Raw genomic sequence first — 144,179 nt, 5'->3', positions numbered from 1 at the left:
ATTTCCCAATTTGGAAATTAATTACTACATAGTTGCTTGTCTTGAATCTGCAAGGAAAGCAGGAAGAAAGCAGATTCATTAAAAGCTTAGGGTATATGGCAGAGAGGAATTAAATCAATGGTAAGGTGTTTCAAATTTATTTTTTTTAAAAAACTATTGTTTTTGTAAAAGTACCTGCTTCTTATTTAAAGAAAAAGGTCAAGAAATCCAAAAAAAAAAAAGAAAGAAAGAAAAAGTATGAATAAGAAAGTAAACTAAAAAACCACCTGAAATTCCACCATCCAAAAATAACCATTGTATGCATTCTGAGACCATCATTCCAGAACCTAGTTCCATTAAAACCTGGTAGGAACAGCCTGTTAGACAAAAATTTGCAAAGAAACAGGTGAATTAATTTTGTAAGACTCCACTTGAAATAAACAGTGACTCTAAACATGCCAGTTACAATCATTTTTTTTAGATATATTCTCTCCACATGTAACCAAAAAAGAAACAGGACAAAACTAGATATTCAGCGAAGTGTTACTTTAAGTTCAGAACATTCATCCAAATTATTCATTCTTAAAATGCATCATTTTCTCACACTTTTCAATCAGGACTTTTAAATGTAATGTTTATTTTGACTCTTCACCCTTTCTGATACACAGCTTGGGATCAGCCAATGTGACTGCACCCATTCTGAACTTCCTCACCTTGGTTTATTTATATTTCCACATTCGTCAACTGCATGGGGAGGAAAGGGAAAAGAGAAAGCCCAACAGACAGTAACAAGCCAATGCAAAGTTGCTTGTATGAACTAGGATTGTCTGAAATAAGTTACTTCTTATGTAAATATGGGAGTATCATAATTTTCTGTCTACTTGTACCTAAGGTGCAACAATAATAATAAATATTTATAAAGTTCCTGTCTGCTAGGGAGCTCAAAGAGAAATATTTATATAAGTGATCTCAGCAGGTCTCCAACATTCAAATAGGGAAGCTGAAGCATTTTCTCACTTTCTCGTCTATTCGCTAAGCCTCTTGTGTGGATAGTTGACTGGTTCAAGTTAATACTATGAGTCAGTGGCAGAAAAGCCAAAAATAGAACTTTGGTTTCTTTCTTCGTCTTTTTTTTTTTTTTTTTTTTTTTTAACTACATACTTTCTCTAGCTCTCATCTCATCTCCAATTAAAAAAAAATGTTTTTTAAGCCATCAGGTCATCACCACAAAACATTCTTTCAGGAGGGCTTATTTTTTCACAGGAGCAAGGTGCTCTGAGCCATTATGAGCTCAATGTTGTAATCCTCATTTTAATAATAGACGGTACTAACGATGATGGTGGTGTAGATAAAGAAGGTGAGTTGACTTTTATTAGCAGGAAATGAGATGGGCTTCACTGAGTTCTTGAGGTTACTTTGAAACTGAGTGCCAGTTGGCATTGAAAATCACTCTTAGGCTGTTCCATATGAAAATAACAGCAAGCAAACTATGTTCTCTGTGCAAAACTGCACTCTGGTATTATCTATAAGCTATATTCTGAAATAAAACTTTCAATTAAAAAAAAACGCAAGGGGAAAAATAATTGTCTGATTTTTATCACTAATGATCACTTGTTAGAATTTCCCTTTACAGGGAATCATGATTTATACGAATAACATGGTAGAAAAGAAATTGTTTTATACCAGCACTGAGCCTATATTACTTTAAAGCCATGTTTAAAAAGTTGTTTGAGTATTGACGAGAGCAATAGGCCTTGGCATCCTGCTCTCGAGCAAAGTGGTCTTTAGCATAAGAAAAATAACTGTCCTCAACATTTGGACAGACTTCTCTTCTATGGGGATGAAGCAACTAAAGCTGTGTGTCAGTCAGTGATTCTGGGAGGAGAAATGAGGGGTGATAAAATGTGCTGAGTCAGTCCTAGGAATGTCAGCCTCGGAAGGAAACTTAGGGACTCTCTAGTCCACACTCTCATCTTGCAAATGAAGAAAGTAAGTCTTAGTGAGAAAGTGAATTGTTCAAGTTTGCAATTTTCAAATAGACACAAACAAGAAGGTTGGTTGCCTGACACAATTCACAACATCTGGCTCTTTCCACACATCCTCCTTTTAACAGTTACCCTTTTAGATGTCTCCTGTTCACCACTGGTATTGGTTACCCCAAGTTTTCACTTCCATAAACACATTGGGAGAAAAAATAGAGAGGGAGAAGGCATTATGAATACAGTGATATTCTCCACAAGCAAAGGACTCCCTAGATATTACCATTTTGGTTATGCAGCAGATTTGGCATTTAAATACACGTGCTTCTATGTGCTTGCACTTCTATGACCACAGTTTAAAGAAAAGTCTAAGTGCTCAGTTGAAATGAGCAACCAGCATCAATTCAAAACTTAATACAAATTTAATTCCAAACTGAGAATGATGATATGATTCGGTCCTACTTGATTCTAAAATTCCATATGTTTTTGGAAAAAAATTAAAGAAATCTGAAAAACATAAAAACTGGAAATATAAATATAAAAACAGAATGATCTAAAACCTTAATTATAATCATTACTAGGCATAATAAATAATGAAGAGATTCCCTTAAATGAAAAACTGAAATAATTAGCAATTATTTTTCCAGATGGAAACTGGCAAATATAAGACACAGTCTGGGAATGAGTGATCAATACTAAGATAAAGAAGAAAAATCTGTGAATTTATTTCCTATGCTGCAAAATTTTATTTCCTCTCATTTCTGAGTCATGTTCTAGTTTCAATTCTTTGGAATTTCCACATTTGAAAATCCAAATTAGAATTTAAAGAAATTAAAGATTAATTAACCTAGCCTTACATACATGCAATCTGGTTCTTAAAAGGCATCTTTTCCTTTACATAGATAATTAAACAAAAGACTGAATTTTTAAACCAAATAATCAGATTCACTGTCACTGCTAAAATTGACCAGATAATTGCTGTCACCTCACTTACAGCCGAGTTTGTCCAAACATAGTCAATCAAAACCCCAGGCCATTACAAATTAGCTTTAGGAGTAAAACTATCAATAATAATGAGAACACACGAGCACGAACAGATGAGTAATTTCTAGGGAGCCCTACACTTGGGGAGAATATCACTGTATTCACTGTATACACTCTCCCTCTCCATTCCTTCTTCTTCCAACATGTTTATGATGGAAGTTAATATTTGGTAAAATCAATTCCAAGAGTGACATTGAGACAGCAAAAGAACAAAGAATAACTGTTAAAAGGAGGACATGGAAAGAGCCAGGTGTTGTTAGCCTTAGGAGTGAAATCATAATGTTAATAATGATAATGATAATCACAGTAATAATAATACGTTTGTTGAATGCTGCAGGTATATTACATGAATTATCTCATTTAATCTTTACGGTAACTTTATGAGATCAGGGCTGTTTTCTTCTCCCTATTTGGAGGAAACTGAAGAAGCAGATTGATTTTCAAGTTATATAAGAGCAAAGAAAACAGGATCTTCTCTCAACTGTGAACCAAAAACTTTCTTACAGTATTTAAATATGTATTATTAATACCATAAACACATATTTAGAAAAATGTTTACATCTCTTATCAAACAACTTTATGGGTAGTATCTTTACTGAATACAAATAAAAACACCACAGAAAGCCAATTTGCTACAAATGTCTTGACCTTTTCTTGATACACGTTTCTAAAATTTTATGTGGTTACTGAGTTCCTAGAAGAGTGGCTATACACTACAGTTGGTTGTATCGCAATGCAACACACAAAAATTTAATATTAAAAAGGGGAAGTGAGTTTGAATGAAATTGAATAAAGTGAGTCACATTTGTCTATTTCCCTCTAATTCTCTCTCTCTCTCTCTCTCTCTCTCTCTCTCTCTCTCTCTCTCTCTCTCTATCTCTCTTTCTCTCTCTCTCTCTCACACACACACACACACACACACACAAGTTAAACTTATTCAATTATCCTCATTAGGGGGAATAGCAATTCTCAATCCATTTTTCTCATTTTTTCATGTGTTAAGTAAAGGAGAGCTAGACATGTTGAAAACTTAAACTTCATGCAACATAAAATGAGAGTTGGTGTCTTGTAAGGAACAACTTAGAAAAAAATAAGTAATTAACTCTCTTTCTCAAGTATATAACCGGTGCTCAGAATTTACCACAGCAAAAAGTTAGGGAGAAAATTGCCATGATCACATTTATTCAGATTGTAGGACTTTTTTGTGACTCCTAGTGACGTTAGAGAGTGAAGGCATTTAGATAATTCAGTCTGTGACTACAAGCATTAGCCAGTTAGTAGGTATGAAATATTTTGAAAACTTAATTTAAAAAAAACCAAACTGTTTGCCTTAAAAAAAAAAAAACCCTTCACAAATAGGGTTTTATTATTACTACTTATATTGCAGGACTATTAAGTCAAAACAAAAAACCTACGGGAGTCAAAAAACTCATGACTTAGGATATAAAACAGAGAAATTAAAATATTATTTCTGTATCTCCAATACTGTTAAAAAGCTTTTCTGATTTGCATAACTAATGTTTTGATTTGAAAGTGTTTCAAAAATGTCAACCCTTGTGAGGTAAGTTTATCCATGTTGGAGGCCTAAATATTCCAAAGAATGAGACTGAGTTGACCTGTGGAATCACTTTGACGTGCCTCCCACAAAAAAGAGCCAAATAATCAGCCAGAACAGACCATCTCCTGCTCTGTTCTTCCTTCCTCTTTAAAAGTGATGTCTTAATTCAATCTTACAGAAATTCCTGGATCAATATATTTCCCAAGGAAATAATACGTAATACTGAGTAAATAGCATTAATTTTAATTCTCTAATTCACTGTGAGAGTACGACACCACCTGACAAAATGCATGTTATTTGAAGGTAGCAAAGTTAGGCAAGCTAATAAATCATATGGTAGTGATTTCCTAAAGCATATTTATTGTCAGTTCTGAGTTACCTGTGACCCTTTTGATATGAAGAAATTACATAAAATGTGTAAATCATTGGCAAAAATACAGAAGCTTGTAAATACGGGTAGCTATTCACAAAAGGCTGAACAAAACTTCTCCATTATAGAATGCATACTGTGAACATTTCTATTAAATATTTGAGTAGCATTTCTTAATTTTAAGCTGTGTAAGGTACTGTGAATTTTGTATGTGCCTTTGATAGCTGAGAATGAAAAAAAGAGAGAGAGAAAACTAGAAAAAGCAACAGATTGAATTCCACTGAATGAGTCAGAAAAGTGGGAGATGTGTAAAAATGCAAGGGACAAAGGTGATAGTTAAATGCAGAGTCCTGCCGACACCAAGCACATGGCCTCAGCCCACCTTGTCTCCCCCTTTTTCAGAGAGCCCATTGCAAGGTAAGTCTCCATTGAATATGGTCATTGCCTTTACTTGGCTAGTTTGTGGTAGTTCACAATTGAGCTTCGAAACCAGAACAGAAGCTTGGGAGGTTCCAACAGAAAACAGAAACTTAACTAGATTATCCAAGACAGCTCTGCCCAACTAAAATAGATATTGATGACAGGGAAGATGAGCTGGTACTATGAGATAACAGGTGTAGAACTTATCTAAAGGTCCAGCCCGAAAAGAAAAGTTAAAGATTGAAATAAAATTTCAATGTATGTATGAGATATAATGTCAGATTAGTGAGGAGTCCTCTGTGCCGTTTTGGTTAGAAGAAAGATCTCCATCTGTGGGACAAATTTTAGGTTAGGGGGCACCAGAGCTTTAAAATCAGAAAGTCTAAGAAAGTTATGACGTTTATAGACATAACAGTTTAAAATTAAGAAATACTACTCAAATATTTAATAGAAAGAAAGGTTCACAGTATCCATTCTATAATGGAAAAGTATTTTTTATTTAGCCTTTTATGATCAGCTACCTGTATTTATAAGTTTCTGTATTTTTAACAATGATTAAAAATTATTAGGGCAGTAGATTTTCATGAGAACTTCTAAACAAGCAAACATAGAAAAAATTTTTTACATGTACTGTCAAACAAAACCTTTCTAAAAAACCATCATGTTTACACAGCTCTATAAAAGAACACTTATTTAATTTATTGGGATTAATCCCTTCAAATATTTTTTTTTGTTTGAAATTTGAGTTTTTTATTTAGATTGTATTCCAGGATGTTACTTTATTCATTTATTCACAAATACTTTTGCTAACCTATTGTGTGCCTATAATTCTAGACATGGGGGATATCTCACGGACTAAAACTCATTTAAAAAAAAATCCATTCCATCATTGAGTTTGCCTTCTGGTGATTGCAGTTAACCCAATCAGATTTACTGACCCCTTCCAAAAACTATAAACACGATGTTACATTAAAATATTAAAATCAGAAAAATTAATTCCAAATTCCAAAGAACAAACTCTTAGCCCTATAAGAGTTACCTGTTACCATATATTCAATAGGCCAAACTTTAGTAGCTTAAAACAAAAAAACATTTATTATCTCATAGTTTCTGTGGTCAGGAATGCAGATATAGCATAGCTGGGTCAATTTCTTCAGGCGTTCTCTCAAGGCTACACACAGTGTAGGCCAGGGAACATTGATGTCCGAAGGTTCAAATATGGCAGGCTCTCATTTCAATTCAGTTTCTCACAGTGTGTTAAAGTGAAGCCTCAGTTCTTGAAAAGTAATTGGTTCGAGGCCTCCCTCAATTCCTTGCTTCTCTGCAGATTATTTCACAACATGGCACCTAGCTTCATCTGAGTGATAAAATGAGAGGGTATGAGAGAATATCAGCGAGAGAAAGAGAGAGAGAGAGAGAGAGAGAGAGAGAGAGAGAGAGAGAGAGAGAGAAGCATTAGAAGAAGAATCAAATTACAGATAGTCAAAACCTGACGGGTTTGTTTTCCCCTTTTGAGGGGGCTATGGGACCCATTTTTCTCTAATATAAAACCATTTTTGAAACGCTATTGCTTTGTTATTTTGAGCTCCATCAAAACAAAGAACAAAATAAGAGCCTCCATTCTCCTAAATAAATAAAGTGTTGAAATGTTTTGCTCCATGTGGTAAGAATTATTGGAACATGGAGAGTAGCTAAAACAAAGCAAAAATTGGGGGGAAGAGTATTTATATAAAAGAGAACTGCATCAAGATACTTTTAGTGGAGCCAAGACACAAAGTTTAAACCACCATGAAGAAACAATGCATCTAAGCACTTAAAGAAACAAATGGAGCTGTCCCATTCTGAGCAGGACTACTAGCGTCTAATGTTCAAGGAGGTCTGAAAGGCTGATGCGTTTCGTTACGTGATACCTCAAGGCATACATGTTTAACCTTATCAAATGAATTTATTAGGAAGCAAATTCAGTCAATTAAATGAATGTTTGGGCCTGACATTCTGAATCATTAGCTTTGTTACATAAATATTTTCATCTTCTCCTGTTTTATATTTACTCAAATCATTTTACACACAATCACTCCTCCTCTTTATCCCCCCCTTTTTCTCCCTGTCCTTCTCCCTACCTCCCACCCCTTCCTCCCTGCTTAATTTCAATATGCAGAGTATACTAATAGGTAACAAGATAAGGATTCAAATTTTTAGAAAAGGAAAAGCATGGACTTTGGCACAGGGAACGACCTGGAGTTGAATCTCAGGCCAGCTATGCCAACTTAGGGAAGTTAGTTAACTTCTCTGTGCCTCCTTTTTTATCACTTATAAAATGTAGGTAAAATAATAGTTACAGGATTGTTAAAGTTAAATGAACTCATAAAGTCCTTAAAGCCCGGCACTAGGAATTGCAACAGAAGTACATGTTCAATAAAAGAAGTAAGTCAAGCCTAAAGACAAAACTGTTCTTCACTCCTAGAAATAATTTCTCTAGAACAAAACCATGGGAAATTAGTCAAGCCAGCCAGTTTTTCATTTCCCTCATTGCACCTGTTCTTGCACAACAAATATATTCTGTTTCAAGAAATTGAAATTGATTCCTTTTTTTGTACATTTAGTTCACATTTGTAAATAAAACTTCCAGAAGGTTTCTGTTGTTTCTATTCCATTGGTCATTAGTGAAAGGCAGGATTATTTCCGAAATCAGATATCAGTGGAGAATCAGAGTGGAGAGAAAGAAAAGTAAACCAGAAGTGACTCTAAGAGACATACAGGAAAACAGAAGAAAACATTTTAAAACTGTATCATGAGAAGCATGAAAAGAGTCGGGCTGACCTCAGCTGACTCCAATAAGAGACACAGTCTACCTCAGCATGTCATTAACCATAAATACAGAGGTGAAGAGTTCCAGGACAAATAACATCAAAGGCAAAGGGAAAGTGTGATGGGGTGAAGGAGCCCCACCCAACCAATCTGGATGAGCTAGGTTTAACATCATTTTCCAGCAGACTAACCAAACCAGCAGCTTTGACCTTAAGTGTAAATTTTCACCAACTCTGACAGACACTCCTGCAAGCAGAGTTCCAGGCAATTACTCTTGGGGATCAAGGAGCACGCTGAAATTAGAGACAGATCTTTCATTCCCTTGTCTCTGGAGTGGTGACTGCCTGGGACTCTTGGGTTTGACTTGGATGAATAAAGCCCCTCTCAGACTTGTAGACTCCCCCTAAGGCTTTGACATCACTCCCAAAGCACTCGCTGCATCATGTTGCCCTCTGACCTAAGGAAAGAATCTAGTTCCTGAAAGAATTCTGAGATAACTATTCATTTGTACAAAAGTTAAAATACCAGTCTAAAGGTCTAGAGAATCATTTTAAATGGGTCACTAATTTTGGACCCATTTAAATGGGTCACTAATCTTAAAACGTGAGTGTTTTAAGTTATTTTTACTGATTCCTTAATTGCTAGATTGACTAAATCACTATTCAATATCTATTCTCAAAAACAAAATTGGAGAAATAAAATGTGCAGCAAGAAAAAAGTCTAAGTATTTTTATTTACATGTATCAAGAAAAGGCTAGCAATCTTCCTTGAGATTGGGAGAAATGTAATTTCTCTGTGTGGTAGAGAAAGGTGGTTCCTATGTCTGTGATGACACACCACAGTATCATTTTGGGGATCCCTAACTCTCATTACCAATAATAAGCCACCAGCTTTGTCCGGAATGTACCTCTTTCTGAACACGAATTCTTTCTAATCAATTAATTTACATTGTGAAAACTTTCTGACACCCAAAAACACATAAAGAATAATACAACACACTTCTGAATAAAGATGGTCAATTGAACATTCGATTTGCCTGATCTCCCTCCTGAAACCCACTAAGACAATTTTTCAAGTCCCTAAATCCACAAAGAGAAAGAAAATGTAAGGGGAGAAAAGAACAGCAAAGTTGGAAATCATAAAGCCTATGGATCAATGCCAACCAATGTAGGAAATCCTAACCTGGCGATAGAGAAAGTCCAGGAGAAAGGTGACGTAAATCACAGAATCTCCAAATGACCAGCACTGGCGCCTCGAGATATCACTGCTAGTGAAGGTGATGGGGTGAGGAGGACAGTGAAAATAGGAAGATTGGTTGAAATCTTAGGAAGCAGTTAGGCAAGTAAACCCCTCTAGTCCACTCACCCGGATCCGTGTCTTCTGTTCCAGCCCCAGACTGCGTGTTTATTCTCCTTTAAGGGTAACAGAGGAACTCTAAGTGGGGAAGGGGTGAAGGGAAGAGGCAGCATTGAGGGCAGGAGTCCTGGAAGGACAGAAGGGGAATACGTGAAGTAAGGAATGTCAGATTACAATAGTTTCTCTACTAGCTTAGAACCTGAGAGCTGACTTACACCCTCCAGACATAGATTACTCACTGGAGAATCTACTCAGACTGAAGATATTGATGTTGGGGACTCCCCAATATAACTCTCACGTCAGCGCACCCTACCATGAAGACCACAGTGTAGAGGCCTGCAAGGCCCTGGAACTTCCCACTGAACTCTAGTATGAGTGACCTGTGAACCATCATGGGGTATTTGAGGAAATCCTCCACATTCTAAAATAAAAGTCAGAGACACCCTCACCCCAAAAAGGAAAACAAATCATCAAAAAAAAATTTAAATGCAAGTTGAGGAAGTGGAAACTATCCTGAGAAAACAAAATACAACAAAAATATATCATTAATATCCTCAGAGAACTAATCAATACTATAGCATCTGTGAAATAATAATACTGTGTTTCCCCAAAAATAAGACCTAACCGGACTATCAGCTCTAATGCGTCTTTTGGAGTAAAAATTAATATAAAACCCGGTTTTACTTTACTATAAGACCCAGTCTATAATATAATATAATATAATGTAATATAATATAATATAATACCTGATATTATATTAATTTTTGCTCCAAAAGACGCATTAGAGCTGATGGTCCAGCTAGGTTTTATTTTCGGGGAAACAGGGTAGCAGGGTGCTATAAGTAAGGAGGAATTAGATAATAAAGGGAGTCTGAGAGATTTAAAACACCACAAATGAAAAGCTCAAAAGAAGGCTTGGAAAATAATGTTGGGGGGTGGGGACAGATAAAAATAAAATACAAAGTTACACTTTTAAATACACCAAATCAGTAAAGGAGTTTTTATTCAAATACAGAAGTTCCAGAAAAGAGAAAACAGAGCAATTTGGGGAGGAGGAAAAAGTTATCATATAAATCATGTAAATTTCCCAGAACTGTAGAAGTCGATCCACTGGGCTCATGATGAAAATAAAATTACACCAAAGAACATCATCATGAAGTCTCTAAAAATGGGGAGAGAACAACGTGAAAATTGCTACAGAAGGAAAAAAAAAATTGCAAAAAAAGGTGAGAATCAAATTGGCTCAAACTTCCCAATAGATCACTGGAAGCCTGAAGTTATCAGAGCAAAGCCATCAAATTCCTTAAGCAAAATTATTTCCAACCTAAAAAAATTAGACACAGCCAAATGACCAATTAAGAATGAGGGTACCGATCAAGAACTTCCAGACTTGCAAAATCTCAAAAAGTTATCTCCTGTACATCCTTTCTCTGGAAGAAGTAAAACAAGAAAGGGGATGATTATGAAGCCCTCGATCAGGGTCGCAGAGACAGAAGATACAAAGGGAGAGCCCCCCAAGAATTTGATGGAGAGAGATCCGAGATGACAACTCTGTCATGGAAAGGAATCAATCCCCATTGGCACAGAACTGAAGGCTCCAGAATTTCCAATACTCTGAAATTGACAGCGTACCTGATATGTTTGAGGTATTAAAAAGGGATTTATACTTCTGAAAGAGTTTAAGGATAGACATATGCCAAATTCATAGAAATCTAAGCAAGTAACACATAAGGCAAAACTTAAGGATTTTAGCTTTTACATTTATGTCTATGATCCGTTTGAATTAATTTTTGTATATGGTGTGAGATAAGGATCTAAATTCCTCTTTTTGCCTGTATATATTCAATTGTCCCAGCATTATTATTATTGTTATTATTATTATTTGACAGGGTTACCCTTTCTCCCCAAAGAATTGCTTTGGCATCATTGTTGAAAAATGTAAATGTTTATTTCAGGACTTTAAATTGTTTCATTGATCTATGGGCCTATTCTTATGCCAATACTACACTGCCTTAATTACTAATGTTTTATACTACCTTTTGAAATCAGGAATTCTAAGTTCTCCAATTTTTTCCTGCTGTTTCAAAATTGTTCTAGGTATTCTGGACTTTTGCATTTTCATACATATTTTAGGGTTAGTTTATCCATTTCTGCAATTATACTGTTATGGAAAATTTGGTGCAAATTGCCTTCTTAATACTCTACCAATCCACAAACATGAAATCTATAGATTTATAGAATCTTTAGATCTATAAATTTTCTCAGCAAAGTTTTATAGTTTTCCGTGTAGCTATCTTGCACTTCCATTGTTAAATTTATTTCTAAGTAATATTTCTTTTGCATGAAATAGTGAATGGAATTGTTTTCTTAATTCTATTTTTAGATTGTTGCTAATATATATATATAAACAAAATTGTTAATCTTGTATACAACCTTGCTGAACTGTTTATTAGTTCTAATGGAATCCTTGGGGATTTCTGAATACAGGATTATGTCATCTGAATAAATACAATTTTATTTCTTCCTTTCTAAACTACTAGATACCTTTTATCTTGCTAGAACCTTCAATACAATGTTGAAAGAAGCAACAGAGTGGATATCTTTGCCTCGTTCCTGATTTTAGGGAAGAAACATTCAGTCTTTCATCATTAAGTACCATGTTAGTTATAGTTTTTTTATAGATGCCCTTTATCAAGTTGAGGAAGTCTCTATTTCTAATTTGTTGACATATTTTTATTATAAATGCCATTGATTGTGTCAATTGCTTTTTCTATGCCTATTAAAATGATCATAAGATGTTTTGTCCAGCTTTGTGGTTACTTTTCAGAGAGAGGATTTGTTTACCTCCTCGCTCTGATATGCTACAAAAGGAGATTCTAATGTGATAGCAGTTTTGATTATTATGTTATTTATTCCTAGTTTGTGATTGTTATTCTTATTTTTTAAAATCTGACTGATCATTTTATATGTTTATTTCATTTTTTTCCATTTTTGTTTTTACTATTTTAAAAACAGTTACATCAGATTTTTATTTTCATAATCCTTTAATCTGAAATACTGTGTGTTCACTTCTATAGCTTGTTGCTTTTGAGTTTCACTCATAATGCCTTCTTTCCTTATGTGCTTTATAATTTTCTAATGTATGCTCACATATATTAAGCATGTACTACACAGGAACAATATTTTTCCACCAGAACTCAGGCCAGTAAAGATGGTACTTATTGTTTTCTTTCTCGGTGGACAAATTTTTCTAGTCCCATTTTTGCTAAGGGTGTAACACTTTCAGGGGTCCAGCTATACTGTTTGGGTTTCATTCCAAATCCTCGTCTTTTGGGGTTGAAGCCTTAGTTCTTAATAACTGCTGTGGTTAAAAGATTATGCCTCAGACCCAGGATGGTGGAGACTGGCAAATTCTTTGGGGGTTACTATTAATTCTGTGCTGCTTAACACTAGGATTTTTAGCTTCTTCTGTTTTTCCTTTTTTCTTGAGTGTACACCAATGCATCTATATACAGCCGTGCTGTATCCCGTTTCCAAGATGGTCTTCAATGATCTTTTCTTCCTGCTATTCACGTCCTTGTCTAGTTCCCTCCCACACAGGATCCTGGTTGATCCATGTGCCCATTAGGATAATGTAGAAATGACAATGTGTGTCTTCCAAGAGTAGGTCGTAAAAACTTTACAGCTTCCACCTTGGCCTTCTCAAGGATTGCTTGCTCTAGGGGAAACCAGCATCATGTTGTGGGCATGGATATTCCAGTAGCCCATATGGGGATCAACTGAAGCTTCCCACCAACAACCAGCACCAACTTTCAACTATGTGAGGGAGTCACCCTGGAAGCAGAGCCCAGCTATGCCACTCCTGCATTCCTGATCTACAAAAACTGCGAGAGATAGTAAATGTTTACTGTTGTTTTAATCCATTAAGTAATTTGTTATACAGCAATAGAAATCTAATACGAGTGGCATTTATTACAGCGTATCCAGCAGTTAAAGACGTTTTCTAAAGGGAACATTCACAATTTTTTGGTCCATCATAGTCCCAGAAACAGAAGTATTGGCTATGAAATAAACACACCCCTCCTGCCTCAGGTTTTTTCACTTGCTAGTCCCCTCCATGGTCATCTTATCTAAAATTTTCAAGCCTTTCTCTCATATTTCCTATCCTCCTTCCCTGTCCCCACCCCCCCGTCCTTAGTACTCATCACTATTAGGCATAGCGATAATTTTAGTTTTTTTGTCTATATTCCAACCAGAGCATATACTCTATTAAGAGCAATGATTTTGTTCTGATTAGTTCACTGCTGTGTCCCATGACCCAAGAACAGTGCCTGGCAAATACTAAGTGTCCAACAAATATCTGTAGAATTAGTAAAGGAGTAGATGATATTTTATCCTGAGTTTCTGTCACCTTATCTCGATAAAACCCTTCTGTATTATATGCTGCTATCTCCCCCAAGTCTTCCTTGTCTCCCAATAGTATGAACTAATGAAGTCCCCAGTTCTCCAGATTTGGAGGTGGAGTGTGCCATGCTGTCTCTGCCATTCATTTCTCTGCCTTGTAATGTCTATAGCACTCTTCTGGCTCTTAATCACTGGAAAAGTTTTGCTCATAAAATACCCTGAGTTTCTAGACAGAGTTTGCTTTGGCCCAACTTTGACATCTCTCAACTATTTCTTAAATCTATTTAGATAAAACAAACCCTCCATATTGGGACTAACCCTTTTCGAGAGTTCTGAAATGGGGACAAGGGTATAAATTTCACAACTATGACCATTTATTTGCGTTCGGTGTTTCCTCCATCACCTCACCTAAATTTTTCAAACTTAGACGTTGTAAACCCTGTTCCTCATACTACTAAATTTTGAAAATCAGACTCTTCTATGTAGTATTAGAAAATTCCAGAAAGAAAACTGAATACAAAGGCTTTTAAGAATTTTATCCCTCCTTGCATGTTTAACCAAAATGGTCTTTTATGTTAGTTTAAATTCCACTAAAGAGATTATGTTTATTTGATTATTCTTCAGTTAAAAAAAAAAAAAGAAAAAGGAAAAGAAAAGCTGTGTTTGTTACTGTAAGTATTAAAGTGGAGAAGAATGTTAGTTTCCAAATAACAAAAATGTGACCTAATTAGACTTATTCCTTGCTTTCCTCTCACAGATTTTTGTTGTGCCAGAAGAACACTGATCAAAGCTTGTCCTTTTATTGTATTAAAGAGAAAACAAAGGAACAGTTGGTTTTTAACTTAAGCAATATTTTCTTGAGAAATGCTACTAGGAAATATTTACTTGACGAGAGTATGGAGAAAAAGGTTATTTCTGATCCCTGGGACATATGGATGTTTTAAATATGCTGAGACTGTTATTTGGCTGACTCACGTCAGAGCTCCACATGACAAGTGAACCAAGCCAACTACACTAGAAAATGCTTGTTGGTTTTAGATTAATTCAGCTGTCAGGGTGGTGGAGCGATACAACAAAGAATCAAAAATCACTTGGAATCAGCAGTCCGCCTGCCAAAATAGAAAAAATATATTTTTTTTAATTCTCAAGGTTTTTTCATAATAATATAACACATTTTCAAAGAAAATATGGACCAATTCTCCACAGTGCATTCTAATGATGAGGACACTATGATGCTGTTGTTATTGTCAATTTCAATGGAACAGTTAATCACAATTCTTAATTACATATAAAACATCCCCAATTTTCCTTTCCTTGAGCTAGTCATTTATTGTTTTATTGAGACCAACTCACCCCTTCTGACATTAGGTTAGATTGTTTTGAGTTCACTAGAGAGAAGGATTTCAGGGTGTACCCAAGGACAGATGAAAAGTATGTATGTGAACATAGATGGAGGGAGGGAGAGTAGATTGGCACACCTTTTATTCGTCATTCTACCTGCAGCCCTGAGGTCAAGCTGTTGGGCTTTTATCTTTTCATCACATGGAACACCTTTCACTGAATTGGTACAACACCTAAGTGTATGTAATTTTCCTGGAGAAATGTTCCCTAGCACACCTGTGCCTACAGGTGCCATTCCAGTAGGACTTAGGCTATTGTCTTCCAAGAAATCTGAGCTAAATTGATTTTGTATGAGGAAATGCAAAAATTTATATACAGACACAGAGAAATCAGCAATTTTTGTTTTGGTAAAAGGGTCAACAGCCACTGAAAAGATAAAGAGACTCAGGTCTCAGTGGAGGTTGAGAAGGGCAAGACTGTTAATCTTTAGAGCATCCCTAAATTTGAATGATGATGATGAACTTGGGTTCATTCTCTTGGTTTATTTGTATGCTTATATATAACATGTGATTAGAGATAGCAAAGTTGTTGAAGGATGGAGAATTATGATTGAAAAGAGAAAAGGCTGTGGGGAAAGCCCAGAGACTCGGTAGGACTGCAAGCCCTTCTATTGAGATACCCAAGCATAGAGTTTTCTGGGGCCCTGCCTTCACCAAGCATAAGCCTGAGAGGAGGTCAAGATTTTGTTGTGTTTTTTCTTTGCTTTTTTTTTAAAGAGCAACTTCTAAAGTATAAGAGAAAGGAGTTGATTTCCTGATCCCTACTCATATTTCCACCCAATAAATCTTATTCCTAGCCCTGTCTCCCCTTCAGAACTGGGAGTCCTGGAACATGAGTCCCTGAGAAACTTCTTCATTAATTATACTCACTTAGCTGCTCTCTCCAAACTGAAAATGATAAATATGTGTCACCTGACTACACACTAGTCACTCAATAAATATTTCTGGTGGGGATCAGGTAAGAGTAAAGGGTAAGGGTAAAACACGAAACTCTATTTCTTACTGAACAACCTGATTCTATTTAATTTTTTTTTTTTAATTCCAAGATCAGACTGGTAAAACACCTATGTCTGTAACGTATTCTGTGGTTCACAAGATTTAATGCCAAATTCTATATTAGAAAGTCAATAGATTAACTGAGTAAAATATTTTTATGTGTTTAATTTCTTTGTATATCTGGATACAAATTCACAATCATTTGTTTCTCTACTTATAACTTGTTTCTTAATTATAAACATACCAACTGCTGCCCTTTTTGGTAGCTTTTCAAATCATTTGTAAGTAGGGAAATATTTTGAACTCAAAATAATGTAAAAAAAATTATGATCATTGCCTTCTCTGGAATGATAGCTTCATTTAGAGTGTTTTTAGTTATTAATCTTTAGGAAAAATATAATTGAAGGGTGGTAATATGAACATAGAATATAGTTCACTTAAGTGTGTAAATCTCTTGAAATTCATTAGAAACAACCTATAGTGAATTTTCTCAAGTGTAAACAGTGTTTACAAATGTTAAAAGTTGCTCATTCAACCATGTTCTTACCTCAAATGGAGACAAATTGTGTAATTATCATCACTGTGTGATAGTATTTTAAACAAAAATCTAAGGCTGTAAACAGGAAACGTCTTATTATTTCTATTCTTCTTTAAAAGATAACTGTAATAAGGTTTAGAAAGCACACTTGATATTTTCTAATATTTTATTCTTTATGCTTTATTCTAGATATTTGATATCTCTAACTCTATTATTTATTGGTTTACAATATGCTTTTCAATATTTAGATTGGTTATTTCCTGGACTAATGAACTGAATTGAGCTTTTTTTCTGTGAAATCTTTTCTTGACCTATCTTCATGTACCTATCTTCAAATGAATCAAATTAGGTAACTATTAATGTGGCCTACAAAATTTAAAAAAAGATATTTAACTAATTTTTTTAAAACTAGGAATAAGCAAATAAACATATCATTCAAACTTTCCAGTTCTGCTTTAAATAAAAATCATATTACTATATTTGAAGCTAAAGTACGTATTAATTGTGTGTCAGGGGAGTACTCCATTCATCCTGCATAAGCTTGATTTTTTAAACATAAATATATTTAAGAACTATAATACCACACAAATATCCTCAAAACTATAAACCAGTTAAAACAAGCTTTCTGATATCCCAATTCTAAGATTACAAATTAAATTCTGTCAGCATGGCCAATGTACACACAGTCACATACCTCCACAGAAACCGAAAAGCATACCTCGAAGGGATTAAAATCAAGGCAGGCCAACATGAATCACAGGCTGTTCAACTGACATCATCAGTTAGGTCTTTGGATTGAAAGAAGAGTCATTCTACTCCCTGAAGTTTTCCATTGAACAAATAACCTGTTTAATTCCTGGGAGACCCTCTACTGAAGCTGAAAAGAAAAAGCAATCCTTTTCTGTTGTACACATTGGGGAAAGCATATTCTACAGAAGAAATTTCTTTTTTGCCATTTCAGAGCCAAGTTCTCCAGTCAAGTCAAATTGTTTGATTTAATCTTTTTAAGCTGTTTGTTATTATTGCTGCTATTATTATTATTATTAATTATTATTATTATTATTATTATTATTATTATTACTAGGGAGGTGATAGACTCATGCACTCCATGAAGATTCAAACACAATCAGGCATCAAAAAAACAAGGAGGAAGTCATAAAACAGCACACGTCCCACTTGAATGCTCACAAAATATGTAGGGCAGAGAGCTCCAGTCATACAATCCAGAGCAAATCACGTCCCTCTCTAGGACCGGGGATGAAGAGGAGCTGCGCATCCCGAGAACAGAGACTACAGAGGATCCCCCAGGAGTATATTCAGGAGGAAAAAAAAAAATCTCAATTCACCCAGTCTTGTTATCCAGTTAGGTGCTTTTCTAAGTGTATTGTAGATTGTGATAAGGAAATCCAACCTCTAACTAGTTACTTAGTTCCTTGAGTCATGGCTACCTTTTGTGAAGTGGGCTCATACTGTGCCCATGGTGTGTTCAGTCAGATTTGGAAGGGGGATGAATTAGAACATGCCTATTAACTACTATGTACTTCCACGACCAGCTATATGCAGTTTTCTTGCTTTCTCGTGCTGACTTTTATTTTTATCTTTCCCAAATTTGCAAGATAAATGTAGAAAAATCAGTATGAAGCCTCTCTCTCTCTCTCTCTCTCTCTCTCTCTCTCTCTCTCTCTCTCTCAACAGAAAAGATAATTGATGATAGTTTTTCTTAGGGAGACTTTAAAAATAATGTCAATTTGGAATTTGTGAAACATAATGGGCATTTTCTTTTAATGAAATACTATTGTTGGATGGATGATTCAGTAGAGAGACAGGAAAAGACTTTCTTTTCTGGAAGTTATACAAATCTTCTCAATATTTTGGTAAACTAACATTTAAAAAGGATAACTGTCACATATAACGTATTTACTTGTTTGCATGTTTTTGCTTTTCTCTACCTGAACGGGGCTGGGGAGAGGTAGCATAGAACCACAGTCACACGTCATGAAAGGAATGTGGCTTAGGGAATGATGGTATTTTGGCAAGGAAAGCATTGGTGAATGCTACTGATCCTCCCCAATCCCTCAGCCTCTTCCAATGGTAGTTGGACTGAGGATAAGAGTAGGGGCGTTAGAGGGGATGGGGTCTACTTGCTGAACCAGGGCTACAGGAAGATGCTTCTCTGCAATCTCCTCCCTCAGAAAAAGTCAAGCAGTGATAAGCATGTGGAAAAGCAGAAATTTAAACCCAGAAGTTATAGGGTTTCTAATGATCATGGGACTCAGCAAAGCTGAGATGTAGAACGAGGGGACCAGGGCCAGAGAGCAAGAAGCCCCCGGGGTGCCAGTAACATAGGAGTAACAGAGGAGGTGGAGAGACGGCCCTGAGAGGAGATGATGTCTAACAGTGCAGTTCTTGGGAATTTCTTGGGGAGTTCGTTAAAATATAGATCCACACGCCCAAACCACAGGGATTCCTGATGCTGTGGGTTTCCCCCAGGCTCAGAAACCTGACTTTTAACAAGTACCGGAGGTTATGTCAATTCAGAGCCTACCAACTACAGTTCATGAAACCCTAACTTAAGGGGCCAGAGGCCAAGTGCCTTGGTGTTCTGGCAACAAAGCATGGACGTGAGTCTTTTTCAAAGAATGAGAAAAAGTGTTTGTCCTGGTCCTACTGTATAGTCAATTTCCATATCTTTTTAGGATTGTGTGAGTCCACATACTCCAGAGGTTTGTGAGGCTGATACCACAGGCACTTCTGGTAGCTTTAACCATTCTTTAATCTCTGAGGTAATAACCCCTAACTCAGGGCAGCATGGCCTGGCAGGAAGCAAACCATGAGTCAGAGCATAACCTTTCCAGGAGGGTCTGTTGTTCCTTCTTCCAGAATGTACTACTACATAATTTACATTGTTATAGGCAAAAGGAATATACCATTTTGTGTCCAATTTATTTTAACCTACATTATGTCTTTAACATTACTTCATACTTGTACAAAATCTTTATATTTTGCATAATATACAATCAAGTAGGTAGGTATGAAATAATTGAAACCAGTCCTCCACTATGTTGGGCATAATATACCACTTCTAAGTTTTTGCTATTACATGGCAATTAACATCTTTGGTGATATAGCATCTTGTTCCCTGGGCTAAATTCCCACAAGTCTCAGGATACAGGTTGGGACACTAGTCAGATGGCATATGCAGTTTTGTTTAGCCCTGATACCTTCGCCTTGATACATACAGCTAAACTGTGCAAGTTGTTTTAGAAAAATGCAGCACAACCCTTTTTTCAAGGAGATGCATCCATCTGTGGTCAAAAAGAAGCATCACAAAATCCTCTTTGGAAGACATGGGTTCATCAGTCTAGGAATCCAGTTTCAAAGCATCTGTGACATTATACCAGAGTTCTCAAGATATTCCTCAAGTATCTGGGACAGCATGAAGGAAAGCTAGGATCATTGCATGACCCACACTTTTATTAATTCATTTGAAGTTAGAAATGTTTCTCATGCCTTATGGAAGAAATGGGGAAACAATAAAGAAAGTTGGTCCAATGAGCTACAGGTGTCCATCACACTCAATAATTGCATCTTTGCTAACACTTTAGGACAAATGTGCATGTTATAAAGACAAATGCTTGTAACAAAGCTCTAAAGCATCATGTCCGGGTTCTGCCCTCAGCCAGCTCATTGAACATGCAAAGGTCATTATTAACGACACTACCAAAGATGCCCAAGCATATCAAGTGTAAAGTCTTCTGTTTGAGATTTCTGTGGCTTCTGGGAATTTCCCAGGCTTTGTAGAGTTCTCCAGCAATTTGCCCTTATAAAAGAAGAAACGTTTTCAGCCAAGAAAACATGAAAAAAAAAAGTAATAGAAAAGTAATAGGGCTGTAGAAGTTCAATATAGACATTGATTTATCTTAATGCCATTGTGAGTCTTAAAGGAAAATTAAAGTCGACTCTGGCTCATTCAAAATTATTAAGGCTAACATAGCCATTGAAGAAAAGAAGAGCTGGTTTGGAGGGAGATTGTAAGAATGAAAAAAAGAAAAGAAAGGTTTTGGAAGACCGGATGTAGACCACAGTAAAGGCTAGAGCTGCCAGACAGAATACAATCCAAGTGGGATGGTTTTTGTGAAAAACATTAAGACTTGGATGAGCAGCATTAATGATAATGATGAAAGGATGGGGGCAGAACACCATTCTGACTGAGAACATGGAATGTAAGAGTCAGTCTGGATTTAAAACTTCTCCGGTTTTAATTAGCTGTGTGACCATGAGTAAGTTAACCTTTCTGAACCACAGTTTCCTATCTATAAAATAATGATATCACTGTTTGATAATAGTTACTTCACAGGGTTGTTGTGAAGATTAAATAAGGTAATGCATGAAAAGTTTGTAACACAATGGCTGGTCTCTAGGAAATATGCTATGGGTATTAGCCACGAAAGACAATGTGCATCGTAATAATTATTACTAATTGCCATGAACAGCACAGGGCCATGAGCTATAACGAAGTACAAGTTAAATGTAAAGCACAATACGAGCAAGTGTTAATTTCTGTATCTTCTTCAAAACCCCAAACCTGCAGTAAAATGTGTTGTCACACAATAGTATCTAAGTAAAACCTTCAAAAATAGGAGATGAGACTCTGTTCAGGTTTTAAGGAAAGGAAAACTGGAGAGAAGTTACAGCCATCAGAAGGAGTGAAGAGGCAGCAACACAAACAAATAAACAATTGAGTTTGGAACAGGATCAAGAGCAAAAAGTAATGAAAACCACCGTATTAGCCTCCTGCTCAGGAATCATTGAAACAACCGCAGAAAATGCTGGGTTCCCCAAACTACCTAGTGGGAGATGGAGACTCAAGAAATTTTATTTGAATATTAATGTAAAACATGACTCCAATATTTTAGAAAACATAGGAAGCTTGAGTTACATACATATAGATATGGAAGTTTGTACCTATATAAAAAAAATTGGAAGGATATAAACTAAAACTGTTAAACAATATTGGGAAATGAGGTAATTGGATACCTTCAGTTTTCTAGTTTCTGTATTTTGACGTTGTTTAAAAATAAACCTGGACTATTTTTATAAACATGAAAATCAATATATTTTCACGGTCATTATTGTTATATATTGATATAAAATCATAACCTAGTGATAATTTAGCTGATGGTGTCATCGAGAAGGTATAAACTTTGTCATTCTCACTCCCTCTGCTGGCTGGCCAATAGCACCAAGGAAGCTTTGGGAAACAGAACAATAGCACATCTTATATTACATATTATATAATATATTATATAATATGTATAATATATATATAGAGAATATATATAACATATAATTTATATTATATTATATTATATTATATTATATTATATTATATTATATTATATAATTGTTGCTCCAAAAGACCATTAGAACCGATTGTCCGGCTAGGTCTTATTTTCGGGAAACATGGTAGTACCAAGATAAGACTGCTTTGTTTTTCTAAAATCCATATTGTTTTGTCACTCTGTAATTAATATATTTGGGATTAAAGGTTGATCCTTATTAGAACTATTCAAGAAGAAAGTAAGCCTAGAGGACCCAAATCAAAGAATGCTATTTGCTGTAAGTGGTCAAATTCCTCTCTGAAATGTTTTTCCCCTCTATTTATACTTTGGAAATTTCAGAAAGATTAACAGATATTTGTAATGCAATCAATGCTAAATTTTTATCCGAGGCTAAGTAAGTGCTTAGGATACAGCAACGCAGACAAATGAACCAGAAATGACTAAGGAAAGTGTAACTGTGACGAATCATTTCAAAATAAGAAAAAATAGAAAAAAAAGTAATTTTAATTTTAGTTTTTAGGTTTTATGACCTGTTGAAAAAAATGATTTTCTTCTGAAGTACTTATGGGGTTGTCATCACAATCTTTCCAGTATTAGGAGCTTTGAACATTCTCAATCCAGTCCTGAATACAAAAACTCTAAACACTGAGGGTTAAGGCATCAGAGATGAAAGCTAGTACACTTACAACTATTTATATTGCAAAAGCTTTGCCCTTCTGCAAGAACATGCAGTTTCCCAAACACTAACCTCTCTTTACAAGGTTATGCTTATTAGCTAGGATTTGTAGCTCAATAGCAACACTGTTCATCCTTGCTTCAATTCAGATTGTAATTTCTTTTTAAACTACCTGACCCTTATAATCATATGGTGAGTAGGTTTGATCATTCATCTTCCTGAGGCCAAGTACTTGGTCTGAACACAGAGTCACTTGTGTTTCTGAAGCCTCTTAGCATCACGATGATTGGGGTAAAAACTGTTGATTGAAAAAAGTTTGAAAGAAACCTTTCATACAACGATTTCATTGTCTTGTTCTTTCTCTGGAACTAAAATTTCTGATTGGAAAAACAAAAGCCTTCCTAGATACAAGGATGAAGTTTTTAGAGATATTTGTTTCTAATTAAATATGGAAGCTATCAACTATTTGATTGTCCCGTGTTAGAATTTGTGGAATAAGATTTTTGCTTTTTCTCAGGGCCTCGCGTTTATTAAACACTCATCAAATGCTTATTGATTGATTGAATGAATGAATGAATGAATGAATGACTCTACCCAACCTCATGTCTTTGTCCCTCAGAGTATTAAAATGTTGCCTTAGTATCCAGCTTCATCTGGAGCACCAAGGTCTACATGTTGTCCAAGTTAGATTACAGGTTGGAGGAAAGTAAGTCCTGAGCTAATTGCCTAGTGTGGGTTTCTGTCCATTCCTGAACCCGTCACCGAGGCAAAAGGAATGTGATTAGGATGACTGATTTATTATGTAAAGTAGTATGTACCATCTGGAGTTAGGATGGAGTCAATTCCACCCAAGGCATGGCTGCTACCCAATAGAGGAGAGAGAATATTCCAAAGGAAAGTCTGGGAACCTTTAGAACTGACAAGAGTGGCCTGGATGCTCGGTAGGCAACAAACAAATATTGCCAATGTAATTTCTACTTTCAATATAATTCAATGAAAAACTGATGAATACGAGGTAAGACAATTAAGTTCGTGAACTTGTTGCAATGATGTTAATGTTTTTTGGATATCAGAGGGATTTATTCATTATGAATTTGTACCAAATGGACAGTTAACTAAGTTTACTATTTGGAAGTGCTGGACGTGAAGAAGGTAGACGACCTAAACTTAATGCCAACAATCCATGGCTCCTGCATCACGACAATGCACCAGCTCACACAGCACTGTCTGTGAGGGAGTTTTCAGCCAGTAAACAAATCACTGTATTGAAATACCCTCCCTACTCACTTGATCTGCCCCACCCCCACCCCGTCCTCTGTGACTTCTTTCTTTACCTAAAGATAAAGGAAATATTGAAAGGAAGACATTTTGATGACATTCAGGACATCAAGGGTAATACGACGACAGCTCTGATGGCCATTCCAGAAAAAGAGTTCCAAAATTGCTTTGAAGGGTGGACTAAGTGCTGGCATCAGTGCATAGCTTCCCAAGGGGAGTGCTTGAAAAGTGACCATAGTGATATTCAGCAATGAGATATGTAGCACTTTTTCTAGGATGAGTTCGTGAACTTAATTGTCAGACCTCACACAACTTACATATTAAAAATAATTCTTTCTCTCCTAAGATTTAAAGAAAATCTCCTTTAAATTATTTTAAAAACACTAACATGTTTTTAATTACATTTGACACTATGCTCTTGTTTTTAAGAAGGGGACCCTAAGACAGGACACCATCTATTGTGTAGTGGAAACAGTTTTAGACTGAATACCTGACTGGTCTTGAGTGTTTTTTAAAGAGTTAATGCTATTTCCAGAGAGATTTTAAATAAAAAGTGGTTGACTTTATGCAGATTATGGTTAATATCTTTTGCATGTTTTCTAAGAAATATTTTGCTAATTAGAAGTTATAAAACATTCTTCTTTTTCCTTCTATATCTTTTATGCATGCTTGAGTAAAATGTGCATTTTCATTTTTGAGTGCATGATCTTTTACATATCAAATCAATTTAGTTTATTGTGTTGTTCTAAATATTTAATTTTTGTGTGTGTGTTTATTATTTTTTTATTAAATATTTAATTTTTTGCTGCTTGAGCTAAAATTGAAAGAAGCATATGAACTACAATATAGTAGGTTTCTCCACTTTTTTCTGCAGTTCTATTAATTTTGGATTTTTCTACTATGGTAGAACTGTTTGGAACTGTTATTCCTGCCTCATTAGTTTTATTTTTAGACACTTTTTATCCCTACTAAGGCTTTTCAGCTCAGTATTTATAAAGACTAATTTTGATATGGCTACCATAACTTGGCATACTTGCTTGTTATATTACGTTTCCTAATGCTACTTTTTGTCTTTTTCTAGTCTTGTGCTTTGTCTTTTGTGAACTGCATTTATTAGGAAATGTAGAATTGTTTTATCTGATAGGGTTAGCCATTTATATTTATTGTAACTGTTGATCTATTATGTTTCCATTTCTTTGCTTTTTCTCCTTTATTGCATTTTTTTGGTCTTTCAAAGTTGGGATTTTTAAAAAAGGTTTTTCCTTATTTCAGAATGTTTTCTTTCTATTGGTTTGGAAGTTGCACTTCGTTGTTATTTTCTAGTGGTTATCCTTGAAAATTTACCATGAAGCCTAAAGTTATTCATTATCTTAACTTCCATATAAAGTTCTTGGAACGCTTATACTGCTTTCCAAGTGCTTCCTCCCACCGGACCCTCCTCTCCCCATATATTTCCTGGCTTAGACACCATTTTGCTAGTATTTTAATTGTGCTTTTCTTTTTAATCCCACAAAGTATTTTTTTTAAATATAGGCAATATTTACTTACATTTCCTACAAGATTACCAGTTTCTTAGCTCATCATTCCTTCTTGCATCTCAGACTTTCCTTCTAGTCATTTTTCTCTACCCTAAAATTCATCCATATTCTTTAAATGAGAGTCTATTGGTCATAAATTTTACTTTTGAAAAAAAAAACTGAGTATGTCCTTATTTTGCCCTGTTCTTGCAAGATAATTTCCCGGGCACTCAGTTTAGCTTGACAGTTATTTTCAGTAGGCGTCTTGAAGACATTATTCCATTGTCTTTGGCTTCAATTTTGTTATTGAAAAGTCTCCTGTCAATTTGTCATTCCTTTGTGGGTAGGTATTTACATATTCTGACTTCTTTTAAGGCCTCTTTGTCCTTGTTATTCTGAAATTTTCTTATAAGGAAACTGCACTGGTTTCCTTTTACTTATCCTGCTTGATATACATTTTGTTTCTTGTACATGTGGATTCATGTTTTTGATTAGTTCTAGAAATTTCTCAGCAATCATTTCCTCCATTTTTTTCTATTCTCTATCTCTGCGACTCCAATTAAACACATATTAGATTTCTCCATCTGTCCTTCAGGTCTTATAATCTGTCATTCATATTTTCTATCTCCTTGTCAGTCTTTGCTGCAATATGTATTTCCTCATTTAACTAATGAGTCCTTAAGCTGTGACTAATATACTCTTAAACCATTCATTGAGTTATATAGTTCAATAATTTTATTTCATACTTCTTTAAATTCTGTTTGATTCATTTCAGTATCTGCCTTTTCTTTGTATTCATCTCTTATTACATATTTATTTGAATTCATAGTGATTTCTTCAAGCATTTCTTAGTTATTCCATTTTTGCTAATTCCACTATCTGAATTCCTTGAGTATATAAATCTAGTTTCTCAATCAAAATGGTTTATTTCCCTTGTGTTTAAGTAACTAGAAGCATTAATTAGGGAGGTTTTCCTTCAGAGAGGATTTTTATTCACTTCTTAGAATAACAATCAGAGTCCACTTACCTGGGACGACTTTCATACATTATAGGATTTCTGATTGTATGCAGAAGTTTAGATTTAGCTTCTTTGACTGACATCCACAACTTTGTCTGAGAATCACAGCCTTTCCCTGTTTCCCAACTACTTTGAATTTAGCAGATCACTAACAGCCCTTAGTGATTATCTTACTTTCTAATGAACAACAACAAAACAATGAACTAAATATTATATGTGTTGTACTTTGTCCAAGAACTAATTTTATTTAAGCAGAAGGCTCCTTGAGCATACTTTGTCGACCATATTGCCAGAAGAAATCATCTACTCTTTTATTTTGGTTAAGTTGTACTTTTCATATAAATTATTCATTTTGTCTGTTTTGTAATTTATTGGTATAAAGTTTTTTATAGTGCCCTCTTGTTATTTTTAAATGTCTGCTATGTTTATTTCTTGATCTCCACTTTTCTTCCTAATATTTTAATATCGCTTCTATTTTTTCTTAATCAGTTTCACCAAAGTTATATCCTTTAAAAAAAAACAACAACTTTTTACTAAGTTCATTCTCTTTACTATATCTCAGAGGTCAGCAAACATTTTTTCTGTAAAAAGGAAGGAATTGTAGAACTGAAAAACACAGTAATCAACATGGAACAATTGATGTAATCAATAGCAGAATGGAAGAGATAGAGGAAAAAAATCAATAAACTTGAAGATTACATAATAGAAATTACCCAGTCTGAACAACTGAGGGAAAAAAATAGAAAAAAAGATGAACAGATCCTTAGGGATTTAAAGGAGTGTATAACAAATGATCTAACACTTGTGTCTTTAGAGTCCCAGAAGGAAAGAACAACAGAGGCAAGTCTGAAAAGTACTGGAAGAAATAATGGGTGAAAATTTCCCATATTTGGCAAAAGTCATAAATACACCGATTCAAAGAAATGAGAAAACTTTAAACAGGATAAACTCCAAATATCTACATGAAGTCACATCTCAGTCAAGCTTCTTAAAACTAAAGATAAAAAAGTAAGAAAGAAAACAGAGAAATAAATAACACCTTACTTGTAAGGGAAAAACAATCTGAAAAACAGTGAGTTTCTCATTGGAAACCATGGAGTTCAGAAGGAAGTGGCATGACAATTTTCAAGTACTGAAAGAAAAGAAATGTCCATCTAGAATCCTGTGTCTATTGAAAACATCCTTTAGGAATCAAGGGAAGAGCAAGAGAATTTCATATAAAATAAAACTAAGAAAATTTATTGCCAAAAGACTTTTATAACAACAACAACAACAACAACAACAACAAAAAATAAAAGGCTAAAGGAACTTCCCTAAACAAAAAGGACATGATCCATGAAGCAGCTTTGGAATATAAGGAAGGAAGAATGAACACAGTAAGCAAAAATATGGGTAAGTACAATGGACTTTCCTTCTCCTCTTGAGTTTTCTAAATTATGTTAGATGGTTGAAGCAAAAATTACAACACTGACGTAGTTCTAAATATATGTAGAGGTAATATTCAGGACAATTATAAATAGGGACATAAAAGGAGATAATATTTTTACACTTGACAGAACTGGTAAAGTGATGACACCATACATGTCATAATTACATATGTATAATGTAATACCTAGAATAAACACTAAAAAAGGTTTACAAAGAGTTGCACTTAAAAACATCATTAATAATTAAAATGTAATTCAAAAACATGTTTAACTAATCTGCTAGAAAGCAAAAAATAATAAATATATGAACAGAAATCAATGAAATTGAAAACGTTAATATAGAATATCAATGAAACAACAAAAAACTGGTTATTTGAAAAGATCAATAAAATTGACAAACTTCTAGCAAGATTTACAAAAAGTAAAAGAGAAATGACACAAATTAACAATATCTGGAATGAAACAAGGGATATCACTACAGACATCAAAGATATAACAAAGGTGCACTACAAACAACTCTACACCGATAAACATGACAACTGAGATGAAATGGACCAGTTCTTTGAAAAATACAAACTACTACAACTCATTCAATATGAAATAGATAATTTAAGCAGTCCCATAACTATTATGGAAAACAAGTAAATTCATAATTAAAAACTCCCACCCAAAAGTCCCAACGCATAGATGATTCCATGGGAGAATTCAATCAAGTGTTTTAAAAAGAATTAACATCAATTCTAAACAATCTCTTAAAAATAGTAGAGAAATGAACACTTCCCAATTCATTTTGAAGTTACTATTATTCTTATGCTAAAACTACACAAGACTACAAAAAAGGGAAAGCTATAGATCAGTATCCCTCACGAATACAGATGCAAAATCTTTAACAAAACATTAGTCAATAGAATTCACAACATATAAAGAGAATTACACATTATGACCTGGTGGGTTTTATTCAAGGAATGTAAGGCTAGTTCAATATTAAAAAAATCTATCAATGTATCTACCATACTAACAGGCTAAAGAAGAAAAATCATTATCATATCAATTGATACAGGAAAAAAAAACAGTTGACAAAATTTAACACCAATTCATGATAAAAACTGTCAGAAAAATAGGAATAAAGGGGAACTTCCTCAACTTGACAAAGAGAATCTACAAGAAACCTATAGCGAACATTATACTTAATCATGAAACACTGAATGTTTTCCTCCTAGGACCAGAACGAAGCAAGGATATCTTCTCTCACTACTCTTATTTTCAATATAGTGCTTAAAGTTCTAGTCTCTGCATTAAGGCAAAAAAAAAAAAAGGGGAATAAGGCATACAGAACAGGAAAAATAAAATTAGATGACATGATTGTCTGTAAAATACTCCCAAGGAATCTACAAAAACCTCCTAAAACTAAGTGAGTTCAACAAGTTCTCAGCATGCAACATAAACACAAAAATCAATTACATGTATACTTGCAATAAACACATAAATATGGGAATTAAAAATATAACATCAATTGCAATCTTTCAAAAAATTAAATGCTTAAATGTAAATTTATTAAAATCATGTATGGAACTTAATATGTTGAAAACTACACAATACCAGTTAAAGAAATCAAAGAAGAGTTAAACAAATGAAGAGACACCCTGTGATCATGGTTTGGAAAGCTCAACATAGAAAAATGTCAAATCTCCCTAAAATGATATATAGGCATGCCTCATTTTATTGTGTTTCGCTTTATTGCACTTTGCGGAAACTGTTACAAATTGAAGGTTTGTAGCAACCCTGCATCAAGTAAGTCTGTCTATCCGCACTATTTTTCCAACATCCTTTACTCATTTTGGGTCTCTGTATCACATTTTGGTAATTCTCACAGTATTTCAAACCTTTTTATTGTTGTTATATTTGTTATGGTGATCTGTGATCAGTGATCTTTGATGTTACTATTATAATTGTTTTGGGGGCACCATGAACCATGCCTATATAAGACTAGTGAGCTTAACTGATAAATGTGTGTGTTTTGACTGCTCCACCAACTGTCCCTCCCCCACCCCATTTCTCTACGTTTCCTCAAGCCTCCCTATTCCTTGAGACACAACAATATTGAAATCAATTCAATTAAGAACCGCACAATGGCTGGGAAGTGTTCAAGTGAAAGGAGGAATCTCACATTTCTCACTTTAAATCAAAAGCTAGAAATAGTTCAACTTACAGAGGAAGGCATGTCAAAAGCCAAGATAGGCAGAACGTTAGGCTTTTTGTGCCAGTTAGCCAAGTTATGCATACAAAGGGAAAGTTTTTGAAGGAAATTAAAAGTGCTATTCCAGTGAACACATGAATAAGAAAGTGGAGCAGCTTATTGCTGAAATGGAAAAAGTTTTAGTGGTCTGGATAGAGGATCAAACCAGCCACAACATTCCCTTAAGCCGAAGCCTAATCCAGAGCAAGGCCCTAACTCTCTTCAACTCTGTGAAGGCTGAGTGGGGTGAGGAGGCTGAGGAAGAAAAGTTTGAAGCTGGCAGAGGTTGGCTCATGAGGTTTAAGGAAAGAAGCCATCTTCATAACATGAAAGTGTAAGAAGAAACAGCAAGTGCTGATGTAGAAGCTATAGCAAGTTATCCAGAAGATCTCGCTAAGATAATGAAGGTGGTGGCTACACTAAACAACAGAGTTTCAATCTGTTTAGTGTAGACAGACCAGCCTTATATTGGAAGAAGATGCCATCTAGGAATTTCATAGCTAGAGAGAAGTCAATGTCTGGCTTCAAGGCTTCAAAGGACAGGCTGTCTTATTAGGGACTAATGCTAATAAGTGACTTTAAGTTGAAGCCAGTGCTCATTTACCATTCCAAAAATCTTAGGGCCCTCAAGAATTATGCTAAATGTACTCTGCCTGTGCTCTATAAATGGAAAAACAAAGCCTGGATGACAGCATATCTGTTTACAACACGGTTTACTGAATATTTTCAGCCCAATGTGGAGACCCACTGCTCAGAAAAAAAGACTCCTTTTAAAATATTATTGCTCATTGACACAGCACCCGGTCCCCCAAGAGCTCTGATGGAGATGTACGAGATTAATGTTGTTTTCATGCCTGCTAACACAATATCCATTCTGCAGCCCATGCGTCAAGGAGTAATTTTAACTTGCAAGTCTTATTATCGAAGAAATACAATTTATAAAGCTATAGTTCCCATAGTGATTCTGCTGGTGGATCTGGGCAAAGTAAATCAAAACCTTTCTGGAAAGGATTTACCATTCTAAATACTATTAAGAACGTTTGTGATTCATGGGAAGAAATCAGATGTCAACATGAACAGGAACTTGGAAGAAGTTGATTCCACCCCTCAGGATGACCTTGAGGAGTTCAAGACTTCAGTGGGGGGAGTAACTGCAGGGGAGGTGCAAACAGCAAGAAAACTAGAATGAGAAGTGGAGTATGAGGGGACTGAATTGCTACCATCTCGTACAACTTGAACACATGAGGAGCTGTTTCTTATGGATGAGCAAAGAAAGTGGTTTCATGAATAGAAACTACTCCTGGTGAAGATGCTGAGAAGACTGTCGAAATGAAAACAAAAGATTTGGAATATGACAGAAACATAGTTGATAAAGCAGCAGCAGGGTTTGAGAGGACTGACTCCAATTTTGAAAGTTATAATGTGGATAAAATGCCATCAAACAGCATTGCATGCTACAGAGAAATCGTTCATTCATGAAAGGAAGAGTTGATCGATGTGACAAACTTGATCATTGTATTATTTTAAGAAATTGCTATAGCCACACCAATCTTCAGCAACCATCACTCTGGACAGACAGCAGCCATCAACATCTCTGTGCTGGAAACAGCCTCCACCGGCAAAAAGATTATGACTTGCTAAAGACTCAGATGATGGTTAGCATTTTTAAGCAACATTTTTAATGTACTCTTTTTAGACATAATGTTACTGCACATTTAATAGACTACAGCACAGTGTAAATACAACGTAGATATGCATTGGGGAAACCAAAAAGCATTTGCCTGACTTGCTTTATTGTGATATTGTGATTGCAGTGGCCCAAAACCAAATCCATAATATATCCGAGATATGTCTCTACAGGTTTAACATAATTCTTATCAAAATCCCAGGAAGATATTTGGGTAGATACAGATAGTATTATTCTAAAATCTATATGGAAAGATAATGGACTAAAGTACCTAAAACAATTTTGAAAAAGAAGAATGAAGTAGAAGCAAGCAGTCTTTCTGATTTCAAGCCTTATAAAATAGAATAGTCAATACTATCTGGTATTGATGAGGGATAGAAGCATAGATTGATGGAATACAATCAACAACCCAGATGTAGACTTACACAAGTACATTTAACTCAATTTTTTTCCAGAAACTCATTTTGTTGTCCAACTAGTTTTTGACAAGAGAAGCAAAAACAATTCAATGTAGGAATGATAACCTTTAAACAAACATGGTATCGGAACAATTGGATATCCATAGGCACACACACAAAAATGAACCAACGTAGATCTAAGTCTCACTTTCACACAAAATTAACTTAAGAGAATTATGGACTTAAAAGTATTGTAAAACTAGACAACTTTAAAAAAAGAAAATAAAAGAGAAAAATCTGTGAGATCTAGGGCTAAGGAAAGTATTCTTGATACCAAAAGCATGATCCACAAAGAGAAAAAAATGATGAATTGGACTTCATCAAAATTAAAAACTTTTGTTCTGTGAGAGACCCGAAAGAGAAAGAAAAGACAAGCTACAGACTGGGAGAAAATACTTGCAGCTCAATTTACATACCGGACAAAGGATTGATATCTAGACTATATATTTCAAAAAAACACTCAAAACACAACAGTAAAAAAATAAACAACCCAATTCAAAAAAGAGGGAACAACATGAAGAAACACGTCACTAAAAAATAAATACAGGTGCCAAATACGTAGATGAAAAGATGTTCAACATCATTAGCCATTAGTAAAGTATAAATTAAAACCACAATAAGGTATCACTACACCCCTATCAGAAAAAAAACCTAAAAATAGTGACACCACCAAATGCTGACAAGAAAAAAGAAACTGAATTATGCAAACATTGCTGGTGGGACTGTAAAATGATACAGCCACTCTGAGAAACAGTTCAGCAATTTCTTTAAAAAAACTAAACACCCAGTGACCATAGGACACAACAGTTGCACTGCTGGGCATTTATGCGAGAAATGAAAACTATGGTAACACAAAAACCTGTACAAAAACATTTATGGTGATTTAATTCATAACAGCCCAAAGTTACCAGATATCAAGCAGCAGGTGAATGGTTAAATAAACTCTGATACATCCATACCATGGAGTATTACTCAGCACTAAAAAAGGAAGGAATTATTGTTATACTTGATACCAAAAACAACATGGCTGAATCTCCAGAGAATGATGCTGAATAAAAAAAGCTAATCCCAAAGATTACATACTATGTGATTCCAGTTGTATATTAATGAAATAATGAAATTATAAAAATGGAGAACAGATTATAATTGTCAAAGATGAAATAAGGGGTAGGAGTAGGAACAAAGCAGGTATAGCTTTAAGAGAGCAACAGGAGAGGTCTTCGTGCTGGAATTATCTGTGTGGAAATATTCTGCATCTTGACCATACCCATGTCAATACTCTGGCTGTGACATTATCTTGTAATTTTGCAAGATGTTACCACTGGGGAGAAACTGGCTGAAAAGTACATGAACAGGATCTCAACTGTTTCTTACAACTCAATGTAAATCGACAGTTATCTCCAAATAAAAGTTTAATATAAAATATTAGCATTACACATATTTTACACTTACTAGTGAATAGGCTCTGTATTTTAAATGTCTGGGCCATTCCAACGTACTGGTCAGTTGCCTTCATTCTAGGCTCAATAAAAGTTTAACATAATATAGAAACTTTCTAAATTACTAAGAAAAATATTTGATTGTAGATCAGGAAAAGAGAGATAACAGAGTAGGTTTAGAACAAACATCCTGTTGCATCCGAGACATAACTAATTTAAATGATACATGATGGTTGTCTTACTAAATACAGCCCACCACAAAAATATTAAATGTTAATTAAAGTTATGGTATCCTTTGGAGAGGTTAAAAATATTAAATTTGGCAGACACTGAAAAGATGTTGGATGTGGTCAGGTACATTGAAAACGCTTTTTGACCATAGCACCTAGGTTTAGAAAAAATTAAAATATTCCCCACTAAAATATAATTTGGCTTTCTGTTTCTAGAACTATTACTGACAGAAGGATCAGCTTTGGACTGAAAGCTTTTCATGCTAGGTCTTCAGTTAGGCAAGTTACTAAAAGCTTGTATCTTACTCTTGGGTTCAATCTCTAGTTTCTAGAAATGTAAACTAGGCTCTGTTTATCTTGATTGCACTTCAACATTTCAGATCTATTATTAAATAACTGATATAAAACTTTCAGAAGAAATGAGAAACTGAAACTAGTATCAGTAAAATCTTTGTTAAGACTAACAGCATTTCTAAGTTTTCTACCAATGCTAATAGGTTTTGGAGTTAGCGACTACTGTCAAACAGTATTTACAGTACACACTTAAAAAATTGTACTTAGGGTGTGCCAGAGTGGGAATTAAGGCCCTTTCAAGTTTATTTAAAGACTCAATTCAGTTCTAGCAGATTCCCTCTAAAACAAGCAGGGGTGTTATGCATGTTAACAACTGCACAGGAAATCTGGTTTTGCCTTCCGCCACTTACATTTTAAGCAGAAATACCACCACTACACAAAACCTACAGGAATCCCACTCTGAGGAATTAAGTGATCAACCTCTTAAACATCTGCCAGAATCAACAGTGTCTATAAAAATCTATTTAGTGTGTCAGATATTTAGTTCTATTTCTGCATTTAAAATTAGGATTATTTGGAGGAAAATAAGATATTACACAATTTTCATGTTAAACAAATGATTGCCAAAATAAAAGATTAAAATTGTCATACTGACACAGTATTTGAATTATAAGGGATTAACATGAGCCATTAAGAGGGTGCTGTTTATTCCCTTTTGATACCAAAAAAAAAAAAAGAAAAGAAAAAAGAGACTTGCCAAGGGATTGGTTAGGGTTAAATTAAACACATTTTAAAGACCATTTTACCAGGAGCGTATGTAATACATTGGCTTTTGAATGCAATCTAAAGAAATATAGATTTCCAAATTTCCCTTAGCTCTTTCCCTTCTTTCCAATGCTCTCTGCCCTCTGTCGGAAGCAATGATTTTCCAAGAATCCAATAAATGTCAGATCTGACTTCAGGATGCCGCCGCTCTGTATGAATACAGACGCCGCCACCTAAAGGAAGGAAGGTTCTTTTTTGGAGACATTGCATACAGATATCCTTTCAAATTAATAGCTACTCTTTAGAAAACTATCGATTTTCTTGTAGTCTTACTAAGGGAGCAAAGAAAATGAAATTCAGTTATCTGGTAAGGGGGCTAATAGGATAAAGAGGAAGCCAGTCCTTAGAGTGAACAGCCCCCAGATTTAAGGTGCTAGGTGGTCTGAAAAGTGATGAATCCATCCTCAGATATTCCTTTCTTCCTTGCCTCCTTCCTCTCCCACCTACCATTTTCTTTCTGACACATCAGTGTTTATGTAAGCTAAATGCCAAATGTAGGCTCCTGGGGGCAGGACCATATTCTTCTGGTTCACTTTTTACCCTTTGTGCCCAAGAATGTAACAGCCTGGCAAAAAATAAATGTCAAATTACGTCAACAAGTATTTATTGAGCAACTATGAAGGGAATCTACTGCTAGGTGCTGGGGACCCAGAATGTTTGTTTATACAGACTTTGTTCTGGTTGGAAAATTTGACTTCTTTACCATTTAGGAGCAGTGCTTCTAAATTTTTTCATCAAACTCCGAATGGAAGAGAATACTGGGAAGCTGTTTGCTTCACGGAGTTTGTGCTCTTGCGTCATTTCAGTGTTTCCACTCATGTGCTGGGCAGTCTGTCACCAGCTTATCAACACTGCTTCCTCCTTCTGCAGTGTCCTCTGCATTGCAGAGTCAGAAACTACATTTCCCAGACTTTCCTTCGCTTTCTGGTTCTAAGTCGGAGTCCATCAACAAAGGAGAGATGTTTCCATGAGATTAGGAAGGCAGAGAAAAGGAGAGGTCACTCTTCCTCAGTGGCTGAGGCAGGCAGAAGACACAGGCTTTGCAGAAGCTTCAAGATTTCTGGCAGGTCACCTTCTCTGCTTGCTATCAACAGCCAAGTAGGTCTTTGAGACCAATTGGCATCCGTGTTGCAAGCTGAGGCAACAGCCATTCTGGACGTTTCGAGATTCAGTTTGCAGCGGCTCCCAGGACAGCTCCTGAAATCTACCCTTGTTGGTGATGCTGCTGAACCTTCCCTCACTCGGATGCTGGTGGAAGCTTCTCAGTTCCCATATTGTAACCCTTTTTTCTGACATTGAGGGGCTGTTCCTAACTGAGTGTTGCCTTACAACTGCCAAACTGTTTGTTCCCCTGTGCTCTTCCCAGGATTTCACAAGGGAGTGCCTCGGCAAACTGAGACCCAATGGAATTATATCGGTCCCTCCCCTTCAATGGATTCCTTGGAGATGTGCCTTCCTTCCTGTGTGTGTGAAGGCAAAGTCCAGGCTGAAACACAATGGGAACTCTCGGAGAGATGGCCAGCAGGCTACTAACACACAGATTTTGAGATTAACAATCATTACCTCTTTAGAAGTTTACCTATAAAAATTGGCCTGATTTGGGATTTAGTCCCTGAGACTGTTCCCCTTGGCCCGTGCTTGCATTCTATTACTGGCGACTGTCTTTTCTTAATCCTGTGCTGCCCTTCTCACTCCCCATAACCCACATCATGCTGGACATGACAACTGAGCACTGATAGAAATGTTAAAATAGTTTCAATTACCGTTAAAACAAGTTTTCAGAATGCTTTGTTAACTTAGCTTCCTCACTGTGTCTAAGATGGTTTTGCATCCAGACAGTTTCTTTAGTATTTCCTGTGTTACAGTATTTTAGGACACAAAGTCTTAAATATGTAGGGAAAATGGTTTTATCTTCATTGACTTATGAACTATGACTGGACAGTTGTTAAATAGAGATGTCATGTATTTTTGTCAAAGAAGTGGTAGCATGTACAAGTTCCAGCTCCTGTTCGTGTAAATTTTACTAAGTATATTTCTTTGCTCAGAGGTGAAGCTCCTCAAATCTTATCGTAGACTAAAGAGGTTTGGAATCCACAGATAAGTTTTTTCAACTGATCATGAAAATTCACTTTTTTTTTTAAAGGAAAACACTTGATGTTATTTACCACTAATGAGGAATTTTCATTATATTTAAAAGAACTAAAAATGTTATTTAACTCATAACTTACCCAAACAACTCTCTTCATCCCATTCTGAATTTTTTTTTTTTGCAGAAAACTACTATGTAAAAAATTGTCAATTTTTATCTTTCAAAAAAATAAATGCTGAATGTTGCCCTTGTGAATCACTCTTCGCTATTATAATGGACAATGGCTTTCTTTATACAGGCTTCATCTTTTATTATGACATTCTTTTTTCTATGTGAAGAAACAAAAGTTACACCAATTACAAAAACAATTCTGCACTTTCCTTGCTAAACTAAATTAATTCTGTGAAGGAAGATGCCTCTTTTTTTTTTTCCCAATATAAATTTGTCTAAAACGATTGGTATTCAAAACTTCTGTTGTGTACAAAATTTTACCATTTTTAGCAAAAGCAGCAAAGACCCTGAAGGACCCAGTGGCAACCTAGTCAAGGTGCACTGTTCACAGCCGATGCAGATGCTGCTGACCAGGAAACCGGCCAGGTCAGTGGGCCTAACACCACGTGCCACGTCCAGGGCTGCTGTCCTAGAATGAGATATGAGTGCCCATATCTCTGTCTTCTTTTGGAGGTGATCTCATGTCTACTAAAAAACGCAAGCTGCATTATGTTGAAATGACTCTGGTTATTCTTTTACCATCAATCACTGTGCAAAACCAAAACCTTTTCATATTTAATGACCAATACAATGGTCAAATACTTCATGCCACACTGTCATTCAATTTAAGCAAAGAAGCTGTTGAAGCTCAATCAACATCATTCAAGCATGTGTATGGGACACAGTAAAATAAACAATATGTGTCTTCTTCAGTTTGAGACTGTTTGCCTCACACAGATTCAGATATGTTGACAATTCTAATTTTATTTTCCACAGTGTAAGCTTCTCCACCTTCAAAGTGATTCTAAAACTAACCTAAAGGACAGCTTTAAGAATTTTTAAAATTTGGCTATTGTACTGTTTTACATTTTATTTTTTCTAATCAAGATTACTCTTTGTATTCTAAATATTTGTGTAAATTTCCCCCTCAAAATTAATGATTCTTAAAAGAATGCAAGCCACTCAAGTTCCTGTTTTTAGCCATTGATGTGTCCCAGTTTTAAATAATGGTACTAAAAATAAAATCCTGCCCCCCAAAATTAAGTGTGCTTGTTGTTATTGGGAACTTACCATAAATACAAGTAAATGCATTTACCTATATGATAATAACATTTTATCAAGTACAACAGTGGGGGAAAATTGAAGTGATTTGTGGACTTTTATAGCCATGAGACAGTGGTATATCACATGAAACAACATGCTTCTCTGCACTTACAAATAAAAAACATGTCCGAGAAGGCAGTATGGGCTTGCACTGACTTCAGCACAGACGGTAATTGTATGAATTCTCCTCCCTGCATCACCCATCCTGTTCACTAAAGCAACCCGATTCTGGTAAACACAAAGTCTCAGTTTCTAATCACTCATAAAAAACTTTTGTACACTCACTTTTGTGGAAAAAAGTGAGTTCTATTGACATACAAAACAGCTTTTACCTATTAGTGGCAAAACCTCTTAAGATTGCCAAAATAAAAGCTTTGAGTAAACCAATACTCCAGAAAGATGGAGCATGGCTGCCCTGTGCTTACATCTCCTCCGTTGGGATTTCAGGTAGCATGGTGGCAAAAGTGTGAATTAAGTGTCAAGTGTCGGTCCCATGGAAGCAGAGTCCTCATAAAACAAAGCTATACAGACACTTTCAAAATCATCTTTATTTTGGTTGCAAATATACAATTTACTTAGTTACTTACTATTTCATTTGTTCCCATTTGAAGTTTCATAGCTTGCCATGTAAAACACTGCCCTCACTATCAAACTGCTTGCTATATAAGAACACTATAAAATACAAATTATAAACTAAGACAATCCTCTGTACAGTATTCAGATTAGTGCATTAAAACAACATTGATTTTAAAAGGCAAGTGAGTTAATCGGCAAACATCCAATTCCTTTTCTAACGAAGGATAGTACAAAATGATATGCAAGGTAAACACCAAATTTTAAGTGCTGGGTGCTAAAAAACAGTAGTTGTGGAAAAGTTACTTCCCCCAAATAATTTTGATCCAAGGATACAAATGTAGACATTATTCTATAGGATATAAGAAAAAGTAATTAATTTTCCATTATATAGCTGTGGAAATACACAGTGAAATAACAGGTTAGGATCTTTAGAATTCGAACACAATAGGTACTGATTTGTCATACTTTTCCTCCAAATCACATTAAATATTTATAGTGAATACACATTCCCCAGTAACTGTCAGACTTAAACAGAGCCTATGTAAAAACAATCTACTCTTAGTATTTTACTAGGCAATCTACAGCAAATCCTTACTATATACACATCAGGTATATGAAATACAGTAGGAAGTTATTCACTGATTTCATTCAGAGTAATCAAGGGTCATAAGAGAAAACCAAGAATAAAAGTTAAATAGATAATACATACTGCTCTGAATCAGAAAAACAAAGCCAACACAAGCAAATATGTTAATTTTTTTAAGTTATTGAGAATAGTTCTTTCACTGGCCCAAATCAAAATTAAACTTTAGAATTGTAATTGAAGTTACACAAATCTAGGTGCATGTTACATGTGACAGAGACAGATTCCCACAGAACACACCTTTAAATTTACTAATTCCAAAAACTAAGTCAACAACATAAATAAATTATAAATGAAAAACATATACAATGTGGACAAAAACCTAACAGTTATTACACCAAAAAGCATGGAATTTATGACAGCAGTGATATTTAGAAAAGCTTTCAGTATTAGAAAACATCAGATTTAATCGAAGGAAAACTTCCCCCCAGTAAAAATAACAAAGTATGGGAACCATCCTTTATGCAATAGCTTTAAAATAATAATAATAATAATAAAGAAAAATGATTACAAGAATCTTCCTACATAACTTAGATAATGTAGTGCAACAGTGTGCTCCTTTGTAATTTTAGCCTTTCACTCCCCATATAATTAAACCAATAATTGTAATTCCGACGACAAGGATAGAAATGATGATGCACAGGGTTTTTCTGGATTTGCGCTGCAGATGCAAAAACAAAAAAGATGTTTACAGATGTAGTGAAGCATCTCCATAGCAACTGAAAATCATTTTGTTCATTTCTAAGGTAAAATCAATAGTCATTTATTGCCCTCCAATTTTTGGCTGTAATTTTTTCCTTCTCAAAAATCTCTTCAATATATATGGCACTATTCTTTCAAAAAATATTCTTGAGTTAATGGTACAATTCAAAGGGTAATTATTCAACTTTTGTTGGTAATTTTTCTGGGATGTAGTGGGCTTAAAAAAGAAGATACAGAAAATATGTAAGTTACTGATCTAAGCAAGAGACTGAAGTTTACCTCTGTATGAAAATGAAGAGCAGCTTAAAAGTTTATACATTTTTAAACTTGTATCAAAAAGTTCTTCAAATTGCCAGTTATAAAAATAGTCACGGGGATATAAAATAAAGCATAAGGAACATAGTCAATAATATTGCAATAACTATGTATGGTGTCAGATGGGTACTAGACTTATTGGGGTGACTGCTTCATAAAGTATATAAATGTCTAATCACTATGTTGTACACCTGAAACTAATATGATATTGAATGTAACTGTAATTGAAAACTAAATTTTTAAAAAAGTTGTTGTCTTCAAAATGTGTTCTCCGAAAATATCACCAAGTGTAAATGTTTGGCAATTTTTCCTAAGGTAAATTTATTCATTTCCAAAATCATCCTCATTGTTTAGTATTGACAGAAACTGCATTCAAAATCTCAACATACAAATAAAAAACACAGAGGCAAAAAAAATTGTAATATGTCATTTAAAATATAAAGGTTAAGAGTTTTGTTCCATTCTTCATTCCTGGCCCAGTTGTAGATTTCTATATTTCTTTAATGGCTTGTGTATCTCACAGCAACATGCAGGAACCTTTTTTCTTACAGAGTAGAAAAATTTGTAAATTTACTTAGTGTCAACCAGAAGTACCGTAAAATATACAAAAAGATGTATTTCTGACTCTGAAATTACCCTGCAAACCATGAATACTTTCAGTATTCCACATATTGACCTAATTTTTTAACTGAATACTCCTCATATATTAAACACAATTTCTCTCAAGTTTCAGTATCATCATGCCTACATATCTGCCCAGACTCCACCTGGTTACTACTGATACACTACATGTAATGGGCCTCTGTGAACAGTTACAGGCATTCTACTCCAGTACACCTGTTACCGAGGGCACCCTCCCCAGTGTGGGGTAATGAGGTCCTTGGGCTCTGCAGTAGCAAGAGCACTTACCACCTTCTTTTAAGCTCCTAGTCCACCCAATATTTAGAAGCACCATATTTTGCAAAGGAATGACTATTATCAAGGCTTCCAAGTACGACAGTTAGAAAACTGCTCTCTTCCCAGCATTTGTAGCACATGGCTCTTTCCTCATCCCTTCAGGGCCTATGGAATTAAGGATAAGCACAGCTTGGGAAAACGTGTTTCTTTTCCTCAGGGTGGCTGCAGGCTTTCCCCTCCGCAAGGAAGAAGAAAAGTAAAACTTTTATTTATCTACATCTCCCCAAAATCCAAAAGTAAAAAATAACAGTATGTAAGTGCAGTCACTGATGAATCCTGTTAAACACTACATTTGAGTAGTTATAACTGTTGGCATGTACAGATTACCAGGTGTGTGTGTTCAACTATTTATGCATAATACCTACAGTGTACGACACAGTGACATTAATTCTGCAGAGCTGCATATCTAAATCGCATGCACAAAGATGGTCAACATGAGTTACTCTGCCAGTGAAGACAATGGGTTGTCACTCAGCAGTCTCCATATAGCTTCACTGTTCTCTACATATCACTAAATATGCAGTGATTTGTTCAGTGAAAAAATAAAGGCATTGAAACTAAAGCGAACTTCTAAGATTAATGAGAAAAGTTAAAAGCAACCGAAAATATCTAAGATGGTACAAATCTTAGATATTTTATAAGAGGGTAACAAGGTCTGAAAAGATAATTATGAACAACAACAAAAAATAGAGTTTTAACATGGCAGGCAAAAGCTAAGGTGCTATTTAGGGGTTTCCTAGGAGCCTGGTCTCACCCTTGTTGAATAACACAGGTCCAAATATTAAACAATATATTAATAGTTCATGGACCCAATATTTACACAGTACTTTACACAAACTTTATATTTGACACAAACATATGCACCCCTTATATTAACCTGATTCAGTTAGGAAATCAATTCACTCCTGGTAAATTCCGTCTGCTGAATGCTGACGGAATACATACCCAATGGTCAAGACCATGCCAAGCTAATATAATTTCCAAAGGAACTGAAGAGATTTCTCTAAGACAAACATCTTTAGCTCTTTAAATCTACAGTGTCATTGACAAAAAAAAAAAAAAAAAAAAAAAAAAAAAAGGCGGGTGTGGGGATGGAGGGAAGAGGAAAGAGAGGGGGTTTGGGGAAGAGAAAAGGCAGAAGGAAAGAGTGAGAAAGGAGGGAAAAGGCTATCAAAGAAGTTTCTGGGTCGGAATGTCAGTGACATCAGAGGCTGCCAGAAGGGCCTGGAGTTCTCTATGGCTCCCCTCAGGATTAAACACTAAACTTCCTACCCCTGTGGACCACAATTCTGGTTCAATCCTGAGAATAATCGCGCAAATTCAGTTCTAAACCGACTGGCAGATTTCTGACCTGTCCTCCACGGGACCTGAACATCTCCACCCACTGATTTCATACAGATACAGTAAACGGGCTGAGATGTGCAAAACATTGGTTCCATTTAATATTACCTGATATTCTGCTGCTCTTGACAGTTGCTGGTTTGCTTGCTGAACATGCACCTCTGTAGTTTCCACGTTGGCTTCTATGCTATCTTTAAAAGAAAAGACACACACGCACACACACACACACAACTGTTAAACATGTGTAGGTGTTACAGTAATAGAGCTGCATAAATTACTCGATGTTATTCAAGGTAAGATTAAACATGTTCGCTATTCAAAGGTTAATATTAACATCTGAACTTGTATTTAGGGTAAAAATAGAGAACTGAAAACCATCATGTGTTTCGTGGCCATCCTTAACCTACTTCTGAGCCGAAACCTAGCCATCCCTCTGCCCATCCAGTCTTCTCAAGTGCTGACAGTTCTCCATCTCACCCTCCTATGGCCTGGACCAGGTGTGCTGTGCAGCATGAGAGACACAGCTTCAACTCTCATTTTTAAAGCTCACGCTATCAAACGTATCCAGCCCTTCTTGTTACAGACACCTATAGATCTCATGGCCTTCTCTTGTCTTTCATTGAATGTTTTCGGCCCCTGACTCACTGATGTTCTCTTCAATCCTTTTCCTATTATACATATTGGCCATTTCAATATCCAATTGCCTACCTTCTAATACCCAGGCCACTCAGTTCCTTGAGCATACATTTTTCAAAGACTTTGCTTATTATTGTTACCTTTTCTCAGACGCTCACTTCCCTGATCATATCCCAAACCTTGTTATTACAAATAACTGCAGCTTCTTCATAATCTTCATTTCAAATCTCACGCTCTGACCACCACCTGCTATCTTTACAGTTCACTCCTTCTAATACCCCACTTCATAGATCCCAGTACTTTTCCACTGTCCCTCACATACTTCCTGTCCTTGCTTCCCTCCTTCCCTAGCTTGGACCCCATGGGCAGTCATTTATCATGACTTTGTTGCATTCATTCTCAGTTCCCTCATCCGTATACTTTGGTCATACTTCACGACAAAACCCCAACCTGTCTCATGCAGCTGAACATAGATGCAAAAGGGAATAACCTTCTGTTTTTCAATGTATAGGTCTTTCACATCCTTGGTTAAGTTTATTCCTGGGTATTTTATTCTTTTTGTTGCAATTACCAAGGAACTGTTTTTCTGTTGTTGTCTTTTTAAATTTCTTCTTCTGAGATTTCATTTTTAGTATATAGGAATGCAATGGATTTTTATACATTGATACTGTAGCCAGCAACTTGACTGTATTCATTTATTGTTTCTAATACCTTTTAGTGGAGTCTTTAGGAGGGTAAGGGGGGACAAGAGTGGCAGATGAGGGCAAACGGGGTCAAATATACGGATGAAAGGAGAACTGACTCTGGGAGGTGAACATACAATGTGATATACAGATGATGTATTACAGAACTGTATATCTGAAACCTAGGTAACTTTACTAACCATTGTCACTCCAATGAACTTTACCTAAATAAATAAATAAATAAATAAATAAAACAAATAACCTACGCTGATTTATTTCCCTTTAAATTTGCGACTGCCAAACAAGCCTACCTCATTTCCCTAACTCCTGAAAGACTATGTTACACTTTGGGGCATACTTTCTCCTTTCTCAAACTTCTCATGCCTCTTCATGCACTGTCATTCTCAGCCAGTGACCTTGATTCTAGATCACTGAGACAAAAGAACAATCAGAAGACATTTCCACATTTTCCCTGGAGCCTACCCACCAATGACATGCAACAACATACCTGGGCTCTGACTTCCCTCCTTTGGTGAGGGAGGACCTGTCCATGTTCCCAGCAACAGCCAACCTCTCCATTTGTGCACTTAACCCCATTCCTGGTCACCTGACTCAAAGACCTCAACCCAGCACGTTTCCTCTCTGTCACTTATCAACAATATTTATTTCCCTTATGAATTATTCCCTTCAATCCTATAGCTGCCATCTTAAAAACAAAAAGCCAAACACCTCTCGTTTATTCTACATCCACTGACAACTATGACTTTATGCTCTGTTCCACTTTCCAGCCTGACTCCTTAAAAGAGTTGTTTATACTTGTTATCTCCGGCTGTTCTCTTCCCATTCTCTCTGGAGCCTACTTTATCATGCTTTCACCAACACAGTTCTCATCTGAAGTCACCTATGTCCTACACACTGTTCAATTCAGTAGTAAATTCTAAATCCTCAGTTTACTTAACAGTAGCATTTGAAACAGCTGATTGGCCATCACTCTCAAAACACTTTTTCTACCCCACTCCGAAACAATACAGTCACTTGGTTTTCCTCTAAATCACTGGTTATTCCTTCTTAGTCATTTTGTTGGTTCCTCCTCAGCTGTACGGGTTCTAAATCTGGGGTCAACAACTTTTTCTGTGAAGGGGCAAATAAATAGTAAATATTTTAAGCTCCGCAGTTCATGAAATTTCTGTCATACTCAACTCTGCTTCTATTGTACGAAAGCTGCCATAGATAACACATAAATGAATTGATGTAGTTTGGTAATCACACTCTAAATATTTATAGGACCCAAGATTAAATCTCTGGCCCCTTCCCTTTTCCATCTTCATGTTCCCTGTTGATCGCATGTAATCTCATGGCTTTAGATACCATCTATGTGCAGATGCCTCCCAGATTTATATCCCCAGCCTAGACTGCTCCCCTGAACTCCACCTTCAACGCCTACCAAACCTTCAGTTGGGTGTCAAATGGTGCCTCAAACTTAACATACCCAAAATTGATTGATTTATATACCCAAACCTGCTCCAGTTACTGATTTCTACATTTAAGAAAATGGCAACACCATTACTTTTCTGGGCCAGGACAAAACCTTCGAGTAATCCTCGAATTAGTTCCGTTATATCCATATCCAGCTAGTCAATAAATCTTTTTGCCTCTACATTTTCCAACTACCCAGAATTCCATCACTTCTCACCACTTCACTGCTTCCATCTGATCCAAGGCAATACCAGTTTTCACCTGGATTCCTGTAATATAGCCTTTTAAGTTGTCTCTCTGCCTTTAGTATTGCCCCTTTACAGTCTGTTCTCAAACTAGCAGCCAAAATGAGTATTAAAACCTAAGTCAAACTGTACCACTGCTCTGTTCAAATACCTCTGTGGCTTCCCAACTCCTACTAATAAAAGTCCTTGCAGTGATTCAAGGTCATCCTGACATCATCTCCGTCTTCCTCTTCCTCATGTCACTCACCGAGGATGTCAGGCGTGTTCTGCCTGAAGGTCTCTGCACTGGTAGCTCCCTCTGCCTGGCACACTTGCTCTTACTAGCTCCCTTACCTCCACGAAGTCTTCACCAAAATGTCACCTGTCAGTAAGGCCTTACCTGACTATGCTATGTAAACCAGCAACTTCCTCTGCTGCGAGCAATCCCATCCCCCTACCCTGGCCTTACTTTCCCTATAGCACTTTTCACCATTGACTTACTTTTCTTTCTTTCTTTCTTTTTTTTTTCTTTTTAATTGTCGCTCTCCTTCAATTAGATTTTTAAGATCTAAGAAGGAAGGGTCTATTCTCTGTTGTTTATTTTCAGCTGAATCCCAATGCCTAGATTTCTGGCTAGACACAGTAGGCACTCAATAAATATTTACTAGATGCATATCCAGTAAATACTCTTTGAACTTTTACCCTGTGATCTACTGGGGCAACAGAAAAGTCTAACAATGGACACATATAACAGCTATATTAAAGTATAGGTCTACGTATTTCAACTGAACCAAACTCAGAAAACATGTTAAATGCATCTTTAGATATACCCACAGATAGCTTTGTATTTCAAAATGATAAAAAACAATCAGCATCCTGATCTGTGCTGACATTTACACCTGAAATGAATACTATTATTTAAAACTTAATAAAATAAAATAAAACTTAATGGGAGTCTTAGTCACTGAATTAAAGACATTGTTTTTTTAAAAGAATTCTTAGTATCTAAGTAACACTACTAAATTAATCTACCAAAAAGCTCTTAAAATAAATGATCAGGGAAATGGCTACCTATTCCCCCTAATCTAAAAGGCCAGGTAGCATAAAAAATTATAAATAGTGCACATTTCTCAAAACGTCCTTGTTGTGATGAGAATTAAGTTGGGCTACGATGAAAACCAGAGGTTCTGGAAATAAGCTAGAATGATGTTACATGGTGCCTTCCGTGACCTCAGCGGCAGGAGGCCTGATTCAATTTGAGGCTTCTGAGATAAATGAAGCCGGTCATTTCAATTATGAGGAGCCAAAAACAAGATCTGTTTTAGATGATACCAAGGGTGATGCTTTGTCCATTGTAGATTTTGCTTTTGATTCCAGAGTGACCAAAAGGCAAAGAGGGAGCAGTAACTCTTGTCTGAGAAGTTACGACAGGTAGATAGTACGTTGGTTGCTTGCTCACACCTCATGAAATCTAATCCGTAGGGCTTACCTATCATATCTCCTTGCTCATGAATCATCATTCCCAAATCTTTAAATATTTCATTAATATCCATAATATCAGCCTAAGAGAAAAAGACACATATTATTACAATCAGAAATTCAGTCTCCAGTCTACAAAAGGGAGGAAACAACAAAAAACAAACCACCACTCATACATAGAACATTAATACATAAATTGTGACAATATCAGAAAACTATTTTACTATAAGCAATCCCAAGTAAGTAGACCTTGAATAACAGTAATCCGTTCTCTAAAATAAGTTTGTAACATTAAAAATATCAAGCAAAGCAGGATGAAAATGAAAGATGTATATTAGGGGAGGGCTATGATTACTAAGCTTACGTTATACAATCTGATTAGTTTTGTTTTCACAAGCAGCAGTCCCTTACAAGGGTATAAAATATTCTTGTTATGATATATTTCTAGTAAAAATGTACTCATCAATTTGACAATTTAAAAGCATAAAACATTAGGTGTAGATTGAAAGTCTCACATTAATAAATTTGAATATGCAATGGAATAGTGATGGATAAAGAAGTTATAAATTTACTTTTCTTCAATATGTGATAACTATTATTTTACCCGAATAAACAGTAAAATTAAAATATTTTATTCAGGAGGGTTGGGGCAATTTGCATACTTGTCCTATGTCTTAGTTTCCCCACTATAAAATGGCAATGATAATGACATAGTTATAATCACTTCACCGAGTTTTTATGAAAACTCAACGAGACAATTAAAATAGTTTATCACATAGTGCTTGGCACATGGAAGCACTCAATAAATTGTAGCTATTTTTAGCTATTAGTAGCCCACCCTCTAGTGAATAGGCAGATGCCATAAGAACTAAGGCTTTAGATCACTTTGCTGTCATAAACATAAAGATAAATTAAATACTTTTAAAGCCTTTGTAAAAATTCTTCTTCATGCAGGTGTAATGTGTATGAAGTGTCCTGGAAGCCATCCAGACTCACTGAACAGACATTTATCTCTAGATTATTTTTCTTTATGCTAAGGTGATCTGAGATTACTTAACAAAGAGAATATTTTCTTTTAAAGGAATTATTCCAATTTATAAGAGACATGCTACCAAATTGATATATTTATTTAGTTTTCTTTGTCAACCCCTTCCCCAGCATTATTTAAGCATCTCACAAACTCACTAAGAACAGAGCAGAGGTCAAACTCTACAATGTAAAGCTTACTTCAAGTTGCCTAATAGAAGACTCTCTCTCATGAATAAGGCGAAGGTCATCCTCTGTAATTTCATCATCCTGCACCTGCACTTGAGGTTGAGTTTGGCTAATAAAAAGAAAAATATATGGGAAAAATAAAGATCGTATTACAACAATGGGACTTCCTTCCTATTTAAGAAATGCCAAGTAGAATAATTTTTCTTCAAAGTCAGAGACTTTCTCATTTAAATCTAAGAATATAACAGAAATATTAATCAATTTTTATTCAGGTTTTATTTCATTAATACTATTTTTTAGAGTTATTATGAAATTAATGAAAGCTATACCTGATAGCCAGGTTTTTATTGTTGGCTGATTTAAACCTCACACAAAGGAATAATCTATATCAAATAATAAGTCAATAATATTCATTTGGACAAATAATTATCTATAAAGTATTATTCCTATATTGGAATATTTTTATATATTTATATATTTAACAGTAAGTACTGATTTCAAAAAAAGTTTCAAATTTATTATTTATTTTCTATTTATAAGTAACTTAGGGTAGTCATGATACAAAATACTAAAAGCTTTAAATCTGTTCCAGGGACCATAATGTATAAAATGTATTTGAAAAAGTATCTTTTGATCTATATAATGTTTTATACTTCTTACCTTTCCCAGGATACAAGATTCCTTTCTTTTGAGCTCTCCTCAGGAAAACCACCCTGAATTATTTAGTAATAGAATGGATTGAGAAGGGGAAAGAAAAACACACAACATTCACATTTTCCCTTATAATAATCTAGACCGATTTATAGATGCATGTGAATACACGTGTAAAGAAAAAGAAAAAATTTTGATCTAATATTTTTGGTCACGTACTTGAAGTAATAATAAAATATAAGATGACAAGGAAGGAATTTATGAAATATTCCCAAGAGCCAAATAATAATTTTTATTTAATTACAATGTAACATAGTCTTAGAAACTCTATCTTAAGGAACAAGAAAATAACTTGTGATAGTTCCTAAGGGAATTTGAAATTAGATTAAGTCATAATTCCATGCTAAATTATACTTTCATTCATTTTCTACAGGTTATATTTCTCCAGCTGAATATTCTTCAACATTTGTACAATATATTCACTCTGTTGATTTCCAGCATCTTCATACAACCCAGGAGTAAAGTGCTCTGCTACACTGGCATGAACACAAAGTAACAGCTTCAACTTCAAGTAAATACGGGAATATTACTTAGGATTCCACCCCTAATCTTTTCTGACAAAATATTTCTATATTTTTATATAATATGTAATCTGTTCCCTAACATGAACAAAATAACCACAATAATACATAACTACAAAACTATCATCCTTCTTGAAAACTGAGCAGAAACACCTCAAAACAAATATTCAAATACTGATTTCCCAGCTATTCACAGATCTTTATAACTTAAAAAACATACCAAAACATGGTCTTTTAAGGGATCCCTAGAGAATATCGTGTTCGTTTTTACAATGCCTTCTTAAATACTTACAGATACTCTGGAACTGGCTCTCACTCGAGCAACAAACTCTTTCTCTTTCTCAGCAGCTTGCCTCTGGACCTTCTGAAAGTTTGTCAGTGATGTTGTGAATTCAGCCACTAGGCGATCCTTCTGTATTTTCCTTTGACGCTAGAGGAAAGGGGGATAAAAACCTACTAGAATCAAGCTGTGAAATTCTACAGAATTTGCAAAAGTTGTTTCACCACTAGCTGCTCTTTATTTAATTCTAAAATTTTCACTCTCTCTCCAATTATACTAATTAACTCTCAATAACATTTTGACAACTGTATAAATTTACCTTGAGGCCAAAGGTCCATAATGCTGAATTTCTTATCTCATGTTTTCATCCTAAAATCTAGGCCATGATTTTGAGGTTATTTTAAAGTAGTTCTTTTTCATTCTTTTCTTTTTTTTTTTTTTTTAGGAAAATAAGACCTTATACTCTTACCTAAGTAATAATGTCCACTAAGTGAGCAAGGAAATATGTGCCCCTAGGAAATGTCACATCTTGAACGAATGTGCATGTTATATGGAGGCAGTCGTGGAAGGCCAGGAAACAATTACTCAGGAAGCATTTTCTGAGCACTTACTTAATTAATTATGGGTCGGGGCAACTGCATGGAAATAATTTTTGCTTTACTGAACCACAGGATACTACCTGAGCAATTAAATATAGTTTTGTGAACTAACCTCAAATAGAATTCCCCACCCCTACCCCTAATTTCATTTCCAGCCTAACAGTGCAAACGTACTACAATGCATTTGATTTCTTTCACATTCAGTACATCAACAATGTGCTTTAAAATTTGATACCTGTTCACTGGGGGTGGTGGGCAGAGATCCAAACTCTTTAATGTACTTATCTGTTTCTTTGGCAAGCTGGTTAGTATACTGCTGCTTCTGTTGCCTAAAGTGAGAAAACACGCATTATAGCCAAAGAACAAATATATTTCTTGAAGCTACAACTCTGCCACTTGCATCAACCCTGATGAATAGTCTTATAAAAATCACTTTTTTGTAGACTGGCTCCAAATTTTCTGTATGAAAATAAATTTTTCAGGTTCTATTCTTTGATAAGTATTGAGCAAATATTACATGAAAAGTTCTTTACGCACACGAGGGTAACTAAGCTTTAAGAATTAATTATCAATAACCATTTAGAAAGGAAGACGATTTAAGCCAATATGAAAGTGTGAGATATCTAAGTCTGAGATATGGAAGTGTGGGAGCCTTTTATCTGCATCCCACAATCGGGAGGTCCTTGAGTGAGGAAAAAGGATTTGTTGCCTTAAACTCTGCCCAGTGCTCAAGTCCTAAGATACATCTGGCCTCGTATTTCTGTACCTGGGTATTTATATCCTATAGACACTTAAAACCCAAAAACCACTAGTGGGGAAGAGTAGTAAGTTATACTACAAATTTACTATTATTTAAGTTTGCTGTAGAAAAAATACCACTTCCCCATAAATGGAACAGGACACAATAAAAGTAAATTACATCGTATCTACATCTATCTTGCTAGCTAACTCATAAGTAAAAAGAGATCTAAAGAACTTGACACTAAAAAGCTTGTATTAATGTGATGTTTTCTAAGTTGATTGTAACACTTGTACCTCTCATGTATATTATCTTATTTTAAAAACATACTAGTCACACTGAGGATCCTTTAAAAATGAAATACTATATAAGACTATGTTTAAATATAGATATCTGTATTTGACTGAGAAGGAAGAATTATAATCTATTTCTATATATTTATTGAGTGTCCTATTTTTAATATGCCTTTTTAAATCTTCAGAAAATACAATTAAAATTCTAAAAAAAAGACTTTATTGATGGCTACATATTCAGAATCGCCATTATTAACCTTAGCAAAATTCTGTAACTATTAAGAATTATGTGTTTCTATTCCATTTTACTTTATTTTAATAAATGATGGTTTATTATTTAGATTTGTGACATTTTTATCACTCTGACATCTATATACTATAGAAAAATACAATATAAATTAGAGATAAGTGTAAATTCTTCAAATTGTGCTTCATAAAAAATATGAATTATTATTACCTTTTAATTTCTTCCTCTACATTTTTTCCTTCCATAGCTAATGTTGTTTGACATATCACTTATTACATATATGTTACTTGAAAATTTGTAGCTGTAACAGTGGCGAACTAAGATTTAAAGTTCAGAATGATGTTAGGCAAATCATCAAATCCCCAAAAGACATATTTTCCTTATGAACAAAATGAAAACAGTTCTTTTGGTCTCTCGATTTAAGTTCAATTTTATAATGTTCAGGTGAGAAAATGTATAAAAACAATCTAAAACCTATAACACCACGAAGTATTATTGCTGTTCTTCTAATAGCTTATTAACTTACAGAAACATGTATTATATAACTTCGTTATCTCACTGTTCTAAACAGAGACCAATGCTTCTGAAATTCAAATATGTAGGTATAAGCTTTTGGGGGATAGTTCATATTGTAATAGATATGTATTAGATCTAAAACAAATAAAAATTTGGTTACTGTAGGAACTGTTAACTATGGAAAGTAAATCACAGACACAGACACACACACACAAAGCTTAGAGTACCATTTTTCAAAAGCCATCAAAAACAACCTAGTTAAAAAGCATAAGAAAAACAACTAAAGAAGTTCTGCTTTGATAAAGTAAGCCAGATCTCTAAGAAAAAACAAACACACACACACACACACACACATACACACACACACACACACACACACACACACCACAAAACAATCTGCCTATTCTGAAAAGGGAAAAACTTACACAAAAGCTTGATACAAATGAGGTAGCAGAAATACCTTATTAAGTTTCAAATGTTTTCTCCAGTCAACATAACACTACACACTATTAAAAGAACATAACAATAGTTGTATTTTCCCACTTTTTCTTTTTTTTTTAAATTAAATACTTACAGCTGTTGCCTCAATTCAGGTGAATCTTGAGGTGTTCCAAGTTGATTCAGAGCCCTCTGTATTTCCACAGCTATTATGATGAAAAATAAATGTATAATTGTTACAAATGTTAGGGTAACAGAAATTAAGTTGGAAACTAAGCAATTGGGCAGTTAGAAAAAAGAGAAAAAGATAAATATAGAAAACATCAATTGAGAGAAAAGAAATAGTTTATTTGAATCTAATTAGTAACAATGAATCAATTTTCAAGAACAAATTGTGTGGAGACATCATCATATGAAACTGCACTTCATGATCCAAAAATATTTTCTTCCCTCTCTTATCAGAAGATTTAATACAAGGGCACATGGACTTTACTGGCATAAAGACTGTGAGAAAAATAATTGTAACAATTTATATTCCAATGAATAACAATGGAATACAAAGTAAATGAATTATAGTTAACAAACAAGGCAGGAATAACAGCATTAGAAAAAAAATCGTTTTTCAATTACCCTGTAATAAGTGATTCAAGTAAGGATGATCAAAGAATGCTAGAACCACACAATCTTCAGCTGTCACCACATTGCTGACATTAATTACAAAAGAATGAACTTTATCATAGGTAAATTTGTTACTTAAAATAAAGGATCAAATTTACAACTACCAATGGTACAAACTGGCACTATGAGCATCCTGACGGGATGCAATAAGTCACAATACGACCTATGTATTTTCCTTGCCAAAATACTGAACCTCAATCTAATCGTGAGAAACAAATCAGACCGAGCTAGATTGTGGGATAATCTACAAAACAACGAGCTTGGACTTTTTAAAATACCAATGACACAAAAAGAAAAAAAAAATTAAAAGCACTAGAGCTTTCTAAGTTAAAGAACCCAAATAATAAAACACACAAAAGGTAATATATGATTTTTGACTCTGAATCAGAAAAACGAAAATGCTATAAAAAAAATTGTGGGAACAATTGGAGGATGTGAGTTTGGAATTTGAATCTGGAGTGAGAGATATCAAACAAAAGTTGAAAAATGTCAACAACTGGTGAACCCGGGTGAAGGGTATATAAAAAGTTCACTGTACTATACTTTTACTTTTCTGTAGGTTTAAAATATTCAAAATTGAAAGTCAGGGGTTTAAAATTCATGCTAAGCTCCCAATCCAGAATTCTATTACCACCGCAAAACAAACAAAAAGACTCTTTAGAATAAGGAAGGGTCCTATAGTTTTATGTATGTGTGTACACAAATAAAACGTCAAGTAGAAATAAGTTGAAAATCCATCTCAAAGTACTTTCACATTTCCAAGAACAATCCAACTCATCATTCTTTACATTTAAAATAAGTGGCTTATTTATATAGCTTAAATGCTTTTAAATAGCCATGATTTATTTATGGAATCAAGGGAATAACTATTTCAAAACACAACATAACTTTTGTTCACTGAGGATGATGTAATGAACACTGCTTTTAAGTCAAAGATGAAAAATATAAATACTGAAGAGGAGTCAGATAGCAACTGCTAACTATTCAGCTAATTTCAAAGGAATTTCTTTTCCCTTTTATTTTGGCAGATTTTTCTTTCGTAGGGTGGAAAATTCTTATTTGCTGTTTTTAACTCCTGGCTGACTGCAATTAGTTACATATTTCCTTCTCAACCTCAACAGATTTCCTTGGACTACCTTATAGGGGTTTAAAGCTTTTATTTTTTTAAGTATGTTAATAAGACAAACTGCAGTGTAAGCCTCTATAGGATAATGACAGGCATTTATCTCATCCAAAGAGGGTTCTTCTTGTCTTTTAAAAATATCATATTAAGTGAGAAAAAAATAAACTGCTCAATAAATGACACCAGGCAGCCGCTATGGAAGGCAGTGTGGAGGTTCCTCAAGAAATTACGAATAGAATTACCATATGACCCAGCAATTGCTCTCCTGGGTATCTACCCAAAAAATTTGAAAGCATTTCTCTATGGAGACACGTGTACTCCAATGTTCATTGCAGCTTTGTTTACGGTGGCCAAGACATGGAAACAACCAAAATGTCCTTCGATAGACGAATGGATAAAGAAGTTGTGGTACATATACACAATGGAATACTATTCGGCGTTAAGGAAAGATGATATAGGAACATTTGTGACAACATGGATGGATCTTGAGAGAATAATGCTAAGTGAAACAAGTCAGACAGAAAAAGCAGAGAACCCTATGATTTCACTGATATGTGGTATATAAACCAAAAACAAGACAAACAAATGATAAACAAAAACTCATAGACACAGACAATAGTTTAGTGGTTACCAAGGGTAAGGAGTGTGGGGGGAGCGAGATGAGGGTAAAGGGGATCAAATATATGGTGATGGAAGGAGAACTGACTCTGGGTGGTGAACACACAATGGGATTTATAGTTGATGTAATACAGAATTGCACACCTGAAATTATGTAATTTCATTAAGAATTGTCACCCCAATAAATAAATTTAAATTAAAAAAAAATAAAAAAAATAAAATAAAATAAATGACACCAGGAAAGCTCACTAATCATTTGCTGGTTAGAGAACCCTATCTTAACTCATGTAGCAAAATAAACCTGTAATACATTATTAATTGAAACATTAAAATTGAGACCATTAAACTGTTACATAAAACTATAAAAACATGTTTATTACATGATCTTATTTATGATCTTGGAGTGAGGTATAAAATATTATCTGAGTACGAAACAAAACTAAAAACCATAGAGGAAAATATGACAAACTGACAAGAAGAAAATTTTTAAATGTATGAAAAATATGTATCTGTGTTACAAATATGTATAAAGAACATATATGTGTGTATACATGGGAGAAAATATCTGTAGCATATGATGAGCAAAGGGGTTAATATCCCTAATATAAAACAACTTCTACAAATTGGTAATAGAAAAATGTCCTATAACAAATGGACAAAATATATCCTCTTAAAATTTACAACAAGCAAATAATCATGTAAGAAATTCCAGTTCACTGATAATCAACTTTTCACATATCATACTGATAAAAATCAAGAAAAATAAGCAGGCAAGAACATAGTAATTACAACCAAAAGCCTTAAAAAGAAAATGTAGACATATACATAAGAAAGAAGGGGCAGTATCCATAACGTATGAAGGAACTAGAGATAAGTGAGCGAAGGTCAGGAAAACCAGTACAGAAATGGACCAAGAGCAGGAAATTTAATAATGTTCACTGAAAAAATGAAGAGCAAAAACAGATTAAAAAGCATATTAATCCTGGAAAGGATAAATCACTTTAGTGTATGAACGCTATATAAAATTGTTCAGGCGCTAAAAAGAATTAAGTTGACCTGCTTCTGACAGGCCCAGTGGGAGCCTAAATCCAGCAAGTTGTTATTTCCCTAGATTTTTTTGTTTGTTGATTTTGTTTTGTTTTTTAACAAAACACACTCGGTAACTCCAGTTTTCACCCTTTCTGCCTGAACGAGGGCTTCAGGGAAAGGAAGAGATCACTGGAAGCCTCTGGGGGCTCAGCACTCCTAAGAAAACAATAAACCAAGAGCAGCTCCTATTCCTGTGACATTGCTCAGAAACACCACCCACGACCTGGGCAGCTCGGAGCGAGGACACCTCTCCTCGTCTCCTGTAACTGGCTTGTCTGGAGGATGCAGAAGACAAAACAGTCATGGCGGCTAGCAGAAGCTTATTCAGAGGGCGAGTCCAATTGCAATGCTCTTAAATATGGGGTCTGTTTACTGGAACAGATCATCACATCTCGGGCACTTTGTATAAACCTGCTGATAAGATACATACAGTTTGCTCTAGCCTAAAAAACAGGACACCTGAGAAGGAGTTTGCTTTCAAATGGACAGGACAGCAGTGAGCCTTAACAGTCTTATTTCGGTTATACACACTCTATCTCTGTAGTACAAACTGGTTTCCAAGGATACTGATCATCTCCTGTAGGACACTACACTAGTCCAACACATTGCTTACATCTGCTTGTAGGATCTGAAAAGCAAGAAGCAACATGTACTGTTAGGTGCCTTGGAAGGATGTTAAGTATGCCAGCAGGTAGAAGATAAATTCCACGGAAACATAGGGTCCTCGGTGAAAAAATCTTGGTCCATTAATCTGTATGGACTGTTGACATGCTTCTGCAAAGTAAATGATAAACTGCTTTTCTTTGCAGTCTCAATACAAATAGGGAAAGTGCTGGGTGAGAGCTATGCTGCTCCAAGCATTTTACTGAATGCCCCAAAAGGTTGCCAGCTCAGGCTTCAACTCCCCCAAAGAAAAGTCGACCCAGCTAGTTCAAGTTCAAGTAGCAGTACAAGTAGCTCGGTACTTGGCTTTAGTGCTTGGCTTTAGTACTTGGCTTTAGTGACCTGGTTGACCCAGTGGTAACTCAAGTGACAGTGTAATACCAGGATGCTGGATAAAACTAGTCACGAGTCTCAACAGATAAAAACATAGCAGTCCCTTAGAATCATGAAGCAAAGTCATGCTCTCTTTGGCAAACCAGTGTTAGCCTTTTGAGGAATAGTTTTGGTCTGGCTACTGAGCCCTGGATAATAAGTAGATAGTGGTGTATATACTAGGTAACCGAGTGACCTGAGCTGCCCACTATGCATTAAGTGTCGTTTAATCTTGTTGGTATATGTTTCTACATTTTGTTCTATGTATGTCAACCAGCCTTCCCCTCACTCAACTCCTACAGCACTTGTTCAATGTGATAATAAACTAGCAATGGAGAAATAAAAAGCCACATATATATATAGGCTCACCAACATGGACTTCCCCTTTCTCAGACTAACACGATTCGTGGTAATGCCATATACCAATTTGCAGCAACAGCAATCACAAGTAAATATATGTGACATGGCACCATTACTGGGGGTATCGGCAAGCCAGTGGAGAGATGATTATACTCCTTCCACTTTGGTGGAAGCAGAATTTTATATTCACTGTAATAGAAACACTGTAGATTCTATTATGCTTCCTCTACACCCTTCACCCCAAGATTCTAGCAGGTTTCTAATGCATGTATTAGACAATCATAGTAGTCTACACATCAGTGCTTCTGAGCAAGATATTCACTTTAGAGAGGAAAAAAAAAATTAACAGCTCTTCCAAGAACAACGGGATCGATTGCTCTGCTCGTACTCCATTATATAGGACATGCTGGACTTCTGGAACATTTCATGGTCTCCTGAAGACTCAATGATGGCGTCACCTGGGAGCCAGTAATTTGGAAAGCTGAAGTGCCATCCTACGGGATCTTTATGGTCTCAAAGAACAACCATTCCAGGGAGCTGTTTCACCCATAGTCCAAAGCACACTTAGACTTGAGAACTAAGGGATGAAAGTGAATAGAAATTTCACATTTACAGCTGATTACCCATTTGCCAATTTTCTTCCATCCCTGAGGTGATTTAGAAATAATATCCACGTAAGGTATGGAACCATGTCTCCACCTGAGTAGAAGCTGAATTGCACTTGCCCATCTGGGACCAGGATAGTATAATGTTGTTGACCGAAGTAATTATTAAGGGGAAGTACGGTTATGCCCTGGCAACATGAGAGGGAGACATGAAAATAAGTTTGAGGATGGAAGGAGAACTGACTCTGAGTCAACTGATATATATATGTGATGCATTACAGAATTGTATGCTTGAAACCCATGTAATTTTACTAACCATTAGACCCCAATAAACTTTAATTTTAAAAAAAGAATTCAATAACAAAAAGGTAAATTAATGAATTAATTTGAGGCAATTAGCTGGGAGGAACTAGCTAATACTTCCATCTTTAATAATAACAGTGAGGATCATACTGCTCGTGAGCAGAAGCCACGGGGACCCAGGTTGGCACTGGGTCTGGGTTACTCCAAACAGCCAAGGTGTTGAATAAAGGCCTAAGGAACACAGAATGGTTATCCAGGGAGAAAAGAATTATTATGAACTGCATCCTTGTTCCAGCTGTAGAGCAGCAACAACAGACGACAAAGAAGTTTCTAGATAGATGACAAACAGGATGATCATATGGAAAAAGTGATAATCATTCACAGTTTCCCCCAAATCAGGTCTAAAAGGTTTCATTTCATTATCTAGCCTGGGGTATTGTGAATGTATGGAATAGCCATGTTCAATTTTAACTGGCATATGTCCAACTTTAAAGGGAAAAAAAAAACCCTCATGAAACATGAAAATTCTTTACATAACCATAAACAGTTTCTTGAAGAAAAATTGCCCTAATACCTGGAGGTAGGGGTTAAATTAAGATGCACCTCTACAAGAATACAATGAACCAACTGTTTTTACATTATTCACAATTTGGAACTATTTGCACCCTTGCTTCTAGAAAGCAATGACTTCTAGAAAGGTGACTTTAAAGAATATATTACATTTTTTCAGAGCATAAAAAGAATACTATTTCCTACACATCCAAAAAATGTGTTATTTTCTAAAAACCCAGACAATCCTCTTTGTGGCTCTTGACTTCGCTACAGAAGACCCATTCTGTTCCACGTGGATTTGCTGCCATCTAGTGGATTACTTTAAAAATGCTTCATAGCAAAGAAAATATATTAACATATATATACAGTATATAAATATACATGGTCATAAGACTGTAGGCAGCTGTTGTCGTCACAGGCTATGCAATGTGACAACCTGACAGAGTTCACTGAGGAACGGGAAGGACGCTGTCCAACCAGCGCGAGTGGCGCGCTGCGGGCACCAGCCCTAACAGGTAGACAGAGCACCTTCAAAGAACTCTGTCCATATAACTGAGAGCAGAACACAGCTATCCTCTCTTTTAGCACAAAATATCTCTGTTGCAGAACCCAAAATAACCCAGAGTTGTAAGAGCCAATCATAGAAAAAATAATGGTTAATAAAATCCTTGAGATGTTTGACTCCGCCCCTCCCACATCACACTGAGAAAGAAGTCGAGTTGAATGCTGACCAGCATCTTGGAGCCAGGCAGCCCGCTTTGGAAGCCTGACCTCACTGCTTCCTGGCAGATGACCCTGGCCAGGTTTCCTACTCTCTCCAAGCTATAAATGCCGCAACAGTCAAAATGGAGAGGAAAATCACTTCCTTCTCAGTTATCAGGAATTTCCACTGAGAACAATGTACGTAAGCACCGTGCACTGGATAATAAGAGCTCGATAAAGGAGAACTGACAGTTTGAACTGGTTTAGTTTTTCTCTTGAAAGTGAGAAATGAATAATAAGAAGATTCTTACTAACATAACTAACTACTGTGAACCATGCTTTAGGAAGGTACTAAAGCTTAATTTCTGACATAGTTACGGCAACTGCAGAGATGATAAATATCAACTGATACGAGATAGTTATATCCCACATTTAGAAGGGACATTAGCTACCTGACAGTGACAATCATCTAATAATTAGTAGTTACATACAAGTGATATAATTGAAACTGAACTAGAAAAAAAAAACAAGAAACAGACTCTGTTTTAGACTCAACTCCTTCCTCATCTATTAAACCCTCCCCCTGTTTTAAACAGTGGTTTGCAGTACTACAAGTGATGGTATGTATGAAAACTGGTAGGTTGACTATAATTAGAGAATCATTAGGTTAGGCTCATTTCAAAGTACAAGGTGTATAGGATAATAGCATGAGAAAATACCTATAGTGTCTCATTGAAAATAAGTATCAACACAAAAAGTTTCTAAGAAAAAAAAAAATCAAGTGAATTTGGTCTATTTTATATATCAAGAAAAACCAAAAAAAGTGTATTATAATACCAAAATGCACATCCCAAGTGGAGAAACTCCTAGAGAATCTGAAAGAAAGCTACTAAAATAATTATGGGCTTTTTTCCAAACAGGCGCTATCTCATGCTCTGTCTTGTGACCCAAACAGAAAGCTTATTTTCTTTGTGGGTAAAAGAACTGACACAAATTGTGGAGAGGAGGAGGGGCGGGGAGGAAGATGAAGGATCTTTTCTAAAGGATGCGTCCTGAGTGGAGAAGACCCGGGTCCGACCTACTGGTTTGCCGTGCTCTCCTCCTTGGCACGCAAACACCTGTGGGCCTCCCCTGCTTCCACGGAGCAATCTCACATTTAGAACATGCTTAATTTTAAATTTCTCATTGGTTTTCTTCCCAGATACTTCAAAGGTATAAAGGCACAAAGGTTAACAAAATAGAAATTCGGGGCATCTAAAAGCTATTGTAGATTAATATAGGGTTAGATCTGAAGGTGTGCTTCTTAAAAATAAAGTACAAAAAAACAAGTCATTTGAGAACTATACGTCAATAACACTTTGGATTTCTAAGATGGCCGGGACACTGCAAGCTCTCTCTTAGCAAAGATATTCAGTCCTAACATTTTATCACATGGACCTGCTCAGTTTACCTGCTGAGACTCTAGAATCAGAAGGCCCAGAGGAGGACGTGGCCCCTTGAGAAGGTGAGCTGTGTAAGCAGCAAACACAGGCGAGGCCGGTTCAAAGGCCGGTGAAGCAGGTTCAAAACCCGCCTCGGAAAGAAAACTCTTATCCAGGCTTCCCCTGTGCCTCTTAAGTCATGTGTAAGAAACAATGCTTTGTTATAATGTTCTTGGAAATGCCGTTGTACTGTCACCGGTGCCTCCATCATACGGTTCTTGAAAAGAAAACCAACCACCCTGTGTGAGTTTTAGACTATGCAACAGATCTATGCTCTTAGTAAAATTAGGTTTTCAAAAACATGAGAACAGTACAAAATAGCAGAACCACATTTTGTTCCCTCTTCAAGGCTCTCTCTTGTACATGCCACCTGAAGACCTGTGAGTTTTCAGTAATTTTATTTTAAAAACTGAACGACTTATGATTGTAAAGCATTTTATCATGTTTTCTGAAAACAGCTGTTCTTGGTTTTATGTAGAGTCCTGCCTTATTGTTTCTCTTTATTTATGACAGAACGTACGGAATCTGGTTTGTAGTTTTCAATTTTAAAACAATCCTTTATATAATAAAATAAAGGATCTCAAAAATAAAGAGGGGAGGGAAGTACGGTGCAGCCTCACTCTTTCCAGTTCCCCAACCTTCTTGACCCCTTCTTGGCCCACCTCCTTGAAGAGATTCTTTCCTGTCAGCCACCAGGCGGCCTAGTAATTCTCCTCTGGCTCCCAAAGCAGCCAAGTATCAGCCATGTCACGAAGTTCACCTCCAGTTTACATGGCAGTGACTCCCAAATCGTTACCTCAGTCCTAATTTCTGATCAGTTCGATCTGCTGAGATTCAGATGTTGCTAAAACATTGAAAATGGATTTCGGCTTCCTATAGGAACATAGTAGAAGTTTGTTTCTAAATCTTCCCTTTTCTTCCCTCCTCAAGTCAGATAGAACAAGGGGGTAAGGGTGAAGGAAACCCAAAGTTACATTTTCAGAACCATTAAGACAATGAAAAAAAAATCTGAAAAAATATGTACATGTGGCCAAAAGCAACAGAAAAGAGCCTCTCCTGAGTGGGAAGACATATGCGTGGGGCAGGAAATAGGGGAGTTTGCAGAGGGGAGCTAGGGGAGACAGAGCTCCAGAAGTCACCAGCAAATATCCACTTCCAGAGGATAATGGTACCCTGCGTGGGAGCAGGAGCAGGGCTGAGAAGGAAGGGGCCACTCTGCTGGGGGAGGTGGGAAGGAGAGGCTGGGACCACACTCACCGGAGCGAGCGCCAGACTGCTGATCTCTGCAAGTGTCATCTTTCTCTAAAGGGAGGCAGATCCCTAGAAAGAGGGGGCTGTGCATCTTGAGGCCAGTGGAGTGATGGGGGCACATCAGGACTGGAGGGGAAGCCCTCCTACACCAGGCTAGGTTCTGAGAGGCAGAGGGGGAAAGAAATGGTGCCTGCCTCAGGGCAGGACAGAGAGGAAGGAGTCCTTGAGCAGAAAAACGGGGTACTTCCCTCTTCACAGTGCTCTCCTGCCAGGAAAATCAAACTTACTCTACTGGATAACAAAAAGATATAGCAGCCACACACAAAAAAATATATAAAAAAAAAATTATACAAAAGAACAGCAAACTCTCTACAAAGAAAATGCAGCAGGGAAACAATGTTGCCACAAAGCTGAAAAGGTGAACATTATAACCCAAAATAGCACCGCACATTTTTTCTTAAGCTCAATGAGGCAACTGCAATTTTAAGAGATCACAAAACATCTCACGGATGTCCTGGCCAGATAATAGGCACCCTCGAAGTAGAAACTAGAACTCAAGAAAGAAAGAAAGAGAAAGGCCAAGTCAGGAATGAAGACTAAAGGACAGGAAGCACAAGGAAGGGACACACAGAAAGCAGGTGCCCCCATCGTCACCGCCCATTACAGCTGTAGTCATTTTTGGTTGCTTAGGCCACCACCCGACACATATACTTTCTAATGGTTTTAGCTCCTGGCTCACCGTCACTTCAACTTTTGTCTCAATTCCTCATGATTTCACTCACATGTCTATGCTACTTCCACCATCCTGGCCTTAGCTCTTTGGACGCTTCTCCCCAAATTATCTTGTCCTCCACCCTACCTTAGCCACGCACTCCAAGTTCCTATCAAAAGCTTTCTCATTACCAATAACTGTAACTCTTCCCTAATGTCAGTTTCATTCACACCACACACCAGTCACCACCTCCTGTACACCCAGCTCATGCCCACTGGTACCCCGACTCCCACACACCTCTGACCCACCAGGGCCTTTGGTCCTGCCACGTTGCCACTTTCTCCCACACAACCTCCTCACGTCTCCACTTGTCTCCTGACCCGACTTAAGCGCCAGTCAGTCATCATGTCACTCTCTTGCACATACCCCCAAGTCCCTCACTCTATTCATCTTAACCACGTAACAAATCCAAAACTTTGGCTGAGACCAGCACTGTACCTCCATTACATGAATGTGCCATATGTCATTTAACCAAATCTCCTTAATGGACATTTTATCCTAAGATTACATATTTAAAAGTTGGGGAACTTACTATTTATGCTGACTCCACAAATGAACCCTTCTGAGATATACCTATTTATAGATAAAATAAAGTATGATGCTGACTATACGATAAAATTCTCCTATCTATGTTTCCACACTCCATTTATTTAAATGCTCAAAACCTGTGTTCTACCCAGAGTAAAACCTGAGTCATTTCAATGGTCTGCAGCTCCTACTCAGGGCTCCAAGCCCATGGGCCTCCTCACCACTCTCTAACACGCCAAGCACATTTCCACCTCAGAGCCCTTGTACTAGCTGCTCTCCCATCTAGAACATTCTATCCCCAGATAAACGATGCATTCCGTTACTTCCTCTGAATATTTTGTCATCACATCGGTAAGGCCTATCTTGGCTCCCGTGTACCCCACTTATAAATGTAATCCCCTCTCCAGAATACGAGTATCAAATCCCTGCTGGGATGTTTTTGTCATTGCTTTTCATGACACTTAATATATCTCCTTCCAACATACTATCTAACTTATTTTATGTGTGTCTTCTCTCACTAAAGGTTAAGAGGCAGATATTTTGTTTATTTTATTCACGGACACAGTATCCAGACAGTGCCTAGGACATCATGGGTACTTAATAACTTGTGGAATGAATGAATGCATAGAAATGCCCCAGTAACATCCTAGTACAATATAAAACATGATCCAAATGCAGTGTTACGTGTGAATCCGATTGTTCCCCCATTCAAACACTACCAGCCTCCCCACTTAACAGCTATATGAACTTGAGCAAGTGACTTAACCACTACCCACCTAAATTTTCTCGTCTGACAGAGCTGCAAGATCAAATAACAATGTATACAAAATTGATACAAAATACCAAATACAGGGCACAGAGTAACCTAATAAAAGTTACAAGATATCTCTCAGTAAGAGGTTTTTTTGAATAAAGCAGGGTGTATATACAGGCAATGCTAGACAACTAAAACCACTCAGGAAGAAGTTTTAGAATAAAGCAGGGTGTGTATACAGGCAGTGCTAGACAACTAAAACCGCTGACTGTATTTGGGCCACTTTGCCCAGCTCTCCTCCCACTCCCCTGCAGCACCTCAGTTTTCTGCGTGTTCACAAATAAGCAGGCCTCTGCGGGACTTTTAGCTAAAGGCTGCCACACTCGCCAGCAGGAAAATAACAGGCCACAGGCCAGGAGGGTCTCTTGATATCTGTGGGCATTTTCTCGGACCAAACTACTCCAGAGAAGTACTTACGGATATTACTCAGTATCAGTAAAATGCTACTGCAGCAATGGCTTCTTCAAATCATGATCATGATAATGACACTACAACAAGAAGGAACGCTGGAAAAAATAAGTGTACCATGATGTACAGAACCTACAGGACATTATTTTGTATGATCTTTGGGTTCTTCCAAATCAATTAATAGGCAAACTAACTAATAACTGCTTTAAGGAAAATAAACCAAGTCTGGACTAAGTATGAAAGGCAATTAGTCTTTAATGAAAAATATTGCTCAGTAGTTGGTTAAAAAAAACAACAAAAAAGGATCAAAGAGATGAAGATAAGGATTGTGGAAACCTCTTCCACCTGACAACCCTTCAATTATATGAAGCAGCAATCCTTGCCCCACCCCCGGCCCCGCCCCCGCCACATGAAGTGTTCCCAGTACTTTGAAAGTGCTGCACGTGATCTCTTTACCCTTCTCATTCCTCTCCCATTGTTCACATTCAATAACTGTTTCTTTTTAAGAACTGAATTCACAAAAAGGTAATGTGCCTTTCCTTTAAGATTTCTTTATATGTCTTCTTTCTTCTTCATTCAGGTAATTTTACATTGCAGTCAGGACATAGGAGAGCTTCCCATCTTATTCAATAGTCTTCCTTCCAGTGTCACATGCTGGAATCACAACATTCTCTTTTCTGAAATTTTCTGTGTTAGCTTTTGTCAGCCAACAAATCCTTAATTAGCCTCTGTATACACAGCCGTTGAGGAATATCATTCATAAAGACATGATTCCCTGCGTAGCAGAGATTATAGACCAGGTTAAAAAAAAATGTTGGCACTTAAAATATATATATAAAGACTAAAAGATGAAATAAAAAAAAATTCACAAGCCAGCATCTTATTACCAAATGAATAAGAGTAGACTGCTGCCATAAAGTCAAAGGAAAGAAAAATAAGCATTTATCCAATGGCACACTTACCTCACTTTTTGAAAATAGATAAATGTAGTTTAAATACACTGAGCAAGCTACTTGAGCTCATTCATTCCAATTTTATTGAGGGCTGACTCAAGCCAGGTACTGTTCTTACAGTATAGACAGAGCTGTGAACAGATACATTAAGCCCTTTCTCTTAAGGCACTGACATTTTAGTAGGGAATGCAAATAAAACTCAGTAAATAATGACTGATAAATGGCATTATAAAAATAAAACAGGTTCATGAGAAAAACAGTAACTGGAGGAGACAAAATGATGGGTCAGGGAAGACATCGCTAAGGAAATAACCTTTGGGCTGAGAACTGCATGCCAAGGAGGACCCAGTCACGTGGAGGAGATCTGGGAAGATGTGTGAAGCAGAAGAGGCGCAGGTGCAAATGCCCTGAGATAAGAATGATGAGAGGACGGTTCAAGAAGCAGAAGGCCAATGTGGCAGGAATGTTGCAGCTGCCGGGGGAAAGTGGTAGGAGATGCCAGGTAGGGGCAAGAATCAGACCCTGGAGGATGCTGTGGGAAGGGCGAGACTGACGTCTAATTGTAAGTGCCACTGGAAGTCAGTGTGGAGCTTTGAGCTGTGTGACAACATGGTCTTCTTTACAGTTGTAAAAGCTCACCTTAGCAACGGTGTGGTTACTATTCACCAGAGTGGAGAACAGGCTGTAGATAGGCAGGAATGGAAGCCGGGAGGACAATTTGGAGGCTGCAGTCATGTAAAGAAGAAATAGCAGCGGCTTGGACCTGGGTGGAAACAGCAGAGTTGGAGAGAAATGGACACATCTGGCAAGTCGAACCAGTAGCACTTAGACTGAATGTGGAGAATGAAGACAGGGGACTGGGGTTTGGGGTTGGAACCAAGAGTAAGAAAGTGCAGGTTCAGGGCAGAGGCATGCAGACGACTCACTGAGTAGATAGGGGCACTGAGGGATAAAGTTCCTTGAAGCACCTTGGAGCCATATCTGAAAGTTTTAATTTATAAAACAAAAAGGGTTTATTTGGTCACAAACAGCATTCGTGTCTGGCTGTGTAGAAGTCACTGGAGAGAAGAAAAAGTCGCTCTCTGTTAAATTCCCTTGGATAGCACATTAATTTCCATACCTATCTCTGTTCAATGTCAACACCGCAGGCATGCAGAAAACCACAGCAATGAAATCAAAGCTACTGAAGTTTTTCTCCTCAAGGGAAAAAAACCCAAGTATTTTCAGATGTGTGATACTAGAAGTAGATCTATGTGATCAATTGATTGATCCAATTGATCAATTGGATGGATCTATGTAACAGCATTTTAGGAGGAAGAGGCAGGGAGTGAGTGATGGAGAGAGAGACAGAGAGAGACAGAAAGACAGAGACAAAGAGAACACACAAGTTTTCCACCCTAGGAAAAAAAAAGTATCCCCACTTCCTGGGTAAATACACACATTTCCAGTAAATTCACATTAACTGCTCAGGACTGAGGTTCTTTTTTTCAAGAAAAGCTTGCCCTAGCACCAAAAAAGAGAAGTCGCTATTAGCTTCCCCTTTGTGCAATCATGAGTGAAGGTAAAAAAAAAAAAAAAAACAGACTCTAAAAGAATTGTATTCATTCTCATAAGTAACAAAAGGGCTCATATTTCTATATAGACTGTATTTCATCTCACAGTCCTATGAACCTTATGGGGACAAGAGTCAAGCACTGATCCTTTATAATAAACAAGGAATGAGAAGCTAGTTGCAACGCAGACAAACCAACAGTCTTTTTTTCAACTCTAAACAAGTCTGTGTTGGACTAACAGCTTTAATCTGTAGGATAAAAAAATGGAACAACGAAGATTCAACATAAACATTTTTCAGTCACCTTCTCTTAACCTTTATAGCATGAGCTAAAGTTCACACATTTTATGCCTCTCTAGAAAGTTCTGCCTTCAAAATCAGGAAAACACACACACATACACACACACACACATACATGTGATAAATAATGCATATTAGCAGAAAATTCCTGAACTGAAAAATTTAAATGTGTATACTTTATATTACCAATGGATGTACTTTGCTCATTTTCCAAAGGCTGTTAGCCACCCTATCTTCCTCCTTCAGATTATTCTTAAAAAAAATAAAAATAAAAAAAATACTCAAATGCCAGACTTCTCATAGCATGGGTGGGAAGACTTACTGTAATATGCTTGTATGGGAAATTTTTATCTCAAGGACTATGTTTCATGGTCAGCTGTTATCATTTCTATTTATCAATTTCCTTCAATTCACTTAGTTAATTCTGACACGACTTACACTGGAATCCCTTTTGACTGTAACTCTCCCACCTCTCAATACTTAGAAATAATACCTAGGTCTTAGCGGAACTCTAGATGGTCTTGTGAATGACTGTTTCTATTATGGGACTTTAAAAGTATGCACTACGGATTCAGATATGGCAACTGGTTTTATAACAACAAAGAGAATGATCCTACATGTATTAGAAGAACTTTCAGGATTCTTTAACACTTTGGTTAGAATCACAGCCTGTTAAAGGTGGAAGCCCACAATCCAGTCGCAGAAAATAAATATATAAGGAGATCATGTCCTAGGAAGTTAAACAGCGTATGCAAGGTCACACTGCTATTTGGATCTGATTTCAGGAAATGTGCATGCACACACATATAGCATGCTTTATTAGAAACTTTTCCTATCGTCTCATTGACTTTCCTAACTCAGTGATAGTCTGAAAAGTCTGATTCAAATCAGGAAATTGCAATATAAATCACCATGAGCTACAACGATGGCTAAAATTGGTAAAATGCAAAAACGTAAATGCCAAATGTTGGCAAGCAATTGGAGCCAATACAAACTCTGATACACCGACTGGTGAACGTATAAGCTGGTACAACTACTTTAGGTAACTGCACAGCTGTATCTACTATAGCTGAACATACACATGTCCTATGACCCAGCGACCCAGTTCCTAGGTACACATGAGACAAAAAAAGATACAAGAATATTCAGCATTGTTCATAATAACAAAAAACAAAAACAGATCCAAATGTCCATCAACCGTAGAAAGAATGAACAGATTATGCTATGTCTGAATATGGAATATTATACAGTAACGAAAACAAATGACCAACAGCTACATACAACATGGATGAACTGCACCAACATAACTGGAGAAAGAAGTCCAATATAAAACATATTACTTGATTCTATTAGATAATTAATCACTGATGATGTTAGAAGTCAGGACACTGATTCCCTTTCGAGAGCATGGAGGGGAGGGGTATAAGCATGAGGAGGGCTTCAGGGCTCTTGTAATATCTGTTCAATTTCTTGACATGTGTGGTGTTGTAACAGATAATTCACTGAGCTACAGACTAGCAATTGGTGTACTACTATACATCTAAAAATACATCCTTTTTTAAAAGTTAAAAAAACATCTTTAATTATGTTATGGAGTTCAATATATTTACTCTGCTTCTATCAAAAACATGAGTTCTTTCTGTGTGTCTTCTTGTCCTGAATACATTTTCCTATCTTGTTTGTGTTTGTGCGAAGAGGAATGGCCCCTGTGAAAACACCCTCCTCTGGTTTACGTTATAGAACAGGCTCAGCCATGTCAACCCACAAAGGCTCGCTTATGTTTGTACTACTATACACATCACTGGGAGGAGTCTGTCTCAAAGAAAATACAGACGATAAAGAGGAAATGGGTGTATGTCTCATTTCCAGATACATACTGCTAATAAAAATGTTCCTTTTGAACATCTCAAGCCAGAGCTTGAGAATTAAATCGAAGCATTTCTTTGGTGTATGATGGTTTTCTAGACCTGGGATAACAAACAGTTTAATTTACATGCCAACTCCAGTCCACTGGGAATGGGTGCCTAGAGCACTGGGTTGAGAAAGACTGGATGCCATGCGGAGGCCAGTAACAGAATACCACCTGTGCCCCGGGCAAAGGATGGAGCCCCAGGCGGATAAATCCCCTGCTGACTCCGTGATAGAGTCAACAGGACATTTTCTCTCTGGAGAAAGACATTGTCTTAATCATTTTAAATGCTCCACAGAGAAATCCCTAATAAAGTTCCAGTTTGTTATACCTATTTCTTCCTTATTCTTAAAAAGTCATTTTAATATAATCTTTTTTCTGTCTAATATATTTTACGCTTAAATATTCCTCTTTAAATGTTTTGTTTGATATAAATTACATTACTGTAATATGGTTGAAATACTTCGCTGGTAAAGCAAATTGGTAAGACTACATTTTTAACAAAAAGTAGTTTAAGGAGAAAAAGTTTAAGTACAGTTTCTTTCATTTACGCTATTCTTTGCAAACCAGAACTGCCAGAATATAATACTAGTTAAAAAAACGACAATAAAAATACACCCCAAACTCCAGTTCTCCAATTTTACTAAATGTTATCCTTGGGTTTCTCCAAGAATCAAAAATCTTTTTGATTGCTATTTTCTTTTTTGGTATAAACTAAACCATACAACTCAATATTTTGCAAGTTTTCATTGATCTATATCAAAACTAATATGAAAATAAACCTCCACTGCAGTGATCAGAAAGACTTTAGCTTTAGTTGAACAGACGCACATGTTCTAACTACAGGGTATTATTACCTTACTTACATCCTCCCTTTAGGTTTCTTTTGTAAAACTAGGTCATTTGTACAGACACAAATTCAAATATGCAAATGTAGTGTGAAGAGAGCACCTAAATGTGGTGCCAAGTACCATTTTATTCAATCACACCCAGTATTATTAGCATTACCAGATGGGGGGAAGGTGAACTGAAATTTCACACTTCTGCCTTTCACTTCCCTGTGATATCTTCACAGCCCGTATCAGTGACACACGCTGGATACTAGGTTACATTTTTAACAGAAACTAAGTCTATCTAAATCTAAACTTCCCTTCATTCAGACACTGAATCTCAGAACTAGAAAAAATACACAGTGATGACTGGTTTCACTAAATTCATGTCCCCAAATCTCAAATGAATACTCAACCTTGTCAAAACTACAAGTAATCACTTTCTCTCCTTTCCATAAATTTCCATCAGCCTTCCTTCCCATTCTCTATGCAGGTCCTTTGCCTGCTATTTTGTTTATAAATAGTCCCTTCAGACAGGAATTCCCCATCTTCACACACCATGTTCCCTGTCTACACCACAGGACTCTGCACAGTGGATGAAAGGTGAAGCAGACACTAAAGATCCATTCCCCTTCCCCTCTAGTCTTCAGAGACATTTCTATTACAAATACGTATACTCATTAGAATCTCCTTTTTGTGGTGGAAAAATGCAACCCTTTCTTTGACCCTCTTTCTATTTCCATGGCAGAATCTACCAGCTGCCTACTAAGTATGGATTTTTCTCTTCTCTCTCAAATGAAGCAACAACCCCCAATCTTAGTGAGCACGTGGCAATCCAGCCTTCCCCGCAGCGAGGTGTGGCCACATGACTACATAAATTCTGGTCAATAATATAAGCAGAGGTCAACAGGCTTCTGGGAAGTCTCTTTACATGAAATGGGTTGGTCCTTCTTCCTCTTTTTCTCATCTACACGTGGAACCTGGATCAGTTCGCCTGATCCAATAATCTGCTTTTATCTTAGTCTCTCAGCAACAACAGACATAGATGATGCCTCCTTCACTCTTGAAACACTATTTTTATTTATTTATTTTGCTGTCTGGAAATCTATTGTATCCTGATTTTCTTGTTATCTCACTGGTCATTCCTCTGATTCTTTATTCTGCTTTCTTCTGGTCTTTCTGACCTCTACATTTTTTAATACTCCAGCCCTCTTCTCTTTATTCACTCTTTTGTTATTATTTTATACCCATGGTTTTAAATGCCATTTATATTCTGATGACACACTGATCTCTTAATTCATGTATCTAAAAACAGGTGTTTGACATTTTCACTTAGATGTTTAAAAAACATCTCAAAATTTACTTGGCCAAGTGTCCATCGGATACCCTATAAAATCTGTACATTATTGAGCATATTCCCCAAATTGTCTTTCGTGTCCCTGTGGCCATCTTGTGGTTACCGATTTGTGCTTCCTAATCCCCTCACCTTCTCCCTCCTCCCCACCTGCCTCCCACCTAGCAACCCTCAGTTCTTCCTCTATGTCTCTGAGACTGTTTCTGATTAGTTTGTTCATTTATTCTATTCTTTAGATTCCACATGTAAGTGAGATCATATGGTATTTGTTAGGAAGACCACTTCATGGGCAGTGGAGGTGCCTGACCACTGCACTGAACACCTGAAGCTGAATAATAATGAACGGCAACTATAATTTAATATATATTTAGTCACAGGATGTGGAGTACAGCATAGGAATAGAGTCAGTGGAACTGCAACAGCTATATAGGATGTCAGGGGGGTAGTAGCTTGGCGGAGGGGTGTAAATGTCTAACTATTACATTGTTTTATACGCCTGAAACTAATAATAAAAAAATAATTTTTTTAAAAAAGGTAATACAACCTAACATATATATATATACAAATTATAGATATCTACTAGACTGTAATTAGTGTTTACCTTTGGGGTGGGAACTGGGATGGGAAGAGTTGGGGGTTAAATGAAGAATTTTACTTTTCAACTCAAAAAGAAAAAAGTTCTTGGCAAAGCAAAACTCTTCTCACTTCTCCTGAAGCGCAGACCTTCCCATCTGAGTACAGTCACCACCACCACGTGGCTGCTCAATGCAAAAGCCATGGCGTCATGCTGGACTCCCCTCTCTCTCTCTCTCAGTCCACCCACATCCATCAGGAAGTGCTGCTGCCTCTGCTTCTAAAGAGCATCCGTCATTTCTGTCCTCACTGCCACCACCTGGTGCAAGCGGCCATTTCTCTCATCAGACCCCTGTGATGGCTAGCATGTCCCCCTTCTAGTTCCCCAAAGCAGCGGCCAAGGGAATCTTTTCAAGGTGCAGATCTGATTAGGTCTCCTCCTGCCTCTCAGAGTGAAATCTAAACTCCCCGTACGGCCTCCGAGGCTCTAGGTGATCTGCTCAGCCTGTGTGCTGATTTCATTCCTGGCGGCCACTCTTGCCTGAAGTGCTGTGTTTCAGCCACATTGGATTTTTTATTTTACTTTTTGCTTTCTATTTTCTGAACACACCAAGCTCCTCTGGACTGTTTATTTTTTTAAATAAAAAAAAGTTGTGGCCTCCATCTGAACGCTCTTTCTTTCCCAGCCCCTTCTCATCCTCACTCAGGGCACCATCTAAGTGAAGGCAGCTTCCCCCTACTCTCTTGCTCTCATATTTTATTTTCTTCAGAGGAAATCATGTTGTTCATTAATTAATTTATTCTTTTTACCCGCTGTTTCTCCTTACACTGCAAACTACAGGAGAAGAGAGCTACAGGGATCTTGTTTACTGCTGGATTCCCAGGGTCTGGAATGGTGACTAGCAAGTAGAAGGTGCTCAGTAAATGATTTGTGGCATGAATAAACACAGACTGTCAAAATCAAGAGTCACCGAGTCTGAAGCCTGATTCCAGTGTTTAAAACTCTTAATAACAGACCTGAGGAGTATCTGACCACCACAGTCTGGTCACTTAACAGCCGGGATCCACTCCGCCTGAGGTAGGCAACTCCATCCCTGAACAACCTGGCTTATTCGAAAGTTTTTATTCCTTCTCAAGCCAACATCTGACTCCCATAGAGTCCGTTCACTTGTGGAGGGCTTTCTGATCACGCAGAATATGCTGCTTGAGTTCTGCAGAAGACAGCGCTTCACATATCTGAAGGTGGTGATTGTACCTTCTCGTGCTTGAACACTCCTCATCTTAGCAGGTCTTCACAAGCACAGTTGTAGGTCTCATCACCACTCTCGCGAGTACTCCAGGACTGCCCTGAACTGTAATGCAGCCACATACTTAGCTACCAACTATGCCACAAATATGCAACTCTGGCTCAATTTATCACTTCTCATCTGGCTGGATCAACTGATCTCTTTCTCAGGGAACATGACCTGATTTAAGTTAAGCTTTACTTCCTGTCAGTTCAAGCTCACATACACTCTCTGATCCATGTAGATTTCATACCACTAAGTGCTTACTGCCTCTATAACCTCAGCACACCACAGCTATTTCTCCTTCTTCCCAAAACTTCTGACACCATTTCGCTGGAGGAGGCCTGCCCTATTCTTTGGAAGAAGGTCTCTTGGCCTCTTTTCTTACTTAATGGTCCTGATTTCCCACACAGGTGAATTAAAATTATAAGCTCTCTTGATTTACACACAGGTAGCCTGAGACAGACCAGCACTATTTCTAAGCAGCAGCAAGGGAGCTACAAAAAGAAGAGGCCCTTGTGGCTATCATCAGAACAGGTATGAAGCCAGAAGGACAGAGGGGAGCCAGTGCTTATGCCCCGGGACTAATAGGAACAATCCTTGAGGTACTATTCCTATAGTCCCCGCTGTGGACAACATGACGCCTCTCTTCACTGCCTTGCTCCTCTAAGAACAGCCAAAGAAAACAAAAAGAATTAACCCAAATAAGAATAAGGGTTATTTTACACAGCTGTGCACAGTGGCGTGTTTTTAGAACCACCTGTAATTTAATTTTACTCCCTTTGTCCCAAAACACACTGACATCTCATTTAAATCATTCACAGAGAGTAATAACTGTTGGGAAGTTGATTAGATAAAGAAATACACTTTGGTTATCTGAAAATGTTCCTTATTTCCTCAGTGTGGTAGCATCTTGGTAAAGAGAGGAGGCTTAAAGAAGCAGACTGAAGAATGAAACTATACTAACACTCTAAAAGAGTTCATGTAATGCCCAGAGGGCCAAAATACTGGCCACAAGATGACTAGAATCATCCAGGTCTGTGATTAGGTGTGATTCAGGAACAAAAAAAAAATAAGGTAAAATCTGCAGGCTCAAATCTGCTACAGTGACTTTTTTTTTGTTCTTATGTATATCCTGAGGAGTAATAATTTCTAATAAAACACCACGTTGGATCAGTCTACTAGTATTCTGCCTTTGACAGTTGTAGCAAAGCATGACTTGTGGGGAATCCAGATAGTAGTTATCTTGTATAACTGCCTCAATAGATAAAAATGCCTCCTCCTTAGTTCTTCCCTGCTCCTTAATAATGTGCCATATATTTAGCCTTTACAAAATTAGTCTATCCAGTCAGATTTTATTTCTAATAAACATATGTTCTTTAAAATTTTGATAGTGCTTCCCAGTTCCAAAGCTATGAGATTAAGTCAACAAGTCTCATTACTCTCATCTAGAACCAGATACCTTTAAAGCAAACATAAGTATCAACCTTTTAAAATCTTAATTGCATTAATGAAATTGTGTGCTATTATGTGCCTGACGCTCTAAAGAAAAACGCAGTTAAGTGTTATCTCTTCTCATGTAATCAATTCTTATATTCATTCCAAAGAGTTCTAGCCTTTTAAAATCTGTTTAGAGAAACGCCCCTCTCTCTCCCAGTAGTTGTCCTTTTATAAATCTCCACCAAGTTCAGTTAAGAATTGAAAACAGGGCCAGCCCGGTGGCTCAGGAGGTTAGAGCTCTGTGCTCCTAACTCCTAAGGCTGCCGGTTGGATTCCCACATGGGCCAGTGGGCTCTCAACTACAAAGTTGCCAGTTCAATTCCCAAGTCCCACAAGGGATGGTGGGCTCTGCCCCCTGCAACTAAGATTGAACATGGCACTTTGAGCTGAGCTGCCGCTGAGCTCCCAGATGGCCCAGCTAGTTGGAGCATGTCCTCTCAACCACAAGGTTGCCGGTTCGACTCCCACAAGGGATAGTGGGCTGTGCCCCCTGCAACTAGCAACAGCAACTGGACCTGGAGCTGAGCTGCGCCCTCCACAACTAAGATTGACACACCGTTCTCCAATAAAGTCCTGTTCCCCATCCCCAATAAAATCTTTAAAAAAAAAAAAAAAAAGAATTGAAAACAAACAGTGAAGTCAATTGAAAACTCAACTCACAACATTGTGTGATCTTCTGGATATTGGAAGAGATACGCTGGGCCAGCTGGGTGGAGTCTCCAACAATTCCTGGAGTGTAAGACATGGTTGATTTGCTTGTGCACTAATTTCATCAGATGTTGATGGGCTGCGCAGTTTGCTAAGCAGTCACCTATGTGATTTAAAAGAAAAGTCACATAATTGTATTTTTAGTTACTGGCTTACATTTTCCAGTCAATTTGGGAAGTCACAAGTACAAACTTGATTAACCAACAGGGTAGAAATCTATCAAAGGGGCACAACAAATAGTAAAATGCTTATGTCTGTCAAAAAAAACTAAACTTTAAAGGACAGAACTGAGTTAAACATGTTAAAACAAAATATGGTTCAAATTGTACACTCCCTTTGAACTTCTCTGTCTCACTAAGGAAGAGTTATATTAAGTCCCTTTTCTGTGTATAGTTTTAATTGTTTCTATATTTTCTCTTTAAACTGCAAGCAACTATAAGGCAGGCCCCACATGCCATTTATCTTTCTCCAACATTTAACATTGAAAACAATTCCTGGCACAGACAGGTATTTAAATATTTATTAAAAGGAAAATAGACTCAGGCTATCCTGAGAAATTTCACTACTGTATCTACTTCAACACACGTAGGAACAGCTCAGGAACATATGATTAATGGCTCTGTAATTTTAATGGGAAAGAAGGTCAAATTTGAAAGAGCAAAGTCAACAAGTGAGGAAAAAAAAAAAGGAATGCCCTGTAAAATGCTCATCCTACATATACCTTCCTAACAGAGCAAGGAGAACAACTCTCCTCATCCAGAAGCCAGCGTCTTAGAATAGGAAGCTAAGCTGGGATACTGCTATCGGGAGGAGGTAAGGTGAAATTCTTTTCTTCTCAATCCACCCCACACCATTCAGTTTGCAAAGACAGGATGAAAAGGGGTATCCTATGTATAGGACCATGCCCAACAAAGAATTTCAACTATTCCTACACTATCGTTTCGCTGAGTGTGCACTGAATACTGCAAAGTTAGTTGTAGGAGGTCAACTTGTAATCCAACTCTGCTACCTGCCCACCATTCAAAGAAGCACTTGGGAGTTGTAAGCAAATAAACAAAACAACAAAGATAAAGTATCTTCCCAAATCAAGTGTATCGTTTAGGAGAAAGAATAAAGTTAATAATGTAAGAACAACAGAAGCAACACAAATTAGTAAAAGGTCACGTGCTAGGCGGAAATGACAGGGAGTATGAAAAGGAAATATCACTATTGTCGCTATCTAAAAAAACTTATGAAACAAAAACATAAGACTTGGATACCTGAGTATGCCTGGTATCAAACAAAGACAAAGACATAAAGCCTGGGGTGGATATACCCAGAACACGTGGAGAGGGCAACCACAGGGTGTCAAAGTTCCTGGTCAACCCTGCGTCAGATGATTCATGGCTGGGGCAAGTGAGAAATAACACAGAAAGAAGGAGAGAGGGATGATCTAACATTTATTGCACATCTGTGAAGTGAAAAGCATTTCACATAGACTGTCTACATTTTTAAAATCTCCCCTTTAAAATAGGTAGTAGCCAATAAACTGTTTTAATGATAAGCAAATTCTGTGGCTTATAAAGATTAAGTAACTGGAAAGGTAACCCTACCCACCCACCAGGTGGAGGTGGGATTCAATCCCAGGGCTCTGGTTCCAAAGCTACCCATGCTTGGCTACCACACAAAGCTAATGTCACAGAATAGGGCGAGCCCTGGATGCTAGGTTTGGTTTGAATACGTTGCGATAAGAAACCACTGGAGATTTCTGGTAGGGGAGAAGAGGCCACAAGGAAATAGGTGTCTTTGTTCCAAGGGTCAGTGCTGGCAGAATGTGCAGCAGTTGACTGTTAAGATGGCTAAACAGTACTGGTTCCATGCCTGAAATTCTGGTGCACCGTGGAATGTGCCTGGCCACCCTGGAATTCCTGGGCACTTTTACATGCTCTCCACTCTCCTTCATCAATCCACAAGTCCAATTTATCTATTCTGAGCCTTCTGGACCTCATCAAGACCTATAGACCCAAAGCCAACTTCATAAAAGAGTAAAATCAAACCTCAACTCAAACAGCAGAATTACTGCAGCAGAGTGGCAGGAATAAACTTCCTTCCAGGTAGCCTTGGACTTGGGCCTGCAGCCATTTGAAGTGCTGGGGCTCACACAGAACAAGGCTGGGCCTGGGGATTCAATGAGACCAACACCATCCCAAGCATCCTACCAACCACCAACTGGATTTCTAAATCCTGCATCTTTTCTTTTTTTTTTTTAGAGCTTTAGTGAAATATAATTCACATATCATGCAACTCACCAATTTAAAGTGTACAGTCCAATGGAGTTTGAAAATATTCACAAAGTTGTGCAACGATCACATCACATTTAGAACATTTCATTACCCTAAAAATAAAGCCCATACCCATTAGCAGTCACTTCCCCTTTCTCTCCAACCTTTTGAGCTGTAGGCAACCACTAATCTACTTTATGTCTTCATAGGTTTGCCTATTCTGCACATTTCATTTGAATGGAATTATGTAATACATGTTCTTTTGTAGCTTCTTTCTCTTAGCATGTTTTCAAATTCCATCCATAGTGCAGCACGAATCAATACTTCATTCCTTTTATTGCCAAATAATATTCTACTGTATGGATAGAGACCATTTTCTGCTGGCTCAGTGACATTTTTCTTTTTCCTTTCCTTCTATCAACTAGAGCTCTAGAAAAACTGGCACACAGCCAACACAAACACAGCGAATGAGGAAATGTTCCTTTTCTTATTTATGTACTCTCTTAGATGGGCCCTCCATCCATATGCACAAACACATCTATACACAAAGCAACAGAAAAAGTCAGTTTCACTTTCTTAAGTATGAGGACCAGCGTGAAGAACTGGCCTTCCCTCCACCTCATGTCCCAAAGTGTGAAAATACATTTCTGTCAAAATATAGCATTTGACAGAAAAAGCAAATGTTTTTTTTTTTCTTTATATCTGAATTTAAAGAAAGTAATAACCTAAAAAAACAAGAAAAAGAGGCATCTTGAAATATATTATGTGTTTTTAAAGGTCTTTCTATAAACCAATTAATGAGGGGCAGGCAGTCTATTTTGTTGACTGCTGTATTCTCAGTACCTGGCTATATAATAGGTGCTTAATAAATATTTGTAGAATGACTGAATAAAGGTACCTATTTCCTAAAAACACACAACACTTTGAGGGTAAATATCACCCTTTCTAAGACACTGAATTCCAGCACCTTCTTTCAGATCCTGAACGTCCCAGGCTAATTGCTTCCTTGAGGCCTGTGTTTGGTGCCATTTCCTGTCCCTAGAAAACTCTTCCCATGACCTCCATGGGACTGGCTCATTTCTTCCCAGCAAGGTCTCATCACATGCTAGGGAAGCCTTCGGTGACCACTCCCATCTGAAGTGAGATGTCACCACCCCTGGCACAATCTGTTGATCTCTCTAACTGACTGTATCATACATAGTGCTAATCACCATTTAAAATGATCTAATTAGTATATTGCTTATTAGCTACCCCCACCTCTGGAATATAAATGAGAGAACCTTGGAATTCAGCGTCAGGTGCAGGGCAGAGGTTCCAGGAATGGAAGGGTGATTACTCTACGGACCTGAGCATTCTCTAGATCAACTAGATTAACCACGTTCTTTATCTCAGCCCTTCCATTTGTTAAAATATGATATTATTTGGCTTTAGCTCACAATACAAAGGATTACTTTTCACCCTTCCGATACGCCAAGTTTCCAAATTAAATAGAATCGCGGCAAACTTGACTCAGACTTACTTCAGGTTTTACACATTTTTCAACCGCCAGCACTTGGCTCAAGTTTGTAACCCTAACCACCAGGAGGTTTGACCTTGTTATGGGGAGCAGCCAAAGTAAAATATCTGAAGAACAGTGATGCAGACGTTAATGAGCCAACACGGCATCATAGTAACTTCTACGGCAACTTTGACACCAGGGCATGATTCTCAACTTGTCCCAAGGGGTTTGAGACAAACGTGTCCAAGTGGCCCGGAAAGCAGAGGTGTGTTCACGTCCCAGTGCACAGTGTAACCCTGCGACGGGTGGGTGCCCGGGTGAGGCTCAGGCCGCCCCCCCTCAGAAGACACGTGCACCCCCAGGCTTGCTAAACAGAACCGTACGTACTTCATGCTCATTTCCTTTTCTTTCAGATTCTGTGCAGGTTTATACATACATTTACCGGAATGAAACAAAAAGGGAACGTAAGTAAGAGCCAAGCAAACGACAAGACACTTGAGAGAAAACACTAGAGAGCATTTAACCAGCAAAGCGACGTTATTTTTTTCTCCACGTCTGAATTTAAGGAAAGTAACCTGAAAAACAAGAGGGGGGCGGCATCTCGAAATAGTTCCTGTGTTTTTGAAGATCTTTGCATAAAGCAATTAGTGACACGTACGGAGAGGATCCAGCCAGCGTTGCCAAGCCACATAGAAAAGCAGCAATGAGTCCCTGAAGGGACGTCTGTGGTCCCTTGACTCCAGCCGTAGGATTTCAGTGCCTCCACAGCCGGGAAGAGACCTTGAAAATGCGTTTTCTAAATCCGCGAGTTCAAAAGAGGAAGCGGTCAGTCCGTCTCCGGCTCGAGGCCGAGGTGGGTGCCCGGACTCCCGAGCGGCAGGCGGCGTCGGCTCCCCGGCGGGTCCCGAGGGACCGCGGCCCCCAGCGCCCGAGTGGCGGCGGCCGCGGGAGGCGGCCGGGCCGGCCGGGCCTCCGGGCCGCGCCGCCTGACCCCGCCGCGCACCCGCGCGGGGCCGGGGCGCGTGGGGAGCGGCGGGGGTTCCCAGAGCCGGGCAGCGCCCGCCCTCCGCCTCCCGAGCGCCGGCTGCAACGCGCAGGGCGGCGGCCACCTGACGTCGCGTACAAACAAGGAGGCGCGGCAGCCCGGGACACTGCGCCTCGGGACTCCCGGCCAGTCCCCCCCCCCGCCCCCAGGTGCCGCTTACCCCAACTTCCGCGGCTTCCTCCTCCTGCTCCGGCCACCGGCACCCAGAGGCCCCAGAGCCCCCAGACACGACTCTAAACTGAAGGGGGCTGGAGGTAGGGCGCCCACTGCGCATGCCCGCAGGACAGCCCGGGAAGGAGGCGGGGCTCGCTTCCCTCCAATTGGCCGCGGGATGAGTGACCGCGCTCCTCTCCCGCCCCCTCGTTCTAAGCTGAGGAATGGGGGTATCAGCAAAATTGCAAGGCAGATATTTTTTGAGGCCTGACATACAGATGGGGAACGCCTTAGCTTGCGTGCAAAAAACGAGGAGGGAATGGAGGGCAGCTGTCTTCTTTATCGGGTGATGCCGGCCTCTCCAGATGCATGTCTGCAGCCCGCCCCATCAGCTCATGCCTGTGTTCTTTCCTAACCCCTTACTCTGCAGTAGACCATATTCACAGCTCCACTAAAAAAAAGGGGGGGAGGAGGGACACAAATGCACAATCCTAGCAGGAACAATGGAAAATCCGTGAAGAGTCACCTTTATGTGCTCCTTTAGTAGACAAGTGTTCACAGCATGTACAAATCATTCCAAGCATCCTTGAAGGACAGGACACATTTTTCATACGGTTTGAAAAGAACAGAGTGTTATAATAATATTCAAACATAATGTCATTGTTAGATAAAAAAGCATCAGTTTCTTCAGGTGAAAGAAATACCTCACCAAATTAAGTAGAAGATAGATTGGCTTGGCCTTTGCTTATATTAAGGCAACACTATTTTCTGAAAAGATCATCAGAACATCAAAAGTCCAGACGCACTTAGGTGGGAAAAAAAACAACAGTATTTTGAATTGGTACCACCTGAACCAATTTTAGGTTGTTTGGTATTACACATACATAATCATTTCGTACATAAGTAAGGTCAGCCAGGGATAAGAAACACAAGAATCTTTCAGTTTATCTTTCATTTTTCTACTTTTAACGGAGAAATGGGAGCAAGAGATATTTTCTATTTCTCATCTTTATTGAAGAAAACTACACTGTAATTGTGATAATAAGCAGCAACTTACACTCTGCCTCTGTAAAGAGGGACCAATAGAAAGAGGTGGGCATGCTGGCCAAGCAGAATGAATTTATTGATAAATGAGAGGTACAGATTGACTTCTGAAAGCTTGTTTTTGATTTAAAACACAATGGGAAAACACAGATGCTTTCTTAAATCTGTGCTATATTAAAAGTCAGCTAAAGTAATACCTAATAAACAAGAGTTGTTTTGTAATGATTATTTTGGAGCACCTCCGAGCTCCCTCTGCAATCTGCTTGTTTTCTTTCTTTCTTCTACACAGGTGCCTAGTGATATGTCAAGCACAGAACAGATGTTGGTCTGATTTTTAAACACAGAGGTAATAAATAGGCATCCCACAGAAATCTTACATGGGCATTTAAGCCATGGTCGGGATGTTCATTTCTAATGTTACCTCCTAAATATTGTTGATATGTGCCCTCTACTCTCTATCCCTCACTGCGTCTGGATCCACTTCAATAGCCTCCTCATTGGCATCTCTACCTCAGGTTGTACTCGACTTTATTATCTTCTGAGTCACCACTGAGAATTTGAAGCACAAATCCGAAAATATCACTCCAGGTTTCATGCCATCCCCATGTTTGCAACATGCCCCCAAACGTACTCCTTAAAAAAAAGCACTCCTTTACAAAAGCAGGGGTCCTGGCTGGGTTGTATACGTTGAGAAAAGGAATTAGGAAAGAGTGTCTATGGAGAAAGGTCTGGAAACCCATGGTATAATACATTCTTGAAGATTCAGAGTGCATGTTTGTAAATTATAGGCTCTGAGAAGTGGTTCCGTAAAAAAAAAGAAGAACTTTCTTTAACCTGGTATTTTCTAAATGTATTTGACCGTGGAATGTTTTTATACTTAATGGCTATAAGTTCTTGCAGAATATACATTGTGGAAAAAATTGCTCTCAAAATCAAGTCCAAGCCCCTTATTATAGCATATAAAAAAGGTGATCATATGTCCCGTTTTTCTAGGACAGTCCCAGCCTATGCTTGTTGTCCCAGCCTCTTGTCTGCAGAGAGCACCCACTTTCATTATCAAAAGTGTCCCAGTTCAGAAGCGATGTTATATGGTAACCTTATGTACGAGTATAAGGACCTACATGATCTGGATCCTGCCCTCCCCTGCATGAAAATTTATGTTTTGGAATATGCAAGTCTAAAGAACTTCTTCATCTCTTTCTGCTCCTCCCTTCCTCCCACCAACTGTCCAACCACACAGCAGAGGTTGTCTTATTTCTGTGCTTTGCTCATGCAGTCTCCTTTAACTAGAATATGTTCCCTCTCCCTCCTCATTTTAAAGTAAACTATTTTACAATAATTATAGACTTACAAAAGAGTTGCAAAGATAGTACAGAGTTCTTATACACACCTGACACAGGTTCTTCTAATGTTAACATCTTCCATACCCATGGTGCATTTGTTAAAAGTAAAAAAAAATATATAATGTTGGTAAAGTAATATCAACGAACCTATGACTTGGTTTGGATTTCACTAGTTCTCCATTAATGTTGATTTTCTGTTCCAGGATTCAATCTAGGATGTCACGTTGTATTTACACAGCATGCTTCCTTGGTTTCCTCCAATCTATGACAGTCTTTCCTTTTTTCTCATGACTTGGACACTTTTTTAAGACTACTAGTCAGGAATTTTGTAGAATGTTCTCAAATTAGATTTGCCTGATGTTTTCACGTGGTTAGACGGGGTCATAGACTTTTGGAAAGAATACCATGGAGGTAAAGTGTTTGTGGTACATGATACTTGCATGATCTTTGACTGCTGCTGTTAACCTTGATCACTTGGTTAGTACGATGTCTGTGAGTTTTCTCCATGTGAAGTTACCATTTTCCCATTTCCATACTATATTCATTAGAAGAGAACTGAGTTCTGTTCTATTCAATCAAGAGAACTGAGTTCCACCTGTGGAATGAAAAAAATGTAAAAAAAATTATGGACGTATGTTTAAACTACCACAGTAAATAAATATTGGGAGAGAGATACTTGGAAGCCATGAACATAAGCTACATTTCCTTAAAGTTTTGCCCACTGATTAGCATTCATTAGTATATTTTGCCTACAGCAGTTATTACTGTTGTGTTTTAAAGGTGACTTTCTATTTTCTTCAATTCTTCTGTAGGGAATATTTGTCTTTTCTCCTAAATTCATTTATATTTTAATCATTTATTTATATCAGTATAGATTTATGGATATTTATTTTATTCTTTCGGTTGTAGTAAGTTGCCTCCCCATCACTGGGAATTTTTTCAAGTTGGCTCCTGTGTCCTTTTGACAGCGCCTCCCTCCCCTTCTGTTCCCCAGCACTTCCTTACTTGTTGGTACAACAAGATGCTCCAGGCTTATCTTGTATTTTCCCTGCTCTAGCTCTAAAATCAGTCATTTTACAATGAAGCCATTGTTTCTTTCACTGGAAAATGGTATTTGTATTCTAAGATTTGTACTCTAGCTTTCTCATTGCTACTGGGGTGTCAATTGCTTCTATGCCTTCTCAGTGCACAGAGCTAAGAAATAAATGTAAGTATATTAACTCATGTATACACATGTATCTATAATTTCATCTGTATATATATATATATACACACACACACACACACATATATATACATATGTGTGTGTGTGTGTGTGTGTGTGTGTGTGTGTGTGTATGAGTTCATATAGATATTTCCAACTATAATCTGGTTCACAGGGTTCATTCTAACCTTCCCGGCTACATTATTGTTCACTTCCTCTATCTAACAGTGAGGAACCTAGCTCCCATTATCTAATTCAATTACTTATTTATGTAATGTAGTTTCAGAGTTGCTAACTCACGCTCCGGTGAGAGAAAAACTTGAGTACAGTGTTTATAAACAATGCTTTTGTCTTTAGCCTTACAATGTTTTTCAAATTACTAAGATCAGCATTTTTTCCCCACTTCCATCAGTGAAGTCGTGTTTGTATGGCAGTCAAATTCAATCGTCATATTGTCTGCATTCCGTCTGGGATTCACCAAGCACACCTGGTTGATTTTTTTTTCCAGTTTGAGTAAAGTTCCCTCTTTATGGTATACAATTCTATGGAATTTTGATAAATGCATGGAGTCATCTATTCGTCACCCCGGTACCATACAGAACAAGAACAGTATCATCTGCCTAAAATCCCCTTTTGTAGTATCTTTAGTCAACTCCTCCCCCAACCCTTGGTTTTCTGTACCGAGAGTTTTGCCTTTTCCAGAATGTCATATAAATTGAATCATACGATATGTAGCCTTTTGGACCTGACTTCTTTCATTTGCAGCATGCACTTAAGACAAATCCACATTGTTGTATAAATTAACAGTTTCTTCTTTTTATGACTGAATAAGTAATTCTATTATTTGGATGTAAAGCTATTTATACATTCACCTATTAATTGTTTCCATTTTTGAAAATTATGAATAAATCTTCTATAAATATTTGCATACAAGTTTTGTTAAAATTATAAGTTTTAAATTCATTTGGGTAAATATCTAGAAGTGGGATTATTGGGTTGTACATGTGTAGTTTTAAAAGACTGCCAAATTGTTTCCAATTTAGCTGTATCATTTTTCATTCCCAACAGCAATGAATGGGGAATTGCTGTTGCTTTAAATCCTTTTCACCATTTGATATTATTAGATTTTTTTTTAATTGTATCCATTCTAACAGGCATGTAGTGGCATCTCATTGCGGTTTTAATTTCATTTGCATAATGATGTTGAATATCTTTTTATATGCTTATTTGAAACCCATATGCCTTCTTTAGTGAAATGTCATCCATCTTTTAGAGCAATTTAAAAATGAGAGAAAATTTTATTTTACCTTCATATGTCTCATTTCTGAATCTCTTCATTTCTTTGAGTAGATCCAAGCTTATAACTTATGTCATATTCCTTTTACCCGAATGAGTTTTCTTATCTTAGACTGAAAAGGGCAAAGAAAGCAGAAACCTTAAGAGAATGATTTTGATTTATATTTATAGCACACGTAGGAGAGGAAAAACAAAATTTCCCCTATTCGCTTAGGTTCAGTAGCTGGGGCTTACAAATCAAACTAACGGAAAAACAGATTAACAGGATAAAAAGGTTTATTTTACATGAGTATAAGAGCCAACAAAAGAAGCAGCTGCTTTGTCAAATGATTAGAAATGATGTTTATATACCTAAGTAGTGGGAAAATAGGGAGAAGAAAAGCCTTCTTTGGGGAAAAAACAAATAGGTTTCTCTAAGAAAGACATATAGGATTTTAAGAGAACAGACTGGAGATAGGAAATTTGTGATGATGTTTGTCTATACAGGTATGAGTGGTCTTAAAACTTCCCTGGAGAAGGGATTTGGGGTAGATTTTCGGGTTCTCCCTTCTGAAAGTAGACCTTCTCTGAAGAGGAATTTTGCAGCCGCCTCGTTTTCCAGAAGTTGCTGCTTTTAGCCAGATAAAAGAAGCTTCAGAAGGCTTCCCAACCCCTATCAGTTGAATCTCAAAGATATTTAGCTTAAAATAATCTTTGTGCCAAAGTAGCATATTTTAGATGATATATTCTTATCCCTTTTACATAAAAATTTATAATTTCTTCATTAAAATCATAAACAAAGTGAAAGAGAATGGCAAATGAAAAGAAAATATCTACAAGCTCTAATACAGAAGGTTTACATCCTCTTATCATATATAAGAAAGACAAATCTCATGCAGTGGATGCTAGTGATTCCCCAATCAGATTCCTTTAACTGTCATTGTAACCAAACTACAGTTGCTGTATGAGCTAAGAACAAATCACAGCTGCCATCTCTGGAGACTGCCTTTGGCTCAGGAGGAGCTGCCCCACCCAGGAGTCAACCTTTCCTGACCCTACTGACTCAATCAATGACCCATTGACATCAATCCAGGACTTGTGGTCGAACTAACTCTGTGGTGTAACTTGTCTTCCAGAACTCTCTGTGGGATGCACTAAAGCTAGTCTCCAGCCTAGCCTACGTTCTTAGCTTTTCCTTCTGCTCATTTTCTTATTCCCCTTCTCCTCTGAATATTCTTCCCAACTTCTCTTGTTCCCCCCTTCAGTGTCTCCATCTTGAGAAACCAACCTAAGACATCACACTAGAAAAATTAGCAAAACCTCAGAGTAGACAATTCACAGAAGTGTTAATCCAACTTTCCTAAAAAATAAAGGTCTAAGGCAAAATTTTACATACTAATGTTTTTTTTAAAAAAAACTGAAATATAAGTGACATATAACACTGTATAAATTTAAGGTGTCCAGGTTGATTTGATACATTTATATATTCCAACATGATTGTCATTGTTGTATTAGATAATACCTCTATCATGTCAGATAATTATCATTTCTTCTTTGTGGTGGAAATAATTAAGATCTAGTCTCTTAGCAATATTGGAATAACTTTCTAGGCCCAAGATGGCGCCACTCCTGCCCGGGGTGCCACATCAGCAAACTGAAACTTAGATAACTTTCATGTCCTATAAATGTTCCTCTTGACCAGAAACGCAGTCTATCCAGTCAGCCAATCTCCAAACGCCAAATCAACTTTGGGCCTTCTCACCCCAAACAAGGTTGGCTATGTGGTCCCAGCCAATCAGATAGTTTCTATTTTTCTTTTCCTTGTCCTTTATTCTTTATTCTATGAAACCTTCCTGCCTTCTGCCCCATTTTGCAGTTCTCTGAAAGGAGACTGTCCACTTCATGAAATGTTAAAGCTTGTTTGTGTCACCTAAATTGCTTTCTTTAATCATTTTTTAACAGCAAGTTTGATGGTTATAATACAGTATTATTTATAATCACTACTCTGTGCATTAGATCTCTAAGACTTATTAATCTACTAGTTGCAAATTTATGCCCTTAAATAACATCTCTCCAATTCCCTCTCCCCCCATAATAAAGCTTTACAGTAACTCTAGAGCAGCAAGAGCAAGGTGAAGAGAGAAGTGAGGCAGGAAAAGAGGGAGGGCAAATACACAGTGACACATCACCAAGAAAACATGGCTTAATCTTAGAACTAGTGACTTGAGGCACCTTCCAGTTAGGTCTTATAGTACCACTGTTCTTGGAAGAAAATTTTGCCTTGTTGTACCACTGCTCCTCGGAAGAAAACTTGGAGGAGTATGAGAGAAAGGGGAGAAGGGAAAGGTATTTACTTTTGCTTCCCTTCCTTCTTTTGATGCTCATGGATCAAAGTTTTCCCCACGGGGCATTAACTTCCACTAAACGTTCAGGTTGTGTTACCCACATTTTCGGAAAATCAGATCCAAAACTTAGAACTGCACATTCTTCCAGGGGAAAGAGGTGGGAGAAGCCAGAGTCTTGGTGGATTAAACTGATTTGGAACTGTGCACTGGCACTGCTGTGACTCATTCAGGGTACATATTGGAGGCTTTGCAGAAACCCAAATTCATTGTATAAAGCCTGAGAGGCCCAGGAATGTTGGACTGTCTTTGGTGGTTGGGTCTCCTGGGAACAAGTGGCTGAAGTCACCTGGGATTGAGCAAAGCTGAGGAGGTTAATAAACTGTATGAGAAGGGACCAAAATAGCCAATAATCACACTTTGTGCACAAAAGTGCACAGCAAAAAGTAAAATAAAACAATCTGTTTTTTTTGTTGTTGTTGTTTTGACCTAGCAAATAAAAACCAAATCTGGATTTAGTAAGGAGAGACTCTATTTGGAAGTTATTGCAATGGGGGGGAAGGGACTGTTGCAGTGGGGATAATCCTTTGGCCATAAGATCTGCAGGTATCTCGTGAGTGAGTCAATAAGATTTTTCTTTTATAGAGCTGAGTAAACAAGACTAGGAAGAATTGGGTGAGTTGGGATGAATGGACATGACAAGATCAGAAAATATTTTACTCTGAGGCCAATCTATGGGGGATGGTGGGGCTGTGGAGGAGAGGCTGGCTGTTTGCTGGCTCAGGCTGAGGCTGGACCAAAGTTCAGGCACCTGAGGAAAGGAGAGAATCTAAACAAAAGTTTGGTTAACGAGCATTTTGTTCTGATTGACCTGTAGAGATGAGAAGTTTAGCTAATCATTTATTAGGCAAAGAATGGGAATTTGGCCTTGTCTGTCTGGCCTTGTCATAGGTAACTGGGTGTGGGGGAGGGAGGGAATTCCTTGAGTCTTATCTATGTCATGTGAGGAAGAGTGGTGTTTTGCAATAGGCCATTTCCCAGAACACAAACATATGAGGATTTCTTTAACCATCACCGTTTTTCAAGATCACAGGCCTCAGGTAAAATTAAGCATTGTCAGACACCTAGGAGATGGCAATACGAGAAAGAATGATAATACACAGTACTGACAGGGGTAGGTACAAGGAGGAATAGACACTACTTTAGAGTGTGGCAGTTCTACCCATTGACACAGCCTTCCTGCAAACTTTTAAATGTAATGTACTCACTTTTCAGCCCATCAACTTCATCTGTAGAAATCTATACCAAGAAAATGCTTGGACAATGTGCTGAAATAATATACATCACAATATTACTTTAAATATCAAATGTTTGGGAAAAACATGAATATCTGTTAATGAGATTCATTAAGGATATGTGCACACACGTAGCAATGTGGCATTACAAAGACAACGGAGAGGTAGAAGTAAGTGTGGTGGTTACGAGTGTGCTCTCTGGAGTCAGGCTTCCTGGATTCAAACCTCAGCTACAGCACATATAAACATATAATCTGGGACAACTCAGTTTCTCTGTGCCTCAGTTTTCTTGTCTGGAAAACAGAAATGCATCTACCTTGTAGGCTTGTTGAAGGAATTAAATGAGTCAGTACATGATAGCGTGTATTGTCCATACTGTAATATAAATGTAATATTTATATTATTGATATATATTATTGATATCCAAAGATGTCTTCTATGTATTGAATATGAAATCCAGTTACAAAATGAAATGTGTGTTATGGTACCATTTTAAAGAGAGAGAGAGAGAGAGAGAGAGAGAGAAAGAGAGAGAGAGAGAGAGAGAGAGAGAGAGAGAATAATATGTAGAAGAATATACATTCAGATTTTAATTTTTTAACTTTTTACTTTACATATTTTTGAACTGTTCAATGTTTTCTTTGAACAAGATCCGTGGGAAGAAAAATAAAACCATCTCCTATTTGAAAACAAATAAAAGATATGTAGATAGTCAGGAAATGAGGTGGAAGAAGGATACATGGCTTAGGGCTGTACTTGGCCCAGGGGTCATAATTCTTTGGTCTTTGAAGTTGAATAGAAAATGATTTCCATAGATTCAGTGTGTAATGAGATTACTCTAGAATACAGTTTTTAAAAGCTTAAATATTAAACTATGTTACAAAGCCATAGGAATCAAAACAGTAATCATAAAAACATAGATCAATGGAACAGAATAGAGAGCCCAGAAATAGACCTATGTGTATGTGGTCAATTAATTCATGATAGAGGAGACAAAAATATACAATGGGGAAAAGACAGTGTATTCAATAAATGGTGTTGAGAAAACTGGACAGCCACATGCAAAAGACTAAACATAAGACCTGAAGCCATAAAACTTCTAGAAGAAAACACAGAAGATAAGCTCCCTGACATCAGGCTTGGCAATGACTTTTTGGATTTGACACCAAAAGCAAAAGGCGATAAAAGGAAAAGTAAACAATTGGGACTTCATCAAACTAAAATACTTCTACCCTGTTTTCCTGAAAATAAGACCTAGCTGGACAATCAGCTCTAATGCAACTTTTGGAGCAAAAATTAATATAAGATCCGGTATTATATTACATTATACCCAGTCTTATTTTATTATAAGACCGGGTCTTATATCAATTTTTGCTCCAAAAGACTCATTAGAGTTGATTGTCCAGCTTGGTCTTATTTTCAGGGAAACACGGTATACGGCAAAGGAAACCATCAATGAAATGAAAAACAAAAACAAAAAAACAACCTACAGAGTGGGAGTAAATATTTTCAAGTCATCAGATTTCTGATAAGGGGTCAATATCCAAAATACGTAAAAAACTCATACAACTCAATTGCAAAACAAATTAAAAATCTGATTAAAAAATTGGCAAAGCATCTGCATATGCATTTTTTCCAAAAACGCATATAGATGCAGATATATGAAAATCACTAATCATTGGGGAAATTCAAATCAAAACCACAGTGAGACAGCACTTCACACTTGTTAGAATGGCTATTATCAAAAACAACAAGAGATAAGAAGTTCTCAGTGAGAATGTGGAGAAAGGGAACACTTGTGCACTGTCAGTAAGAATGTAAATTGGTGCAGCCACTATGGTAAACAGTATGGAGATTCCTCAAAAAATTAAAAATAGAATTACCATATGATCCAGCAATTCCTCTTCTGGATATACATCCAAAGGAAACAAAATCACTACCTCAAAAAGGTATCTGCACCCCCATGTTTATTACAGCTCTGTTTATAATAGCCAAGACATGGAAATGATCTAAGTGTCCATAGACAGATGAATGGATAAAAAAAATACAAAAAATGTCACACACACACACACACAATGGGATATTATTCAGTCATAAAAATAAGGAAATTCTGCCTTTTGCAACAACATGGATGGAACTTAAGGGTATTATGCTAAGTGAAATATATCAGATAAAGATAAATACTGTATGATATCATTTATATGTGGAATCTAACAACAACAACAACAACAACAAAAGCCCACAAACAGATATATGAGAACAGATTGGTCCTTGCCAAATGCAATGGGGGAGGTGGAGGCAGGTGAGCAAAATGGGTAAGGGTGGTTGAAAGGTACAAAGTTCCAGTTATAAAGTAAGTACATCCTGGGGATGTAATGTACAGCATGGTGACTATAGTTAACACTGTATTGTTTATTTGAAAGTTTTAAGAGAGAAGATCTTAAACGTTCTCATCAAGAGAAAAAAATATAACTATGTGTGGTGATGGATGTTAACTAGACTTATTCTGGTGATCATTTCACAATATATACACATGTGAAATCATTACGTTGTACACCTAAACTAATACAATGCTATATGTCAATTATATCTCAATTTTTAAAAATCTGGTGTTAATTGAAATGAAAGATTATTGAAGATTGTAAAAAAGTGTAAATGTTAAAACTATTGAAGAACTTCCTATACCAGTGAATCAGCTGATATACAATTTAGGAGATAACAAGCTAAGCCTTGGCTTTCACTATTCCTAACTATGACCTCCAACTGATATTGTCTTCAAAACTTGCTATACTCCCCCCTCCACCTACCCCAAGTTATTTCTTCTTGAAGTCATCAGTGTAATTTTGGTGCTTCAGTTTTCACAAGCCACTATGTTGAGGAGAATAGAGAAAGGAGGCGACTAAAAAGTCCCTGTCTTCAGATAGCTGACAAAGAGTAGAAGACAAAGACACAGGTTCATTTGAATCCCAGTTCCAGCACATATTCTCTGTGAATTTGGGTAAGTTACTCAAAGTCTGTGTAGCTCAGTGTTCACGTCAAGAAGAAATCATAATATTCTCTCATATAGTTGTAATGATGAAATGAATTAACAATGTTAAATATCTATGAGAGTAAGTAGCACAAGGTTAAATGCTCAACAAGTGTTAGTTCTCATTACAGGAGTCAGGGGCAAGATAAAAATATCTTGCATGGATGGTGACCTTATTTTAGGAAGGACCTTGAGAGGAGGAGGCAATTGTGGTGCTGGGCTGTGAAAGAGGAAGAATTACTGAAATGTGGAGGTGGGGGTGGGGAATCACTTCTCTTGGTCTTTCTCTCCTTGATCTTTCACTGCATCTCTGTCAATCCCATCTCCTCTCATCTCACTCAATCTCATTCTGTTTTCCATATGGACCTTACGTGGGTTTAACTGAAGATACACGATCAATAACAAAACGAAACAAAAATGCATTATAGATTTCTGCGTGGTAGATCACTGTGAAATTATTAATGGAATTCAATGAGCAGGGAGACTCTAACTTGTTTTAGTTGGAAGAATAGCAAACTGCTCTTCGTAAGACATCCCATATATAAATAGGACCTTAAACTTTGGTTGGGAGCTATTAGGAGTCAGTGAATTCGGGTCAGTTATTTTACCTATTACAAACACTGTAACCCCTGTAAACTGTAAGCACACTGTCAAGGAAAAGTAAAAGCACCAGAAACATGTATGTAACCTTTCTTTCTCTGGCATGAATTACAAATCAAAGCTCAGAGAGTTTGGAGTTGTGTGCAGTGTCACAGAAATTAGAAACTTGAATACTATTTGTTCTTACTAACTCACTTCAGAGTCTCTTTGACTGGAGAACTTTCTATAATAAATACCATCAACCTAGCTCTCCCCAATGCCCTCACATCCCCCACTTCTTATCCCGGGGCACTTCTCCTTCCTCTTTCCTGAGTTCTTATCTCAGAGCATTCTAATTGTTTATTTGGCCTCTCCCAAACTAGGTTATAAAATTATTCAGGCTATGGATTGTGGCTTTTATCTGCATTCTTTGCATCTAGCATGAATGCCTGGCACTTAGAAAGTGCGTAGTAGCAAGTGTGAGAGAAATTAATGGATTTTTCTGACTCCCAGTTTAGAGTATTTTCCTTTATAACAGTGCTACTTCTCCTGGAGCAGTATTTCTCAAAAAGTGTTCTGTGGAATGCCAGACTCAGTTGGGCTGATTTAAAAAGCACATTTTAGATTTTACTTCAGTCCTAGAGATTAGAACTTCTGGGTGTAGGGCCTGAAAAATTAAACAAGCACCTCATGTGATTCTAATGAAGATAAATGTTCAAAAACCTTTCTTTGAGGTTTGTATTTAAATTTATTATTATTATTATTATTAATATTTTTATGGAAGGATGGCTTGGAAGGGAGAGAGAAGATAGCTATATAACAGGCATGCTTTTAAAGTGTTTGGTGCCAGGCTCTTTTTTATTTCTTTTTGGCCGGGCGGGGGTGGGGTGGGAGAGGGGGGCTCATTTTTAAATACACCCTTCCGTTCCAGCCATTTACCTTTTCATCTTTTGTGTCCTCTTACCATTTGGTCAGCCCAGCATTTCTCAGAGTGACCACTAAGGGGCAGCAGAGTATGGGAAAATAATAGGGCCATGACGCATGGTGGAGACATTATTATACCTTTGAAATAGTTCAGTAATAAAAGACATGCCAAAAAATAATAAGTAGTATGCTCCAATCTCCTTGGGGCATAATACTTTTACCTACTATCTTAGGGGTCTTACTTTCAAGCATCATCATTTATATTATCATTAAATAAATTATTTCTAGAGTATGAATTAAGTTTCCTCAAAAAAAAAAAAAGTATTTAGAAACACATTTTTTCCTTAAAATCAAAGAAACTATTTTAACTGAAGATATGTTCTGACATGGATTAGTCCAAAAACGGAAATTCTTTAAACTTGAAAAAAACTCATTGTATCATTTGAACTATGTGATGGAGAATACTGTATCAACAATGCTTTGGTCAAAAAGAACCTAATAATGGAAATTTCAGACACATTATTACTCATAAATTGTTCAATGCTTTATAAACTAAATCCAAGATTTTGGACAATTTTAATTTTATTCAGGTTATAATGCAGAATTGTAAAGTCATTAATTGACTTGCACGTGATTGAGAAAAGCAATTTAATTGTGTTATAGTGACACTTAGTAGATGCCTGACACATAGTGGATTCATAATAAATTGTTCATTCCTTGAGTGATTGATTATAACATGATTATGGGCCCCCAAATAACTCCCTCTAGTTTTTTTGAGCTCTATGCAGATCAATCCATTCATCCACTGGACAGTTCCCACTTTGACCGCCTATAGGCATCTCAACTTCAACAGGTCTCAACAGGAAATCCTTTCCTCTTCCCACCACCTTAGGTAGCAACTAAAAAACTGTTGTAACTCTTTTTCTCAACTTCATGTACATATCTAAGTTTTTTTTTTTGTACTGTTGTATTATTTTTCTGAAGGAAGATCCTGTCCATGAATTTTCCATCTAGGTATTTGTACCTTTGAACTTCATTTCTGTTTTCCCCCTGTACTCATATACTTTTCTAGTAGTGTCTCAATTTTCATAGATATTAAAAGGACATTTGATTGAATTCTCGCAATTGCTGATGGCTTTTACATTATGATCACTGAACCGGCCAACAATGCTTCGGCTCCTTACATGAAATTCTGGTTCTGTAGGTGTAGGATTCTATTCTGGTTACCCGCTAAAACCACTTCAGAGTTCATTAATTTGGGGTGGGGCAAAAATCACTATTTCCCTTTTTCTGGCTTCCTAAGTTCCTCCACGACTCACAGCTCAGCCTCTTAGGCATATGATGGCATAAGAGTCCGATACAGAATAAGGTTGTCAGGGCAGACCACGGCTTCTGCATTTTTCTTCCATTAGCCCCTCTTCATTTGCTCCCACTTGATCAGTGTATTCTACCCACCTTGTACTTTATGCTAACTCCTACGCTCAGCCTACAGTTCGGCCTTTAGTCTTTAGATCTCTCCTTGCTTTCCTTACTTACCCTCACCTGACTTGTTACTCATTCTGCAGGCTATTCCCGTTCATCCCTTTAGCAGATTCTTCCACGTTCAAGTCACCCAAGTCAGGGTGAAGCTTCAGATTGCACATTGCACAGGAGGTAGGACAAACAAATTTACTGTGAGGAGTTTCTCTTTGATATGTTCGCAATGTTCTTCTAATCATGTCACTGTGTCACCTTTTCTCAATTGAAGGAAACCAAGAAGCAATGACAAGAAGGTCGGTTGGGTCCCACAAAATCCAAGAAAAAGAAAAGGATGTGGATGGTATAAAACAGTAGTTACAGTCGTATTGTTCTTGAAATGTTTGCATTTTCAGCTGTTCATTGTATTCCTTTTTAGTATATCTTTTGAATGACTTGTATTGATTTCTCTGTGGTCAAAAGTTTTATCTTCTATTATTCGCCTTCTGAATATGACAAATTGGGTTGGCAGATTTGTGGTAGTTAATAGATAAATTGGATGAGCAAATATGAGTAACTGGAGTAGGAGATATGTGGGAAATTCCATACCTAGTTAGGAAGGCAGTCAAGCCTCGAGTCAAGAATAAGTTAATGAGATAGAACTAAGTACAAATCCTGGCAGTATGATCCTAAACAACTGAGAAATTAATAAAAGGAAAAAATGAACAAGATAAACAAACAGGTCAACTAATCCAAGAAAGAACACAAATAATGTAGAGAAAATAAGACATCTTTAAACAATTCTTATCAGTACTCATAGAGAGATTCAAGTGTGAATTGCATAAATAAAACAAGAATACAGGTAAAATCAGTGAACAAGAGAAATGCTTTGAAATGTAACATATGACTACCATATTTCTTTTAATTACTGGGTAAGATCCAAGAGATAAAGCAACTCTTTCACCTTTTGGATATAATCAAAATGCAGCTACCAGAAGGCACTGGAGAGCAAACACAAGTGAACAGATTTTGGTGGAAAGTACATGTTTGAAGGAAGAGAGGTGTACAAAAAGTAAGTTCCCATTTTTACGGTTTTCAGCCTATGGCCAATCTTAGCATGGCAGACGGGTTGGCAAGGGAACTTGTGACAATTCAGTCTTTCTGGCTGAAGAACCAGAAACCAGAATCCAGAGTAACTATGGTCATTGGTTTTATCTTCTGGGAAGAATCTTATCTTCTGTGGGAATCTTAGAAAGGAAAGAGCCAGTTTGAGGATCACTAAATTCTGCCTGCCTATAGCTCTTGATGCCTGAAGGACACGTGCCAAGCCAATTAAAACAGTTTAGATAATGATAATGTCTCTGAATTACGAGGAGCTCCCACTCAAGAAATAGAGTCCACTAAATAAAAATACATAATATTCAGCAGATAAAATTATGAATTGTAGAGTGTTAAAACCAAACACAAACGGAGACTGGTCTCAAAAATTCTCTGAGCAGACAAAAAACCATTTTAGTCATACTACATGCAAAGTTTAATTTACTTTATTTTGAAAGACTAATTTGACCTGGGTCTTTCTTGCTTATGCCTCTGGAAATCATAAACAAAACTTGAACTGTTTCCAAAATTGGCATGAGGTAATCACTAACCAATTCCCTATCATTTAAGAAAATTCTAGTATTATAACCAATCACTGTGAAGATAAAGTCACTGCCTTCGCACTATATATATTTATTACAGTATACCCCTGAGACTCATTCCATGTTTCAATGCTCCTGGTTCATGACACATCTTTTGTTGTGTGCCCAATAAACTTTTACTAATTACTACTTCAGTGATTTGTGGGTTTTACTTCTGCTATTTCTGAATCTTTGACAAGATTCTCCACAACTTAATACTCATAATGTCCAGAATACAGTCCAAAATTATCCAACATACAAAGAGCCAGGAGAAAGAGACACATCCTCAAGAAAAAATAAAATCAATTGAGACCAACCTTGAGATGACAAACATGAATTAAGAAATAAGGGTTCTTATAATGACCCTCAATGAAGTAAAACAAACTATGCTAGCCATGAATGAAACATAGGACGTCTCAGCAGAGATTTAAAAACACCAAATGAAAATTCTAGAACTGACAAAAATATATTTGAAATAAAATATTGTTAGATGGACTTAGCCAAATGGAAGTTACAGAGAAAATTAGTAGTGAAGTTGAAGATAGATCATGAAAAATTATTCAGTACTAAGACCAGAGAAGGAAAAAGAGATTGAAAACAAAAGAGCATAGCCTCAGAGACTTGTTAAATAATATCCAATGGTTTAATATAGTGTAATTGTAATGTTAGAAAGAGATGAGAAAGATTATAGGGCAGAAAAAATTATTTGAAAAAATAATGGCCAAATATTTCTCCTCATGTCACGTTTAGGATTTTTAAATTTCTAAAAATTGGGGTTCGGAGTAATTAAGTACCTTATTATACAGGTGGCAGAGCTACAATTTGAGTGTAAGTTTTCCTAAATTTAAGGTCTACATTCTTAATTACCCCTACTGTTGTGCTTTAGTAGGTGCTTATTAAATAAACAAATAAAATAAACTTTGAAAACAAAACAATCTTCCCAGCACCATTTATTGAATAGATGTTTTTACCTCAATGTATATTCTTGTTTCCTTTGTCGTAGATTAAACAACCATATAGGCATGGATTTATTTCTGGACTCTGTTCTGTCCCATTGATCTATGTGTTTGTTTTTATGCCAATACCATGCTGTTTTGATTACTCTGGCCTTGTAGTATAGTTTGACATCAGGTAGAATACCTCCAGTTTTGCTCTTCTTTCTCAGGATTGTCATGGCTATGCGGGGTCTTTTGTGGTTCCATATACATTTCAGGATTATTTGTTCTAGTTCTGTGAAAAATGTCATCACTGGATGTAAAATACAGCATAGGGAATATAGTCAATCATGTAGTAATAGGAAAGAATGTACAGCATCAGATGCGTAGTAGACTTGGTGTTATCACTTTGTGAGCTGCGTAAACGTCTAATCACTATGTTTTGTATATCTGAAACTAATGATAAATTTTTAAAAGTCAGTTTCTCAGTCACACTAACCACATTTCAAGTATTCGATAACCATAGGTACCTAGTAGATATCATATTAGACAGATTATAGAACGTTTCATCACAGAAAGTTTTATTAGATATCTCTGTTCTAGACTGTCTGAGATTCAAATTAGCTGTCTCTTCTTCAAGAGCACTGAACCAGCAAGGACACAAAATCTTGTCTCCTCTACTCTAAAACTTCAAAAAGTGTCCAAGAATATTATAAAGACTCATTAAGATTTGAGAGCAAATGTTAAAAAAAGCAGTGTAACAATATGGACCTGACACTTAGCAAGCATTTTCTTTGGCATCCCTACTCTGAGGGGCTGGCCTGTGACTGTTCTGTGTTCAGGATTACCTGACAAACTTTCTGACTTTCCTGAACTTTCTGTTGTACAATGTCCAATTTTTCCATTTACTCAGCCCAGTGCTTATGCTAGGCAAGAATGGATTATCTATTCGTGATACTCGGGTATAACGTGATACTAGACATGAAAAATAGTCTGCTACATTCCTCCTCATCACTAAAATAGGCTTTGCAGATTGCTCTTAAAGATGACACTTTATTGAGAATTGCCAGCATCATGGAAAGTCAAAAAGAACTCAAGGGAACTTTTTATCACATCTTTTTGAAGAGGACAGGTGGCATTTCTACATCCGTGCTTTTCCTAATTAATCATTTATATCTGTAGACTATGATTCTGTTGTATTAATTAAACTTTATTTCTAAATATTTTTCCTAGACATAAGTGTAACAGATAGTACCAGTTCCCATTTTCAGATTTCACTAGACCAGTGCTCTTGGACTTTTTCCCATGCTCTTTTTCTTTAATTCATGGGATTATGTTACTGGGACAGAAATATTTTTAACAACAATTCTTGTTTGTCAAACGGCTTCAGAGAGAGGCATAGTTTGGAGTGGGGATAATGATAAAGAAAGATAGGTAGACGTGAGTATATAAGCATATGTTCAATAGATAACCCTGCTTAAAAGTAGACTGTAATTTTTGTAATTTTGATGACTTACTAGTGAGGTAATTAAAACAGGGTTTTGGAGACAGGAAGCAAACACTCACTTAAAATGTCCAATTAATTTTCTGTTTCAGGAACCAGAGAATCAATACATCTTTGGGACAAACTAGTCTTCCCTTTTGAGGAAAAATAAGTAGAATAACAACTGTAGGTAGATACTGAGATATACTGTAATTTTATGTTCTTTATTGTTCTCAAAGAAATCGTGAACTTACCAGAAATGCGAATGTAGACATGAAGTGTTGTACTTTGGGAGTGTAAATTGTCATGTTACACTGTGACAAGAGTGCATCTGAAGGTGGTTTGCATTTAAAGTAATGGTGGAGGGGAGAGAAGAGGTGAATTGAGAAGAGAACCTGAACTACTGCTTGTAGAGAAGTTTTATATGGGTGAAGTACTGAGATTTGAGAGTGGCTTACACAAGCTGATAAATGGAAATGGAGATACTAAAGGTCCAATTTTTTAAATTGCTTTTTGTAAAAGAAAGCTTTTATTTGGAAATAAATTTAAACCTACAAAAAATTTGCACAAAGTTGTACAAAGCACACTTATATACCCTTTATAAGTATCTAAAATTTTGCTCCGTTTGCTTTAATATTTGTTTTTGTCTGTCTCCCTCTTTGTCTTTCTGTGTGTGAATATTTTTTCTGAACCATCTGAGAGTTAAGTTGAATACATCATGGCCCTTCAGCCATATTTCAGCAGTTTAACATTGATACTATATTTTTAACCAACTACTGTTTTGTCAATTGACCCACTAATATATTTCATTCTAGGACCACATATTTCTGTTAGTTGTCTTGCCCTTTAGTCTCTTATTCTGAAATAGTTCTTCAGTCTTTTATGACACATGCATTTTTGAGCAATATAATCCTCTCCACAATTTAAAAATAGAATATTTCTCAACTTTGATTTGTCTCAAATTTCAGGATTAGATTCCGGTTATGCATTCCTGACTGGAATACTATGTATATTATATAGTGCTTCTCAGGATATCATATCCAGAGGCATACTGTCGCTCACTGGTGATGGTAATTTTGATCACCTGGTCAAGGTCTTGTTTGATTTCTCTACTATGTAGTTACTTTATTTTTTCTTTTGGAACTAAATAATCTCTGAGAGATGATACTTGAAACCATAGAAATAGCTCATCTCATCAAAATCCTCCACACCCCGCCCCCAGCCAGATTTACCATCCATCCATGATTCTTGCCTGAATCAATATTAATGTGATGATTCCAAAATTATGATATTTCAACTCTAGAATTCTCTCCACACATACCAGTTGGAACTTGGTGTTTTACTGTAAGAAAAAGTCCTCCCCAATGTAGGTATTTATGTGTGTGTGTATATGTATGCTTGTATGTATCTACGTATGTGTCTATCTATCTCTAATCCTTATTGCCTCATGGATTCCCATTTTTTCCCCAATGGCTTATAATTTTTTACTCTCCATAATTATCTTGCCATTGAACTTGTCCATATTTGGCCAGCAGAAGTCCGTTGATGTTGCAGCAATGTCCTTATGAAATGCTCCAACATTTAAAAAAATCTCTTCCTTAATTTCTGATATAAAAATATGTTTCAGTTTCTTACTATACCTTCCCTGTCCCATTGCTTGGATAAATCATGCCTTTGAGAAACCCTAGTTCCTTTTACTGGTGAAAGGTATTAAACACCAATATGTGGGTGTTAGGAATGCTCATTGCTCCACTGTCTTTGCTTCTAGGGAAAGGTAAGTTTTAAGACACTCTATAGGATGGAAGGCTGCTATTTTAAGGCCTAAGTTTTAAGACCTGAGGGTGTGTGTGTGTGTGTGCGGGGGCGTGGGGTTGCTCTTCTTTTGTACAAGAGTAGCATTACTTGGGCACCAGAAAAGTGGGGAGTACTGAAACTTTGAATGACAGCATCTTTTACAGAGACCCTCAAACTCTCATGCAGAGTACCGTCTGTGGTGGCAGTGGTGAAATTCCTTCAACCAGCTTGAGAGTAAAACAAGAGGTGAGGTGGACTTTATCAGGACAGCTGGAGTAGAAGAAGAATCCAGGGTGTGGGGGTATCATATGGTGATTTTATGATTTTATTGGGTAAGCAGACCTGTGAGCACATGGATGGGTGCACTCATCTGAGGACTCCCAGTCATAACTGGGACAAGGACATACTTTGTAAGGAGAAGACTTAGATTTATACCACCGAACCAGTGAGAACTGATGGAAGTATAAACCAGGAAATAAAAGTAAAAATGAATTGATTTAAAATTCCCAGACTAGTGAAGCCTGAAAATAACATGGGTGTATGCACACACACTGCACATACACAAACAAATTTAAAATTCACAGACTAGTGAAGCTTGTTACCTAGACAGTGTAGATACATAGCTAAAAGATACACATATGCATGTGTATGCACATAATTTTTTCTAGGATCCTACAGTTTCAACAGAGGCCAAACCTATGGTATGAGATAAATGGCAATAAACACAGTCCAATCTGTCTAGTTCAAAGATTAAGATTTAGATACAAAGTTTTTCATTAATTATTCAATATTGTTTGGTCTCAATCTGAATCTTGGGTGACTTAGCATAAATCTATTCCTTCCAGATATACCTATCTAGATAAACCCCTCCTGACCATCGCAGGTGTTGTCTACGCCTCTGTGGTAGATTTTAAATTATACTGTTTTTTTGGGTTTTTTTTAAGGATGGAAAGGTAAAGGGCTAGGTGATTTACTATTTATTTTAATTGATCTTACTGATTTTAGACATCTAAATCTGGCTATTACCATGGAAAGTACACTCATTATATTAGTATCAATTTGGTAAGAATAGCTCTCCAAATCATCTCAAGTTGTCCAAACTATGAATGAATATAAAAGGAGAAAACAAAAGCCTCTGAAAATGTTAACAATAAAAGAAATATATTCCCCAAATAAGTTTAGTAAGCTATTATGAGTAAATGTTTCGTCAGTCTTCACACTCTATACTATAGGGGTTTTTGAGGCTATAATTTGAAGGAGATGTAATTTATTTCTTCCTTCTTGAAAAAAATGAAGTATAGGTTATCATTACTGCTGAAGTGATTACTCAGGGGAGATAACCTAGTAAATAAAACTCAGCTTTCGATAGCCTAATTATTTCTCAGTTGGTTACAGGTGAAATTTCAAAGGTAAAGTAGCACAGTAAAGGGATATTTCTAATGATTAACCAATTACATTATAATATATATTTATCTATGTATATAGATAAATATATATATATATATGTATATATATATATATATGTATATATATAATGATAAAGTGTATCATTGGGCTAAGTATTTTGCCAGCCATTTTTCAGTACTAAATTTGACTACAATTTTAATGACTCTCTGCAACAAATTCCCCTCTAAATATATTAAAAACTTGGGAATAAATGTTTTTTGGAAAGAGCAAGACGTTATAGTTAATATACCAAAAACAAAACAAAACAAAAGTATGAAAGTTTCTCACTTTCATTGAACTAGAGATGTTTTTCCTCTTCCAGAGAGTTTCACATGGCCATCTCCTTCTTGTATTAAATTGCTGAAAGAGGAAATCTGAGAACTGTAAAACAATTCAAACAAGAAGGCAATGGTGAGCTCTTTCTCCCAAGCTGAAGCTGTGGAGCTGTGCTATGAGAACGTGAATGGATCCTGTGTTAAAACTCCTTACTCTCTGGGACCTCGAGTGATTCTGTATGCAGTCCTTGGTTTGGGGGCCGTGCTGGCTGTGTTTGGGAACTTCCTGGTCATTTTTGCCATCCTGCACTTCAAACAACTGCACACACCTACAAACTTTCTCATTGCCTCCCTGGCCTGTGCTGATTTCTTGGTGGGAGTCACTGTGATGCCCTTCAGTGCAGTGAGGTCTGTGGAGAGCTGCTGGTACTTTGGGGAGAGTTACTGTAAATTTCATACCTGTTTTGATACTTCCTTCTGTTTTGCTTCTTTATTTCACTTATGTTGTATCTCTATTGATCGATATATTGCTGTTACTGATCCTCTGACCTATCCAACCAAGTTTACTGTCTCTGTGTCAGAAATATGCATTGTTCTCTCTTGGTTCTTTTCTGTCACATACAGTTTCTCTATTTTTTACACTGGGGCCAACGAAGAAGGAATTGAGGAACTAGTAGTTGCTCTCACTTGTGTAGGAGGCTGTCAGGCTCCATTGAATCAAAATTGGGTTCTACTTTGTTTTCTTCTATTCTTTATACCCACTGTTGCCATGGTGTTTCTATATGGTAAGATATTTTTAGTGGCTAAACATCAGGCTAGGAAGATAGAAAGTACAGCCAGCCAAGCTCAGTCCTCCTCAGAGAGTTACAAAGAAAGAGTAGCAAAGAGAGAGAGAAAAGCTGCTAAAACATTAGGTATTGCTATGGCAGCATTTCTTGTCTCTTGGCTACCATACATTATTGATGCTGTGATTGATGCTTATATGAATTTTATAACTCCTCCTTATGTTTATGAGATTTTAGTGTGGTGTGTTTATTATAATTCAGCTATGAATCCATTGATATATGCTTTCTTTTACCCTTGGTTCCGGAAGGCAATTAAACTTATCGTAAGTGGCAAGTTCTTAAGGAGTGATTCGTCAACAACTAATTTATTTTCTGAGGAAGCAGATACAGATTAACGAAATTACTGCAGGGACTTCAAAACTAACATGGAATTAAGTTCAAGTGCAAAATTAAACATTTAGATCTAGAGAGGAAAGTGTAATCATTTGACAAGTAAGAGGATATTACATTCAGCAGTTGTTCTAAAGCACTTTTCATCTTCATGTATTTTGGCTTTTTTTTCAGAATTTAGTGATAGGTTAATAAGATTTTCTAATTGCTTTCTATTTAGTGTTTTTCTGTGGTAATTTCTAATACCTTCTCTGAATTTCCTATTTGTTTCTTCCAATAATTTAAAGCTTTGTAGTTTCTCCCACACTCATTACCAATGTTCAGTTGTTTAAAATACAGATGGGGAAAAAAGCTCCTGACTAACTTGTAAGCTAGATTATTTGGGGACAAAAATCTCCTTAAAAGCGTATTTTTTTCCAGAGGTAAATATAAGATTATAAATTCTTGAAATCATTTTAAATCTAAAATGACTTTATAGGAAGCTGGAATGTGGAAATTCCTAGTAATTGAAAATTGTCTGAAAAACACTGGAAGTCTTATGTTTTCTGAACCATATAAATGTTTCTCTCCATTTTAGAGAGACTGTGTCACAAACAATATGTATAGTGATTATGTGATTATACACTATATCTCACTTTTGGAGAACATAGTTTATTATGGTCAAATACGTATGTTGACAAAAGGATGGTTTCTGCACTTTTAAAAAGTATTTTGAAGTAAGGTATTTTTTATTTTTGAATTTTTTCTTTGTACCAGACACTGTATTTGGCATTGAAACTAAAAGCTGAGTGACCCATATACAGCCAACGATTATTTCAAAATAGCACATACCCAAACTGGTATTACACATTTTAGGAGTAACTTCAGTTTCCTCATCCAGTAACATTTCTTAGTCACTTAAGTTTTAACTTAAAAATAAGCATTGATATCTTGAGCGTTTTAAGACAGAGTAAAAATTTGAAAAAAAAGTAATAGGGTGATTTGCGTTCTCAAGTCTTTGAATCACTGCCTTAAATCTTTGCTTAGGCAGCTGATTTTCACAGACTCATTTTATGAAATGAAAAGAAGAGATAACTAAGCAAATAGAGTTACATAAACATTACATGTTACATATTTTATAAATGAACCCGTTTAGAAATAACTTTATATAAGATAAAGCTGTTTCATATGTGTCCATTAATACTTTTCAAATAGAGCTGACTATTTAAGAGGGGGAAAAATTAAAGATAAAAGAGGCTAAAAGGAATTTGAAAGTCTTCGTAGCAGAATATCTTCTTGTGATGCAGACCCTATATGAAGGAAAAGGGCTACTGACCACCTTTCCAACGACCACCAGTAAGGTCTCCCACTCACTCTTTAAGAAGAGCTCCAAGTTTATGTCCCTTGAAGGTGAGTCAGTCATGTTTTCTTCGTAGAAACATGTTTCTTCCCTCAATTGCAAGTATAAACTTACATTGACACTCATAAATAATAAGGAAAAATATGTGGGGGGACTTCAAAATATATACTGTTCTGTTCATTTGCTCTGTATAGAGTGTAATCTTTAGATAGTAACTGACTACAGCAATAAATACTGTCCAGTGATATTTTTAAACTCATTCATATCAGTAAGTGGAAAATACACTTCAAATGTACCCTTTTAGTTTATTTTTCTACTCTTCTTGTAGCCCTTTACAAAGGAAGTCTTTTGGTTAAAAATAAAACACTTGATTATTTCCCCCAAACTAACTAGATTAGCAGCATATCACCACTCCTCTCTTACACATCTCATTGATTTATACAAATAAGCTATTATTGGCCAGGTGCATATAATTGCTGTAGGGCCTGGCTATATTTAGAACAGCACACACTGAAGATGACTGTCTACAGTGTAAAATTTGACCTTGAAACATTTTGTTGAGCTCCATCTCTTAATCCTGGTGAGATATGCTTCCCAAACTGTCTGCTTCAGCCAATGGGAAGCTGCAGAACTATTGCAAAAAAGTAATGAATTCACTTATGGCACAGGTTGTACAACTACATAAATACTATGTGTCTCACATATATGTACTATGATTAAAAATATGTGTATTTTAATAATGTATACATTTATTTAGAAGCATTACTGAAGTCATAATAGTTTTTGTTCATATGTATTTTTCTCAATCAGTTGATACTAAAAGTACGACGGCTACATTATGTGGAGCTTTTTGTATTTTTTATTTTTACTATTAAAATGAAGTGTTCAGACATAGAAAGTTATAGAACAATTGCTATAGTTTGCCTCAGGATTGGTTGAGAGTAGAGCAACTTTATTAATTTGTGGCAGGGCTGTAAGTGATCCATGAACAATAAATTATAAAGACAGGGTAAACCATCATTATTACCTACGTCCCCTTAGAGAGCTACCAATGTAACTGGGTATGGTTATAACAACATTTATTCATTACTGATGTCATAATTAATGTTTACCTCAATTTCATGCATGCCTCACGCATTTACAAACTGGTCAGATGCTATGCTTATTTGTATTCAGCTACCATATCCTTAACTTAAGTTTTTGCTCTTTATTTTTGATACATTACAACCTATTTAAATATCAGTCTTTAAGAATGTTTCTTCAGCAGTATCTTTGTATTTGCAAAAAGCAGAAATATACTAGAAATATTAATTTAAAACTCAAATAAATTTGAAGTGAGCAATAAAGGCAACATATATGTCCTTTGACACAGGAAATTTATTCTGATTACTGTACTTTAAAACTGAGTCAATGACAGTGCATGAACAATGTATTTTTAGAGATTTTCAGCCTTTGAACATTATATTCCTACATTTTACGTAAAGTAGTTTGATCTTTAATGTTAATACTACATTTCTATGTACTTTTTATTTGTTAGTAATTGTTCACGTTACTTGAATACCTAACACACTGCTTTGCACTTAGTAAATCCCAAAAGATAGTTTTCAAGCAAATGAATATTTAATTGTTCTTTATTTTCACCCTTCAAATAATGGTCTATTAGTCTTTCACATTTAAAAAAATCTACCTCCTTTGTCTTTATTTGGTTTTCTAAAATAGAAAATTTTTAATAAGTAAAGTTCAGGAAAAAAACCCAGCTTTCGGTTCTTGATAAGTTTTGTCTAACCCTCTCATTAAAAATAATTGTATATTTAATGAGAAAAAGTGCTAGAGAATTTAAACTCCTATAATATTGAGTATCCTTACCTTTTGTTGTTGTTTTTTCCAGTTCTTTGTTCCTAACATGAACGGCCTATTTCCATTGACTTTTAACATCAAAACTGGATTTGTGTCAAATTCATTATTTGTTGTTAAGAGAAGAATGATAGTTTTAGATTAAATAATAAATTTTCTAGTTAAAACTTTTAGAATTCAACTATTGCTGTTAAAGTCTATCATATAGTTAGAATTTTTGCCCTCCCTCCCCCTAGCACTTTTTCTATTATCTATTTAATTATTTATTGAGCTTTATGGAGAATATCCTCATGCTATGTGGTTTTTGAATAATTTTGCCAGGTTGTTTCTCTGGTCTTTAATATTTTATGCCAGTACTTACATTTCATATTGGAAGGGTCGGAAGAATATTATGATTGCATAAGATGCACTTCTTCATTCCAGACTTCTAAGTTTGTTTTTACTTTTCTTTCAGTGTGTTCAAACAGATAAAGCCTTTATTTTTCCCAGCTCCAACATTGTGTTTTTTGCTGAATTTGACTTTTGTATTTTAATAAATACTTTGGTATTCTAAAAAAAAAAAGTGGGAATATATGAGGTGATACCTGAAAGATTAACTGTGAAGATTGTAAATGTCAAGGTGTTTTTGAAAACATGCCCCTTCTTTTATCTGCAAAGGCTTACACAATATCAGAGTCCAGAGTGAGGTTTGAAAGGCAGGCTATCTGGATTTAAATCCCATCTCTGCCATCAACTAGCTTCCACATTGCCTGAGTAGCTTATTCTTTGTGTATCTTAGTTGCTTACCTATAAAATGGAGATGTAATACTCTCATTTAATTCAATCAGCAAATAGTTACTGTGCAGCAGCTCATATTACTAGTGGGAAAGGACACAGCACAAACAAGTAGATGACAGCCAGTGATGCAAAGGAGCTCGTAGGAAATGGTAGAAAGTAGAGACAAGGCAGGTGGGGGCTCCCAGGTGGATTTTGCCTGCCTCATAAATTTAACCAAGATGAGTCGTAACCGGGACTGTATAATTTCTTATCTTTAAAATGATCTGTTCTGCTTGGCTTAGTATTGTCCTTAGAAAATGATGAAATATTGCCCTTTGACATTAAACACAGTTGAATGCTAACGTTTACAACTGTCACTTGTGTGTGTGCACGTGCATGTATACTCAGATGTCTGAATATAATATGCTATACGTATGGGCTTCTGTATAATGCCTGGGAAGATAGCCTATGCCTTTTTATTTCTGAGACATGCTGTTGGTTTTTCTGACTGGTGTATTGCTTCCATTTTATAAAGAATTATTCTGGGTCCACCAAACTTTATGACTTGGAAAATCCAAGAAAACTCACTTTACGATGGGGAGTAAAGACACATGATCACTTGGTGTTACATGGTCAACTATTCCTTCACTGCCTGGGCTCAGTAGCACCAAAAAAGCCACCTTTCCAAAGGTGTTTTATCTTCCACTGAACATAGCATGGCCTTGTTCCAGAACCCCAGAGAACTACTTGGTGTTTCTTCCACTGGAGCCTTCCACCAAATCTATACTGCATCTCTTCCCACCACTAACGCCTCCAGCACTACAATGTATGACAGTTATGCTGCAGCCCAAACCATTGCAGAGCCCTCTCCTGTTTCAGGCTGCAGCACAAACCTGGAAGATTTTTTTGGTCACCCAGTATATGTATAAAAGCAGTATTCCTAAGTGTAGAATATGTTGCTTCCAGATCCTGAAGAGCTCTGCCAGGTATTGTGCTTCCTTCTGTGCTGTAGGGGTTATAAGATGTAGTCAATTGTCCTTTACTTAGGGTGGAACATTCCTCAATTACTTTAATGAAGTAGAGGGCCCCTGAATCTGTATAAGGCTTATCTGTAAACTTCTAGAAAACCTGTATCTCACCAAGGCTAGGAACTACATACCTAGTGTGCTAGGTACGACTTCCTCATCCTGCTTCATCAGCATAATGTCATCAATGTAATAAATCAATATGACCTTCCATAGAATGCCGAGATGGTCCAGATGCCTTTCTTAAAGAGGGATCTGAGCAGTGTGTCTCTGGGTCTGCCACACAGACACAGTGAATAATAAAGGTATTATTTTGAGGATGCTCGTAAATTATATCAACAGATTTTGGTTGAGAACATATAAAGCATTGAAAATGTTAGCCCAAATCTGGTGGGCCACCAGGCTGCTATCTAAGTCAGAGTTTCCTACCCAGTGGCCTAATTATGTGCTGCAAATGGGTTAAAAGGATGTGCAGGGATACTGATCCATTAAGTACTTGGGGAAGTCAGACCAGGTCTGGGGTAGCTAGTGCTATTTGGCCAGTAAACTCAGGCCACAAGCGGCCTCCCTGAGTCTCTTCAGATGGTTGCCCAAACTGAGCATTTCCAGAACCTCTTTTATAAGGACCTTAATCCCATTTGTGAGAGCTCCACCCTCTTGATCTAATCATCACCTAAAGGCACCAACTCCAAATATCATCATATTGGAGATGAGGTTTCAATATACAAATTTTGATGGGACACAAATACTGAGTCTTTAGTAACATGTTACCATGTACAAGTACAATGAAGTGAAAATGATTTGGGAGCATCCACTCAAACCTAGATGTGAATAAATTATTTCCTAGAAGGAAACAACAGGCTCTGGGTATATCGGTGTCTTTATTTCTCCCTAAGCTAGCAGCTTTCTAAAAGCCAAAGTCCTGGGCTTTTAGAAAAAGGTCGTTTTGTTTCAGCATCCTTTCACATGTGCTCACCCCAGCCCCTGGCTTCAAGCAGTGAGTTGTGCATTATTTCCCACGTGGGATAGCACACCTTTAGAGCCCTTTACAGGAGTCAAAATCCTGAATTCCACTGCTGCTTCTGGACCTGGAAAACTCTAGGTCCGCATTGTCAGCCTTCCTCACATTTGGAGTTCCTGTTTCTTTTCTTGTGCACAGAGAAGATTATCTTATTTATGAACTTTACTGTATCTCCCCCTCACTCCCTTTCTATATGCCTGTCTTTTCCATGTATTTGGAGCACAGGGATTGATGCATGAATGAATTGAGCCATCTGGACTGGAAGTCCTAATGAAATCTGTCTTGTTTGGGAAGTTCGCTTAAAGGAGGAAGGTAAAAAAAACCATGTTTTACCCGTCTGCATGTATTTTCTAGCCTTTCCGTTTTAACTTGAGCAAGGTATTTGGTCTTAAGAGATAAGAACGTGGAAGTTTTGTTTTCCAGCTGGTCTCCTAACAAAGAGTGCTCTTCCTTCTAACTTTACAGATCTGGCTGGGTGCAACCACGCAGAGACAGGCACCTCACAGAGGCAGCAGGAGCAGCCGGTCACCATCATCCATGGGTCACACTTTCCATCAGCATCAGTAGGGAGATACCGGTGGTGGGCAGAATAATGGACCCCCAACTAAGCCCAGAACCTGCTGATCCCCAGAACCTGTGAATATGTTACTTTACATGCAAAAACGGATTTTTGCTGATGTGGTTAAATTAAGGATTTTGAGATGGGGAGATGATCCTGGATTATCCAAGTGGGCCCAGTGTAATCCCAGGGATCATTAAGAGTGTTAGTGTCAGTATCAGAGAGAGATTTTAAGATGCTATGCCCTTGCTTTTATGGATGGAAGAACAAACAATAGACAAAGTAATGCAGGTGGCCGTTAGAAATGGGAAATGGCAGGAAATGAATTCTCCCCTAAAGCCTCCAAAAGGAACGCAACTTTGTGGATGCCTTGGTTTTAGTCCAATGAGAACCATTTCAAATTTCTAATCTCCAGAACTGTAAAATAATAAATTTGTGTTTCTTTAAGCCACTGAGTTTGTGGTAACTTGTTACAGCAGCAATAGGAAACTAACACAATGCCATCATCCCAAAGCAGGCACCCCATGTATGGCTGTAGCACCCCTGACCTAATAAATGAACCAAGACCATCATTACCCAATCAGCAGCACTCAGAGACTTCACTTTCCTAATAAAGGGCAGATCATAGCCCTTTCTCTTTAAAAATCCTTCCCCATTTCTATTCTCTAGAACCTAATCTCCCAGAGCCTGGATCTGTGTTTATTTGCTTCCCTGCTTAGCAATAAACTTTTTCCAACTAGAGTTTAATCTTTGGTCTCACATTCTTCATTAGTTTGTCTTTAGCACCCCAGAATAAAATAACCAGTAACTCAAATCAAACCAAAACAAAAATAGCAATATGGACATTCTCTGAATCTACGTCTCCTGTTGTCTACTACATAGCTCTTTTTCCCTTTAGAGTTGACTCATGAAAATATCAGTCATTGCTCATGGTCTCATTGCCTTCCCTACATACTCTCATTGATTCCCAGTAAGTCCACTGCAGATCGGATACTCTGTCCCACGCTACACCAGAAGATGGAGAATCATGCTCATCAGTTATCTAGCTGTTAATGCCAACAAACAGTTCTGTTTTTATTTAACTTGACCCACTGTCACCATTTGACGCTCTCGATATGCCTTTCTTCGTGAACCTCTTTCATTGCATGGCATCTGTGGGACCATTTTTTCCTGTTTTTCCATCTGTATTTCTGTCTACTCTTTCACACATAACTTTGAAGTTGGTACACCTCTAGTTCCTTCTATGTTCATTGCACATACCCTAATCCAGTCAACAAATACTTGTTGAGTGTCTGGTATACTCTAGGCATTGTGTCAGGTGTTCACCAGGCAATCACATTTACTCGTAGACCTCAAAAACACCAGTATGTTGAAAAATCTCAAATAATTATCTCTGGCATAGTTTCTCTCCTGAGCTGGAAATTTATAGATTACACTACCCATGGAAGAACTCCAGTTTTAGGTCCCTTCAACCAACCCAAGCCTGACTCATCATCTTTCCTTCCTAAATGTACTCTTTCCCCTATTTACTTTATCTTTCTTGTTGGCAAGTTAAAAACCTGGGAATGATTTCTGCTTCCATCATGCTGCCTTTAACCTTACATCCTGTCAAATTGTGTATTTTCATATTTTCAGATAATAGGGAAGCAAAATTCCTGAGTAAGAGTGGGGTGAAATCAAGTTAGGTTTAGAATTTAAAGAGAAGATAAGATAGCATTGCCAAGAGGAATTTGGTAGATAATAAACTGAATAATTGTTTTCATGTCACACCCTTTAATAGCTGTTCTCCTTTTATTCCAATGTATTTTCATTATCTTTATCCTAAATGGCAGATCACATTTCTGTTTCCAAGCCCTGAATATATTGTGAAGGAAAAAATCTTCATCGCTTCTTATTTGCTTTACAGAATCATTTCCTGTTTGCTTTCTAAGATCAAAGGTAGCTATTTTCCTCAGACCTGAGATAATTTTAATGGAGCTTTCAGTCTTTAATCTGCTTCTCTAATGTCCTAAATTCCTGTTAATATAGGAAGGGCCAAAGTCTGTGTCAAGAAAGACTGTTACTGTCAGAACTGCCAAGACCTCAATTCCCACACCTTCCCTTCTGGCAGTTTTGCAGTTGCTTCCACTTGATTTTCTTTGCTTCATCATTTAGTTGCTGCTGCAAAGAGATAATTTAATGTCTGAAATAAAATAGGCAGGGCCCTTCCATGGGCTTGCAGCTAGTCTAACCCTGCTGTTGGAGTTTTATGCCTATTGTTGCAGTCTTGAAATTCTTCATAATTTTATCTTTGAATCTGTGTTTTGTATGAAGGGACAGTGGAGCATACATGGGGGCTTGGAACCTTGAATCACATTGCATGTGATTGTCCACCTTCCCTCCTCCCTGGGACAGGTTCTCAGCCACCTGTTCGTCACCCCGTGGCATTTGGGGCCCTGTCCAGTCCTCTCACCTTCCCACCTGACCTACTATTACTACCATTCTCTCCACACCCTAGCTGAGCATCGGATGCAGCGTAGGGAGGTTTTTGGTCAAGTGCACACTCCACAGTCTCAGTGAAAGGTGTGGTGGCTGTCATTCCCATCCCAGGCTAGGGTAGGGCCATAACACATTCAACTGGCAAGTCAGTGGAGCCAAGTCTCTCACCCATCCCCTCATCCAGGTACTGAGTGGGTCCTGATGTGGAGGTTGCAATCCCTGTGGGCTCACCTGTCCATCTTTAGTTGAGGTGGCAAGCCCAGGAGAAAGGCAGATGCCTGGCTCAGCTTTCTCAACCCCAGCTTGGACATGGTATGTTATTTCAGTGAGGGCAGGAGGTGAAACCTGGCAGTGGGTGGGTCAGAAGTGCTGAGTCACAAGGCCAGTTCTCCAGACACCTGTGAGGGGCTCCACTTACCCTGCAAATATCTCTTTGTCCAAGTGAGTAGAACATTACATAACAAAATCAAACAACATGGCAGGTCAAAAGAGACCATGGTGGTCTCTTTTTAGGGACTTTTCCTATATTTTTGAAAAAAGATCTTCACATTTTTATTTTGTACTGGAAATTCTGTAGCCAGTCTTATAGGTAGGGAGTAGGTAATTTTATTGTCAGATACTGGCCAAAGCTATTTTATGACAGTTGAACTTTAAGAAATCTCTTGGCTATGATGATTACAAGTGTTTCTTCCAAATAACAGAACATAGAGAAATAGGTTTTTTTTAGGAGAACTTATTAGTTATTATTATCAAAAGTAAGTTTCCTTTCATGATTCACACCTTATACTACAGAGATTTGTTGTGAGGAATTTATAATGCGTGAAGTTTATTGGTTGGCTTCCTAAAATATCTTAGGTGTTAAGTTCCCAGACAATCTGAAGGTGGAAGTCTATTAAAAGGTGACTTCTCCATTAGATTATCATCAGATTTTTCAGCAGACATTTTACAAGCCAGGAGGAGTGGATCAAATATTCAAACTATTGAAAGAGAGAAATTATGAGCCAAGAATAATATATCCAGCAAAGATATCCTTTAGATATGAAGGAGGAATAAATACCTTTCCAGACATACAGAAGCTGAGGGAATTTTCTAATACACAACCTGCACTACAAGAAATACTGAAGGAGGCTATTCGACCAGCATAAATAAAGATAATTTGTGACAACTAGAACATAAAAGGGGGGAGAGTAAAGGCGTGAACTGGAATATGGGAATGGAGAATGTAAGCATGCTAAAGAAAATGGGATACTCTAAATACGAAAGTTTTTTTTTTACATAAAATTAATGATAACCACCCCCCAAAAAATCCAGAACTGAAATACATAACATAATGAAAGAAGAAACAGAGAGAAAAATCATAGAATACCATCACACAGAAATAACAGACAACAACAAAAAGGCAAAGAAACAATGGAGACACACAGTCTTACCAGAAAACCAAAGATAGAATGATAGGAAATCCTAATATATCAATAATCACCCTAAATGAAAATGGACTGAACTCACCAAAAAAAAAAGGCACAGAGTAGCAGATTGGGTCAGAAAACTAAACCCAACTATATGCTGCCTCCAAGAGACACATCTCAGCTACAAGGACAAACATAGACACAAAGTGCAAGCGTGGAAATTGACATTCCAAGCAAATGGTATCCAGAGAAAATCAGGTGTAGCCATACTGATATCAGATAAAACAGACTTCAGGATAAAAAAGGTAACAAGAGACAAAGATGGACATTTCATAATGGTAAAGGGGACTATACAACAAGAAGACATAACAGACATCAATATTTATTCCCCCAATCAGGGAGCATTGAAATATACCAAGCAACTACTAACAGAACTAAAGGGAGAAACTGACCAAAATACAATTATAGTAGGGGACATAAATACATCATTGACAGCTATGGAAGTACTATCCAAACAGAAAATACATAAAGAAATAGCAGCCCTAAATGATATATTAGAGGAAATGGACATAATTGACATTTATACAGCACTTCATCCTAGAACATCAGAATATACATTCTTTTCTAGTGCACATGGATCATTCTCAAGGATAGACCATATATTGGGACATAAAATCAGCCTCAGCAAATTTGAGAAGATTGAAATCATACCAAGCATATTCTCTGATCACAAGGCTTTGAAATTGGATATCAACTGCAAAAAGAAAGCAGGAAAACCCACAAATATGTGGAGATTAAACAACATACTTTTAAAAAATCACAGGGTCAAAAAAGACATGAGGAGAGATCAAAAAATACATAGAAACAAGTGAGAATAAAAATACATCCTACGAAAAATTTTGGGATGCAGCAAAGGCAGTTTTAAGAGGGAAATTGATATCATTACAGGTCTATCTGAAGAAACAAAAAAAATCCCAGATAAATAACTTCACATTACACCTTAAAAAACTAGAAAAAGAAGAACAAATTAAACCCAACATCAGCAGAAGAAAGGAAATAATAAAACTCAACATAGAACTAAATGAAATAGAGAACAAAAAGACAATAGAAAAAATTAATGTGACAAAGAGCTAGTTCTTTGAAAAGATTAATAAAATTAACAGACCCTTGGCTAGGCTCACTAAGATTAAAAAGAGAAAAGACACTGATAAACAAAATCAGAAATGAAAGAGGGGAAGTTATCACGGACACCACAGAAATACAAAGGATTATCCAAGAATACCATGAAGGACTATATGCCACCAAATTTGATAACCTAGAAGAAATGGACACGTTCTCAGAAACATATAGCTTTCCTAGGCTGAATCACGAAGAATTGGAAAATCCAATAGACCGATCACCAATAAGGAAATTGAATCAGTCATCCAAAACCTTCCAAAAGCAAAAGTCCGGGACCAGATGGCTTCACTAGTGAATTCTGCCAAACCTTCAAAGAGGATCTAATACCAATCCTACTCAAACTCTTTCAAAAAATTGAAGAAGAGACAATACTCTCCTAAGCGTTTTATGGGGCCAACGTTACCCCGATACCAAAACCTCGTAAGGATAACACACAAAAAAGAAAACTACAGACCAATATCTCTGATGAATACAGATGCAAACCCTAAACAAAATTGTAGAAAATCAAATGCAATAATTCATTAAAAAGATTATTCATCACGACCAAGTGGGATTCATCCCAGGGGCACAAGGATGGTTTAACATATGCAAATCCATCAACGTGATACATCACACAAGCAAAGTAAAGGACAAAAATCATATGATTATATCAATTGATGTAGAAAAAGCATTTGACAAGATACAACATCCATTTATGATTAAAACAATAAAATAGGAATAGAAGGAAAATACCTTAACATAATAAAGGCCATATATGACAAACCCTCAGCTAATATCATAATTAACAGTGAAAAACTGAAGCCCTTTGCTCTGCGTTCAGGAACACGACAGGGCTGTCCCCTATCACCTCTGCTTTTCAACACAGTGTTGAAAGTCCTTGCCAGAGCAATCAGGCAAGGGAAAGAAATAAAAGGCATCCAAATTGGGAATGAAGAAGTTAAATTATCACTCTTTGCAGATGACATGATGCTATTTATAGAAAACCCTAAAGACTCCACCAAAAAGCTATTAGAAACAATCAACGAATACAGTAAAGTTGCCAGCTACAAAATCAACGTACAAAAGTTCATTGCATTCCTATATACTAAAAATGAAATCTCAGAAAAACAAAATAAAAAAAAATTGTTTTGCAATTGCAACGAAAAGAACAAAATGCCTAGGAATAAACTTAACAAATGATGTGAAAGACCTATATGCTGAAAACTATAAGACATTTTTAAAAGAAGACACAAAGAAATGGAAAGACATAAAGAATCAAGATAGTTAAAATGGCTGTATTATCCAAGGCAATATACAGATTTAATGCAATCCCCATCAAAATCCCAATGGCATTTTTTAAAAATAGACCACAAGTATGGGACCACAAAAGACCCCGAATAGCCAAAGCAATCCTAAGAAAAAAGAACAATCCTGACTTTAGCTTGTACTACAGGGCAACAATAGTCAAAGCAGCATGGTATTGGCAGAAAAACAGACACACAGACCAATGGAATAGAATTGAGAACCCAGAAATAAAACCACATAAATGTGGACAGATAATTTTTGACAAAGAAGCTAAAAACATACAATGGAGGAAAGACAGCCTCTTCAATAAATGGTGCTGGGAGAATTGGATAGCCACGTGCAATAGAATGAAACTGGACTGCTGTCTGTCACCATGTACCAAAATTAATTCAAAATGGATCAAAGACTTAAGCATAAGACCTGAAACAATAAACTGCATAGAAGAAAACATAGGTACTAAACTTATGGACCTTGGGTTCAAAGAGCAGTTTATGAATTTGACTCCAAAGGCAATGGAAGTAAAAGCTAAAATAAACGAATGGAACTATATGAAACTTAAAAGCTTCTGCACAGCAAAAGAAACCATCGACAAAATAAAGAGGCAACCGACTGAATGGGAGAAGATTTTTGCAAACAGTGACTCAGATAAGGGGCTAATATCCAAAATATACAAGGAACTTATACCACTCAACAACAAAAAAACAAACAACCCAATTGAAAAATAGGACCTGAAGAGACATTTCTCCAAAGAGGACATACAAATGGCAAATAGACATGAAAAAATGCTCAACATCACTAATCATCAGAGAAATGCAAATAAAAACCACAATGAGATATCACCTCACCCCAGTTAGAATGGCTATCATCAACAAGACAAATAGTAAGAAGTGTTGGAGAGGCTGTGGAGAAAAAGGAACCCGATTGGTGGGAATGCAGATTGGTACAGCTGTTATGGAAGGCAGTGTGGAGTTTCCTCAAAAAATTACAAATAGAATTACTATATGACCCAGCAATCTTTCTCTGGGGTATCTATCCAAAAAATCTGAAAACATTTATCCATGAAGACATGTGTGCTCCAATGTTCATTGCACCTTTATTTACGGTGGTCAAGACATGGAAACAACCAAAGTGTCCTTTGATAGATGATTGGATAAAGAAGTTATAGTATATATACAAAATGGAATACTATTCAGCAGTAAGAAAAGATGAAATAGTACCATTTGTGACAGCATGGATGGATCTTGAGATTATAATGCTAAGCAAAATGAGTCAGAAAAAGCAGAGAACCATATGATTTCACTGATATGTAGTATATAAACTGAAAACAACAAAAGAATAAGACAAACAAATGAAGGAACAAAAACTCATAGACACAGACAACAGTTTAGGGGTTAGCAGAGGGTAAGGGGGGAGGGGGACTCTAGAAGAGGGTAAATGGGGTCTATTATATAGTGATGGAAAGAGAACTGACCCTGGGTGGTGAGCACATAATGTGAGATATAGATAATATATTACAGAATTGTACACCTGAAATTTATATAACTTTACTAACAACTATCACCCCAATAAACTTTAATTAAAAAACAAAACAAAACAAGAATTAGGCAAGATGTTATTTAATGTACTGGGTGTGCTTGTCTGCTTCTAATTTTATTCCAGTCCAGAACATAGAAGGACAATACTTCATGCATAAACCCGTGAGACTCTCTCCTTTGTTTTAATAAGTTTTAAAGGTTGAAAATCCTAGTTCATACAAATAGGTTATTGTGAATAATAATTTCAATGCATTCTTTTTACCTAGCAATGGAAATTCTTCATTAATCTTACTCTAAATTGATGATGAAGTTACCACTTTTTGATCATTCTTTAGTACAAACAAATAATTAAGCTACACTAATTCATTTCCCTCTTTTGAGCACCAAGTTTAGGTCAATTACTGATTCAGAGTTTCAAAAAGAAAATTGTTTTTTCATCTGAAAAATTGTCCCTAATGTTTATAACTTCTCTTCTGGAAAACAGTGATTACAAGTTGGAAACTGAGAAGTGAAATGTAACAATATTTCTAAATTTATTTCAGTTTCTGTTTTTACTAATGTCCTCTTTAATATGTTGCAACAATATTGAGAACAATAGGAACTAGGGTGATTGCTTTTAAGTTCTAACTTGCCATAACAAAATGCCTTTTGGAATTCTGGATATGTTTGACTTGCTGAATTTTATTGTTTTCTCCCTGAAGTTATAAATTTAAGTTCATTAAAATTATCAATATCATCAGTTAAATATACTCATTTTAAATCCCAGACATCATCTTTGACAATGAGATTGCTTGCCGAAGGAGATTGTTTTTCAGCTAGAAAAATGTGACTGTCATTTCGGAGTTTATTCACCCTGCTCTATACTTTCCCTTAGGTTTACTCAGGACAGTCCTTGAAAAACAGTACGCGTCATCAGGACGGTCTGGTTAGCTCCAATCTGAACAAAGCACATCAATATTTTGGCTATTCAATGAGCTCTCTTTACTAAATTTAACAACCTTCACAATGTTTTGTTTGTTCGTTCGTTTGTTTTCTATGAGATACAGCAGAATGATTTCTAGAGATGCCAAGTAGAATTCCTATTGGTGCTGATTTCTAAGCAGAAGTGTGATTATTAGTAGATTTTAACAATATTTTAATAGCTTTGTTATGTTTTCTAGACATATCTGTTGGCCCCATTACACCTAATTCCTTTATTTTCCCAGTTTAATATTCACCAATGACACATTTTTTTCCAGTTTTGTAAATATATCTGATCAAGTGTGTGTGAAGTTAAACCACACACACACACACACTCTTTATCATCTTGCATAAACTAGAAGAGTGAATAACATAGCATCCGTGTTCTTTTTGGGATGGATCTTAAGCTCTTTATTGGTTTTTAATCACACGAGAAGCACGGCTTTGGAAGTTTCTGCAATAGTGCAGATTTGACTAGAATTAGTATTATCCCAAAGAGTTGTAAACTTTATCAGCTGATTTAACCTTAAAAATCATATGGATTATATCTATTCATTTAGAAGAGTAATTTTTCAACATCTGTGTGAGCTGTTTTCTCTTTTGCCAAACCATAAACAACTAAATCTCATTAACAATCTGTAGAGGAAGTAAGACATTGAGCAACACTTTTTTCGTCCTTTGTTTAAAGGACATTTAAAAATGTTTGAGGAGCTCTTGACAAGTCCAGCATGCTGTGTTTCTAAGAGCCCTGTTAGTTTTGAAGGTGTCATTACAAATAATATATTGGAGTTTGCCACTTTGATTGGATTTTACACATAGAAAAAATATTTTAGATAATCTGCCTTATAAAGTCATGTATTCTTTTTTCTTTTAAGAATGCACCTCATTCGAAATGAAATTGAAACTGACTCTTAGGGTCAATATTTTCCTCAACATTTTCAGTTCCAGATATATGGAGCTTGAACTTGGGTATTCCTCTAATTTTCACTTCATCTTTTCTAATAGTAAGGAGAAATCCCACTAAAGGGAAATTAAATGTATGATAATGTAATTAAATGCATACTTGATGCAAAGTTGGAACATATCTCACTTGATAAGGTCCTTTTAGCAAGATGCTTTATAATGAAATATGAATAATGTTAACATAAAATATAGATTCTATTGATTGTTCTATAATGGTGATGGTCATATTCACATGTCAGAAAATCAAATGAGATGTTTATCAGCAGAAGATAGAATGATTTGTATTAGTCTACTGATATTTGTCATAGCCTTCCATTAGCTCTCTTAATTCTATTCACAGCAATTAGATGCAGTATTTCCAACAATATTCACAATTCTTAATAAAATCCAGTGATGTGTTCTCATATTTTCTTTTCTCCTCTACTCTGTTCTGTCCTATCCTGTCCTATCCTATCATATCCCATTCTCTAGTCTCCTCTATTCTACTTTAAAAAAAAAAATTAAGTCTGGCTGTGACCCATTAGCTTATTTCATAATCTACTAATGCATTGTGTCTTGCAAGTAGGTTGAATGATGTTGACATAGATAATAAAAAATGCAAACAAATATGAGAAGTTCAGAGAGTGGTAGAGCTATAGAAAATATATAAATGAATAATGGAATGAAATTAAGAGGTGACTGGGTAGGGGTTAATTTTGCCAGGGTGGTTAGGGAAGGCTTCTTGGAGGAGGTGACGTTGACTTGTGCTCTGCATAGTTTAGGCTACTGATATGACTCTGTTCTTTAGCACTTAGGGGTAGTTTGAACTATATTATTTGAAATGTGCATATTATTTCCTAGTTGTTTTGTGTATAGTTGGTGAATCCCCAGCTATACTTCAACTTCCTGCAAGAAAAGCCTTTTTCCCCCCACTTAATAAAGTTTTACCCAAGCAAAAAAAAAAAAGATGACTTCTCCAATAGGGGATGATATTATATGTGATTATCCTTTGCAAGAAACAACAACTTTGCAGGTGTAAAGAACCAGGTATTTATATTAAATTATTTCAGTTATTCAGATGATGTGTCTTCTGGCTTGATGAAAATTCATAGTAGATTTGCTTGGAGTTAACCATCTGTGAGTTTCAGACATATTTACAGAAATCATCTCATGAATTAAAAACAGAAAGAACAATTTTCTGAGTTTCTGAATTTCTTTTAATTTATCTCTATAACTAAAATGGGAAAAACGATCTAATCTGAGGCAATATGCAAAAGGAGTTGCCCGAACATGCAGCTTGATTTTTGTTTTTTTTTTAATTTTCAGAATTGACAACTATTATTCCCTATCACAAGAAAAAGCAGGAACACAGCAAGAACCATGACCAGCAATCTTTTCCAGCCTGAGTTTTGCTCTGAGTACGTGACCCAGTCTTGTGTGAAAACTCCCTACTCGCCAGGACCTCTCCTGATTCTCTACACAGTGTTTGCCTCTGGGGCTGTGCTGGCCCTGTTTGGAAACCTCCTGGTGATGACTTCAATCCTTCACTTCAAGCAGCTGCACTCTCCAACCAATCTCCTCATCGCCTCCCTGGCCTGTGCTGACTTTCTGGTGGGGGTGACCGTGATGCCCTTCAGCACGGTCAGGTCGGTGGAGAGTTGCTGGTACTTTGGGCGAAGCTTCTGTACTTTCCACACGTGCTGCGATGTGGCATTTTGTTACTCTTCTCTCTTCCATTTGTGCTTCATCTCCATCGACAGGTACATTGCTGTTACTGACCCTCTGGTCTATCCTATCAAGTTCACGGTGTCTGTGTCAGGGATATGCATTGGCATTTCCTGGATCCTGCCCCTTGCGTACAGCGGGGCCGTGTTCTATACAGGTGCCTATGACGATGGGCTAGAGGAATTATCTAGTGCCCTCAACTGTATAGGGGGTTGCCACGTTGTTGTAAATCAACACTGAGTGTTGATAGATTTTCTGTCATTTTTCTTATCTGCCCTCCTTATGATCATTCTCTATAGTAAGATTTTTCTTGTAGTTAAACAACAAGCTATAAAAATTGAAAGTCCTTGCAGCACAGCAGAATCATCCTCAGAGAGTTACAAAGCCAGAGTGGCCAAGAGAGAGAGAAAAGCAACTAAGACCCTGGGGATCACAGTGGTAGTGTTTATGATATCCTGATTACCATATACAATCCATACGCTAATTGATGCTTTTATGGACTACATAACCCCTGCCTATATTTGTGAGAATTACTGTTGGTGTGCTTATTATAACTCAGACATGAACCCTTTGATTTATGCTTTATTTTACCCATGGTTTAGGAAAGCCATAAAACTTATTGTCAATGGTCAGATTTTCAAGGACAATTCATCATCTGTGAATTTGTTCTCTGAACAAATATAAGCAATTGGATTGAGGAAGTCGAAGATATCTTTACGTTTTCCAATTGAAATGAGTTTTTAAAAATCAAGTAAGACTATTAGAGAAGAGAAAAAAATTGTTCTTCAAACTTAATAGGATAACTCCATATTTTCCAGTTATATTAAGATGTGTACTTCTTTGTCACTTCTCCAAAAATGTTCATTTGATGAATAGATGTTAAATCCTATTTGTTAAGTGTGGCAGAGCTCACCATGCCCCACTCCCTGCAGACACTTCCTTCCCTCCCTTTTCTTTTTCATTCCATTGACTCTTCGCTTTGGAACCTGAAACATGTTTGTTTTCTTTGAATCCTTTCTTCTTTCCTTACAAAGTTTTACACTCACTCTCAACTTGTCAAAAAATTCTCTGTGATTGACTTCATGAGGCTGTTGTTTTGTGTGTGTGTGTCTTTTTGTTTTGTTTTGTTTTTGCTTTGCTTATTTTCCCAAGGGAAACTTTTGGGTAACAGTTAATCTATTGTACTTAATGTATGCATGGTGTTGATGCCAGGAAATTGCTTCAGCGTGTCCTGGATGTTGCCCCTTGCATACAGTCACCCATGAAGATGGGATGGAGGAATTAGTACGTGACCTCTGCTTCATAGGTAGTATCAACTTCTTATAAATCAAACTGGATATTGATAGAATTTCTATTATTTTCACATCCATCTTTGTTTAGATGATTTTGTACAGTAATACTTGGGACTAGAAAACAGATGAAAAAGATTAGTAGAAAGTAGAAGCATTATCAAGGAACTGCAAGACCAGGGTGCCTAAGAGAAAAGCAGCTAAAACCTGGGGTATCAAGTTAGTGTTTTTGATCCCATAGTTACCACATGTAATGAGTTCATTCATTAATTCATTCTTGCGTTTTATAACATCTTCATATTTTATGAGATATTTTGCTGGATCGGTAATTATAACTTTGCTCTAAATCATTTGATTGATGATTTTCTTTTCACCCTTGGTGTAGAAGAGCAATAAAACTTATAAGTGCCGTGTAATAAAAGTCAGTTCATCAACCATAAATTTAATTTCTAAATAAGCCTAAATTCCAAATCGATAATTTGAAAATTTGAAATTAATTGAAAATGTGATTGAAATTTTCCCAATAATTGTGATATGAAGTACAGTGTGTGGTAATTAATCATTAAATTGGGGAGAAGAAATGGTACCTCAATTCCCTTTACACTTTTACTTTCTTAGTTAAGTGAATGTGTTTAAGCATTTGATAGAAACATATTTACTAATAGTGGTGGACACAAAGTTCATATTTTCTAGTTTCCTCAAATCTGTGCTCTTCCCTGCTCTGTCAGTTGTCGATTATTTTCTTCTTCCAGGCCTCCTGTATCTTTTTTGTCTTGCCGCTCAAACTTACCTTTCTGTCATTTGCAAAGGTTTCCTAGTTCCAGGTTCCCTGTGAAAGTCTTGCATTTCCTGTCTTTCTCTGGACTCAGTTAGCTTTGAATTCATTTTGAGCTGCTTGTTTCTGAGGTTCAGTCTTTCTGGGGCTCCTATAGATTTCTGGTCCATATATGCTATCCGTTTTGACTCAAGACAAGACACATATTTTATATTTTGCATGGTATTTTGTAATTGTGGAAATAACCATGAGCAGATGCTACAATTTCAGCAGTAGTGATTGTCCTTTTACATGAGGTGTGCTGTTTTACCTACCAGTCATGATGGAAGACAGTTTTCTGCAGTTTTGTTTTTTTTATAAACACTGTGCAAAGTTTATACATTATCCATGATAAAAATAAAAATGATTGGAAGTTGTGGGGAAAGAAACTCTAAAGAGAAGTTGAAAGAGGTCATCTGGAGTTGCTCATGCACACCGGGAACTGGACACTGGGCAGGCTCTCCCAAAATGAGTCACACATGTATCTCATACAGAGCCTACATTTGGGCGCCTGCCACATGCAGGGCACTGTCCATCAGGCCTGTGGCATTACCAAGCCGAATGAGAAAACTTTTCTCGAATTATTAATATTCTCCTTATTCCATTCCTGCTCTACTGTGCAAGGTGGATGGGGTTACAAGAAGAAAAGGAGAGAGGAAAAAAAACCACCATAAAAGCAGGTTTATCCCCCTCCCCATTACAGAACCCTGATGCTTAGGTTCAGATAGCCCTGACTAGAATAGGAAAGATAAAAGTGCTAAACTGGATGTGATTTTAAATCACATTTAGAATTAGAATGGACTTTTTATGGGATTTTAAATCTCCAAAATTCCATGGACTCCTATGCAATCTGCCCCCAGTGTTTTAAAACATTTGGAATGGAGAGTTAGAGCAAGTCTTCGTGCACTAGTACATAAAATAGTGCAGCTATTTTCTGTTTGCAAAGCACCAAGTGCAGACTGTTCCAAATCTTGTGACATATTCAGTGGGTCAAGAGTCTCAATTATACCCCAGGAGGCACAAATCTGATGAACTAGAGTTCCATTTCTTCATGCTTTTCCTGAATAATTTGAAGAATACTTCCCACCATCTTACCATTCATTTAGAGAGAACGCCTTCATTTCTTAGAAGTAACTAATTAAACAATCATTTAGTCATTTTAAATACTCCTTTATTTAAAGGAGATTCTTAAATCTCCTTTATTTAACCTTTCATGATCAAAAATACATTATTGGTGATGAATTCCTCATCAAAATGTGACCACTTGATTTCTGGGTCAATATTAAGGGTTGATATTTCGGAGCTCTGAAAACCATATGGCAAGATGTGGGCAATGAGCAATCAGAATGGATGCTATTCTAAGAGGGCAGAGGGGGCCTGGAGATCTTTCAGTTGCTGGATCATGAGGAACCATGGAGATTGGGGAGATGGAGCCAGGGGCAGGATAACAAGGGTTTGCGTGGATGCTAGGACAATATCTATTTCCCAACTAGTATTTAAGCATTTCAACATTTTCCCAATTGGAATGGTTGAATTGGTGCATACCATCTGAAGATCAGCCCTGTCAAGATAACTGAGCACATAATTTTACTTACCTGATCTGAAGTCCCATTGGAGTGACTTCAAAAGTATATCTGGGAAAAAAAAATCAGATGGGATTAAATCGACTGAAAAACCAGAGTAGAGAAAAATACATCCCAAAATACACACCACAGATGGCTATCAGACAGGTAAAAACTGTTCTCGTGAATAAAACTTGAGAGAAATTCTAAGTCCCAGAAAAAGCAATCAATGAGTAAAAGGAAGAAAATACTACAAACAATTGCTCAGAAAGTTTCTTTGGATAAAGAAAGTTCTAAGTCTTCAAATTAAAAGTATCTACCATGTGCAATGAAGACAAATGAAAAAAACGCAATCAACACATTCAGACAAGTATAAAAAGACAATCTGAAAAAGCTCCTAGGACAGGTGCCAGAGGGAAGTAACTCCTTTCAAAGGAGTTACCATCATACTGGCATTACACTTCTTAGCAGTATAGTAGGTCTCAGGAGGCAACGGAGAAATGCTTTGAAAGTTCACAGGGATCTTTTCCCCTTTTTTTATTAGTTTCAGGTGTACAAAACAACATGATGATTAGACATTTACACCCCTGACAAAATGATAACCCCAATAAGCCAGAGGGATTTTTTCAAAAAACCAGAATTCTATTCTAATTCTAGCTAAAATTATAATTGAAATCCTACAAAATCTCTCAAAGTTAATGGAGAAATATATGTATATATGGATATATATTTGAATACATAGAAGCAGGCAAAGCAGATCCAATGGAAGAGAGTTGGAGAGATGAGTAAACCTCAGAGAGGAGAGTTTGCACGGTGACCAGATATTGGAGAAGACGAGAGTGGACCGATCCAGGCCCTGTGGACAGCTGGACACCGCTGGAGTGTGGCCAGCCCCCTACATGAATTCATGAGGTTCTGGTTGTCTGACCTTGCTTAAGTTACTTAAGCTGCAGTTTGCATCTAAAAAAGGATGGCTTAGATTATTTTAAAGGTAATTTTCAGTTTGACTATTTTATGAGTACATCATCACAATCTAATGAATGGCTAGTAAGGGGAATGTGGAAAAACATAACACTTTTTATTTGAGAATTTTTCTGTCCCTTGATTGCAACTACCACTGTCCTACAGTTAGAGAGGGAGGCTCTTTCCAGAGGACGATTTGGAACACTCATTTCCATGAATGGTCACACACATACACCACGAATCAACACATGCAGTGTCTGCAACATTGATAACGATAACCACTTTGATGCATAAAAAAATGATTCATGCTGATTCATTTTCCGTAATATGACAATGCACATTTTATATAAACTTATTAAAATATTTCCACAATTAAACAAAATATACACCTATCTATTCAATAAATAATATTGATTATTCTTTATTTCCAAGTATAGTGGAAGGTTTCTGCTGGCACTATAAAAATGAAAATAAGGGACATTTTCCAGAATAATACAGTTTTGGGGGAAAACAAATATGCACAGCAAATCATTAGAAAGCAGAAAGTAACGTCACAGACACAACGAACGTAATGGTCCCTAAGAAAGGATGCATAGAAATCCATCTATTGTCTCCATTGTTTCAATCTTTACACATGGAAAAAATATTAAGGGAAACTTTAGGTCCTGTTAAACACCTGAGCTATTAAGGGTGCATAAAATTTGCAAACATAATTATATTGTTATATATAATAATGAACTAACATAATCCTCAGGATAAAAGCTAGATGAAATTTCTAATCTCTCAACAATGCTTAGATGAGATGAAGTGATTTGTGTGGAGAAAAGGCACAAGGAACCAAATAAATAAATACTATAAAACAATAAGATCATGATTTTGCTAGGTGTTAAGAGCAACTCTGCCTTAGTAATGAAGATACAGTTTATCTAAATGACCTTCTATTCAGCCTCAGGAGAACAAAATTTCATACAATAAAATACGATTTCAATAATGAAAAGATGTGATGAGTGGAAAACCATACATTAAAATTTTATGTCACAGCAAATTAATTACTCCCTCCAATGTCCCCATCTCCCCAAAGAACTTTGTTTATGATGAACTTTTCTTTATGATGCTTATTTTTTTAATTTGCAGAAATGTGTATAAAAACATGTATTCCCAATTGTTCTTAACCAGTTGAGTATGGAGGGTGGGCCCCATTCTCTTTTGTAAGAGGAGGAATAAGTTAGTGGTTACTTCACTTACCCTCTGGCCCCTGGGTGTCCATATCGGTTCCATTGTTAAACAAAGTATGCCACCAGGGGCATGTGACTCACTTCTTAATGCCTCAGGTTCCTCATTCTAAAATAGAAGTAATAATATTCCCTTGCTCATAAGGTTGTTGTGAAGATGAAGTGATTTAATGCAGTTAAGACAATTCCATGCACAGAATGAGTGTCCCATTGACATAGATAAAAAATGGGCACATAGATCAATGGAACAGAAAAGAGTCCAGAAGTAAATCCTTGCCTATATGCCCATCTAATCTACGACAATGGAAGCAAGAATGTACGATGGGGCAAAGACAGTCTGTTCAATAAGTGGTGTTGGGAAACCTGGACAGACACGTGCAAGAAAATGAAGCTGGACCACCTCCTTACACCATATACAAAAATAAATTCAAAATGGCTTAAAGACTTCAATGTAAGATCTGAAACCATAAAATATCTAGAAGAAAATATAGGAAGAAACTTCATGGACATTACCCGGAGTAAGATTTTCACTGATATATCCCCTCGCGCGAGGGAAGTAAGAGAAAAAATAAACATGTGGGATTACATCAAACTAAAAAGTGTTTTCACAGCAAAGGAAACCATCAATAAAACAAAAAGGGATCCTACCGAATGGGAAAAGATATTTGCCAATGATATATCTGATAAGGGATTAATATCACAAATCTATAAAAAACTTACTCAACTCAACTCCAAAAAAACAAACAACCCAATTAAAAAATGGGCAGAGGACTTGAGGAGACATTTTTCCAAAAAGGACATACAGAAGGCAAGAAGACATATGAAGAAATGCTCAACCTCACTAACCATCAAAGAAATGCAAATAAAAACCACAATGAGATACCACCTCACCCCAGTCAAAATGGCTATCATCAATAAATCAACAAACAACAAATGCTGGCGCGGATGTGGAGAAAAGGGAACACTAGTGCACTGTTGGTGGGATTGCAGATTAGTGCAGCCACTATGGAAAACAGTACGGAGGTATCTCAGGAATCTGAAAATGGAACTACCCTATGACCAGTAATTCCACTCCTAGGCATCTATCCGGAGAAATCCAAAACTCCAATTCAAAAATCAGTATGCACTCCTATGTTTATTGCAGCACTAATAAATTTAAAAAAAATCAAAAAAAATATTTATCAGGTTTAAATTGTTTTTATTATTTTATCCTTTGGTTCTAGAACTCATGTATTACATACCATAAGCACTCAATAAATGTTCTTTGTAGCAAAGGCCAATAGATTGGTCCCCACACAACCAGAGTGGTTCACAGAAGAGAATAATGATGACAGTAGCTTGTGTCTTTTATAATGAAAGTTTCCAAATACTCATAAAAATAGACAGAATATTATATTGATCTTGGAAAGGAAGTGACAAAATTAGATGATTTGTCTAATATATTAGAAAGGCTATTTTAAAAACGGAAAGAGTAAATGTATTAAACTAGATGTTAGAAATATGTATTTGAATCCAGAAGCTTTATCAAATTCATCAGATTTCTTAAACACTTTCATTTTAGCTTCTTTATTTTTAAAATGAGGCAGTATGATTATTCGGCAGCTTGTAGAACAAGATTAGAAAGAGTTACTATAGTGAAACCACAAGAAGCAAAATAAATTGATGATATTCAATGTCGGAACTGAAGGATTGTGGGTAAAGTGACACTAAGCAGTGAAGGGTGACTTTCATCATCTGTGAAATGAAATAAAGACAAGAGTTTCTCCTAAGAACAGTATAATCAGAAATAACACACCCATTCAAAGAATTTGTGTAATAATAGTTAGAAATGATGTGCTAATAGATAATGCTTTATTACATCAGTTAGAAATTAAAGAAACACAGCAAGAATTTTTTTATATAATTCACTCCTGACCCAAAACATGATAATCTGATTGTAAAATCTTGATGTCTTATTGCGACAAAACAAAAGGTAGAATAGAATCACGTAATTTATTTACATTGTTCATGAAACATACAGCACCCTTCACTTTTACTACCAAGAAAACTCTCTGAAATAACCAACTTGGTTTATCCACTGTGAATTGCACAACTAATTCAGTTTCCTTTTTGCTTTGGAACCAAGTTTATGGGTCATAAGTAAACACTACATTTTCAGGCCTCTGACTTGGCTTTATTTTATTTCCTTCATTTCAGTTTTCTTTCTTTTTTTGAACAAATTTTAAAATTATGCTTTTCTACATCCTTGAAGCCCCTAAAAATAATTTTGAAACAATGTGCGATTTAAGTGATAAAGAATAAATAGATTTCAAAATAAAGTAAAATAACTGATGACAAGATTAAAACCCTTGCTTTAAACATATGTTAACTGGTACCATTTCTGAACTCTAATGTAATTTTATGAGCAGACTTACTCACCAGTAAGAAGCTCCCTGAATACATGAACGTTATTACTTATGACACAAGTTACCTCTCTCATTGTAAATAACTGAGTTGATATTATACTTAATGTAAATAACTGAGTTGATATTATACTTAATACTTAATTGGCTCATTTTATGTGACTCTGAAATCACATTTTTGGTTCTGCCACGCTGAATACCAGACAGTGCAGATTCAGTCCTTTGCCCTCTCTGAGCAAGGAGCCACCACCTCTCTAAATATCTCTTAGTTGCATTTACATTTTAATAGAAAATATATTACATAGGAAGTGAGAAAAGATATAGCCAGGATTGAACTAATATAAAGTAATAAAAGGCAGGATTATGATTACATATATATATATATAATTTTATTTATTCCTTATTTATTTTACATTTTTCAAGAATACTACAAGGGAGGGGTCATTAAACAGAGAAGTATAGTGAAAATCAGAGAGAACGGAGCAACCCAAGATCACAGTATTAGATGTCAGAGTACTGCAATTCAGTCATTTGTGGCTATAAGGCTGTGCTGTTTCCATTACAATTAGATTTTTATGTTATATTTACCAAAGAACATTGAACTTGAATTTACGTGTTTGGGTCAAAATTGAACCAGAATTCTATGATTTTACCTCAGAAGATCTTGCATTTATGATCAATATTTTTCTCCCCATTGTGAGTCCACTCAGAATCTATTTTCAATCCTCCCAATCTAAATATAGAACCTACTCCGAAAATAAACTTATTGTTGAGGAATTCTCTCTTAAGATTTGACCAGTGATGATTAGTTTGATGGCTTTTCGAAACCAAGGATAAAATACAGCATAGATCAAGGGGTTCATAGCTGAGTTATAGTAAGCAATCCAAACTAATATTTCATAAATATAGGTGGGTGTGATGAATCCTAGGAAGGCATCAATTATTGTACCAATCAAGTATGGCGACCATGAAATCAGAAATGTTATCACTGCGATGCCCAACGTTTTTGCAGCTTTTCTCTCCCTCTTTGCTACTCTGTCTTTGTAGCTGTCTGATGATCTCACAGTCTTATTGCTCATACTTTCAACTTTTCTAGCCTGCTGTTTAGCAATGAGGTAAATTTTGAAGTAAACAGTCATCATCACAAGTGTGGGTATGAAAAATAATAGAAAATTTATCAATACCCAATTTTGATTTACTGCAACTTGACATCCTCCCACACAGGTGAGAGCACTTACTAGTTCCTCCAGCCCAGCTTCATTTGCACCTGTGCCAAAAAGGGAAAAAGAATAAATAATGGAAAGGAGCCAAGAGAAGGCAATACATATGCCAGAAACAGATACAGTGAACCTGGTTGGGTAGACCAGAGGGTCAGTGATTGCAATGTATCTATCGAGAGAAATAAAACACAAGTGGTAGATAGAAGCATAACAGAATGACCCATCGAAACAAGAGTGAAATTTACAGTAACTCTCCCCAAAGTACCAGCAGCTCTCCACAGACCTCACTGCACTGAAGGGCATCACAGTGACTCCCACCAAGAAATCAGCACAGGCCAGGGAAGCGATGAGAAGATTGCCTGGAGAGTGCAGCTGCTTGAAATGAAGAACTGAAATCATCACCAAGAAGTTTCCAAATACAGTCAGCAAAGATCCAAAGCCAAACACTGTGTACAGAATCAGGCGGGAGCCTGGCGAGTAGGAGGTTTTGACACAGGATCCATTCACGTTCTCGTAGCAGAGCTGTGTAGCTACAGGAGACGGCAAATCACTGCCCATGATTCTCTGTTTTTATACCTGGAAAAGCTGTCATCCTCTACGGCCAAACATGTCATTCCAAATATGTCATTTCAAAAGTCCTTTAAAAAAAAGTGTGTACAATATGTCAGCAATTGCCAGTACATTTTGGCCCTATTTTTCTGTAAGTACAAACTCTTATTTTCATGTTTAGAAACAGACTCATAGCTTCATCTCAAAATAATTTACTTTGAACTGAATAAGCAGCTAATTTTTATCATTACATAAAATTCTGTTTATTTAAATATAAAAATCTTTCTTTGCATTACCTAGGATTTCTTACCTGAGAAGTGTTAGTCTTCCAAGAGCTGTTATAATGCATATACGAATGCCACATTTTATTAGCATTCTTTTCCTAATTTATCAGAGCTAGAATAACACTCAAAACACTCTGCCCCCTCAAGAAACTAGCTAAATAATTGCAAATATCCAAAGCCCTTAAGATTGAATCCCCATAGCGCAATGTGTGGAAAGAAAGAAACTTTAGTAATGATTATATTTATGTTAAAAATAAGTTTCCGCACTTCTAATCCCTTGATGACATTTGTCCTTTTCACGAAATAGAAAAGGAAATGGAAAAAGTGCCTGTCTTTGAAAACCTTTGTGCAGAATTTTAAAGCCATATTGTTTATTTTTACTAATTATTGAGATTGCATTTTTATTTTTGTAAGAACTATTTACTTATGATTCCTGTTTGTCTCTAAAGCTCTTTCAATAAAACTCTTCATCTCTTCCACTATTTGTTTGTGCTAAAGAAATTAAACGCAGAATTATATATTAAACACTGGAATGCTTCAGGTTTAGCTTTAATAATTCTGATTTGGAAAAGTGGGAGAGCAGAGTACAAGGTATTTTTCTCAAGGAGATATAAAACGAACTGTATGCACAAATAAAATGTAGTTCTTGCTAAGGTGTTTTTGTTTGTTCTTTTCTGTGTATGTTTTTTAATAGGAACTATACGGAAGATATTAAAAAAACAAAATGTTTAATTTCTGGAAAGTGGAGATTCCAATATTATGACTCTGTATGTTACCTTTGACAAATTAAGCTTTTTCTCTTCAATCTCTAGAAAAGACCTCAGCTGAGGCTTTGAAAAATATTTTTCTGATGCATGATTTCTGGTCATTTTATTTTCTTTTTTTATTAAATTCATTGGGGTGACAATTGTTAGTAAATTTACATAGATTTCAGGTGTACAATTCTGTATTACATCGTCTATAAATCCCATTGTGTGTTCACCACCCAGAGTCTTCCATCAAAATATATTTGATCCCCCTTACCCTCATCTCCCACCCCCCACCCCCTTACCCTCTGGTAACCACTAATTTACTGTCTGTGTCTATGAGTTTTTTTTTTTCATTTGTTTGTCCTGTTCTTTTTGGTTTATATACCACATATCAGTGAAATCATAGGGTTCTCTGCTTTTTCTGTCTGACTTATTTCACTTAGCATTATACTCTCAAGATCCATCCATGTTGTCACAAATGCTCCTATATCATCTTTCCTTAACGCCGAATAGTATTCCATTGTGTATATGTACCACAACTTCTTTATCCATTCGTCTATCGAAGGACATTTTGGTTGTTTCCATGTCTTGGCCACCGTAAACATAGCTGCAATGAACATTGGAGTACATGTGTCTCTATAGAGAAATGCTTTCAGATTTTTTGGGTAGATACCCAGGAGAGCAATTGCTGGGTCATATGGTAATTCTATTCATAGTTTCTTGAGGAACCTCCACACTGCCTTCCATAGCAGCTGCACCAGTCTGCATTCCCGATTTCTGGCCATTTTTAAAATCAGCTTTTTGATATTGAGGTATACTTTGTATTCGAAAATTTCACACTTTTAAAGTGTGCAAGTTGATGACATGATAAATGTATCCACCCACGCCACCACCTCCAAAATCAAGATATAGAATATTACCAACACCTCACAATTTTCCTTGTGCCCTTTTAATAGTCAGTCTATCCCCACATCTCCCTCCTCCTGCCCTAGGCAATCACTGGTCTCCAATCTATCACTACTGATTAGCTTTCCTGGTATAAAAATGACATGTAAATAGCATCATATACTATGAGATCTTCTGTGACCAGCTGCTTTCTCTTAGCTCAAGGTCTGTAACATTTATCCATTTATTAGGTATATTATAAGTTCATGCCTTGTTATTGCTAAACAGTATGCCACTGTGTTAATATACCACAATTATTTTATCCATGTGTCTGTTGATTGACATTTGAACTTATGTTCAGTCTGGGGATGTTAATAGTATTGGTATGAACATCCATACACAATTCCTTACATAGACATGTGTTATTATATCTTTCAGTAAACATCTGGGAGACGAATTGCTAGATCATATGGGAAACGTATGTTTAACTATACAAGAAACTATAAATTGTCTTCTACAGTAATTGAACCATTTCGTGCTCCTACCAGCAATCTATGAATGTTCTCATTGCTCCAAGTTTTTTCAATACTTGTCATTGCCATTTCTTTTTATTTTAACCATATTAGATACTATGTAATAGAATATCATGTTTTTAATTTTATGAATGGTGATGTTGGGAATTTGTCCATGTTATTATTGGCCTCTAATGTGTCCACTTTGGTTAACTGTCCATTAATATTTTTGACCATTTTTTAATAGATTTCAAATTTTGTTATTTTTGAGTTGACTGGATACAAGTCCTCTAGAAATATATGTTATGAATATTGGACTTTTCATTTTCTTGAGAGTATTTTTGAAAGAGTAGAAGGTTTTTATTTTGATAAAAAACTACTTATAAATTTTTATGGTTAATGCTTTTGTTTCTTGTCTAAGAAACCTTTGCCTAAAATAACATCACAACTATTTTCTTCTGTGCTTCTTTTAGAATTTTTATAAGTTTAGTGTTTATGTTTAGGTCGATGATTCTTGTAACATTAGTTTTAAACACGTTGTGAGGCATTGGAAGGCATAAAGACCCTGTCTCCAGTGGTAACAAAGAAACTGGTAGCCCATTAACTACTATGCTAAAACATTTACTCACATTATCTGTAGATACCTGTAAGCAAGGACCTATGGAAGAAAAGGCTCTGGGTGACATGCACTTGCTGTCTTATACAACATTTTAGTTAAAATGACAAGTATAATTAGTTGGTTTGTTTCTTTTAACTGCTCGGGAGAACGCAGGAGAAGAAAATGATGAGCTAGAGAGGCTATAAATTACAAGTTCAAGTTCCATATAAGGGACCTGAAAGCTGCAATGAATATTTTGAAAGAATGGAAACCATATCTCCAATACCATTGGACTGAGTTTCTGAACACCATACCCCAACCCTAATTCTATAGGTGGCTAAATTAAAATGCAAATTGAATTTTCAAACTCCCATGGCTTCTTTTGCTAAAATTCTGGCATTGATTGGGAAGGAAAGGGATACTAAAAATTAGGATGGTGACAAATAGGCAGGCCCCTATAAAACTGGCTACCTCCAACCCCTAAATTCTGTCAAGCCTTTCTCATGGCTTCTTGAGGAGGTCAGTTCCCCTTGCCTGAAGAAGCTATAATCATCTCACCTGAGATAGTTGCTTTACAATGAATCAATGTCCCTCCTCAGACCACCCCTAATATCCCTTGCCTATACACCTATAATCAGACTCAGGTTCCAGCAGCCCCAAAGCATGAGGTTGTATGTCCCATAAGGACATACAACACAAGACTAGAAGAGGGCATGACTCTGCCAATCTATATTAACAGAAACTTAAGAAATACTTATATGTGGAAATGGAACTCAAGGGTATGATATCAATGTGGAAGGGATGTAAAGTGGAATTAGGCTGAATATATCCATAAGAGGTTATGAAGCAGCACATGATTAATATTTAGTCAAGGAAGAGATAGAAGATCTTAAAGACATGCAGCAAAACAATATTACAAATAGTTTAATAATGTTAAGATGTCATTTCCAAGGTATTTTAATCACTTTGAGATGTAGCTCCTGAAATCGTACAAGGTGGCAGACTAAACTATGTCCTTGCCTCCTTCCATGAACACATTAAAATTACAACTAAATTATAGAACGATCAACCTGCAGAACTATCTGAAGTCTAGCCCCATAGAAGTCCTATGATTAAAATATAAAGAAGCCATGTCAAGATTGGTAGGAGGGGCAGAGATGCTGAATGGACCCCAAAACTTTGTGTGGCAGTTGAGAATTAGGAGGGAGATTTTGGCTCATTAGGTTTTTCCCAGAGGTTTTTCCCAGAGGAGTGAAAGACCCGAAACATCCACACCAGGCTCCCGAGCCTGGAGTACTGATGCCAGGAAAAGCCCCCACAACACCTGGCTGTGAGAAACAGTGGGGATTCCGACCATCAGGTGGGACGGAAGGCTACGAGAAATCCAGATGTCCTCTTAACCGCCCCATGTACAGACTCACTCACAGGCACTTACCTTAGCCTCCAGTGGAGGGATAGTAACTTGGGAGTCGTCAGGGACAAACGGTGGGAAAAACTGAGGTATGTGGCTTCTTGGGAAGACTGAGAGACAGTAAGCATTTTCCCTGTGTGAGGTCTTCCTCCCTTGCAGCCGGTAGGCAGTCGCCATCTTTCTTATGTTGAGCACGCCTCCAAGGCCAAATCTGAATCTGATTGGTCTGTTGAGCTGTGGGGCTCTTCCCTGCTGACTATTCAATTGGGAACCTGCCCAATTTAATTCCCTCAATGCTGGAGGCACATTTTCCCAGAGCAGCCAGCCCTGCCTCCTTTTCATGATTTCTTGGAAAAATATCGGAGTCCCTGAGCCCTATGGGGCAGCGACTGGCCTTGGTGTGCTCTGAGACTTTTGCTGAGTAGCTCCAGGCTCAGCACTGGCACCAAACCAGAGTCTGTGTTAACGTAATGACCACAACCCTTCCCACTATAGTGAATCTCAGAGACCCTGCCTTACACAACTTGCATACCACATGAGGCTCTATTAGTAGCTGAATCTTAAGAAAGCCAGCGGGTGGCAGCAGGACTCAGGGTGGCCAGGCTTTTTGTGGAGTTATCCCAGGCCTGGTACTGGTGGCTGACATCCTCGGTTTGTTGCATGGTCTCTCCCGTGCACCTCGAGGCTTAGGACAACCACAGATCACTTTGTAGGTCCTACCAGGTATTTCCCAAACAGTCACAGGCAGTGAGTGACCTGGGCCTGCACCAGAGACCCTCCAAAGAGGCCCCAATACCAATAAACTTGGAGGTTGGCTTCAGACCTTAGCAGAACACCCCCTAATTAGCCCAACAAGCGTGTGGGGACAAAACCCCAAAAAGCAGTTTCCTGGCTCTCGGCCTCACATAGAAAGGTGCTGGCTCAGGTAGTAAATGGCCATCAACTGTGATTGGATGGCCAGCAGCTGTGGCTAGTTGGCCGTCAGCTGTAACCAGTGAGCCATTTGCCACTAATATAACTGCCGTGGCTACGCTAGCAAAAGAGAAAAATGGGGGCTAGCAAGAAGATGGAGGCTGGCAAGCACGGACTGCTGTTAGGATGGGCGGGTTGCAGATTATGTAGATCCTGCTTCCTTTCTCCAGCCCAGCCACCAGTGAGAATATATTGGTTTGACTCACCTACCTATGGCTCCGTGGGTGTTCCTTTTTGGCCTCACCATGTCCTGCGTTCTTATGTGGGGAGCGGGACCAGAGACCCCGCCTGACACCCACACGACAAATGGCCCAGCGAGCAGGGTCCCCTGTGTGACAAAGCGGCACACACAAAGGGTGGTCTCAAAAGGCACCAGAGTCCACTTGGGTGATTCCTACTCAATGGGGTAAGCCCCCTGGCACAGCAGCCTGTAAGCTGTGGACATGGCCAAACCCTATAGCCAATCAGCCAGAGGGTCAATCCCACCCACTGATATGCCAATAGAGATCAAGGCTCAACTGCAACAAAAGGGCACACAAATCCCTCACAAGGGATACTCTGAAGCACCCAGAGCATGGAGACTGTGCCAATGGGCCCCAAAGGACACTTACTACATAAAGTCATCTGGCCAAGACTGGGAGACATAGAAGACCTACCTAACACATAGAAAGAAGCAGATTGGCAGCCAAAATGTGGAAACAAAGGAATATATCTCAAATAAAACAACAGGAGAAAAATCCAGAAAAGAACTAAATGAAATGGAGGTAAGTAACTTACCAGAGACAGAGTTCAAAACAGTGGTTATTAGGATGCCTAAGGAACTTAGTGAGAACTTCAACAAAAAGATAGCAAGCATAAGACAGATAGAAACCATAAAAAAGAACCAAGTGAAGTGAAGAATACAGTATCTGAAAGGAAGACTGCACTAGAAGGAATCACCAGCAGACGAGAGGAAGCAAAGGATCAAATTAGCAGTTTGGAAGACAAGGTAGCAGAAAACACCCAATCAGAATAGCAAAAAGAAAAACATATCCAAAAAAGTAAGTTGAGTTTAAGAGCCCTTTGGGACAACAGTAAGAGTAACAACATTTGCATCATAGTGGTACCAAAAGAAAAAGAGAAAAAGCAAGTGATCGAGAAACTATTGAAGAAATAATGACTAAAAGCTTTCTTAACCTGGCAAAGGAAATAGACATACAAGTCCAGGAAGTGCAGAGAGTCCCAAACAGGATGAACCCAAACAGGCCCTCACCTAGACATATTATTAGAATTGCAAAGACTAAAGACGAAGAGAGAATTTTCAAAGCAGCAAGAGAAAAGCAAATAGTAACTTACAAGAAAGCTTCCATAAGATGTTCAGCTGATTTCTCATCAGAAACTTTGCAAGCCAGAAGGAACTGGCACAAAATGTTTGAGGTGATGAAAAGCAAGGACCTACAACCAAGGGTACTCTACCCAGCAAAGCTATCATTTAAAATCAAAGGAAACATAAAGAGCTTCCCAGATAAAGAAAAAGCTAAAGGAGTTCATCACTACCAAACCGATATTACAAGCAATCTTAGAGGGACTTCTTTAAGATGGAGGAGGGAGGGTATACCGGGGAAATCAAAATTATGAATAATAAAATGGCAATTGCTACATATATATCAACAATTACTTTTAATTTAAATGGATTAAATTCTCCAATCAAAAGACAGAGGGTGGTGAATGGATAAGAAACAAGACCTTTACATATGTTGCCTACAAGAGACTCACTTCAGACTGAAGGACACACACAGAGAAAGTAAAGTGATGGAGAAAGATATCTCATGAAAATGGAAACAATCAAACAGAAGAGCTGGGGTAGCAATGCTTACTTGTATAACAGACAAAATGACTTTAAAACAAAAAAGAGACAATGAAGGACCCAGTAATTCCACTTCAGGGTATTTATCTGAAGAAACCAAAATTCTCTTTCTAGGGGACGTGTGCATCCATAAATTCACTGCAGCATTTTTTACAATGGCCAAGACGTGGAGGCAGCCTGGGTGTCTGTGGGTGGAAGAATGGATAAAGAAAATGTGGTACTTATATACAATTAAATATTGCTCGATCATGGAAGGGGATGGGTTCCTGCCATCTATGGTGACATGAAAGAACCTGGAGGGTATTGTGCTGAGTGGAGTATATCAGACAAAGACAGAAGAAATATGATTTCACTTATATGTGAAATCTAAGCACAAAATTAACAAAACAGAAACAAACTCTTAGACACAGAGAACATTTTGATGGTTGCCAGATGGAAGGGGGGTTTGAGGCATTCGTAAAAAAAGGGGAAGGAAGTAAGAAGTACAAATTGGTTGTTACAAAGTAGTCATGGGGATGTAGGGTATAGCATACAGAATGCAGTCATAATATTTTAATAATTATATATGAAGTCAGATGGGTACTAGATTTGTTGTGATGATAGATGGGAAGGGGTTGGGGGCAGGGTGAAAAAGACAAAGGGATTAAGAAGTACAAACTGTAGTTACAAAATAGTCATGGGGATGTAAAGCACAGAGAATATAGCCAATAATATGGTAATAACTATATGTAGTGCTAGATGGGCAATAGACTAGACAGGGTGATCACTTCTTAAATTATGTGAATGTCTAACCATTATGCTATAAACCTGAAATTAATATAAAATAATACTGAATGTCAACTGTAATTGAAAAATTTTAAAAAGCGTGTGGGGGGGAGATGAAGGGAAATAAAAGGTCAAAATTTCCAAGTATAAAACAAAGAAGTCATGGGGATGAAATATACAGCATGGTGAATATAGTCAATAATATGGTTATAGCCTGGTATAGTGTCAGATGGTTGCTGGACTTATCATGGAGATCACTTCTTTAGGTATATAAATATTGAATAACTATGGTGTATCCCTGAAACTTATAACATTGTCTATTAGCTAATTTTTTAATAAAATTTTTCAAAAAGATGTAGCTCCTAAATTATACCAAAGCAGTTACAATTTAGTTTCATTAGGTAAGAAAAAAATTATACTAGGGATGTATATATGTGTGTGTGTGTGTGTGTGTGTGTGTGTGTGTGTGTGTATATATATATATATATAATCAGAGTATATTTTTATTAAATTAAAATAAACAAACCTAACTTCAAAATTATAGTAATAAGTTTTTATATGTTAATTTATTCAGAAATATTCAAACGATAGAGATAAATAACAAAGTAAATCCATTCCCACATCACTCATTGTCCATTATACATAAAGTTAGACTTTGTAAAAGCATAATAGAAGTATGTACGTATATAACGCCCATTTAACATATATTGTTATATAGTCTTTTAAAATAGATATTGTGGTTTTCTTTCCATGTCTATTTATACAGAACTTGTTAGCAATTTTAAAGGCTTTATAATATTCCATTACGTAGGTGGAACATAATTCATTTAATTTATCCTTTATTAATCTAGGTTTTTTTCCAATAACAATTAAAAGTTATACAATGAGTGTGCTTGTTATGTTTGCTTCTTTTCCTGGCTCTTTTCTCAAGTGTGCTCAGTTTCCTACGCTTTAATTAACAATGGGGATTACTGATCCTTCTAATATTTGCTAACTTGGTATATGAAACTCCATCATACTTTCATTAAAAGTTTTTGATTATTTTTACATCTGGCATTTTAATTAGCCATTTCTATTTTTTCTGTGTGAAATTGCCCGTTAATTTGTCCAGTGGGGTGTTTGTCTGTGTCTCACTGCTATATAAAAGGTCTTTATATTTTTAAATCTATTAACCCTCTCTTCATCTTGTATGCTGCCCATAGTTCTCCAAGCTTGAATTTTTTTCTAGGCCTGGCCAGGTTTTCTTTTAAATTTAAAAAATTAAATCGGGAACATCAATCTGTATGGTTTTCAGTCATGATCCCTCCAATGAAAATTTATAAAAGCAATATTTTCTTTGTTTTTTAACATCTGGAAAAATTAGGTTTGAATTTATCAATAATATGAGGCAAGATGCTTAACATATTTCTCCAGAAAGCTGTATGCCACATTACCACTTCTTTAAAAATCCAGTCTTTTCCCATAACATAAAATACATTGTTATTTTCGTCATCAATAATCTACAATTTGGATAGTGTTTATAGAAGAAAAAAAAAAAAGACAGAAAATCGACTCCCTTCATGACTGGAAGGTAAAACAACCATCCTCATGGAATGAGAAAGCAATCACATACAAGGACAATCACTGTTGTGGAAATTACACCATCTGGTCATGGTTATTCCCACATTTGAAAAATACCCACAAAATATAAAATAGGAGCCAGGTCCTGAGTCTGAAATGGCTGATATAAGGCTCAGCGATCTCTACGAGCTCCAGAAAGTCCAGACCCCAAAAACAAGCTTCTCAAAATAAAGGCAAAGTTAACCAAGTCCAGAGAAAGACAGGAAATACAAGACTTTCACAGGGAACAGGTAACCAGGAAACCTTTGAAAATGACAGAAAAGTAAGCTTGAAAGGAATGCCTGGAAAAGAATAATGACGAACGACTGACAAAGCAGAGAAGTGCATAGATTTGGGGAAACTAATAAAATCATCTTTATGTTACCCATTTTTTAGTAAATATGTTTTTATCAAATTCTTAAAGATATTTAATTTACCAAGAAAATAAAAGCATAAAAGTTATGCTACTGATACTGAGGTACTATTTCTCCCCAATTTAATGGATCATTTTCACATACTACAGTCACAAATACTGGGACATTTCCAACATATCACCAATTCTTAAATTTAAAGTTTAGTCTTAATTTTTTTTAATCTTTAAAATATCAGAGAGATTTAAATGAGGTCAAGAACTATCCAAGAACCAGGAAAAAAGGAAATTCAGAGAGGTGAATCTAACAGGCAGGGCAATTATTTTTCCACAGATAGCCAATTCCAGAAGAAACATTAGAGAGGATGAAAAACTCACCAGAACTCTTGACAACCTTGTCGGGTTAGTTGGAAACTATTAGATTTTAGATCCTAACAAGAAAGACGAGCTCAGGTCACATATCTACCGCCAACATTTGTGATTAAAACCTTGAGAACTAATATTCCCTAAATATACAGGTAAACTGCTACTTCAAATTTTCTCAATTCCTATAATAGAGATTAGGATAATCCGAGATTGCTAATTCTCCTAGGAAAATGCCAGAAGCAAATGTAAATTTTCTCCGGAGAAAGATAATATTATCTCATGTTTCAAATTGTTACCTCAATCTTTTTACATAAAATGTCTCAAATTCAATAAAAAAAATTACCCCCTAAAAAAGAGACAACAATAGAATGAAACCCAACAGAAACAACAGACAAGTTTTTTAAAAGAACGGGAAATTTCTGTAATGCTTTAAAATAACTAAGCTGAATACCTTTAACAGTTTTGAATTTAGTTATGCTGACCATAAACAAGAAAATAACAATCAAGTTTGAAAACTTCAGTAGAGAAGTATAAACTGTTTTTAAAAATGGACATTCTAGATCTTAAAAATATTGGTCTCTACTTCTCAATCTACAAAGAACTCAAACGTTGGTTAAATAGAAGTTTATTGATAGGATGTACAAAAATATTACCTATGTGCTGGGTGCCCCTGGTTACTATTCCCGCAGGTCAAAATTCATGTCACAGAAAGTTTATCCCTTAAAACATCTGATTGTCTTTTTTTGACCACTTCAATAGATTTTGAGAAAGTAAATTTTTAAATCATTTGAGTATGGAAGTGGTGGGAGATGCTAGAGTCTGTGAGAATTGGTCTCAGAGGGTGGAACTACAAGGCACTAATGGATTTGGTGACGTTAGCACTGGCTTAATCAGGATAAGAAGTCAAATGTGAGATGGAGAATCTGAGGATGCCGAAA

The 144,179-nt window shown here is 36.7% G+C and overlaps 3 protein-coding genes and 1 pseudogene across 6 annotated transcripts; 2 read left to right on the top strand and 2 right to left on the bottom strand.

Annotated features, from left to right (window-relative positions):
* Positions 1–39,212: 39,212 nt before the first annotated feature.
* Positions 39,213–81,639, bottom strand: STX7 (syntaxin 7). Of its 2 annotated transcripts, none has more exons than XM_081035736.1 (10): positions 81,522–81,639; positions 76,510–76,660; positions 53,410–53,479; positions 51,276–51,369; positions 50,454–50,591; positions 49,590–49,642; positions 48,942–49,038; positions 47,725–47,797; positions 43,325–43,407; positions 39,213–40,562 (listed from the first exon to the last, which is right to left on the bottom strand). In XM_081035736.1, the coding sequence occupies exons 2-10, from the start codon at positions 76,592–76,594 to the stop codon at positions 40,470–40,472; spliced, it is 786 nt and encodes a 261-aa protein (XP_080891862.1). In that variant the 5' UTR covers positions 76,595–76,660; positions 81,522–81,639; the 3' UTR covers positions 39,213–40,469. The 2 variants fall into 2 exon arrangements, with proteins under 2 accessions (XP_080891862.1, XP_080891863.1); XM_081035737.1 differs by lacking the exon at positions 81,522–81,639 and adding an exon at positions 80,975–81,331.
* Positions 81,640–82,349: 710 nt separating this feature from the next.
* On the bottom strand, positions 82,350–132,893 carry LOC308491710 (trace amine-associated receptor 6-like; the record flags this gene model as incomplete). 2 transcript variants are annotated; one of them, XR_013992394.1, is made up of 4 exons in its annotated part: positions 82,350–84,496; positions 86,413–86,514; positions 126,552–126,590; positions 132,619–132,893. XR_013992394.1 is itself a non-coding variant. In XM_081035705.1 (3 exons), 3 exons carry the CDS (start codon positions 132,891–132,893, stop codon positions 84,469–84,471), a joined length of 342 nt encoding a protein of 113 aa, XP_080891831.1. In that variant the 3' UTR covers positions 82,615–84,468. The 2 variants fall into 2 exon arrangements, 1 of the variants encoding a protein (XP_080891831.1); XM_081035705.1 differs by lacking the exon at positions 86,413–86,514 and having other exon boundaries at positions 82,615–84,496.
* Positions 103,749–104,795, top strand: LOC308491705 (trace amine-associated receptor 9; the record flags this gene model as incomplete). Its single annotated transcript, XM_081035680.1, has 1 exon — positions 103,749–104,795. The coding sequence occupies one exon, from the start codon at positions 103,749–103,751 to the stop codon at positions 104,793–104,795; it is 1,047 nt and encodes a 348-aa protein (XP_080891806.1).
* Positions 122,509–123,537, top strand: LOC308491717 (trace amine-associated receptor 6-like; annotated as a pseudogene). The gene has a single exon. The product of its transcript is annotated as a trace amine-associated receptor 6-like (transcript).
* Positions 132,894–144,179: the final 11,286 nt, after the last annotated feature.

This window comes from Rhinolophus hipposideros (assembly GCF_964194185.1).
Source record: "Rhinolophus hipposideros genome assembly, chromosome: 3".
In the NCBI taxonomy this organism is placed as follows: Eukaryota; Metazoa; Chordata; class Mammalia; order Chiroptera; family Rhinolophidae; genus Rhinolophus; species Rhinolophus hipposideros.
Note: the sequence above shows the minus strand (reverse complement) of the source record. Positions and strands in the feature narration are given on the sequence as shown.

Bases quoted from the DNA above. Each gene is read 5' to 3' on its own strand.
- STX7 (XM_081035736.1), bottom strand. From the start codon at position 76,594: ATGTCTTACACTCCAGGAATTGTTGGAGACTCCACCCAGCTGGCCCAG. The intron at 51,370-53,409 runs GTAAGTATTTAA...TTCTCACTTTAG, and splicing joins CCTGAATTGAGGCAACAGCT to GCAACAGAAGCAGCAGTATA. The intron at 49,643-50,453 runs GTAAGTATTTAA...TAAATAATTCAG, and splicing joins GAGCCAGTTCCAGAGTATCT to GGTGGTTTTCCTGAGGAGAG.